General features: G+C 39.7%; 2 protein-coding genes across 7 annotated transcripts; both read left to right on the plus strand.

The window, feature by feature from the left end:
- Nucleotides 1–4734: 4734 nt before the first annotated feature.
- DENND2C (DENN domain containing 2C) lies at nt 4735–90456 on the plus strand. 6 transcript variants are annotated; one of them, XM_021002251.2, is made up of 20 exons: nt 4735–4838; nt 46191–46385; nt 53130–54141; nt 54789–54925; nt 55789–55901; nt 56412–56582; nt 61722–61818; nt 66661–66705; nt 69332–69519; nt 70979–71088; nt 72050–72119; nt 72576–72653; nt 75191–75331; nt 81633–81781; nt 82332–82509; nt 83053–83094; nt 83802–83907; nt 86469–86705; nt 87885–87971; nt 88865–90456. In XM_021002251.2, the coding sequence occupies exons 3-20, from the start codon at nt 53306–53308 to the stop codon at nt 88894–88896; spliced, it is 2817 nt and encodes a 938-aa protein (XP_020857910.1). In that variant the 5' UTR covers nt 4735–4838; nt 46191–46385; nt 53130–53305; the 3' UTR covers nt 88897–90456. The 6 variants fall into 6 exon arrangements, with proteins under 6 accessions (XP_020857910.1, XP_020857918.1, XP_020857923.1 ...); XM_021002259.2 differs by having other exon boundaries at nt 46191–46330; XM_021002264.2 differs by having other exon boundaries at nt 46194–46385.
- A 1788-nt stretch (nt 90457–92244) lies between these two features.
- BCAS2 (BCAS2 pre-mRNA processing factor) lies at nt 92245–108063 on the plus strand. The gene is made up of 7 exons (XM_021002294.2): nt 92245–92437; nt 94118–94210; nt 98618–98688; nt 100152–100313; nt 104646–104696; nt 106523–106603; nt 107671–108063. The coding sequence occupies exons 1-7, from the start codon at nt 92345–92347 to the stop codon at nt 107795–107797; spliced, it is 678 nt and encodes a 225-aa protein (XP_020857953.1). The 5' UTR covers nt 92245–92344; the 3' UTR covers nt 107798–108063.
- Nucleotides 108064–144179: the final 36116 nt, after the last annotated feature.

The following is a 144179-nucleotide window of genomic DNA, read 5'->3' on the forward strand; positions in this document are numbered from 1 at the left end:
GTGTGCCTCTACTTTAAGAAAATCCAGTGAGCAAAAATCTGAACTTACAAAAGAAATATTTATAATTATTATAAAAATAATTAGGGAATCCATTTATTTCCCAAAAGGTAGAACTTTATTCTTTTAAAAAAATTCACCACAGGCTTTCTTTCAGCAGTGACACCCCCCCAAATTACTTAGTTGACAAAATTACATGTAACTTTCAGAGACTAAGTCAGGGATGGGGAACCTGCTGCCTTGAGGCCACATGGGGCCCTCTAGATCCTCGAGTGTGGCCCTTTGACTGAGTCCAAACTGGATTTTCACTTGAGACTCTTACGCACTTGAGGACCTACAGGGCTACATGTGGCCTCGAGGCAGCAGGTTTCTGACCCCTGTTGACTAAGTGAAGCACTTTTATTTTCCATTTTCATAGCTACCTTTCCACACATACAAGTGTGTTGCCATCTACTGGTCAGATGGATATTTTTGTGTAACTACAATTGATGGAAAAACCAGATTAAACCCAAGATTAGCAGAGGCTAAAATATTGTTTTTTTCTTTTCTAAGCAGTTTTTTATTTGTTTGTTTTACTTCTGCAATCCTGTGACTCTATGACCCTGGAAAAACTACTAATTGATCTTAAATTCTTTTGACATTGCTACAAACATCCTTCCAATCTTTGCTAGTTTCTATTAAAAAGAGGTTTGGATAGTGTACGATCCTATCGTCCTAACTGTATTCTGTCTGTCTGTTTGTTTGTTTGTTTCTTTTCCCTTCTTTCTTTTCTTTTCTTCCGAGCCTGGGTCCTCCCTATCTCACCCTAGTTGGGCGTACAATGGCCTCTCACGGATTGGAATGCACCCTTAAAAAGCCCAGGAATTTTGACCTGCTGCATTTCCCAATGGGGCTAGTTTGCCTCAACTTAGGCAGCCTGGTGGTCACCACACTGATGTGGGACTTGGTGTAGACACCTGATTGGCTTGAGCCCGCTGCATCTTGGAACGCTCTAGTGCCATCCATCTACCAACCTCAGCCTCCATGACAGGAGGGATGAGACAAGCATGCAGCACCACACCCAGCTACTCACCCCCCCTTCACATTATTTCATATCCATACTCCCATGTATTAGCATAGCCCACATACTTGTGTTTTTCATAGCTATGTAGTTCTTCATTTTGTTAATATACCCATCTGACTATTTGGTTAGATTCCATTTTAAATAATTCAGGTATAAACATTTTGTACAAATGACAACCTGCTGCCCTTTTTGGAATAACTTACTTTGGGTATAGTCGCCAAAGAGAAGTAGTGTGGTGTGCAAGGCGCTGGCCTTAGACTCAGGAAGACCTACGTTCAGATCTTGCCTCTGATATGTAATGGCTATATTTCCATGGACAAGTCACTTCTTACTGTCAAATGTAAGTTAAAGATGAAATGAAAGTTTGCATAGGAGGGTTCACATTGGGATATCCTCATACCCATGAAAATCACAAATCCAGATGACCTGCCCCTACACACACACACACACACACACACACACACACACACACACAATTGTGCCCCATGCAGGCTGGCATAGAGCATGGGGTACTGGATCTGCATTCAAAGCCTTCTTCTGACATTAAAATATCTGTGTGATTCTTGATAAATTGCTTCCCCTTATTATGCCTCATAAAATGCCCTAGAACTTAGTTCCTAAGTCATACTGGTCTAAAATCTGCCTTGGTGGAGGGAATTCCTATATTGACAGCACCATAAACTTCCCTAAAGTGGTATTCTTATGTCAAAGGGGCATGTAAACAGATTCGTAAAAATTAACTGCATATTAGTAAATTACTAGAGACTGAACCAGTTTTCAGTGTCAGGTGTAAATAAATCTGTTTCTCCATAGCCATCTTCATTTACTTTGAGTTTAACATGTATAAAGCAAGACCTTGAAGTTGTTTCAACTTGCCTTTCTTTCACCATTAAGGGATCATGCGTTTTTTACCAGGTGATGTCTGTATTTATTTCCTAATGAATAAGCTGATCTCCTTTGACTTACGGAATGCAGTTCCAGCAATATCTTTTTTCTAATTTAAATTTTATACTTTCCATGCATTTCATTTGGCCATCTAAGTGGCACAGTGGTTAGAGTGCAGGGCCTGGAGTCAGGAAAATTCACCATTCTGAGTTTAAGTCCAGCCTCAGACACTTACTAGCTTGGTGACCCTGGGCAAGACACTTCACCCTGTTTGCCTCAGTTTCCTCATCTGTAAAATGAACTGGAGAAGGAAATGGCAAACTCCTGCAGTATCTTTGTTAAGAAAACCCCAAATAGGGTCACAAAGAGTCAGACAGGACTGAACGACAAAAGACATTTTATTGCAATCTTTCATTTTCATGTCACTTATGTTTTCTACTACAACTCCCACAGCCATCCCTTCTAACAAAAAACTTAAAAGAGTGTGGGGGGGGAATGTTTCACAAGTCAATATGCATTTTATTAAGTGCTGCTAGATACTAAGTACCTTGCTAAATGCTAAAGACCAAATAAAGGCAAAACCAGTCATTGTCCTCAAGTAACTCACCGTATATTGGGGAGAGCAACTAACACACATTGAAAAAGCTGGCATTACATGCAATTTTATCTACACCTGTAATATCTTACCTCCTCAAAGAAGGGGACAGATTCCTTTACATATCTTTTCTTTGGAACCAAATTTGGTCATTAGAATGTCCCAGCATTCAATTTTGATTGTTTTGGCTAAGAGTACCTTAAGTTTAAAAAAAAATCCATTTTTACATGTTTTGAGCAGTAAACTTTTAGTATTTGTTTATCACATCTGTTTGCCTGATTCCACTATTTTCCTGATGTTTAATTTATTACATTTTATTGTAGAAATCCCCTGGCCATTTCTATAATGTAAGACACAGCTTTCTTGCCTCTTATATTATACATTCACTAACTCAAAAATGAGAACTCCATCTCAAGATGTAGACAAATTTCTGATAGAAAATAACGAAAAAATTCTTGCCTCTTTCTCCAGACTTTGCAGAAACCCTCAAGCATAGGTGTGACTTTTCACCTTGTTTTTAGAAGGCCCTGCTGATAGTATCCTCCATGCAGCTTCTAACATCTTGGTGACCTGTAGGGCCACCTCTGCCATTCCCCCTTAGAAAAGGTGATTTCTTCATCCTGAAGACATTTCTATCAAAGCTTCTAAATACTTGTCACAAATGAAATGTTCCTTTTTACCCAAGAGAGGGCAGTAGAGGACACAGACCAACACCTTTGCCTCCACAGAGACCCCATCCTATGTTGGGCTTCTTAGGATCATGGAATTTGAAGCTGGAGAGGACTTGAGTGCTCATCTCATTTTTACAGAGGAAGAAACTGAGGTACTGAGAGATTAATTTCCATAAGGTATCTGACATTCAATCTCCTCTTTGCCAAATACACTCCCTGAATGCAAGGTTCATGGGAGGAGATTCCAAAGCAAACTGCGCTGGCGCAAAACTTTTCCTCTAGATAACTAGAAGAAAACTCCAAAAGCATCTTCTCCAGGATTTTGTTTCATTCCCTAAAGATCAGCTTTCACTTCTTAAAGGAAACTTGCCACTGTGGCGCAGCTTTTCACGAAGAAGAAACAAATGATTTTCATTAAACTGTGGCTGGACTTGATAAATGGGCCAAATTTATTTTTAGAAATATCGCTCCTGGTCTTCACAACAACTCCCTACCCCCTGCTGTTCTTGCTTTACTCGGCTGTTTTGTGACAGCCATCTGTTAATTGTAAACCAAACACCTTTCCTTCTGGCCTTCCTCTGTTTGGGGGCCTCTGTGTGAACAGATGTGAGTAACCTAGAAGAGGGTTGGGGGCCAGCCCCGCGTCCCCGGGAGCCTCCGGAGAGATTTCTTGGGAAGCATGCTAAACTCATCCTTGGCCCTAATCCTGTAGTGAAACTGGGCTATTGCCGGCTCCGGGCACGGTGCCACGCAGCATACCCAAGTGTGACTCTCTCCTAACTGCAGGCAGAGTCATTATGGATGTGTGTCACCCTGCTGGGCGGGGGCTACACAATCCAGGTGCTGGGAGGATCAAAGGCTCCGTCCAGACTCCCTCTCTCAGGGATTCCAAGCCTAAGGTGCTACTTTGCATCTCCCTGATTTTTCAGGTTGGCAGAAGACTCCATGCTTACTCCCTGAAGTGCAACAGAGGAAAATTATAACTCAATGCAACAAACATTTTATAACTCCGCGTTTATATAGGTTTCGAGTTTCATGAAGCACTTTTCTTAATTTTGTGAAGTAGCTATCACATGAGATAATTATTGTAGAGCGCTTAGCAAGGTGCCTGGCATATGGTAAGCGCTATATAAATGTTAGCTTTTATCAATATTATTATTAACAGGTGAGTTAATGTTTGTAAAACGCTTTGTAAACTTTAAAGCGCCACTGGGCAAAGGGTCACTACTGCGCCCTTTGAACCATAAAATGTCCAGTTGCTGGGGTTCCTTGTCTAGGATGAGGCGCTGGGCGAAGAGGCCCCACGGCTGCCGGGCCCGGGGTCCGGGGCTCGAGAGCAGGAAAGCGGTTGGGGCCCAGGGTACGCACCGGGACCGGAGCCTCCAGCCCGCCCGCCTGCGGTCCTTTCCGGACTCTGGGTCCACGAGAGGCGGGAGCAGAGCCGAGGGGCGGGGGCAGGAGCCATCCAGCTGGGGCGGGACAGGGCGGGACCTGGAGCCCGGCCGGCCGGGGCAGAACAGGCGGGGGCGGGGGTGGAGCGGCCGCTGTGCTGGCCACTGCCTGGGAGCCAGGACCCGCAGCAGCCCTCGACCCGAGCGGAGCCTCGCAGTCCCGCAGCCGAGGACAGGTAGGATGGAGCCGGGGGTCATAGTAGAAGGGACCGGAGCTCTAGTGGCTCAGGGATCTGTCTGGGACTCTGGACTGCGCGTGGCAGCTGGACGGATGTGGGCGCCCGGAGCCCATGCCCGCCTACCCTGACCTTGCCCCTGCCCCTGCCTCTGCCTGGAGCTCCGGAAAAGCAGCATCGCAGCCCAGGCACGCCAGTCCGGTCCGGTCCGGTGCGCGCCCTTCCTCCCAGCCCAGACGCTTCAGAGCTCGCTCTTCAGGCTGTGGTCGAGTGCCTCAGCCCTGTTGCGTGTCTCCCTGCTCGCTGTCTTTCTTTCCCCTCACCCCGATCTGTGTTGCTACCCTGGCCGGTGATCCGAGTGGAAAACCAGACCGAGAAAACAGCTCATTAGTTGCTGACGGATTCGCCGTTTGGCTTTTTTTGTTCCCTGGTCCTTGCGCAGGGTGGGTGAAACCCTGCAAAAGCTCTCTAGTTTCTCACAGTGACCAGACCTCCTTTGTCAAAGACAAAATTCGGTGAGGGAGATGACAGCACCAGGTCGGGGAGCATGGGGACTGAACCAGTTTGTCCCTGTGAAGAGGAGGGGGAAAGTTGGGGAAGAGGAAAAAAGGAGGGAGGGAGGAGGCTTTCCTTGCCCTAAAATGCTGCTGTATTCCTGAGCTTAACTTGGTGATGTTTTACTCTTGCCCTGGTAATCCAAATATCATTTTGAGGCTGTTGGTTTGGGGTTCGTAACAAAAACTAGCAAGCCGTAGAATGCAAATAGCGGGGCTTTTTTCCCCTTTGAATCCTGCCATGGGGCAAGCTTTTGTATAAAAAATGTTAACAGTGTCTATAAAGGAGCACGCCATTCTTTTCAGTTCTAAACCACATCTTTCCCATTTGCTTGTCAAGCGTACACCCATGGTGTGCACTCGCCAGAGACGTCAAACACCTGAACCAGATTAAAATGTAATTGGGAAATAGTTAACAAGATAAATAAAAATACAGTAGAACACAGATAAATGTTAATTTGTGGGTTTCTAAGTCAATATGCGCAGGCCAGCAGGAATTCTTTTGTAGGCTTTTAGTGCCCTCTCCCCATTCTACTTGAATTCCATAACACTGATGTCAAGGCGTGACTTACCTATTTCATTTGGAAGGCATATTCTCCATTTTCTGGTGTTCGTGTAATTATGAATATGGGCTACTGTATGTATCTATGTATGTATGACATACTGCCTATATATACACACATGCATATATCCTACATATGTACTGCCGTATATATACACCATATACAGTACATAAACCATACACAGTATAATATATATATATATATATATATATATATATATATAATTGCTGTATATATACCATATTTGTGCTATATGCAGAATATATGCCGCATACACCTTCACTTGAGATGTGGTCCATTCTAATAGGTTTGTGAGATCCTGGGTTACAGCAAGTACATAATGGTATTGCATTAGTCATTCACTGTAGCCAGTTGTCATGGTACATACCAACAATTAAAAACTGAAATTTAGTGCTTTAAAAGGCTTTCCAAGTTATCCCAGTTTAGCTTCACAGAGAACCCCAAAAGGCAGAGATACTACAAACGAAAGTCTAGGTGATTTGCCCATGCTTACACAGCTAGAAGGTGTTCTAAGCAGAGACTGGGGTTAGGTATCCCCGACACCAAGATTGGCTGCCTGCCCATAAGGTCACACTGTCATGGGTGAATAGTTGTGGGTTAGCAGGACAGCAGATGAGTGAAAGAGCTAAGCAAGGATTCTCACAGCAGGTCTGGAGAGACATTTGTATGCTCAGAGGGGCTGCTTCTGAAGTAGAGTTCTACAAAAAACAAAAACAAGCCAAGTATGCTAACATGTTTTGGACTGTCTGCATTTGTGATCTAGGCTGTCAGAAAGAAAACTCAAGAAAAGAGTAGAAGTCTGTAGTGTACTTTTATCAGGGACATTTGTGGCTGTGTTCTGAAGTAGTTTCACAGGCAGAAACCAGGAAACACACTAATGGTCTCATGACCTTTCATTATTTTGTTTGGTGGACACAATAGAATTTTTTTAAATAGAAGGAACAAAGGAAGAAATATTAATTTTTGTGATGTCACAGTAGAAATGCTTAAATATAGAAACAAAGGGATATTCATTTTTCTTTTAAAATGATTTTTGGATAATTTTGTGTGTGTTGGAACCTGAGAAAAAATGTGCTCCATATAGGAATCTTTTAGCTCATTAACAACTGAGAGAACGGTGGTGAAATTCTTGGCAAGTGATAGTTTTGGTAAAGCTTTAAATGCTTTCGTGGATTTTTTTTAAAAAGCCTTTTTGAAAGATTTAATGGAAGATGAAAAATGTAATGACATTAATTAGCAGCTAATCCAGTTAATAACACTCCACTAAAGACCTACTCTTGTGCCTCGTCAGGAAGTGGAGGCAGCTGGGGTTTTCAAAAGCCATGCTAGCAGAGTGCCGGAGACTGTCTCTTCCTTTGAAGACAAGCCTAGTTAAGTGGGCAAGGCTGATGACAAAGTTGGTTCACTAAAGGGTGGAGGGATTGTCATCTGTGTCAGCGGAGAGAGTAGCCACACCTAGGATATCACACATCTTTGGAAATCATACTGGTTGTAAACCCTTGTGCCTTTCCATAAATTCTGGAGTGGTTTGTAGTTTGTTTACCTTCCCAAAAGAAGTTAGGTGCTTCTCTGGTTTCCCTCATTGCTTTTATTTCACTAATAGAGGGGGTGGCAAAGTACTTGTCTTGGAAAGAAACTGGTATTACCAGACTATAGGTTAGAACTTGTTCAAACTACAACTTAATTATACTTCATAGGTATAAGGATATTTTCTCTGTTGAGTGACTGGTTTTCTTTTGTTTCTAAGCTGGGGGTGGTGGTGGTAGGAAATGAAACAATATACTAAAATTGAACTATAAGGAAAAGTATAATAGGAATAGGAGATGGGCTGGTCATAGGACAAAGTTCACAGGCGCCCTCACAACGTCGGGGAAAAAGTAGGAAGTCCTCCGTACATTGGAGGTTGCTCTGTGTCAAACTCATGGGACAAAAGTTGCACAGGATGGGTTACCGTCGGCATCATGGGAGGGATCATTCACATGGAGGAGATCATTTGAGCATGTCACTATTGAAGACTTGTTTCAAACTCCACAGTATATCCATTGTTTCAAATTGCTCTTCTGACAACATCACCCCCATAATCAATAAACTCCCTATGACCTCTAGGATCAAATATAAAATGTTCTGTTTGACTTTGAAAGCCCCTCATAACCTAGCCCCCTCATACCTTTCCAGTTGTGTGAGGCTTTACCCCGCTTCACAAACTCTATGGTCCAGTAACATTGGCCTCCTTGCTGTACCTTGTACAAGACCCTCCATCTCCTAATGCCTTATATTTTCACTGGCTTTCTCCCATGCCAGGAATCCTCTCCCTCCTGACCTTTCCTTCCTGGTTTCCTTCAAGTCTCTGCTAAAATCCCACCTTCTGCAAAAAGCCTTTCCTTAGCCTCCTTTTAGGGTCGTGTCTTCCCTCTGAGATTGCCTCCACTTTATATATCTTGTTTGTCCGTAATTGTTGTCACCCCTTTCGACTGTGAGCTCCTTGAGGGCAGGGACTGTCTTTTGCCTTGTTTGTAGCTCCAGTGCTTAACACAGTGCCTTAATAAATGCTTAATAAATGTTTGTAGACGTGACCCCACTTCTTCCTTGCAGAGCCAAAGCAGTAGTTACCAAATATTCGTTTAACAGGAGTCACTTGAATACCACTGGTAAGACAACTTAAAATCAAAGGCATGGATTTGTGGTCTGATTTATGGGTTTCATTTTGGATCCTCATCAACATCAAGACGTTCTCTTCCCTCTCTTCTACCGCAGGCCACAAATAGCCAGGATTCCATTTGTGGATGTTTCTGGGATCCAGAGTGGGCTTAGTTTAGACATGGCCTGAGTTTATGTCTATTCCCATGTGTTGTCCATTCTGACCTGTCAGTCTAGTGACAAGCATTTAGTAGATGCCTACTGTATGTCAGAACCTGTTAGATGTTGGGGATACAAAAACAGATTCTAAGAGAAGGTGAGGAGTGCATCTCAGACGAGGAAGACAGCCTGTGAAAAGGCACAGAAATGAGAGAGGCGGTATTAAAGTTCCCCACCTCCTAAATCCAGCAGACTTGGTCCAGCAGATCTCCTTCCGCTCATCATTTACTCCTTTTTTATCATACCAGTTTCCCCCCTTCCCTTCTGTCAGCCTGCACACTCACCCTAGCCACAATCTCTTACCTGTCATTTCCCATTCCCTTAGACCCATAGAGTTATCCCCCAGCCCCTCTATTCATCGGAAGCTGGACAAGATGAGTTCTATGGTTCTTTACCATTCTAAAATCCTATAGTACTCTAATTCTAACCTTCTCTACTTCACTATAATTGGCCCCCTTCTGTCCACACGAGACTATTTCTTATGCTTAGAATCTATAGTCTCCATAATTATTTGCTCAGTGCTGCTCTCACCAACACTCTAGACTCCTTTGTTGGCCCCATTGATTTATGGGGCTTATTATCACTCCACTTCCCTCCACTCCACCTTCTGTACTACTCCTTGAAAGTCTAGTGCTTCTGGAAGAAAATTGAAAACTTTAGAGATCTGAACTACTGCTAAATAATGTGGGCCAACTTCAACTAGTCCTGCTCTGCTATTTAAAATCATACTATTCAGACTCATTGATTTCATGCCTCCATGGTACCTGGAGACTTTCTCCCCAGCTGTCCAATCCCACTCCTCTGGCCCAAGTTCTAATATCATCATAAATTAATACTTGGTAGTAGTTTACTTAGGAAATTTATATGATAAAAAAAACACCCTAGATTTCATCTTGCCTTTCTGTCCCTTTTTCTCTGTGTTTATCAATTTAGTGCCCTAAACATTTACTAAACACCTACTGTGAGCTAGTCCTATGACTTATTTTTTTCATACAAAGATGAAAAACAAGATCGTATGTATATTTTAGTAGGTGGAGTAAGCTGTGTACAAAAATGACTTTACACAAGTGAGAATGTGATTTAGTAAATAAAAGTGCACTCTTTTTAGAGAAAGAATAATCTTTAATATTTGAGTGTCTGATGAGAGGCATGAAAAATCTGAAGAGGGGGAGATCAGGACCCACAAATTTTAATTTTAAGATTCCTGCTGCTAACGTATCATTCCAATTTAACTTTCATCCTATTAGCTCTTAGATACCATAGGTCAGTTGATCCCCAAGCACCTTCAACGTGCCACCTATGTGCCAACCATTAGGACTCAGATAAGGACTGGGCTCATAAGTGTAGGGAGCTCCTGGTGAGGACACAGGGAACTTTCAAAAGAAATAATATTCTACTACATGGATGATTACTGGAGGAATATTACCATTGCAGTGTACAACTTACTGAAAGTTATTATGTGTTAATGATACTACTACAAAACAGCATTGGTCAGGGTAGTAATACAAACTGTAAAATGCCTTATGGTATCTCTCTTTCTAAAACTGTATTGTTCCATCTTTTTCTGGGTCATAAAAGTCACAATAATCATTGAGGAGGTTGAGTCAAGCCATTCCCTTGGAATAAAGCAATGCATGTCAGTCATCGAATGACTCGATTTTAACAGGGCTGAAAGTCATCAAGTATCTGCTTTGGTGGAGCTGAACACAGCTGTCTTGTGAAGATGAATTTTCAGTAGAACAGTCATTGTTTGGCTTTTGCAGGCAAATGTGCAGTAGTTTTGTTCTTGGCAGCTTGTGCTGTGGGCCCTCCTGCTCCCAGATCTTCCATTTTCCAGTTACAAGGCCTGTTTTTAATTTTTGAAAACTGACTTGATACTTAATGTCCTGAAAAAAAAAAGGGGCCAAAAATATCACCTGGCATAAAGAAAAAACACATTGGTCTCTTCTGCCAGCACTTATTATTTGTACTTTGCTTTGGGCACAAAGGACATTAGAATAAATGTTTTACAGGTGGGGAATCTAATAGGTAGATCTCTGACCTTGTCAACCTGGTTTATTCCTCCAATGATGCTGATCTTCACCCGCTTTGTGCAACTCTTGTTATATTTGACTTTTTAAAAAAACCAAAAACACATACACCCTTGAATTTATATGCCCAAATTCTTTAGATTTTTTAACATTTCATAAGTACCATTTTGGCATCTGGGTTATCCATCTGTCATCCTTTCCTCTTGTTATGATTGACTCAATTTTTTTTCAGATTGTGTATTTCTTGGATATTATCTTTTCCACCACTTCTTAGTCATTGACCACGTACCTGCATCTACTTTGAGTCTCTGTGTCACCTGGAATTTCGACTCTGGTGATGATGGTGTTCCATGATTTGTGGCCAGATAGCATCACTGGTAAAACTGTGCTGATAAAAATAGGTCTTTTGTTCTAGGTGTTTGTGTGTGTGTGTGTGTGTGTGTGTGTGTTTTGTTTGTTTTTCAAAGAGTAGCTTGGGATTGCTAAAGGTGCTATATGGTTTCTAAAATGCAATTCAGCCTTTTCTTCTTTTTCAACTCTAGGTAGTACCTATTTTTAAAAGTATGTGTAAATGTAATATGTAAAATACATAAAATCATATATAAGGTGTTTGTGTATATTTACACCATATAGAGAGATGACATGTATGGAGATAAATGTACACACATTTATATGTGTAATTTTTTGGTAAGATTTATTTTTCTCAGATGGGTGCTGCCAATAGACAATGTGTTGGATCTAGAAACACGGCATTTTTGTCAATTGTGGAAATTCTCTTATTTTCAAATATATGCCTTGCAGAAGAGCCCCTAGTACAGAGGAGAAAGGGAAGGAGCCCCAGGACAGAGTCTTGGGGGACATCCACAGTCAATGGATGTGACATAGATGAAGAACCAGCAGAGGATCCTGAGAAGGGACAGTCAGAGAGAAAGGAGAAGAACCAGAAATGTACAGTACCTTGAAATCCGAGAGAGTATTCTGAAGGCCAGTATCAGGGTCAGATGCTCTGGAAGGATCTGGAAGGATGAGAACTGGGAAAAAAGGCCATTACATTTGGCAATTAAGAGCTCATTGTTAGCTGGAGAGAAAGCAATTTCAGTTGAGTGATGAGGCTAGGCTGGAAGCCAGGTAGCAGAGAGTTTAGAAAGGAGTTGGAGAAGTGGAGGCACTTAATGTGTTTGGATTTCTCAAGGAATGTTGCTGAGAAGGGGAGAAGCAATATAGAATAATAGCTGGTAGGGATGATGAGATGAAAGGAGTTTTTTATTTATTTATTTTTTTAAGGGTGGGGGAGGCAAAGGCGGTAGGAGCTATAGGCAGGAGCTACTGAGAAATTGAAGATTAGATGGAGAATGGGATGATATCGACAGCAATCTGCTTGCTCTCAAGAGGAGATGGCATTTGGGTGAACTGAATTCATCATAAGGAAATTGTTGTAGCTAAATTGAACTGAACATTTTTTTTGAAATTAAAAGCAGTTTCATGTTTGTATTTTATCAGGGAGAGAGTGTGGTATAGTGGATAAAAAAAGTAGATCGACTTGGAGTCTGGAAGGCCTACACTCAGTCCTAATTAGTAGTGCAACCATGGACAAGTTGCAAAGCCCCTTGGAGCTTCAGTTTCCTCATCCCATAAAACAGAGTAGGAGAAAATTTAGAACTTGGAAGTGAATGTTGAAAACTAAAAATAAATAAATTAATTTAATAAATAAAATAAAAAGATAAAGCAGAATAGGGTTAGACACTGGACCTTGATTTCATTAGTATAGGGCACTTCCTGGTGAGGAAATTGCCTTTTATCAACCCAGGTCAGCACCTTCTCTGCTCCTGTGCACATCATGGTCTTTAATTAACTTGCCTAGAGGTCTGAGAAGTCAAGTCGGTCAGTAAGCATTTATAAAGCTCCTACTGTGTGCCAGGCACTGTGCTAAGTGCTGGGGATGAAAAGAAAGGCAAGAAATGGTTCCAGCTGTCAAGGAGTAGGGTCACTCGGGATAGTAATTCCTGCAATTTCTCCTTCACAGGCTTGTTCTGAGGCTCAAATGTGATAATGGGTGTAAAGTGCTTTGTAAACCTTAAATCAGTCTGTGTGTGTGTGTGTGTGTATGTGTGTGTGTTTATGTCTGTATGTATGTGTGTATATATATATATATATATATGCATGTTCACATACACACACATATAAGCTGTAATTATTATTCTTAGCTAATTGTAAGATAGTTCACCTTTGAATCCTTTTCCTGTAGGGTAAAATGAGGAGTTTGAAGTAGATCTCTAAGCACCTTTCCTGTTAAATCTGACAGTTTATCGCATTTGTCTTTGGGAGAGACGGTATTACAGTGTATAGAGAGAACTGGCCTTAGGTGAGGAGGACCTTGGTCCCCTCTGCTATGTACTGGTTGGGTCACCATAGGTAAGTCACTTAATCACTCAGTTCAAATCTAGTCTTGGCCACTTACAAGCTGTGGAAAGGGTTCCTGCAGAAGCAAATAAGGACAGCCAGGTGATGCAGTGGAAAGAATCCCACTAGAATCAGGGAGACTCATCTTTCTGAGCTCAAATTTGGCTTAGATACTTACTAGCTGTGTGATCCTGAGCAAGTCACTTAACCCTGTTTCCCTTAGTTTCCTCATCTGTAAAATGAGCTGACAAAGGAAATGGCAAACCACTCCAATATATTTGCCAAGAAAACCCCAAATGGGGTCACAAAGAGTCAGACATGACTGAAATGACTAAAGAACAGATATTCCAAACATGTGCAAAGATACAGAGATGGGCAGTTGGAGATAGAGTGTATTGTATGAGGAAAAGAGAAAGAGCCAGTTTGGTTGGGTCATAGAGTGTGGGAGGGGGAAGTAATATCTAATGAAATTAGAAAGACAGGCTGGGGCCAGGTCATCCTGGGCTTTAGAAACTAAACGGGGGATTTTTATATTTTATCCTAGTAACCACTGAAGTTGATTGAGGAAGGGGAATTGCATGGTCAGTTGTGTGAAGAATGGACTAGAGTGGGGAGAAACTTGAGGCATGGAGGAGGCTTTTGTAATCATTTAGGAGAGGGGTTTCAAGGGTCTGAATTAAGGTAGTAGCTGTGTGAGTGGAGAGAAAGGGTCAGAGGCAAGGGGTATTATGAAGGTAGAAACAGCCAGATTTGACAGCTGTTTGGATAAGTGAGGCAAGGGTTAGTGAGTAGTCAGGGACAATGCCAAGGTTACAAAGCTGAGAGACAAAGGATATATATGCCTTCCACAGAAAAAGTGAAATTTGGAAGATGGGAAGGTGAGGGATGGTGGTGGGGGTGGAGGAGATGACGAGTTTCGTTTGGAACGTGTTGAGTTCCTGACATCTCTGGGTACAACTAGTTTGAAATGTCCATTAGTTGTTGATATGGGACTGAAACTCGGTGGAGAAAGGAGGGCTGGATATATAGATCTGGGAACACTTGCATAGAGATAACAGTTAAGCTCCTGGGAGCTGATGAGATTACAAAGAGAGAGTACAGAGGAAGACTAAGACTGACCCTTCACCCCCACTCAGAAGCTGTTATATAAATAATGAGCCAGCAGAGGAAACTGGGGAAAAAATGGTCTGAAAGGCAGAAGGAGAAACAGGAGAGAGTAGTGTCTCTCAGCTAGGAAAGCGTAGACAGCAGGGTCAGATGCCCAGAGTGAGCCAGAAGACCCAGGACTGACGTCATGATGACCAGAGGGGCTGTGGGGGCAAGTGCTTTTGATAACTGTGCAAAGAAAGTGCTCTTCCCCTATTGTTTCTTACACTTACAAGATAGGGGCTGTCGTTTAGTCGTTTCAGTCAGGTCTGGTCCAGCCTTCCTTGACAGAGATAGTGGAGTGGTTGGTTTGCCATTTCCTTCTCCAGCTCCTTTCACAGATGAGGAAACTGAAGCAGACAGGGTGACTTGCCCAGGATTATACAGTTAGTAAGTGTCTAAAACCAAATTTGAACTCAGGTCTTTTCTGACTTCAGACTCTCTACTCTATCCGCTACCTAAGTGCCCCAAAGATAAGTAAGGGAATGAACACTTTTTGGAGTGTGATTCCTGGAGGAATCAATATCCTGATGATGCTTCAGAATCAGGTAAAAAGCCACCTAGGAGGACAGAAGAGCTGGGGCCCCAGGAATAGCCTAGGAAAAAGGGCCTGCCCTTCTACTGTCCACTGTCTGCTGTCTATATCCACTGGCTCTCAAATTGGTTCTTTCAGTGCATCTGGAAAAGTAAACCCTCAAAACGCTTTAGAATAAGGATTATGCACTTTTCAGTTCTGAACAGTTTGGCCTAGAGGGAACCAGCAGAGTGAGAGCTCTGTGTCTTTGTGCCTTCAATCTCAGCAGGCGTTTGTCTGGCTGAGGAGACGGGTTTGGGGACAGTAATTTCTTGCTTTACAGAGCAAAGCACCAAAGAAAATAATAACTAGGGACACTTTCCAGGATAAGATAAAATGTCAATTAATTACGTAGATGCTAATTAAGGTGTCTGCACTCCACTGAGGTGGCATGGCATAATTAACGTTAATTGGGAATATCACTTTTTATGCATAGCATTCTGACAACTCCCTTTTACAATGAAATGATTTAGTTGCCTTTCGTCCTGGTCCAGACTTGAAGACTGAATGTTGCACTTTTTTTTTCTCCCACTGCTTTAACATTGTAAGAATGATGGGGAAAAAGTACTTTGTGTAAATGATTCTTAGATAACGTGAGTCTGTGTGGTGTGGTGGGAAGAGTGTTGGACATAGAGGCAGGAGGGGTTTGGGTTCAGGTATTCTGTCACTTATTAGCCATGTGGTCTTGGGCAATTGAAACTCAGTTTCCTCATCTATAAAAGGGGAATATCTACAGTATCTACCTCAGAGGCTTGTTGTGAGGATAAAGTGATGTAATATGTATAGTGCTTTGGAAACCTCAAAGTGATATATAAACGTCTTATCCTTATTATCATTATTGTTACTCTCTCTTGCTAGTGCATATCTAATAGAGGCGGGGGTATGCTGGTAAATGTTTAACAACCAGCTCTCTGAAAACCTGTAGGACACACTTTAAACTCTAAGCTTGATCATTTACATCATGTTCTTCAGTCTAGGCAAATGGCAAAACAATAAATCAAGCCCTGATTTGCAGAGGTATAAATGCTCACACTGAAAATTTAACTATTGGCTTAGGAGCTAGCTGGCTTTAGCAAACCTTTCCCCTTCTCTCCTCCCAATGACCAATATGGGTCAAAAGTCTTTCATGCCTTCTCTCATTCTAGTCTTTCCATAGCTTCTCCACAAAGGCTGTGTCCAGCACACTGAAAGCTTTCCTCTGGTTCTTTTCATCTTTTGTGGATAGCTGCCCACCTCTTTAGCCCTTGTTCTCACTACAGAATATCAGTTTCCATGCTTGATTATGTCTTTTACACAATTTCTCTCATTTAAGTCATCACTGGTAATGATTGACATCCTCCAACACCCACTGTGCGAGCCTTTCCGTGTTCTCTGCAATATCTATAATTTTGATTCTACTGAAATCATGACTTGAAATCAGATAGCATCATAGAGGAGAGCATTGTGTAAACTGCTCAGCTTAAAAGCACCTACTGGGGAAAAATTTGATTAGGGTGGCTACATGAATTTTAAAAGTTTTACTGTGACACCCTGCCAGAGTCCAATGCCTGGTCACGACGTGGGGCTGACCCTGGATTCTCAAACATAAGCTCTTGAGGGTGCTGCCAAGCTGGAAGGTCATTGAGTCTGAGGACATGGATGGACTGCATGTCCAAGAACCAACTGGGCCTCATACTGATCATTTTTTCACTGAACAGAAATTCTCAAAGACTACCTGCTAATTCATTGAGGTGGTGTGATTGTATGTTTTCAGACTTTTTCCAGTGTAACGATCAGTTGTGTTGATGTTTTTCCTCTTTTTCCATCTTTAAAAAATACCAGTTGTTATATGGAATGGCTCTCTGGGAAGGGGAAATACTGGGGAAAAACTATGATGGTGAATGAAATGAGGGACATCAATAAAAATTATTTTTAAAAAAGGAAAAAGAGTCGTGATTGGTGTTGGTAGAGGAAGCACATTGACCCTTTAAATATTTACTATAAAGGTATATTTTGGGGGTGAATGAGCCCTTTGTTAGGCTGGAAATAGATAGAAGCCAATAATGATTGCTAGACAGCATGATAATTTCAGCCCCTGTAGAACCTACATTGTCTTACATAATTCCATGCCTGTGTCTAATAGATGTTCCCCTCTTTGCATTCTGTTGCCTCTGGGAAGGGAATTGCTTTATATTTGTGATCAGAAAGATATAAAAATCCAATTGGCTTAAGAGGGAAGTTACTTTTTTTCTGTTTTGATTGATTGTAGTAATCACAGCATTAGAGACCCTTGTATATGATGGTCTGAATAATACATAGGATGGGATGAACAAGAATAATTTCTGTCTGGCTTGGGGGGGCACAGATTATATAATTTTACTTGTTATTGATTTATTTTCCAAGAAAATCTTTTGCTTCAGCTAACAAAATAGCTCACACTTACCTTCTGCCCGTAGTTTTACAGAACACCTTCTTCCCAACAGTGCTGTGAGAAAAATTTTTCGTTCAGTTGTTTCCAGTCATGTCCGACTCTTTGTGACTCCAGTTGGTGTTTCCTTGGCAGCGATAGTGATATAGATAGTGCTGCTATAAGGCTATGCATGTATCTGCCCAACCGCCTTTGACCTGGTTGTTAAATTTTCAGTGTGAGCATCTACTCTTTAGAAATTGGCAAACACTACAAACCAGAGCTTGAATTATTGTTTAGTTGATTGTCCAGATTTAAGAAAGTGATGGAGAAAATAAAGCAAATTAAATTTAAAAATATGTCTTGCTTACATTTCCTCCTCAGAGAGCCAGTTGTTAAACATTTATCAGCACATTGCTAGATATAAGGATAATCATAGACTTAATAGTGTAATGGTATTTTGAGCCAATGTATAGTTAAATTTCAGGGCAGCTAGGTGGTACAGTGGATAGAGTGCTGGAGTTAGGAAGACTCATCTTCCTGAGTTCAAATGTGACCTCAGCCACTTACCAGCTATGTGACCCTGGGCAAGTCACAGCCCTGTTTGCTTCAGTTTCCTCATCTGTAAAATGAACTGGAACAGGAAATGGCAAACAATTCCAGTATCTTTGCCAAGGAAACCCCAAATGGGGTCATGAAGAGTCGGACATGACTGAAACAACTGAACAACAAAAGTAGTTGTATTTCAGCCCAGGGATATGGTTTCATTCAGGTAATAACAAACATGTTCTAACAAGGGTTCTATTATATAAAAATTAGGTTGCATTCCTGTAGCAAACATCATCTATCTAATAGCAAGGGTAAGTGACTCATAATCCAACGAGGTGATAGGGCGAAACCAGTCCAGCATTAAGGATTTCTATGCATATCTACAAAATGGATAATATAGAAATCGGTTAGAGAAAATTGGTTATTAGTTTTTACCCACAAACTGTTCTCTTCTTTTTTAGGTAGATCTGCTAAGAGAGGCTATGCTTCTCTATTTCTCTTCATCCTAATTGATGCCATACTTTTGATGACCTTTTGCTGGGGATACTTGCCCCATATTAAAAAGGGGGCTGGCTGTGTGTCCTGAGGGAGTCCTTAAGGGGTTATAGTGGAACGATCATGTGGGACATAGCAGGGATTATTAGAGAGATAGCCCTATGACTCTACATCTAGATGAAGGTTTCTCCATTGTATAAAGGACCTAACTCATAGGAAGCTAGTTTCCAACCTCAACAGAGTATCCAAACTAGCTTCTTGGAAAGTCCAGCAGGCAAAACTTATGCCAGATCTGTAGGGATTACATTCCTCCTAAAATTCTGACTGTAGCCTAAAGAATGAAGAAAACAAACATTTATGAAGCACCTACTTTATTCCCATTGGGCAACTAGTGGTACAGAGGATAGATCGCTGGGCCTGGAGTCAGAAAGACCTGAGTTCAAATCCAGCCTCAGACACTTACTAGGGGTGTGACCCTGGACAAGTCGCTTAACCCTGTTTGCCTTAGTTTCCTCATTTGTAAAAAGAGCAGGAGAAGAAAATGTCAAACCACTGTAGTATCTTTACTAAGAAAACCTTGAATGGGATCATGAAGAGTCAGACACAATATGCCTAGCACTGTGCTAGGCAATTTATAAATAGTATCTCAATTCATAAATATTATCTCATTTGATACTCACAACTACCCTGGAAGTTAAGTGTTACTGTTAACTCTGTTTTACAGTTGAAAGAACTGAGGCAGATGTTAAATAATGTTAAGTAATGACCAGGAACGTTTAAGTGGAGCACGGGAGGTCCGACAGTAACCAACATGCCTAGGGATTGGCTGAGTTGTGGTCTGGGATTATATGATACACAAATAGGCTCCTCCGAGGGGTAGGTGGGTGGGTCAAGCCCAAAGTGTATTTTAGGGCAGGGGTGGTGGTGGTGGTGGTTGTTCTGGGGACAAAGGACCATTTCTGGTTAATTTTGTTAAGTCCAGAGGAACTGGTCATCTGGAACTCTGTGTGTGTGTGTGTGTGTGTGTGTGTGTGTGTGTGTGTGTGTGTGTGTGTGTGTGTAAGAAACAGAGACAGGGAGAAGGAGAGACAGAGGGAAGGAGAAGAAGGGGAGAAAGAGAGAGAGAGTATGAGAATGAGAACAAGAATAGTCATGGGAGTAAGAATTTAGCCAAAGGAACCTTAATTAGCTCAAGATAGCTAGGATAGGATTAGTTTTTTTATTGTAAATTGAAGTTTGTTTATTGGAAATTTTTATTAGTTATTCTTTTCCTTTCCTACTGAATGAATTCTCTAATTTAAAAAATTCTACGTATATAATATGCATCAAAAATTTTTTTATTTAGCCCTAGAACTATGGCTAATTGGCAACCTTTTAGCTATGGAAGACATTCCGTATGTAATTGCTGAGTCATAAATAGGCTTTTAAATGAAAGGCTTCTCTGATAGTATCTAGTCAAATACTTTGATTTTGTTGGTAAGGAAACTGAAATCAAGAGGTTTAGTGACTTGACTTGACCAAGGTCACAGAGTTAATTAACCACAGAGCAGGGATCACAACCCAGGGGTGTTGACTTCTAGTAAGTCACTCTTTCTACCACATCAGGCTACCATGATCAGTTCTTGGGATGGCTTGTGACAGGCAAGTAGAGTATTATTCAAAGCTCAGCAGCAGAGTTATTGGTATCATAGGTTATAAGTGGCAGTGTGGGAACTGCCAGAACGAAGTAATACTCTAGCTCTGGCTTTTACACTGGCTAGATCTTTGCTCTGTATTCAAAGCAGATGAACCAAGAACTCCAATGTATTTTATGACCAAGTTACAAACCACAGCTAGGACTCCATTGCACGTACCGTTGACATAGATCGGATATGGCCGGTGGTCATTGGAGTGTCAGTGCCTAGTCTGTGACCATTTACATAGAAGTTACTTAATAGATGCGTGTTGATTACAAATAAACGGGGTCATATTTTGTTTATGGACCATATATCTAAATGTCTCTTTTCTGAATTTGAAGTGACTTCAAATCTTTCCTATTATTTTCCTCCATATTCCTTACTCTGTACCATGTACCTCACCATTTACACGCGTATGAGGTTAATCCTGCATTTATCTTCTTGTTTACTTCAACGTAGGATAGGATTATTGAGCTTACATGAGATATCTGTTATATACTCCAGACTCAAATGGATTTGTGAACTTAACAATTTGGGAGTGCCCTTCAGTGATGTAGTTTGCACCCGTTCCATGCCGGCCATTCTCCTGTGGGACTTTTGCCTATGCCCTCCTGAAAGTTCAGCACAGGGCATCCATCCAACGTTTTAGGAGCCTTCTCTTCCTCCTGATATCCAGGGTACCACTGGAACCCTTCAGTCATTCCCTCATCCTGCCTTCTTCTTTCCATGTGGACTCTTCCTCTCCTTCTGTCATACAGTTCCCTGATGACATCATTTTCAGGAGCTCTTCAGAGTTCCCCATTGGTCATGTGTTGCAGTCTGGTCACGTCTGCCACGTGCCTTTCCAGCGCCTTCTGTGTGATATTTGTTTTTAGCTCTTTTACATACTTCTGATGAAATGTAACCTTTTGCGATCTGCTCAGTTCATGTCCCTCCTTGTGGTCTGGAGTGTCTGTCTGAGAGTGTATAAAAGGGAAGAGAAAGTGTGTGCTAAGGAGGGAGGGCTGCACCAGGGCACAGCAGAATAAGACGATGGATTCTACCAAAACAGACTATTGAGTTTGGTATGTTTCATTCAGGGGTAAATCCAGGGGTCTGCTGCTGGGGAATGTTTAACAATCAGCTCTCTGGGGGGGGGGGAATATACCCATGATATACTTTCAGGTTTAATATGTGTTGTTAACATTTTCTCCATCACTTTCTTAAATTGAATCGATCAACAAAACAGATTTTGCTGATTTCCAAGCTGTAAATGTCCACCTTGAAGACCTAGCTCCAGCATACCTCTGGGATGAAAATTGACAACTGTCCACTCAGTATCTTAATCTAGGATATTACAGAAAAGATATTAGGAGATAGGCTGGGTTTCTTCACCCAGATAGATCCATCTCCTGTTCCAATCTGTTTAGCTGGAGATGAAGGACCTGGCCTCAGGAGATCCTTCCATTTCTCACCGGGGAATTGCTTCCACTTTGGTTGTGTTTTCTCTCACAGCTTCCAGAGGAGCAGACAAATCCCTACGGTTCATGTTTCTACTTCTCTCTGACCTGAGTGACCCCAAGTCCAAACACATTGCCATTTGACATGGCCCAGTGGCTGTATCATCCCATCAACACTTAGCTGTTTGGAAACTAACAATCGGCCAGTACATCACAGAGCCTTGTGGGACGGACAGTTCAGACAGCAATTGTGGTTTTTGTTCCCATCACTGAGAAATCTGAGGGTTTTTTTAAGGAACCTTTGGCCAGCTGTTTCTTGATGTAAGTTAGTGAAACTCTTTAGTTTAATGACATTTGCAGTTTAGGGCAAAGTTAAAATTATGTTGATTTCTTTGTGCAGCGTGGTTAGTGCTTACTCTAAGGGTATTTAGACCTTGTGTCTGTGCAAGAGCATTCTTATTGTGATCCCCGGCCCTGATGGTATTTAGATTGAAATTAATTGTTTTCCCAATTCACTTCCTTCTCTTCTGTTGCCAATTCTGCCCATCAGCAGGACATGCGCAAGTCAAGACATCACCCTCATGATGTCATCGGTCTTCAAGAATGAAGGACGAACAACAAAAAATGTTAGCAGTAATACCCTGCTCCTAGGAAAACCTTAAACTTGGCTCCTTTTGCCTAAAGGAAAGTGTTGTCTGATGCTCTTAAGTTTTTCATTGGTTGATATGATTTTATTTAAAACAGCTCACTCAGTCAGGAAACAGGTGTTAAGTGCCCAAAATGTGCCCTGCACTGTGCTAAGCACTGGGGATGCAAATAAGAAAAAGAAGGACAGCACCTGCCCTTGAGGAGCTCACAGTCTAATTGGGGGAAACTGTGATAGTGATCTTCAAGGAACCTCATCTAACTTTTGGCGAAAGTGAGATTTTCTGCTGACAATGGAGTATGTGCTTGGAGATGTCCAAAGTTAATTTCATCTCACTTTCATAGCAATTCTACATGTAGAAGGGGAATGGGAAGTGGATTGGAGATTTCCATGGAAGCTCTAGGCTGCCCCTCCCTGTGACACCTGTGCTCTGGCCCCTTGCTAAAGGACAAAGGACACGCATGACCAGGGGCTTCAGATTGGTCCCTACCTCTCCCAATTGGTCCCACCATTGGCTGTGTTCCAATAAAGAGGCCACCCCACAAGAAAGAGACTGGAAGCCATCTCTCACTACTCCATAGAGTCCAGGCTGCTCTTCCTGGCTCAGTCACCAATCACCCTTGATGTAACCTCATCTCCCTCATTCCCCCTCCCCCCCACACACACACTCCATGTCTTTTAGCAAGGAACCAGAATGCATGTCCAGTGACACTAGAACAGGCCATCTCCATGGGAAGTGCTGCAGTCCAACTCCCCTCCCCCAGTGCCTTAATTTCATCAGTGTAATTTCTCAAGGCAAACAAGTACAGAGTGTCCCAAAAGTCTTAGTGCACATTAGACTAGTCGAGCTTACAATTGCACTAAGACTTTTGGGACACCCTGCATTTGCCAGGACAGCATCATGGTTGTGTTTGTAACTAGAAATAAGCTTCGAGAAGCATCTGATATTATAATACTGTTTTATTAGCTCATACTAGTCTAGTACATTATATTTTATAAAAAACCTTCAAAAGCATTTATATTTGAGACAAGCAAGCCCCCCGCTTGCATCCTGCATTTTGTTCTTCACAATAACACCATGAGACAGATAATAGCTCACCCTCCTATAAAACTTTGAGGTTTGCAAAGCACTTTCTTCAGATCAAGTCTACGAGGTAAATAGTGAAAGCATTATTGTGCCCATATTACAGATAAGGAAACTGGGATTCAGGAGATTAAAGAAATTTTCAAGAGGCTGTTGCTGTCCTACTGCCTCTAAGCCCCTGCCCTCTCTGCATTGAACCATGCTTCTGTCCTTTTTTTTTTAACATTCAGAAAATATTTGTTTTCTCACTACAGAATGAAAATTCAAAGGCAAAATTGAAAAAAGAAAAAAAAAAGGAAAATGTTACTTGCCAACCCCCAAGGAAGTAGTAATTTCAGTTCCCTTGGCTATAAAATAGGATTTTGATTATGAGTTCCGTGAGGATAGGAACTGTCTTTTTCCTTTATATTCTCAGTGGTTAGCACAGCACCTGAAACATAGTAGGGATTTACTAAATGATTGTTGATTGACCGGGAATGATAATACCTGCAGAACCAACCACACAGGCTTCTTGTGAGGGTCAGATGAGATAAGAAAAAGTTCTTTGAAAACCTCAAAGCTCTATATAAATGTCAGCTGCTGGTTTTTTGGTGGGGAGGAGGGTTAGGGGTCATCCACACCTGTGATTTCTTTGGGAAGTGCCCATTATGGAACTCCTTTCTACCAATATAATGTTTACTTTATTATAATCTTAAATTAAGTATTACCTGGGGCACTGAGAGGTAAAGTGATTTGCCACACAGCTAATATGTTTCAAAGGTTTTTAAACCCAGGTTTTCCTGACTCCTAGCCCAACCCCCAATTCATTATTCTGTACTGCTTCTTCATCTGCTATTGCTGCCACTTAGTACTATTATAATAAGTATTAATAACGATTATTCATAATAATCAAACTTTATTGATGGAATCATATTCATCTCCTTAGTTAAGGCTATAAATCCTCTTTGGAATGTGGGGCCTTTCTTGCCCAGTCTGATCTTAATTTATGTTCTCTTAGTCAGCAGGAGAATTTAACTAACTTGCCTACTGACCCGAGAGTAAGCAGATATTAATGTACCCAGTGGGCATGTGCTATCCTGTTCCTGCTCAGAAACCTTACAGAAAATGTTCCTTGTTTCCCATGAGTACCTGCCTTATTTTTATCTCAGGAGGATCTTATACTTCACTGTTGTGCCATTAGGACTTTAGGTCTTTAGATTACTTCTGCAGCAAATCCCTAAAGCCATCAGTATTTTTCCTTAGTAAGCGCAAATATTTTTAGAGAAATGTTTTTGACATGCCCACTTGCATAGGAGTGTGTTAGCCCGTATTTAGGCATTACCTTCTCACAGCATGATTATATCTCTTCATATAGTCATCTGGCTTTTAAGTGAAAATGAGATAATTGAGGCTTCTGTTCATTCTTTTGAGATTTTTTGAAATTTTCAAATCACTGGCATGGCATTCATTCATTCACTCATTTAGTCTTATCATTCCTTTGGGGATAAATGCCAGGCATCATGTTTTCCATTTTATAGATGGGGCAGGGTTGAAGCACAAAAGATCTTATAGAACTAACCAAGGTTTGGTTCCCCCAGCCGTCTTTCTCTTGGAGAGAATTCACTGCCAGTTGATTCTATAGTCAAGAAGTCTCCCGAACAGAATGGAATAAGGCAGCTGTTTCTGTGAGACAAAGAGGAATTGTAGATATTTGGACGCTGTCATGTAAAGACATGGTTTTGTGGATGAGGGGTAGGGTTAAGCCACTGAGCTGCAGTGAGAGTTGAGGCACAAGGCTAGCTTTATTTTGCATTCTTGACTTGGCATCCTAGAATCCTGATTATAAATCTGATAGCATGAAATCAGCTAGCATTTTTTCCTTCATTCTCCTTTTAAAACCTTCAGCAAGAAAAGGTCTAACATTCGCAATAACTGACACAGAATTCATTTTTGAGAGGATATTACTTATTTATTATGCATTGAAGCTCACTGACTGCTTAAGTAGTGTTTATTGTGCATTGTGAATCAAGATGAGAACTTTTTTTTCCCTTAGGAAAAAAAGTTCCTCTGCTATTTTAGGAATCATTTTCTGCTACCTGTAAGCCTGTTTCCTCTGATAGGGATGGATAAGAGACTGATATCCTGTATGTATTTACTTTGAAGATATGGTATTAAAGGGACAGCCAAAAAGTCTTAGAAACAAGCCATTTTGTATTCTATTCTGTCCTCTTTGTTTTACCCGTTGGCGCTGGTTTTCTACAGCTCTGGCTATATTGAGTTGATTCCCTTTTGGTTTGTATTACAAACCAGGGTGATACATCAGGATAGAGCAATCAGAATGGCTAGGGGACTTGAGTCCATGTCATGTGAGAACTGGATGGAGGAACTGGGGATGTTTAGTCTAGAGAAGAAGGGAAGACATGAGAGCCATGTTTGAGAATTTCATAGGATCACAGAGCTAGAGAGATTCTTGGGATTTTGCCTGAGACACATAGAGATTAAATTATTTGCTTCACAGGCAGTAATCAGAGCCAGGATTTGAACTCAGGGGCTCCTGACTCATGGAGATACATATTCCTTTCAATAGCAAAATTTTTGTTTTATTAGGGAAAAGAGAAGGACCAAAAAAGGGATAGGACTGGTGGAAGAGAGAAGGCAGAGTTACATGATTCTCATGTTTTTCTAAACCAAAGAGAAAGATCTTTGGACTGGAAAGGAAAGAATGGAAATGGAGTTGATATGCAAGAAAACGAACAATAATAAGATGCCCTTGATATGTTCCGGTCACCTGACCCTGCTAACTTGTATCTTCAGGTACATAGACAATTGATGGATGTGATGTAACTGATGAGTCCTGACATTGAAAGACTACAAATAAAGAGAGACCTAACCCAGGCATGGAGAAGGATGAATGTTGTCCTAGCTTCTGTAAAGGGAAGTGATAGTGAACGTTTAGAGAAGGAAGTGTGGTGACCATAGAGAGCCAGCACAGCTTTATCAAGAGCAGGTCATGCCAAACAGCTCTTACTTCCTTCTTTGACACCTTTACTAAACCACTTAATCAGGGGATGGTATAGGTATGGTTTACCTCAATTTCAGCAATGTAGTGATCAAAGTCTGTTATGTTATTTTTGTAGAAAAGATGGAGAGGTGTGAGCTATGTGACAGATAAGGTAGGTGGATTTGGAACTTGTTGAAAAAAAGAGACTCAGAAAAAAAAAGAGACTCAAAAAATAGCTATTAACGGTTCATTGTCAATCAGGAAGGATGTGTCTGGTCTAAGATCTGGGACAATGATCCCTTTTTCTTTGTCCAGGACTTGGTAAAAGGCATAGGCGTCTCCCTGATTTGCAGGTGACGGTTTTAGAAAGAACACCTAAGACAGTGATTCGAATCATCAGGATCCAAAAAAATCTTTGCAATCTAGAACACTGGGCTGAATCTATAGACAGGAAATGCCATAGGAATAAATGTGTTAGATACAAATCAACTTCACAAGTATGACAGCACAGAGGCATGGCTGCATTAGAATTTCTCTGAAAGAGATCTAGGGGTTTTGGTGGACTCAATAACAGAATATATATGGTGGGATATGGCAGCCAAAAGAGCCAGTGCAATCTTTGGCTGCAAGAAGAAAGGCATAGCTTACAGGAATAAAGGAGGCCTGAGTTCAGTCTCAGACACTTAATAACTGTGTGACCCTGGGCAAGTTACTTCATATCTCTTATCTGTAAAATGGGGATAAAAATAGGACCTTTGTTGTTGTTCAGTCACTTTTCAGGGATGTCTGACTCTTCATGACTTCATTTGGGATTTCTTTTTTGGCAAAGATTGGAGTGGTTTGCCACTTCCTTCTCCAGCTAGTTTTACAGATGAGGAAACTGAGGCAAAAAAAGGTTAAGTGACTTGCCCAGGGTCACACAGCTAGTACGTGTCTGAGACCAGATTTGAACTCAGGAAGATGAGTCTTCCTGACATTAGGCAGTACACTGTATCCACTGTGCCACCTACCTGCACCTAAAAATAGTGCCTACCTCCCAGAACTGTACTGAGGATCAAATGGGTAAACATATTAAAGTACTTTATATACCTTAAAACTCTATATAAATTCTAGCTGTTATTATTATCATCGTTGTCATCATCCCCTCTATACCTTGCCCTGATCAGACCATATATGGAGTATAAAATTAAATTCTGGGCGTCACATTTTAGGCAGAACGTTGATAAGCTGGACAGTATCTGAGAGTAACCAGAATGGTAAAGAGCCTGGAGTTCTGGCCATAGGAGTATTGGTTGAAGGAACTGGAGATGGTTAGCCTGGAAAAGAGAAACTCCAGGGGCACATGATTGTTATTTGAAACGCTGTCATATGGTACAGGGATTGTTAGACTGGCTCTGTTAAGTTGGAGGGTAGAATTAGAAGCAATGGATGTAAAGAGGCAGAGCTGTTGGAATTGGGAAGGGCTGCTGTGGGAGGCGAATCTTTCCTCTCATTGTAGGCTTTTAAGCAAAGACTGGACGACCACTCATTGGGTACGTTATGGAAGGGTTTCTTTTGGGCTAAATCACCTCCGAGATTCCTTCTAACGCTGATATGCTGTGATTGTAATATTTTGTGATTTTTACTCTTTAATAATGATTGATGTAAATTAGTTTGCATTGCATCTTACATTTTCCGGCTTTCGTGAACGGTCTGTGCTGAGCATGTTAGCCTTTTCTTGATGGTTCAGACCCCAATCATCGTGAAGAAAAGTTATTACTCTGTGCTGAATATAGACATGTACTATTAAGGTAAAAAGCTACTTGGCTCTATGAAACACGGCCCTAGGCAGCTATGCTTTCTAAGTCTTGATGTCTATTTTCATCATTTTTTTCTCTGTTTTCTGTCTCTTCTCCCATTACAAGCCATCATTTCTTGCTTGTCTCAGTATGATTGTGTATTCACCCCCTTCTCTCCATTTCTAACTGGCTGCTTCTAGTCTTTTGGGGGGCTAAGACTCCAAGATAAACTGGGCTTGTTAGATTTATTTATTTTTTGGGGGGGCAATTGGGGTTAAGTGACTTGCCCAAGGTCACACAGCTAGTACGTGTCAAGTGTTTGGTCTGAGGTCGGATTTGAACTCAGGTCCTCCTGACTTCAGGGCCGGTGCTCTATCCACTACGCCACCTAGCTGCCCCTAGATTTATATTTAAAGTGAGAATGATTGACCTTGAGGGCTCTTCTGAGGAATTTTTCTTTAAACAAATTAAACAAACATTTATTTAAGTACCTATTGTGTGCTGAGCATGGGGGAGGGGCACAGAGATAAAGTTTAGGAGTCAAACACTTGTAAATAGAATACTTTATATTACAAATGCATTAACATTGTAGCCAAAGTGCCTCCTGAAGTCTGATGAACAAGGTTGTTGAGTGGGAGGGATTGGAGAAAGCTTCATAGAGGTGTCATTTGAGACCAGCTTTAGAAAATCAGTAAGAATTCAAAATGTGAAGGATTTGGACCCAGGCATAGGAAACATCAAGAACAAAGCCATGGGAGAGTAAAGGGCATTTTTTTTAGCTCAGAAAGCCAGAAGAGCCAGTGTGATTGTGGGCTGCAATAAGAGGGGCATAGCTTACAGGAATAAAGAGGAGTCAGAAAGTCCCGAGTTCAGATTCTGCCCCAGACACACATACGTTTGGATGAAATGTACAGAGTAGACATAGGTGATAACTCTGGAAAGGTAGACAGGTGCCTGATTGTGGAGAGCTTTGAATACCAATTACAGGAATTTGGATTTTAATTGATAGGCAGCAGGGAAGCCCTGGAGATTTTTGAGCTGAGCAATAGCAGGACCAGATCTGTGTAAAATATTATTTTGAGACTTTTAGAAGGAAGCATTGGAAGGAGAGGAGGGAATACCTGTTTGGAGCCTTATTGTAATAGTCCAGGTCAGTGTTAGAGGTGACAGGGTGAAAAGAGTAATGGATTTGGAGCTGAAGGACATGAGTTCAAACCCCAGCTTCTTCTACTTACTATCTGAGTGACCTGGAGCAAGTCACTTCACTAATCTGAGACTGAGTTTCCTCATCTGTAAAATGAGGGGATTGGATTAGATGGCCTCTAACTTCCCTTTGGGGCAGCTAGGTGGTGCAGTGGATGGAGCACCAGGCTTGGAGTCAGGAAGACCTGAGTTCAAATATGGCCTCAGACACTTACTAGCTGTGTGACCCTGGGCAAGTCACTTAACCCTGTTTGCTTCAGTTTCCTCATCTATCAAATGAGCTAGAGAAGGAATGGCAAACCACTCCAGTATCTTTGCCAAGAAAATCCCAAATGTGGTCATGAAGAATCAGACATTCCTGAAATGACTGTGGATAGAGTGTTGGAGTCGGGAAGATTCATCTTCCTGAGTTCAAATCCATCCTCAGACACTTACTAGCTCTGTGACCCTGGGCAAGTCACATAACCCTGTTTTCCTCAGTTTCCTCATTTGTAAAAATGAGCTGGAGAAGGAAATAGCAAACTACTCCAGTATCTTTGCAAAGAAAATCCCAAATGGGGTCAATGAAGACTAGGACATGACTGAAACAAATGAGCAAAAAACTTCCCTTCTAATTCTTAATAGATTGACCTATCTTAGTGCCAGTGGGAATAGAGAGGAGGGAGAAGATATTAGAGGTGCTGTGGAGGTCGTATGTGTAGGATTTGATACTTGTATGTCCAAGATACTGGAGAGGAAGGAGTCACACCAGAATCCTATGGTAATTAGCTTTTGGGATTAATTGGTAAGTAGGAGGTTCAAATTTTAAAAAAACAACTAAAAAACCCCCCACCTTAAAATTGGTTCCTTCCTCCTTCCTCTCTTCCTCTTCTCCTCTACTCCCAGTTCGTGTGGTGAATGTTACAGAGCACCTGGCCCCCCGCAGACCCCTTAGACGGGTCTTGCCTGAGGTCATTTCTGCTGATAGTTCATCTCTGAGAAACTTTTTTTTATATTAAATAAGCCTTCCCGTCTTGAGTTGGAGAGTTATTTGAGTAAAACTTAGCATTCTTCAGAACGAACAGAAAGTTCCTCGAATATTCAGATGTTTCAGTGCAGGGCTTGATATCATTCTGTGCAGGAAACAGACCTGGAGTTTCACACTTAAGTGTGCTAACTGGAGTGGAAGCGGCAGCTGAAGTGGCTCTCATGGTCACTGGAGCATTATTCCGTGGCGTGCATCAACTGAGCGAGTCATTTCCAGAAATGGAGAAGTTTTTCTTTAAAAGGGATCGACGGGATAGATACATTTTTTTCTTCTCTGTGCCTAAATTTCGGTGAAATATGAACTCTTTCTTAGTGTTTGTTTCCCTCCTCTGTAGAATTCTCCTTAGATGGAAAGAGTTTGGGGAAAGGGCTTCCCATCCGAGTGGAAAAGGCAATCTGCATGATCCATGTTGTATTTCTGTTCGTATCAAGTATCCTGTAAGAAGACATATTATAATATGTGATCTGCACCCAGTTCTAGGTTATCTATGAATAGATATTTGTCAAAAGAAATTCACGGAGAATGAGGAAAGTGCCGTAGTACTGGAATCGAGCAAATGTCCCAATTCTCACAAAAGAGAAGAAGGTAGTTTCTTCAAACTAGCATGACTGTGTATGAAGAGCCAGTCATGCCAGACTAACCTCATTTCCTCTTCTGATAGGCCTCCTGGACTGGGAGATCCAGTGAATGACATAGATACAATATACTCAGATTTCAGAAAGACATTGGACAAACCAGGTGGACAAGGTAGAGACGAACTGGATAATTACTCCTTCTGGATCTTGATTCTGCTATTAGCAATCTCTTTTAGCTTTATGCTTTTGGAGAATGGCTGAACGAGTTGTGGTATATGAATGTAATGGAATACTAGTGTTGTATAAGAAATGATGAGCAGTCAGATTTCAGAAAAACCTGGATATACATGAACCGATGCTGAGTGAAGTGAGCAGAACCAAGAGAACATTGTACACAGTAACAGCAACGTTGTGCAATGATCAACTTTGATAGACTTACCTCTTCTCAGCAGTGATGCTAGATAACTCCAAAAGATTCATGATGAAAAATGCTATCCACATCCAGAGAAGGAACTGTGGAGTCTGAATGCAAATTGAAGCATACTATTTTCTCTCTCTCTCTCTCTCTCTCTCTCTCTCTCTCTCTCTCTCTCTCTCTCTCTCTCTCTCTTTCTTCTTTCTCTTGATTTTTCCCTTTTGCTCTGATCCTTCTTTCACAATATGAATAATGTGGAAATATGTTTAATATGATTGTACGTATATAGCCTATATCAGATTGCATGCTGTTTTGGGGAGAGGGGAGGGGAGCGAGGGGGGAAAATTTGGAACCAAAAATCTTATAAAAGTGAATGTTGAAAACTAAAAATAAATAAGTAAATGAATGAAATAAAATATGGTGTCCAAGACTGGACCCAGTATTCCAGATGTGGTCTGACTAGAGTAGAATGGAGGAGGGCGGTCATTTCCGTGGTCTTGTAGCGTATTAATTCTGCCTTCTCTAATGCTGTCCTAGATTCCATTGTCTCTTTTGAGGTGTCATATTACACTATGATTTAGTCCTACTTCTCCCATTTTCACTTGTGAAGGTATTTTTTTTAACCATAAAGAAAGGAACTATAGTTTATTAAAAGGAAAACACATATAATACTTAAAAAATAATATTTTATTCATTTTATATGTCTCTTTAGATCTCTTTTCTTGAGACCTTGTCAGAATTTTTTGCCATCCTTACTATGTTCATGCATTAACAGACATAATGACATTGTAAACATTTACTTCTGTGTACCTCTAATTTTGTTTGTTCAAAATCAGCCGACCAACAGCAGCTAAACATCTAATAGCATTCCCCAAAGCAGACTAACTTGAGAAATGGCTGTGTGTCTAGCTACAGGTGCTGTAGCTGCAGTGGAAGATCGAGGAAGCAAGGAGAAAACCGAACAAATATTAAGCACTTTTGAAGTACCAGGCACTATTCTAAGCATTTTGGGATACAAATATAAGTAAATTTACAGTCCCTGCCTTCAAGTAGATGGCATTCTAATGGGGAAGATAACTCACGAAATAAGCTGAAAATCAAGGGAGGAGGATAATGAAGTTACCTGACATGGGGACATCATCCTGAGGCAATCAGGAGGGGAATTAAGGCTTACCTTAATCCTCTCTAAAAATCAAGACTTCAGATAGGAATCTGGGAAGATGGTGGAGTAGGTCAGAAAATTTCAAGCTCCAGATTTTCCTCCACAAAAAGAGATAAAATAGAGCCTGGGTGAACAAAGAGCAGTTAAGTTGGGGCAGAACAGAGGTTTTCCTGGGACAATCTGAGAAGATCTGAAGAAAAATCCCAGGATGAGATTTCCCTCCAGTGAAGAGTAACACCTCCAGGCTAGGGACAACTTAAGTGAAGGTAATTTTTTTAAAGCACATGTGAAACTTTAGATTTATCCCTATAAAATTTAATCTTATTAGAGTTGGCCTAGTGCTCTAATCCTTCAAGATAGTTGTGTATCCTGTCTCTCTCATTCAGTGGAAATAATCCCTCCCAGCAGAGAACAAAAGAAAACAGAAGGAAGCACAGAAAAGCGGGGTAGCTTTGAAAATGACAAGTAGTATTTATTACATAGTTCTTCCAAAAACAAAGTAAACTGTGAAATGGAAATTCATGGTTTTATATTGAATCCTCTTTTTATGTGGTGCTGTGTATGTAGAAATGTAATTTTTTAGGTCTTTTTGTATTGAAATTCAAAATGAATGAAAATTTTTTAAAAAATTATCCCTCCCAGTTTTGTATCATTTGCAATGTCCATAATTCGATAAATATTCTGACTGTCTGTTCCTAGAATCACAGAATCTGAGATTGGAAAGGTACCTCAGTAACCAACTTATTTATGGAAGTTCTATTTAATTATCTATCAACCTATTTATGAAAGAAATCATCACCATAACATGCCTGACAAATGGTTTCCAACTTCGCTTAAAGAACCCCAAGGAGTGGAACCACCTTCTCTCCAGGCAGCTTGTCTCATTTCACTTTGGGAAGTTTTCGTTGACATCAAGCTTATATCTGTCTCTTTGTGACTTATACCCATGGCTCCTAGTTCTACTTCTATGGCCAGATGGAACAAATCTAACCTCTCTTCCACATGACCGCCCTTCAGAGACTTTTCTCCAGGCTGTTGTTTAGTTGTTTTCAATTGTGTCTGACTCTTCATGATCCCATTTAGGAATTTCTTGGCAGAGATACTACAGTGGTTTGCTACTTCCTTCTCCAGCTTATTTTATAGATGAGGAAACTGAGGAAAATAGAATTAAGTGACTTGTCCAGGGTCACACAGCTATTATGTGTTGGAGGTAGGATTTGAACTCATGAATGTGAGTCTTACTAACTCCAAGCTAAGCACTTTATCCACTGTGCTACCTAGTTGCCCTCGTCTCCAGGCTAAGCATCTCCAGTTCCTTCGACTGAGCTGTACAGGACCAGGACCCAAGGACTTTGACCACCCTCTGAAAACTCTCTACCTTATCAATGGCTGCCCAGAGCTGAATATAGTACTCTAAATGACGTCAGAAGAGGGCAGAGCACAGTTGGGTTATCACCTCCCTGTTCTTGGAAGATCACATTACATTTTGTGGCTGCCACATCACAGTGCTGACTCATATTGAGTGTACAGCCCACGAAAATTCCCAGATCTTTTTGAAAACAACTGCTGTTTCACCATGCCTCCACCACCTTATACATTCAACTCTACAAAAAGTGCAGATCCTTGGAATACTCCATTAGTCACTTCCTTCTAAGTTGACGTTGAACCATTAAGGAATACTCTTTGGATTCAGCTATTTGACTATTTCTCAATTCATGCAACTGTACAAGCATAATGTAAAGGATAGAGCATTGGAGTTAGTCTCAGAAAGACCTGGATTTAAATCTAGCCTCAGATACTTACTATGTGTATGACCTTGGACAAGTCACAGCCTCTATTTGCTGAGGTTCCCTCATCCATAAAATGGAGATAATAATAGCATCTACCTCCCAAGGTTGTTGTGAGGATCAGATGAGATAATATTTGTATTAGCACTTAGCATAGTGCCTGGCACACAGTAGGTGCTATATAAATACTAGCTATTACTATTATTATTAGTTTCCTCATCTGTAGAATTAAGATTTCACCTATCTCACAGGGCTGTTGTGAGGATCAAATGAGATAATGCATGCAAAGTGTTTGCAAACCTTAGAAAAGTGTATAAATGCCAAAACAATATTACTTTTATCTAGCCTACGTCTTTTCATTGGTTCTAGAAGAATAGCTTGAGAACTTATTCTTTGCTAAAAATTTAGCAAAAAAAAAAATCATATTTTACTAGTGTCCTGAAAAAAGGTGGAGGAGAGGGAGATGAGGTGAGGTAAGTCTGCATGACCTTGGTCTCGATAAAGCCACCTGCACTATGAAGTCTGCTATAGAAAATCTTCTAGGAAAGCTGCCTATTTTTGTCAAGGACACCTTCAATGTGTGCACGAACCCTTTTATATTTAATATTGATACACAAAAAAAGTAGGTCTTCAGATCAGTAGTTTCTAATGCTGAATTGAGTCCCTCCCCGCCTTGTTCTCAAAAGCACCATTTATGATTTTTTCCCCCATTTTTTGAGAATCTTTCTATCCTTAAGATAACTTGAAAGCTGATTCTTTAATGCCTTTAAAAGTGGTACCTACAGCATGGGTTTCTCCTATACATATTTGTTAGGTCAGCCCTCTTTTCCTAACTTCCCTATCCTAAGTGCTCTTACCACTTCTTTTTTTGAGAGAGGTGGGAAGAAGGCTGTGCTCCCCAGTGCTTCCTCATCATGTTTTAGGAACCTCATCATCCTATGAGTTCATTTTAGCCTTGGGATGCACACCTCATCTTAACACCTCCTCATTGGGCCCCTCTGATGGGAGAGAGGGTGAAGGGGAGAGCTCCTCCCAGAATCTTCCGTTAAGGAGGGCCAGCCATCTCTTCATTTCCCATCTGGGTGCACACCCATGCACTTTGCCATCACACCCTCAGTCTGGGTACCTTCCCTGCCTCTCTTCCCCTTTTCCAACTTCCTTTTGTATATTGTCTTTCCCCATTACAGTCTAAGCTCCCTGAAGGTAGGAACTGTCTCTCTTTTTCATTTTTTTTTATTCCCAATGCTAAGCACAGTGCCTGGCACATAGTAGGTGCTCAATAAATGTTTATTGGCTATTGACTGATATTTAATAGGGAAAAATGTAAATTTTTACACCAAAACTTTTTAAAATGAACTTCACAAATACAAGGTGGAGGAAACAGGGCTGGAGAGCAGTTCATAGAAACAAATTTGAGGGGGAATTAATGGATTACAAACCCAATGTGAGTTAACAGTATGATGAGACAGCTAAGAAAGCTTAATGCAATCTTGGACTATAGTAAAATTAATTAATTAAAATTATTAAAAGAGGTGTAACTTCTGGGAATAGTAAGCAGTAAATCTCTTGCACTTTGCCCTGGCCAGACCACACATGGAATGTGGTATTCAGCCCTGGACATTAGTGTTTCTTCACATAGCTAGTCAGAAACAAAGATGGCAGAATCCAAATGTGGTTCATGGCTTCACCATGATTGTGGATGAGAATAGAGCATTGTGAAAAAGCTGACAGATCCATCCAATTAACATTTATTTGCTGTCCTTCTGGTTTCATCTGTAAATGATCATCTGATAATCTGGCTTAGCCAGATCATGAATCACACCAAGCTTTTTAACAGGCAAAATATCTTTTCATCTCCTTTTCACTGTTTTGTGACACAGTACTGTTCACAGTCTTGGGTTCTCCTCCTCTGTAGTGTTTTGCCAATGAATTTGTGACCTAAAATAGTGTCATTCTTCCAGTCCTAAATCTACAATTGTATTGTCCCTTTGCTTGAATGTCTCTTTGCTTGGATAGGAAATTATGTTTCCTGACTGAGACAGTTTCTGGGCTATTTCTGTGACCTTTGTGGCAAGAAAATGGTTATTGACCTGGTTCCCCTTCCTTTTTGTTGAGTTGAAAGTTTGTTTAATTAGATTGAGTTGGGGAGTATTTTCTTCTCATCTTTGCCTTTTCTTCTAACTTACTGTTTACTTTGACATTGCAGAAGAGGAAGGGGACCATGCAGGATAGGGGAAGAGTTTTTATTCAAATTGCTAGAATGGTCCTTGGTTATTAGATTGTCTAAGGCTGCACCAAACCTAGGCCCAAAGCTCTTTTTACTTGTGTTTTGCTGGCTATCAATAGGTCTTTAAAAAGCCCAGGATCATCCCCACGTGAGGATGAGTTATTGGAGTAGGACTTTGGTGAAGGAGTTATTTTTCAACATCTAATGACCCTTTTCAGATGGTAAAGTCCAAGAGGAAATGGTCTGTGTATCCCCTACTATGCCTGGCACAGTGCTTCTTGAACAAATGTTCATTTGCTGAATGAATCATTAAGTAAGCAAAAAAGGCCTCTTGGCCACCAAAATAGGTGTTCTAGTTCATCCACTAAAGACCCTATCCTCTCCTTTGATCTCTTCAATCATGAAGTCAACCAGCATTTATTAAGTGCCCACTGTGTGCTAGGTTCTGTGCTCATCACTGCATAAAAATTATGCTGAAATTAAAAATCAGTGTAAAAGATGGAAGAAGATCCCTCAGGTCTTCATAAAGAACCTATGTGCTCATTTTACACACATTTTTAGCAAGCCTGATTAGCTGACAGCACAACCCGCAGCAAATTACAAACAGTAAATTAGAGAGGGGAGGTAGATGCTACAGGCAGGAACGAATGACAACTTACAAAAGGCAAAGGAGGATATAGAAGAAACCAGAAAAGGCATGTATAGAAATTCAAAAAAGCATAGAAGACTTGGGCCATTTAGTGTGATAACAGATACATACATACCCATATATATTTGTGTATGTAAGTATATGTGTGTATACATACCAAACACACTGTATAGATCTATACATTTTACATATAGTATATAGATTTATACATAGTATACCATACTATACAGATTTAGACATACTATATATATTTATGGGGGGCAGCAAGGTAGTACCACTGGACCTGGAGTCAGGAAGACCTGAGTTCAAATCCAGCCTCAGACATTTACTAGCTAGGTGACCCTGGGCCAGTCAATTAATGATTTTAGCCTCAGTTTCCCCATCTGTCAAATGAGCTGGAGAAGGAAATGGCAAATCACTCCAGTATCTGCCAAGAAAATCCCAAATGGGGTCATTTAGAGTCAGACTGACTGAAACAACTGAAGAACAACAACATATATATCTGTAGAGTACATATAAATAGATATATATACATGCACATATCTCTTATATACACATATATATTTCACTAAAGCCCTGAAGACATCATTACCCTTTGCAGCTCTGTATAGTATTTGGTGTTCATAATGATAATCCTGAGTCATAAAGAAAAGTATTAGGGGCAGCTAGGTGGCGCAATGGATAGAGCTTCGGCCTTGGAGTCAGGAAGACCTGAGTTCAAATCCGACCTCAGACACTTGACACTTAGTAGCTGTGTGACCCTGGGCAGGTCACTTAACCCCAATTGCCTCACCAAAGGAAAAAAAAAAGAAAAGTATTATCTCTGTCCTCAACATGCCATCTTGATGACACTAATAGTCATGGATAGAACACCAGGCCAGGAGTCAGAAACACCTGAATTCAAATGGAGCTATGTGACTTCACCTCTGTCTGCCTCAATTTCATCTGGAAAATGGGGATAATAACAGCCCCTCCCTCACAGGTTTGCTATGAGGATAAAATGAAATGGCATTTATCAAGTGCTTTGTAAGGCTTAGAACTTTATAGAAATGCTAACTATATTACTAGCTGTGTGACCCTAGACAAGTCACTTAACCTCATTGCCTAGCTAAAAAAAAAAAAAGAAAGAAAGAAATGCTAGCTATTGTTACTTCCCAGTTCCATTTTGCTGTGGTCTTTCCAAAAGCTGAATAGTTGCAATCCCCCTGGCACTTATTTACTCCTGACGATTATCCTGACACCAAACTTGAAACTGGTGGTTTTGCTGCAAACCTACAATTAAATAGAATATTTTTCCTCATACTAAAGAAGATATCTGATTGATAAAATGTGTTAGAATGTCAGTGTGTGACAACCTGTTATACATCGCGTAACCTAAAACTTGTTCCAGGAAGGATGACGGGTTCTCTGGTGTCCAGCCCTAAATGTTGGTTTGACTTCAGGAAGAGGAGCATAACTTAGATAGATACCTTTACCAAGCTTTAATCACTACCTGAGAGGCAAGTGGCCTGAAATTCATCACAAATATGGAGTTCCCTCAAGTTCATGAAATCCATGACCTATCAAGCAATTCGCATGTTATGTTATAATACAGGCAACTAGGTGGTGCAGTGCATAGAGTACTGGGATAGAGTACTCATCTTCATTAGTTCAGATCTGGTTTTAGACACTTACTAGCTGTGTGATCCTGGGCAAGTCACTTCACCCTGTTTGCCTCAGTTCCTCAGCTGTAAAATGAGCTGGAGAAGGAAATAGCAAACCACTCTAGTATCTCTGCCAAGAAAACCCCAAATGGAGTCATGAAGAGTCAGGTATGACTGAAACGATCAAACAACAGCATGTTATAATATATTTAAATAATCTTTGAAAGCAGAGTAAAAGATTTCCTATGGAAAATTAACAAGACCCCAAAAGTAAGACTCTCCCTATTATTTTAGTTCCTATTTTTTAGTATCAGATATCCATGAATATATGGTCACAAAATACCAGTGCTGGTGAGTTCATTAACCCAAGGTACAAATAAGGTAACCAGCACTAACACTAGGTGGGCTTGACCCAAGCAGTGAAGAATATTTGGTTCTTGAAATAATACTGGCACTATTTTCTCTTGGACCTTTGCCTTCAGAAAATGAAGTCCTAATGGAATTTTTTTTTTGCATCAAAAAATGCATGCAATACTCTTCAGTGTTAATAAAGTGAAATCAAACTGAAATTGATCATCACAATCATTAGCATTTAACAAAGAAGCGCCACAGATTTTTGTCAGGCTTATGGATGGTCTCTTTAACATTAATTATCACATGTAAGATGAACAAATCTGAGTCATCTTAAATCTAAAAGCTTCAAAGTATTTTTAGCAGCACTTCGGTGAAAGCAGACAATTGTAAGCAGAGCTGATGCCCATCACCTGGGGAATCACTAGACAGATTGTGGCCCAGGAATGAAATGGAGTGTCACTGTACTCTAAGAAATGACCAGTGTGATGAGTATAGGGAAGCATGGAAATGACACAGAACAAAGTGAGCAGAGCAAGAAGTAAACAATGGCTACAATAATGCTGATGGAAAGAACTACCAAAAAAAAAAATGAAAAATGAATGTCACAAAATTACAAAGAACAAGCGTGTCTCAAAAGAAGAAATGGGAGAAGATGCCCTGATTCCACCTCTTTGTAGAGGTAGGAGGTCGACAGATGTGCTACATTGCATATATTTTTAGGCTTTTTCTACAGATTGATCAATTATATTGAATTTTCCTTTTCTTTTTCTTTTATAATGTTTTTTTAAATGTGCTATTTAGTACATGGGAGAGTTCTTTGGGAGAAGGAAGGGGAAGGATACTAGCAGAAAGTCTAGTAATGTAAAGAAAAAGATACCCATAAAAACTTATTTTTTAAAAAAACTGAAAAGTTTATTTACTTTTCATTTTGGGGTATCAAATATCTGATTTTTCCCTATTATGTTCAATATTCATTGGATCAATTCAAATACCATGTTGAACAGAAACTTTCTCTGATGGTGTAAGATCTGGATTAGAAAGTTAATCATTAAGATTGTTTGTCCCTCACAGAGAGAATCTCATTGTGGTGTTTGTGCAAACGTGGAATGCACTAAGCTTGGTTCTGTTTGCTTATGAAGCAAACTTCAAGACTCCTAGTAGGATATCTTTTTGCTGAATTTCATAAACGGTCAACCAATGATCAATTGCTCGTAGTGTTTTTCTTGTGTAAATTGATATTCCAGAAGAATATTAGAAAAAGTTAACGGCAGTGAGTGCCGGGGTGGGAAACCTGCGGCCTTGAGGCCACATGTGGCCTTTTAGGTCCTCAAGTGCAGACCCTTGACTGAATCCACTTGGATTCCGCACTTGAAGACCTAGAGGGCCACATGTGGCCTTAAGGCTGAAGGTTCCCCACCCCTGGAGTAGAACATGAAGAAAGACCTGAGTGTAAGTTCTGAGAGCAACAGGAAAAAGGCCCTTTGCTGGAAACATTGTTTTCAATGTGTTCTTCTTTTTAGTAAACACTTTGAGTTCATTTTGATACTTAAAAATAACTCTTTGCGCACTTGGCTCATGGTATTTTTTTTTCCTAGGGATGATCCCTGTCACTTAAAAGATGAATTATTGTAACTTCTAAGTGTGGGATTATTATATTGGATTATCGTGGTTCTAAGTGTTATATGTAATATAGACAGATGGGCCCTCTGATATAAAATGGCTGACCTATGTGTCATGGATATATTTAGATAGATATGATCTGGGATCTGACCCACCCCGTCTCTAAGGGATACTGCAGTTTCTGCCTTTAGAGAGCAAGGAGAGGGCCACGGCTGCACATTCATTCCTTCATTCACTTGCCTCTAAGAGAGGCATTGGGTTAGAATTAGATCTAGCTACTATACCTCAAAATATTTGTAATCTAGGGATATGTAGTTCTCTTTTTAGAGATTCAGAGTGAATTCTACTTTCCCTTGTCAATCTAAAGGGGAGGATAACAACTTTCAGTCACCAGCTGACTTCCCATAAAATTCTTGGTACACACACACATACATGCACACACATACACACACACTCAAATGGATAGTGACCGAGCCCATTTGTCAGAATAAATGGTAAAAAGAAATTAGGGAAGTTATATAGATTAGAGTAGATAAAAGAATACACAAGAGTAAATGAATTTTCTGTTCTGGAGCAAGATAAAATCCCAGCTAAATCTAGTACAGAACAGCCTCACGAGGAAATCCATTCTTAGCAGTCTGCAAGGGGTATAGGTACTAAGGAATGAAGGGACAAGTTATGGGGGGGTGGGATGCTGGTTTCCCCGAATGTTTGTAACTCTAGGGAGATCTCCCATCCCCCATTCAAAGGGAACCAAGAAAGATAGTTCTAATGGAATGCACCTCCCCCAACACATTTATATAAAGTTTCATTGCTTCTTTCTTTTTTTCTTTTCTTTTTTCTTTCTTTCTTCCTTTCTTTCTTTCTTTCTTCCTTTCTTTCTTTCTTTCCTTCTTTCTTTCTCTCTCTCTCTCTCTCTCTCTCTCTCTCTCTCTCTCTCTCTCTCTTTCTCTCTCTCTCTCTTTCTTCTTATCTTCCTGTCTTCCTTCTTTTGTTCCTTCCTTCCTTTCTTGCTTGCTTTGCCTTCCTCCCTCCCTTTTTTCTTTCTGGCTTTCTTAAATCTTAACATTTTTATTGACTTCTTTTATTTTTATACTGCCTTCAGTTCCAGGTGTATTTCTTCTCCATTAACTATCTAAAAGCCATCCCTTCTAACAAGCGCATCAGTTAGTCTGCCCATAAATGTAGTGTTTCACACACATAGACATCCCTCCCATCTCTGTGAGAGAGAGAGAAAAGGATGTTTTCTCATTTATTCTAAGGCCCACCATGCTTATTACAATTATGTGATGCTGTTTCATTTTTTTGTTCCATTGTGCATTGTGTAGTCGTTGTATATACTATTTTCTTGTTTCTGCTTACTTTACTTTGCATCAGTTCATAGAAATTCTCCCATGCTTCTCTGCATTCTTCATATTCATTGTTTCTTATAGCACAGTAATATTCATGAGTGCTGGAGCCAACTCTAACAGGCTTAAGCCTGGTTGTTAAATGTTAAGTGTAAGCATTTATACCGCAGAAATCAACGATTAGGTACAAATCAGAGTTTGATTTATTGTTCAGTTGATTGTCTAGATGTAAGAAATGTTAATAACGCAGATGAAACTTAAAAGTGTTCGTGTGTTTTCTCTCTCTCTCTCTCTCTCTCTCTCTCTCTCTCTCTCTCTCTCTCTCTCTCTCTCTTTTTATGAGAACCTCCGGTTGTTAAACATTTACTATATACTCCTGTATGCGCTATAAACATTGCTTGAGGTCAGCAGTAATGCAATAGAATTCTTGGGGAATGAAGACTTCACCTGACCGGAGGCCTTGTGGCTGTAGGATGATAATAACCACTGGCATTTACATAGCACTTAAGGTTAGCAAAGTGCTTTATATCAGTTATCTCACTTGAGATCACAATACTCCTGATAATATTCTATTTTATTCATCAATCACTCAAATGATAATCAATAAACATTTATTAAGCACTTACTATGTGGCAGACACTTTTGCTATTATTAGTCTTTCCCCAACAGATAAGCATCTATTTTGTTTCCAGTTCTTTGTTACAACAAAAAAAGTGTTGCTATAAATATTTTGGCATAGATGGGTACGTTAGCTCTTTGATCTCTTTGGGGTATGTGCATAGCAGTGGAATCAAAGGTCAAAAGGAAGGTCAAAATGGTCTAAGGATATGAATTTTTTGGTCAATCTCTTAGCATAATTCCAAATTGCTTTCCTAAATGGTTGGACCAATTTGCTACTTCGCCAAAGTGTAATCTTAAGCCTGTCTTCCACAACCCCAGCAACCTTGACTATTTCCACCTTTTGTCATCTCTGCCAGTTTGTTGGGGTCAAGCATCCTTTATTTAGATAGCTACAGTCAGTACATATATGGTTTTCATTTTCATTGCCTACTTAAGAAGTTATATAAACTGATTCTGACTGTCAAAGCCCTCCACAATCTGAAATCAACCCACTTCCCCAGCATTATCTCATACTATCCCCCTGCATTCCAACCAAATTATATTATTCTCCACCCCCTGTTCTCATTCTACCCTTTTTGGTCCCTTGTCTTTCTCTTCTCTTTCGTGCCTGAATAGACCTCTTTCCCCATGGGCTTCTTTTGAAACCTGTCCCTTGCTACAAAGCCCAATTCAGACAACACCATCTCTTCTGTGAAACCTCTAGGTGAAAGCAGTTAGTTCCTCCTCAAATTGCTCATGATATTTTGACATGGACCTTTCCTTTCTCTCTCTCTCTCTCTCTCTCTCTCTCTCTCTCTCTCTCTCTCTCTCTCTCTCTTTTTTCTCCTCCATTTAGGTTATAAGGCCCTTTCAGATGAGTCTTGTGTAACTTTGTATGTATAGCATCTGACATGGTTCCTTGTACACAGTAGGCACTTAATAAATGTATATTGAATAATTGACTATGTCCCTTTATATAATTCTTCCTTATGTCATATTCATTACATGCCAACATGCCACAATTTATTCTACTGTTCCTAAATTGTTGGATGTGAATTGTTTTGGGTCTTTTACAAATGAAAGTGCTATCACAAGCATGTGTATCTAGACAAGTCTTTTTCTTTTAAATAGTATCCTAGCATTTAAGCCTAGTAGTGGGATTATTGGGTTAAGAGACAGGATCAGTTTGGTAACTCATTTGATCATTGGGTCATTTTTCAGCTGAGTCCAACTGTTTGTGACCCCATTTGGAGTTTTCTTGGCAAAAATACTGGAGTGGTTTGTCATTTCCTTTCTCTAGCTCATTTTACAGATGAGGAAACTGAGGCAAACAAGGTTAAGTGACTTGCCCAGGGTCACACAGCTAGTAAGTGTCTGAGACTGGATTTGAACTCTTGAAGATGTCTTCCTGAGTTGAAGCCCAGTGCTTTATACACTATACCATCTAGCTGCCCTAAACTCTCACTGTATACTTTTAAATCGCTTTTTCAAAAGATTGTGCCTTGCGCATTGCATCTAATAGTCAATGAACCTTAAGTTTTTGCATGACAGCCTTAAAGTTGGTAATAAGCTAATAAAATGTGCATTTTTTATTTTAAAAAATGAATTAGTGTTATAGTGAAAAGCCTGTTGGATATGGAAACAGAGGACCTGAGTTCAAATTCTGGTTCTGCCACTTACCACTTATATGACCTTGGAAAAATCTCTTACCCCTTCCAGGCTTGGATTTCCTCATCTGTAAAATTAGGGCATTGGAGTCTATTAACTCTAACATCTCTTCTCACTCTCGGTCCTGACTCCGTAATAAATACTTATTAAACTGAGTTCACAGCACCAACAACATAATAACATTCCTGTTACCCACATCCCTGACAATATTAAATTGTATTGTTTTGAACTCTCTTTATTCATTTCATGGACATAATAGGTGGTGTCGCAGACCTGATTTGTATTTCTCTGATCATTAAACAGTTTGAAGAGTTTTTCAAGTGATTACTAACAATTTGTAATCCCTAAAAAAAACCGTCCTTAACTTTTGGCCATTGAGACACTGGGAAATAGATACTGCACAAATTTGTATCAGTTTCTTTTAGATTCTGCGTTTTTTAGATTTTTTTCTAAAATAAGACTACAAGCATTTATCCTACTATACTTTTTTCCCTTTTTGTTTTGGATATACTTTTCAGGGTTTTGTGTGAGTGTGTGTGTGTGTGTGTGTGTGTGTGTGTGTGTGTGTGTGTGTGTGTGTAAAATCCTTTTACTTTTGCTCAGATTAATTTGTTTTGTGCTTTTTTGTATGAAATCTTTTTTTAAAAAACAAATTCTTTTGTCTCTAATAAAATGATGATTTTTGTTTTCTCCACAGATGTGATGATTATTTTTTCTCTTAAGTTTTGAAGTAAAACAATGTTTAGGTCATCAGTACCGTAGCACAGTTCCTAGCACATAATTGGCGCTTAATACATACTTGTCGCTTGCTTCCTTGATAGTGTTTCTTATGGAGCAGCAGGGCAGACAGGTGGCACGGTGGCTAGAGCTCATCTTCCTAAGTTCAAATCTGGCTTCAGACACTTACTAGCTGTGTGACCCTGGGCAAGTCACTTAACCCTGCTTGCCTCAGTTTTCTCATCTGTCAAATGAGCCAGAGAAGGAAATGGCAAACCACTCCAGTATCTTTGCCAAGAAAACTCCAAATGGGGTCACAAAGAATCAACTGAAAATGACTGAAACAACAACAATAGTGATTTTGGCACCAGATCAGTGCGGGAGGGAAATATGCAAGTAACATGGAGGACCAGAGAACGTGCACGGAGGAGGCACATGCACAGGAAACGTACATGGCTATACATGTCAAGAATGAATACGAACTAGAGCAACTCCTTTCAAAATTCAACAGATCTCCCACTGGTGATTCTCCGACTCCCTTAGTCCAAACCCTTATCTAACTTATGGTCTGAAATTCTTTTAAGCCACTCTCATCCTCCTGGGTAAGCAGTCTGGGGCATCTCTACATCATCCTAGGGGACTCTCCTTTAGCAAATACTGAAAAGGGCCTGTGTGTGAAGAGTTAGAGGTGCCAGAGAGAAGAGGTTTTTTTCAACCCCCATAATACCCCTAGTTGCCAGGCAAATCAACTTGGGAACAAGAATGAATAGGACTATGGGAAGCTGCTGAGGCTGGTAACCTGTTTCCTACCCCCTTCTCTCCCCCCTCCCCCACCCCAGCCAATTGCTTATACTCCCTACCACTATAATAACAAAACTCAGCTAGCGTGAGGTTGATGGGGCTTTGCGCCAGGGCACTGACATCCAGGGGGCCTCTCCTCCCACTCCCTTGCTTTGCCTTACTACTCCTGAACAAGTCCACGCCACCGAGCAGAGCAGGCATTTCTGAGTTTTCACTACCAGTGTCCCATACACATGGTGTTATTCTCTTAGGTCAGCCTTCCACATTCCCCCTGCCCCCTACCCTCATGGCCTAGGGTGGTTGGACTATTCTCTGACTGCACTTTGACACTGCACCCCTCCCTTCCCCAATGCTGACCTCACTCAACTTTTTTCCCAGAAGAAATCATTCCTCATTATGGTCCTGTATGAAGCTCATCCTTCCTGAAATGTGTCACCCGGAACTCCAGATGTGGCCTGACCAGATCAGAGTGGAGCAGACGATCACCTCCCTAGTCCCGGATACTAACTGCCTCTAAGGTTGCATTTGCTTTTTTTGGATTCTGCCTCAACTGTTGACTCACTGAGCTGGCTGGTGAGTCTAGTTAGAAAAAATAAATCCCATTTTTTTCAGATGTACTGATATTTGGCCACATTACATCATCTTGTGTTTGCAAAGTTGATTTTTAAAAGTAAATGTTGGGGCAGCGAGGTGGCGCAGTGGATAGAGCACCGGCCCTGAAGTCAGGAGGACCTGAGTTCAAATCCGGCCTCAGACCAAACACTTGACACTGACTAGCTGTGCGACCCTGGGCAAGTCACTTAACCCCAATTGCCAAAAGAAAAAAAAAAGTGAACGAAAGGCTTTACATTCACGGCTATTACATCTTATCTAAGATCTGCCCAGTGTTCTCTCCAGCCTTTTGAATCTTGACTGTCATTTTTTTACACGCCTCTAGCTCTTTTCTGAATCATTTGACTTTATATGCACATTTCATTTTATACTCGACTGCAAGGTCATCATGGGAAAAGAGTCTATTTTTTTCTCTTTACTAATCATTCATACATTATTGAGGCGAATGTTCATTCATACTCTAGAATTTAGTGAAGGGCAAATGAAATAAGTCAATATTTACAAAATTTTGGGCTTCAAAATTATCTATTAGATTGTCGGTTTCTTGAGGGCAGGAACTCTGCCATTTTGTGTTTTGTCACTCTGTCCCCAGCATCGAATACAATTGAATAAAGTGGGCATCTACTTTGTTGTGAAATTGAAAAAGTACAAAGATATTTACAAAACTCTTGAATTTAAGTGAAGATGACATAAACTTGCCCCCTCCCCGTATTAGCTTAAGTAAGTCAAGGAGAAAATGGAATTTGTTGAATCATCTTAGACTGCGTGTTTTCTTCTTTGTCTCCGTGACCTCATCAACTCCTGCGGGTTTAATTACCATCTCTGTGTGAATGACTCACGGGTCTACATATCTCAGCCCCAGTCTTTCACCTGAGCTTCAATCTCATCCATCAGCTTTGGCCTGTGGGACATTTCAAACCAGGAGTCAAACAGACATATTAAAAGAATACAGCCAAAGCAGAGCTCCTTATCTTTCTCCTTAGTGCCGTCCTTCCTTTGAGGGGTTTCCTAAGTGACAGCTCTCTACGACTATAAATTGCCAATAAAGTGTCATTAAGCATTGGTTGAGAGAGTTTTTGTCCAGGGAATTCCCTTACCAGTGAAATTGTAGGGTGGCCAAAAAAAATTAAAATTATGACTGTTGGGGATTCTGTCATCTTTCCTGACACCCAACTTTGCAGCCTCAGTGTCATCTCCAGCCCCTCCCTCTCACTTGCCCCACATATCCAATTGGTCGCCTAATCTCATCCTTTCCTCTTCCATATCTCTTGCATCTGTCCCCTTGTCTCCACTCATATAGTTATCACTCTAGCTTAGGCCCTCCCTCACCATAGCCTTCAAATTGGTCCCCTGCCTCAAGTCTCTCCCCCATTCCAATCCACACAGCCGCCAAAAAGTACAGATCTGACCTTACCATCCCTCTCCCCTACTCATTAGACTCCTGAGACTCCCTTTTATGGTTAATATCAGTTATGGACTCATCTGGCATTTAGAGCTGTTTACCGGCTAGCCCTATCCTGCATTTCCATACTTAGGATATAATGTTTTCCACGTACTCCACTCCACAGTGTAGCCAACCAGCCTTCTCCTCACCCACAACACTTCAGTGGATGGGGCCCCATGCCTGGAATGCATTCTCTCCTTACCTCCATCCTCTAGAATACCTAGCGACCTCTAGGACCCAGAGTGACAAAGCCACACAAAATGGCAGAGTTCCTGGCTTCAAGAAACCCACAATCTAGTAGATAATTTTGAAGCCTTATAATTTGTAAATATTGGCTTATTTCATTTGTCCTTCATTAAATTCTAGAATATGGGTGAGCCTTCTTCAGGAGGCCTTTCTCGCTGGTCTCCTAATTGCTTTTGAATTCTTTTTCAAGAAGCCTTGTACGTACGCTTGACGCTTACTAACTGCGTCACTTAATCCGGATTGCCTCGCCAAAAAGGAAAAAAAAAATTTTAAAAAAGAAGCCTTGTATGTGCTTTGTATGCACTTTGTATATAATTGTACATGGACATATTGTTTCCCCCACGAGGATGTAAATTCCTTGAAGGCAGGATCTATTTTATCTTTTTTTTTTCTTTTTATCTCTATTTCCTAGCATACTGGCATGTTTGTTTTTGTAGTTCAGTTGTTCAGTCACGTACGACTCTTTGCAACCCCATGCACCATGCCAACACTGACTGTGGGGTTTTCTTGGCAAAGATACTGGAGCGGTTTACCATTTTCTCCTCCAGTGGATTAAGGCAAACAGAGATTAAGTGACTTGTCCAGCGTCACATAGCTAGGAAGTATCTGAGGCCCCATTTGAACTCAGGTCTTCCTGACCCAGGCCCAGCACTCTATCCACTGAGCCACCTAGTTGCCTCCAACTGGCACATAGTGTTTTAATAAATTCTGGTTGATTGATCCAGTTTCCAGTCAATAAATTGCTTTTAAATAGAATTATTTACAGAATAGAATTGATCTGAAAATACAATTTTTAAAAACTTCATGCTACTTGGTATCATTATAGTAAAAATTTAAATACATTTATTTTAAAAAATTCTCTTGCTGGGGCTCCACCAAACTTTTGTTTGGATGACCAAAATTCCACTGAGAAAAAAATTGAGAACCACTAATCTCATTTTGTAGATAATAAAACCAACTACCCAACCAACCTCGAACCTGAGAATCAAAGTGGCTTGCCTAAGATGCCTCCCGTTAATACTGGGGCTAGGACTAGCAATACAGTCTCCTGGTTTTTGGTCAGCTGCTTTGTTGGCTATCCTGTACTTCCACTTTGCCGTCAGACAATGATTTAGTTCTTATTTAAAGAGAAAACAGAGGCAGCAAACTGGCCTTGGAGGCAGAAATATTTGAGTGTGAATGTAACCTCTGTTACATCCTGGCTGTGTGACCATAAGCAACTAGCTTAACTTCTCTGTGTCCCAAGTGCCAGCTCTTTAAGATTATAAATGGCAAAGAAAATCTCATTTTACATTGGTGGAGAGTTTCCACCTTGGGAATTTCCTATACCAGTGAAAGTGTAGGTTGGCCAAAAAACAAAAAGCAAAAAAAACTTCAGAGAAAAGGCAGTATGTATTTTTTTCTTAAACTCATAAGAAAAAATAAAGTTTATAAAACTAACCTATCAGTATGACACATTGGTACAGGCAACTTAGATTTATCAATAAGATTTCCAAAGAATACAGGAATAAGTGAAGGAAATCTTCTGTGAGAAAACTCTCTCGCTTGACCCAGGTGGAAATGGGTTTAAGACATAGTAGCTACAATAAATCCTAGAGAGTTGCTTCCAAGGAAGAACTTCTATTAAATGACAGAAGTAAGATTTGAACCTGTCTCCCTGCCTCTAAGCATGTTATCCTCAGCAACACCCTGCCTTGACCTCCTTGGGATAAACTAGTCTAACATTGAAAACCAACTACAGTTTGCTTGTCTCTTCTAGGGTTTTGCTGGGGCCCCGGATGTGAATATGAGATGTTACTAGAGCCAGATTTTAGTTTCTATGGGATTTGCCTGGACTGTGCTATTTTCTGATTGTTTTAAAGTTAAAATTCTTTTCCTCTTAGGGCAGCCTAAGGAGTCATTTTGTTTGCTTTTTCTCTTTCCAAAATACTCAATCTACTTCCAACCATAGTAAAACATATACATATCCGTGGCTGTAGGGTGGTGTAAAGTTCGCAAAGTGCTTTAGGTACTTTTGTCTCATTTCAACCTTAGAAAAACCCTTTGAGGTAGATACTGCAGGCATTATTATTCCCATTTGACGGATGAGGAAACTAAGGTTCAGACAGTTTAAAAAAATTTTCCAGGCTGTTAAAAGCCCACCAGCTACAAAGGGGAGAGTACTCATTTATGAGACTGGTGAAGAAAAACGTTCTTTCCAAGAGCAGTCCAACTGAAAACACTGGAACAAAGGAGGGCGTTCTTAAAGAGTTTTGGAGCTGAACTGCAGCCACTGTGCCCTGATGCGATTGTTTCGTGCCATCTTCTATCCGCATGGTTTTCATTTTGCTTCGTTTTGAGCAGTATCCCATCTTCCCTTGAGCCAAGTGCCATCCTTCCTACTGGCTTCCCTGGATGGGATACAGGAAAGTTGATTATAATTCCTTCCCATCAGCATTTGCTGTGCCTACAATGACAAGTGTTTTTTTGTGTTCTTTTATCAATTATGGTCAGCTGCACTGACAAGGGAGGCCAGGACGCTTTCCTGCCTGTTAATCAAGGCCGAGCAGACAAAGCTTGAGGAAGGATGACCCGTGGCTCAGGAAGTTTTGAATCAATTACTATTTATAAGTCGTATACAGTAGAACGTGAGCTCAGGTCTGCATTCAGGATAGGAGGGGAAAGTTTTCAGCCAAAACCTACATGTGAGGAAGTGGCTAATGGGCCTGACTGAGTGAGACCTCTGTGTGAAAGGAAGGCATGTGAGACAGTCACTGTAAGTATTACTTTTCTGCCTCGTTTGCTGTTTTGGGTCACAGGAGAGGCAGCAGTGTGGTGAGAAGTTCAGGTTTGGGGCACAGAAAGACTGTTAATGGGCACTGGGATCTTCAGCTCTGGGTGTCACTCTGGAGGCAAGACGGTAATAAAACGTCACGGTGGATTAGAGTGATCTTCACATCGAAGGGAAAATGGGAGGGGCAGCCAGTGAGCCTGCTTCCCAACTGCCTCCTTACTGGGCTGATTACACACCTCCCATTTATGTAGTTTCAATTCAATTCAACGAGCACTTAAGTGCCTACTGTGTCCCAGGTGTTGGGGATATAAAGGCAGAAATGAAAACAGCACCTTCCCTCAAGAAACTTAAGTTCTGCTGCGGAGGGGTCAAGAAGGGCAATAAGGACGCAGACAGGTAAATCGTCACCTGGGGAAGGGAAATGGCGGAGAGGGCGATATCCCAACAGCCATCGCAGAAGATGAAGAAATGGAGAAATCCCACAAAGCACTTGACAAGACCTCCAAGCTAAGTTATTTTCATAAAATAAGAGCGGACATTTTTAACTTATATTGTACTTAAAGGTTTACAGAGGTTGGAAACAAGTAGTATTGTTATGTCCATTTTATAGATGAGGAAGTTGAAGCTCCAAGAGGCTGTGTGATTTGCCCAGGGCCACACCGCTAGCAAGTGTGGAAACCAAAACTCCTGATCCTCAGAACAGTGTTCTTTCTCCTAGACTGTCCTGCTTCATTTGACTCTCCTCATGGGCAACCTGGTGGCCCAATGGACAGAGCCATAGGCCTGGAGTCAGGAAGACCTGGGAGTCTGTCACTAGCATCACCATACTTGGCAAGTCACGTAACCTCTTTTGCCTCAGTTTCCTCACTGGTAAAAGGGGAATAAAAATAGTATTCACCTCCCAAGGTTGTGGTGAGGATTAAACACGATAATATTTGTTAAGTGCTTAGTTTAGGGCCTAGTACATAGTAAGTGCTATTTAAATGTTAGCTATTGTTAACTATTCTTACTTAACTTCTGTCTTCCTCAGTTTCCTCAACTGTAAAAGGGGGACTCACAAGGTTGTTGTGAAGATCAAGTGAGATAATATTCATAAAGTGCTTAACACATCACCTGGTACATAGTTGGTGCTTAATAAATGCTTGTTTCCTTCCTTACCCAATCTTTCACTCACTAAGGTGTTATTTTTATACATCTTTTTTTTTCTCTTTCTTTTCAGGGTGTGACAGGTGGAGCTGGCTCTGCCACTTAAGTCATTTAACCTCCAGGTTTTGTTACATCCCATGTAAATGAAGGTTTTAGTCAAGATGACTTCTAAGGCTCCTTTTAGTCCCAAATCTATGATAATATGAAAAGCCTTTAGGAGGAAAAGAAGTTATAGATGAAATTAATTGTGTGTACTTTTATGACCAGCTTCTTTAAAAAAAAAAAAAAGCGGGACTGCCCTGCTTCAGGAAATTAAAATTTCGTTTATTCAGCAACGCTTTATACAGATGCAAAGCACTATGCTAGGCTCTGAGAGAGATGCAAAGATAAGTAAGACATGTTCCTGCCCTTATGGAATTACACAAGGGGAAAATATAACAGAAGTAAATAAGCAGTGGTGTACAATAAGTGTAGAATAAAACAGAGCAGAATAGATTATTATAAAAGCATGAGTTACAAGGTCTTTTATTTTAATTAATGCTGATCTACATTCATCATGTTGGGAAATGTCAAAGGTAAGGTTCTCATAATACTGTTGGCACCCTCTTTCAAGGGATACCTTTTAGAGGTTGTAGTATTTCACAGACAATCGGGACATTTTTACATATGCAATACAAGTATATTATTTAGGGCTGTGTGCTTCGGTATTTCCAAAGATCTGTGATTTTATCAGTATGTCTGCTCCTTCCATTGCTTTAGCATAGCAGATGGTCTTTATGAATTGCCATGGTCAAAATAATTTGCTTGCTATCAGCACACCTTCTGATGATTGATCTCTCTGGACTTGACCAGACCTGGGGGAGCAGACCTGGTCGACCTTGGGTGGTCAGGTCTGTACTGGAGGCATTTCTAACTTGGTAGGATGTGCTGGAACAGAACCAGTGAGAGGTCTCTGGATTGGAAGGGATGATACCATGATGAGGTATCATAGTAGGACTTTAATGAGGCTACTCAACTACCAAAGTAGTTAAAATTGGGACTTAAAATCCTTTTTTTTGGTTTTACATTCTACTTTTTTTCCTTCCTTTTTGAATAGGACTGTTTCAGATCAAGCTCTTGGCACTTTTCTACAAAAGAATTTTTAAAAGCCATTTCAGGTTGCAGATGAAATGGAAATAATATATTCATGGGGATTACAACTGAAGGGAAAGAGGAGAACAGCCCTGTACCAGTTCTTGCAGTGACGCCTTTATAAAAATTCAGTCAGTTGACATGCGCCCAACAGGGAATATGGAGCTTGGCTTTTCCCGTTCGGCTGTCCAGACACTGTCGAGAAGCCATTGCAAGAACATCCAGCAAAAGATCTCTCAGTGGGAAGGAAGGACGAACGGTGGATCTAATCCAGAACACCGGCAACTGAAGGACTTTGGAGTAAGATATAACTGTAATCGTAATGTTTTTTCTAAGACAACAGCTGCTTCTGTGGAAAAGAGTAAAAAGTTGGGACCTATTAACTCTCCAAATCTGGGACTGGATCTGAGGGAAGAAGAGGTCAAAAGCTGTGATCAGAGTGAGGATGAAAATGAGAGGCGTGAATATGATTCAAGTTTATTTAACAACAAAGCAGAAACCAACATGGTGTGTTCTCAGGTCAAACACATTGACAGCTGGAAAGATGATGTTTTGAATCCAGAGAATACATTGCCTCCTGGAAACTTTTATACCTCAAGAGTATTATGGAAGAAAATGGAAGCACTTCCTCCAGATAAAGTCTTGAATTTGTCCTTAGAAAGCTGTGGCTCTCCAGCAAAAGAACTGAATTTCAGAGTTCTGGATAGGCCAAATGGAATAGCCAAGAGTTTAGAAAATGTTTACTCTGATCCTGAGGGACAAGAAGCTGGATCTTCTATAAACCCTCTGCCAAAGCCTCGTAGGACATTCAGATATTTATCTGAATCAGATGGTATGCCACTTAAAGAGAGTGACTGTAAAAGAGAGTACTGTGAAAAGCAGCCACTGGATAAATTGTTTATAGAGCCCCCCATGCCTCCTGATCCAGGTCCTGAAACAAAGAAATATGGTGGAAAAATTAGAAGGAGATCTAAAAGGTTTGTCTCAAGTCATTTTAGAAGTGATTACAAGTGTTATGGGTTGAACTAGATGGCCTCTGACATCCCTTCCAATCCAGAGGCTCTGATGTTGCTGAATTTTGATTTAGTATTTGCAGAGTTGTGGAACTCCTTTTTCCTCTTCACAACAGGCTCAGGACCATTTTCCTTCTTTTGATTACAGTCTTATTCTGAATACATCAGCACTGAATTACCTGAGAGAAAAAAAAAATAAGTAGAACAGGAAAAAGTGGAAGGACAGGAATTAGCTAATGTACTAGCTTGGGAACAGCAGCACAGGCTAGCAGCTCCGGGCTTTTAAAAAGGTATAGCTGAAGCACATACTTGAGCTCACTCTGTGGAACATGCAGAACTTAATTCCAATTTTTTTTTTTACTGTGGTTTGGACCATTCTTTTAAAAAAAAATGAACTTTATTGCATAAAATTTTTTGAAAGTTTAAAAAAATTTCCCACAATATGTCCAAAGTATATAGCTAGCTTATTCTGTCACACATAGTTATCTGCCAATGAAAACACTTTTGCTATCAAATTTGATTCTATTAATTTCATCCTTTCTTTTATCTTTACCATACTGACAGAGAGTGGGATTTGGGCAAAAAAATATTGGAAAATATGTCTTCTTTAGGAAATCCTTTGAGTTTGAAGATATCCAGCACTTTCGGAATCGTAACTCACCCAAGATCCAGGAAGAACTTGGAGGAAGCTCTGGATCAGCACTTTATTACACACAGTCAGAGGACAATATCTATGAGGATATCATATGTAGGTATCTACAATCTGTCTGGTTACATTTAATAAGTATGAATTTGGCAAAGCCCTTAACTGTAGGGTGGTGATTTCTTTCACAATCAGTCACTCCTTGCCCTAAAGGGAAAAAATCTGAACCTCCCAAATATAATTTTCCCTCTTCTGTACTGGATTTTTACAGCTGCCTTAGTAGGCTGTCCACATAGAATGTTGATAAACTTTGTACAGTATCTTATTTACGTTTATTAGTAGCAGGGGTATCCTGGAGCCAGCTCAGAATCAGCCCCTAAAAGCCAATTTCAGCCTTGAAGAGCCAATTGTTAAATTTTCAGTGTGAGCAATGACCACTTGGAAATTGGCAAACACTATAAATCATGGCTTGATTTATTGTTTTGTTGATTTAAAACTTAAGAAAATGTTAATAATGCAGATATATACATATATATAGCATGTATATTATATATAATACATACATGTGTATATATGATGCATTATATATACATACACAGATATGTATATGTATAAATTATAAGCAACCTCACTCAACCCTATAAGCTGCAAAGGAGTGAACCCCTGTGGACGAGGGTATGCCAACAAATGTTACAACCAGCTTGTGAAGCTGGTTGCCATTTCTACTACTAGCTTTCAAAGCTGGTTCTTAAATGTTTACCAATATACCCTTATCTGTAGGTGTTCCCTCCTGGGTAGCTTGTAGGGTTGAGTGGGGTTGCTTGGATTATAAACCTAGATCCCTTCAGCAGAACAGAATAAGAGGTCTTAGCGTATATGCAGTGGATTGATACTGCCTTTGCTAGCTGTGGTGACTCTGCTTTCTTTTGACCATTATTTTCTGTAATTTTTTTGCACATTTTTTCAAGACCCTGCCAAAGAGAATCCATATGAGGATATCAAAGTAACACCTATACCTGTGTGGAGGGCTCCCTCAACATGGAAGTTGCCACCCTCTAAAAATACTTTTAAGCCACCCAAGGTATGTGACAACATTTGGTTGGATTGACTACTAGTAAGAAACATTAGAGCCATCTCTTTATTATTATTGTTATTATTATTATTATTTGCAGAGGCAGTTGGGCTTAAGTGACTTGCCCAGGGTCACACGGCTAGTAATAGTCAAGTGTCTGAGGTCAAATTTGAGTCCGCCTGACTCCAAGGCCTGAGCTCTATCCACTGCACCACTTAGCTGCCCTAGAGCCATCTCTTTAATCCAAACAAAAGGGTTAGAAGAGTCTTCAATATGTATGACCATGAGACGTGATTCTTTGGAAATATACTTAAATTGCAGTGGGAGGGATCTCAATTGGAACTGAGGGAGACTTTCCAAGAGTTACAAAACACTGTGATTCTTTTGACCAAGAAAGACTGGAATTCTTGCTTTGGAAAATTTTAAAGAGGACTGGATAACATTTTATGGACTCCTTTAGGCATATAGAGGATACTCAAATTTATGCCCTTTACCAGTGAACTTTCTTCCTTTCTTTAGCTTCCTCCAAAACCTCCATTCCTCTATCGTAAGACTATGGAGCTAAAGAATTCACAAGCCTATTTACGTTCAAAGCGCCCAAAAGACACGACTCTGCCTGTCACTTTAACGGAGTGGAAAGTATTTCGAGCTGGAGAAGTTGCAAACAGGAAAAGAAAAAACCTCCCAAGGGTAAGGAGGATTCTAATACCTTCCTTCTTCTTGAACACTTCAGCATTGTTCTATGAAAGAGCAAAACTAAACACACTTTACTCTGAAAATGAAGAGTGGGTTAGAGCTGACCTTCCGCAGCCAAGGCTGGAGAGTCAAATAAGTGGCTTTTGGCCAAGCTGCTTTTATGTATTTGGCAGATCCGGATTATTTTCGATGTTTTAAATCTCAGATTTTCCTTCTAATTACCTCCGTTTATATAAAAATCAGAGGCCTTTCCAAAGTCTCATATCTCAGAGTTTGGAGTCTCATATATTAGAAACACATTGATCTGCTTTTATTTAGCTCCTGTTCTTTTAGTTTCTTTTGTTATCCATCAAGTGAGGATGGCTTTTTATGCCTTTACTCAATATATCTGCAACAATGCACATTTCACTTAGAGGAAAGGAAGGCAGAGTTTCTTTTGTTTGTTTGTTTAAAGCTTATTCTTTTGGAGCTGGTGATAACCGGACAAGGTTGGTCTAGAGAAAATGTTTTCTCCTTAAAGGAGGAAGGTTAGCGAATGGTGGCTGTTAAGTCTTCTGGACTAGCCTTGCTGGTGTCTTAAATATTGGCATTAAGCATATCAGTGATAAGGCCCCAGCTCCCAGTGGCCTCTTAAAAGAAAGGCTAACAAGGTAGGGGTTACCAATGAGACAAATATCTTTATATAGGAAGTGATAGGAAGTCATTCTATTTTAGAAACACTTTGAATTTCTAAGTGCTTTTGAAATTTGTAATTAAAGCTTTAGTTATAAAGCCATGTAGTACCTCAGAATTCTGATCACTTTAATACTTGCTTGCTGTCTTAATTCTCTGTGAGCTAGTTCTAGTGCAGTTCTTAATTTGGGGTCCATGGACCCCTAAAGGGTCTGTGGATCAATGTCAAGTGGTCTGTGAACTAGGATGGAAAAAAAAATTAGATCTTCATTTCCATTAACCTCTAATTGAAATGGAACACTTCCTTGAATGATCTTAAAACATGATTTGGAGAAGGGGTCTATGGGTGACCTAAAAAAACTGAAATATCCCTGGCTTTTCTAGAAAGCCATTTAGCACATTCATCTGTATTGTTGACTTTAATGTTAAAAAAAAAGCACAAAAACAGCTGTTTCTTGGCTCAGTGACCCGAGATTGGCTCAGTGGGAATGATCTTGTTTCCTAATTGCCGTAATTCTTCTGATGTTTCCTGCCACTCCCTCCTCAGTCTGTGAAAGAGTTAAGGACACACAGGGTTCAGAGAATATCAGAGTTGGGAGGGAGTTTGGGTCTTTTTTTTAGTGAATATTCTCTTGAGCTCTTCATCCTTGTTTAAATGTTGAGAAATATTTGTAAATTGAGGGCTTCAATAAGAGTGCCAGGAACCCTATATGCATCTTTGCCTGTGGTGTTCATCATGCTGAGATAACAAAGTGACCTCCTACACAACCCAGAAGCACCAATGATGTGTTCCCTCATATATGAAGGCATTTCAGCTTCTCCCTGTTGGCCTGTAGAATTTAGACAGCATTCCTAGTCCTATTAGGTTCTTATGCTCCTCCAACACTGCTCCCAGTTGACCCTCTAATAAGTAAAAATAATTAAGACAGTGATATTTATATTGTGCTTTAAAGTTAACTACTCGGAGTTACCGAGTTTCACTCTGCCTGAGAGGAATAGGCTCATTCTTTCCTTTGGCCTAACCAGAACACTTTCTTGAAAAGGTAGAAATGAGAAAAACCGGTAACGAATGTGTTCAGAGGTGGGCAAGAGTGGATGGTTAATGGGCCTACCTGAAGCCCTGCCTGGAGACTGAATCCTTTCAAGTTGCTCCATGTGTCATAGAGATTTTGACTTTGGAGTGTTCTCAGAACAGCATTCCACAAGAATGGCATTTGGTGTGTTGACTGGAGCCTTCCCTGGAAGAGAAGCTGGCCTCACAGTTTGAAAATCACTGATCTAGTCCATATGCCTCCCCCACCCTTCCTTTCTCTTCCCTGCTGTGGATTGGAGGGTGGCCTGGGTGGAATTATTTGCTACAATAAATTTCCTAGTGCTTTGTAGTGTTTATTAGTTCAAGCATCTAGAGCAATATGGTTTCCATCATATCTTAAGGAGACTATTCTAACAAGTACAACTTCCTTTTATAAAAGTGGGCAGGGGTTCCTCTTCCCAGCTTCTTAACCTGAATTGTAATTTTTATTATTTAATTTCCTCTTTTTACTTTTGTACAAAAAAAAGTAGCTCTTCTCCTTCAAATGCTTGTAAATAATCATTATGCTTCTTCTATTCTTTTTTTTTTTTTAACCCTGTACCTATAGGCCTTGTTCTTTAGACATTATTTATCCAAGATAGGAATGTTCATTATTATTGCTGTTATTATTAATTCACACTTAACACCTTAACAGCCTTTGATGATTTCCATGTTGGTCTTTCAGCTTTTTAAATATGTTTTTCTTTTTAAGTATTTTATGAGGCTTAAGGGTGATAGGTACAGAGCTTGAAGTTAAGACAGATATGGGTTTTAACCCTGACTCCTACGGTCCCTAGTTGTGTGACCAGGAGTAAGTCTCTTCATTTCTAGGGGCCTCAGTTTCCTAAATTGTATAATAGGGATAAATAATACTTGTGCTGTCTATATCTATATACAGTGTTTTGTGAGCAAAGCGGTTTTGTGACTATTCAAGGGCCCTGTAAATGTGAACTACCCCTCCTGTTACTCTTGAGGTTTTCAAGCAAAGGTTCTCAAAACTTTTTTGTTTTGATGGTGTGGTGCAACCTCTGGACCCCTTATCAGAAGAATGGTTTTTAGATGCATAACACAAAATACAGAGGATTTTACAAAGGAAACCAATTATATTGAAATACAGTTGTCAAAATAGACATTTTGAGAGGACGCTGTTCCCAAGTGAAGAACACCCATTTGAGAGTGATCTGCAGAGACCCCTGTGAAGTATGGAGTACAAGTATTATTATCCCCATTGTGCAGATAAGAAACAAGTTCTAGATCACATGGCTAGTAAGCGGCAAAGTCAGGATTTGAACTCAGGTCTTCTGACTCCAAGTCCAGTGCACTTTCTACTATACTACCCGTTTTTTCGCTGAATTTCCCATTTGGTGGTGGTGGTGGTAGTGGTTTTTATAGTAAGGTTTAAGAACAGCAACTTTTTGCTTTTACTGTGAATATCGACTAAAAGAAAAATTTTAGAAAATCAGACCAATCCAAAAATGTGGGAACATTATGCGTATTGGAAGCATGTGCTATTTTCTTTTTCTGAAATGATTCAACAGCTTTCCAATTGCCAAGATTGCTACAGAAACACGAAAAATACCCAAAAAAACAACTAGAATATTTCTCAAGCAATTCTGAAGCTGAACTTTTACGTAATGCTCTCAATAGCACACATTCTTAGTATTAAATATATCAAATATGGATTTATAATGTCAGTCAGTAAGCATTTATTAAGTGCCTGCTATGGGCCAAACACTGTACTAAGCACTGGGGATACAAAGAGGGGCAAAAGACAGCCCCTACCCTCAAGGATCTCACAATCTAATCTATAATGAAGAATAAAAGAACATTCAATTAATGAGGAAGTTTTAGAAAATAAATTTCTCTTATAAAGGTGTCAATTAGTTATCTCTGCTTCCTTCTTCCTTCTTCCCCATCCTGCTCCTCCTCAGCAAACTGCACCCCCCTCTCCAACTCCTCCCAAAAGCTTAGAAAGAATTTAACTGGGCCAGGTCCCTAATTCAAAGACACGCCCAGATAATGCAGAGAAGCAGTTGGGCAAGAGTTTTGACAATGAATGGGCAGGGCTGCATTCCCTTGAGATGGATTAAAATAATAAATGAAGCATGAGTCCCTTGCCAAGGTACTCAAGCAGTGGCAAGATGGCTGTCCAGTTTGGTGTAAGAACATTTGTGTTTCAGGTGAGGGTTGGACTGGATGACTCCTAAGTTTGCTTTGGACTCTAAGATTCTATAATTCTAATGAAAATAACAAAATATGTTCATGGAATCCCTGACTTTAGATGTGTCCTCAGAAGGCATCTAGTCCAGCATGGCACTTGCTATATGCCTGCTACCAGAGCCATAATTAGGGTGGGATGAATGGGGCTGTGTCCCAGGATGCTGATGGGGTGGGGGGGGGGGATGGGAGAAGTATGCTTCCTCCCCTTGGCAGACAGTTTCTTCATATCTTGCCCTGTGATCCTCCAGAGGCATGGGGCACAACTCGCCCTGTGGACATAGGCAGGGACAGGTAACCTCCTTCCAGCCCAACTATAGGTGGGGCATAACCTTCTGTGGGACTGTGCCCACATCATTGTGTCTTCTCTCTCCTGCCCCTCATCCCACTTTCCCCTTGCCTTGGACAACTGAATTTGCACCAGAGGAGGCTTGGCTAGCTATACTCTATTTCCAGCTGATCAGAAAGCTTGGTAGAAAACATCTGCCATGACAGGGAGCTCGCTAACTTTTGAGGCAGCCCTTAAGAAGCAAAATAAAAAATGCATCTTAGACTTCCTATTCTTCAGGGAAGAACATTGGATGAGGGCCTTTTGTGCTCATGACGGTGTTGGACATGTCTGTAAACAGCCTCGTAATGTTACTTAGACAAAAGAGGTAGAGAGTTCAATTTGGCAAACGATGACAAAGTATGATTATTCTCTTCTTTGCACAGTATTGGTGGGAACAGAAATAACTGAGCCCCACCCTGCCTGCCAAGTAAATGAATGTTTCACTTCCTACTTTGGGCAAGAGGAAACTTGAGTTCCATGATAGTAAAGCCCACTTTAGATGTAGCTACACTAACCAGATTCACTGACATGCTGAGACATGGGATCCTGGAAGGGCCTCCAAGGGACCTCTTCTGGAAACAAGCTCCCTCTCCTCTGCTTTCATTGACTGAATGAGATCAGCACTCCAAACCACAGTTAATCACTGTCAGTTAAAATGGCATCCCTACCATGGGACAGTGAACCAAAGGGCATAACTTTAGCTTTTATTTAAAGAGTTTAAAAACCTCCCACCCCTAGAACAAAAGAATCGCCTTGGAGAACAAGATACTCAAACAAAGCTCAGGGTTTTGGTGCCTGTGGCTGCTACTTGTAACCTATACTTTTCTGTTTGGGATTTCAGCTTGTGTTGAAAATACAGGATATTTTTGATTCCAAGAGAGGAAAGAAGAGAGTAAAATTGCATCCTTGCACAGGGAAGGAAACACCCCCTGCCAAAGGTAGGAAGAGTTTTCTGTCTCAGCTTCTCACAGCCTCCTGAATGGGAGAGGGAGCATGGTGAAACAAAGCATGCCATTTGCCATGTGAAGAAATTGCAACTCCGAAGTAATACAAAGTGGTTTTCCTTTGGAGCTTGGGGAATTGGGCTCCAGACATGGAACCTTCCAGTTTACAGGGTTCAGGTCTTGGTCAGTGTGGTCAGGGTCTAACTTAAGCTGAAGAGGGCAAAGGAACACAAGTTAGTGTGCATCTGAGGAATAATGCTTGGTGCCGGGGGTGGGGAACCTGGGGCCTCGAGGCCACATGCGGCCCCCTAGGACCTCAAGTGTGGCCAGACTTCACGGGAAGTTTGGATTCAGTCAAAGGGCTGCACTTGAGGACCTAGAGGGCTGCATGTGACCTCGAGGCTGCAGGTTCCCCACTCCTGCAGTGTGTGCTTATTTAATAAACTTCATTCCCTATATTCTTAAGAGGCCTAAGATAGAAACTCCACTGGCTTAGCAGCCCTAAGGAGATATTCTGAGGACCTTATGCTCAATACCTAAGTGAGCTCTACATTTTAGTTACTAAAAGTGCTGTCAGGAATATGAGAGGTAATCCTGCCCTTATAAAAGATGACATCCGAATCACTGAAGCCGAATGAAAATTAATATTATATTTGAAGACCACCAAAGAATAAAGTTTTTCCCACCCCTGATTTCCCTTGAAAACTCATTTTAATGTTTAACTCTCTATTTTAAAAAAAAGCTTCTTTAACTTGAAGGACTGAGAATGGACATTTTTGGTTGTTTCCTCTTATTCTGCCCTCTGTGGAGCTAGACAGATGAGAGGGTCTCTTCCCACAGCTCTTTCCAAGGTTTTCACAGCCCTTTTTATTTTTTTATTTTTTATTTTTTAGGCTTTTAGGCAATTGGGGTTAAGGTCACACAGCTAGTAAGTGTCAAGTGTTGGGTCTGGGGCTGGATTTGAACTCAGGTCCTCCTGACTTCAGGGCTGGTGCTCTATCCACTGCGCCACCTAGCTGCCCCTACACAGCCCTTTTTAAATTGTAAAGTCAGAAACTAGACAAAGGCTTTTAGTTCGGGTCTCATCAATGCTGACTGATAATGGCATTTATATAGTAATTTAAGGTCTGCCAAGCAGTTTCCAGGCAAGCTCATCTGATCCTCATAATAACCCTAGGAGGCAAGGTGCTATTGTTATCATTTGACAGATGAAGAAACTAAGTCTGAGAGAAGTTAATTGACTTGCCCAGGGTCACACAGCCAGTATCTGGGGCAGGATTTGAATTCAGGTCTGTCCTAACTCTAAGTTCAGTGCTCTATCCACTGTACCACTTTGTTTCCTTATAGACAGCATACTCATGGTGTCTAGTTCATAGGTACCGTACTCATAATTTAGTACTTAATCCTGCCTTATATTGCTTGATACACTTTCCTGTGTTCATCTTGTTTCCTCAGTTAGGAAGCTCCCCATAGTCTCAGTTCTAATCTCCTTGAGAACAAGAGCCATGTCATACTACTGCATCTCTCACAGCATCTCATGAGGTTCTGAACTTACAATGAGGATGAGGGTAGAGAGAAGATAAGCATTTATTAAGCACTCTACTATGTGCCAGGCACTGTGCAAGGGCTTTACAAATATTATCTCATTTGATCCTCACAATAACCCTGTAAGGTATTATGATCCTTATTTTACAGTTGAACAAACTGAGGCAGACAGAGGTAAAGTGACATGCCCAAGGTCCCACAACTAGTAAGTGTCTGAGGCTGGATTTGAATTCAGATCTTCCTGATTCTAGGCCTGGCACTATTCCCTGTTTTGCCATCTAGCTGCCTCTGTTGTGGCTAGGAGTGTTTGGCAAATACTGCTCAGTCAATTGATTATAATCCTATTGGGCATTCTTTGTATGATATTTCTTCACAAAGCTATTTTGATCAGTTGTCCTTAAAGTGAGCAGTGCATTATCTACTTTGCTCTTTCAGGGTTGGCTTTTTAATTTTTCTTCTCATATTCATCATAGAATCTAACAGTAGGGAGGGACCTCCGAGGTCACTTCTGATTCAATTTTTGCCTAAAGCATGAATCCTGTTTACAACATCTGCAACAAGTGTATTATCAAGTATCCTGTGGTTTTTAATTCTACACCTGAATTGTCCAACAGAGCTGGTAGCAAGACTTTTTTTTTTTTGAGATTCCTGCATTTTCTCCCAGAACTGTGAGCTAGACTCCCCTGTGGACATCAACTGCTTCTACATATCTTATGACATCATGTCATTTTTTAAAACTTTGGCCATAGTGTAGCTTGGAAGATTACACTCTCGGGGCAGCTCGATGTCGCAGTGGATAGAGTACCGGCCCTGAAGTCGAGAGGACCTGAGTTCAAATCCGGCCTCAGACCCAACACTTGACACTTACTAGCTGTGTGACCCTGGGCAAGGCACTTAACCCCAGTTCCCTAAAAAAAAAAAAAAGATTACACTCTCAAAATTCCCCTTGAAAACAAAAATAGTTTATTAAGGAAACAAATTAGATGTTGGGAAATTTAAGTTTAAAGATAGATATGCAGATCAATGCTCATCACCATGGGAGTTTGTTCAATCAGAACTACCCTGCCTGAAGAACTCTGTAGTGCTTTACACGTAGTAGGTGCTTCACAAATATTAGATGAATGTGGGGATTTAACTTTAACAACTACTAACAGGAACTCTTACGTGTCACAGTCAGGCAGAGAAGATGCACACAGACGGGAGATGAACTGGATTAAGATCTATGAGAGATGGAAGACCCCTGCTCAAGAATAGAAAGTTAGGGACCAAAGTGGAGGCTGGAGCTCTGCAGGGAAAAAAACCTCCAATAAGATTAGACAGAGATACCTTGAAGAGAGTCCCATAGGACCGTTTTTGCTGGGATGCTCCTGGTAAGGCAGAGAGTGGGAAGGTTTAAGCATGGCTGAGTCAACACCACTGAGTCTGGAGTAACCAATACCTTGGATTAAAATTCCACCTGTGTGGTGCTTCCTACCTTTTTCTCTTTAGGCAAGTGGCTTAACTTCACTGGGTCTCAGTTTCCTGGTCTTCAAAAGGAGAGGGTTGGGGAGCCTTTTGGCCTCCAGGCCCTGTAGGTCCTCGAAGTGCAGCCCTCTGAGTGAATCCACACAAATGTTCTGTGAGGTTTGGGTTCAGGCAAAGGGCTGGACTTGAGGACCTAGAGGGCCACGTGTGGCCTCAAGGCCACAGATTCCCCACCCCTGGTAGACAGCCTCCAAGATGCCTTCCAGCTCCAGTTCTGTGATCCTGAGCCAGCTAGCCCTCAAAAAGTATCAGAAATCTGAAAAAGAAAGACAAACACAAACACATAATTCCTTCTCCAACACAAACTTAGAGCCCATCTTCTGGTATAAAGAGAGAAAGCAAATGTTCTCTGAGATTCCTCCTAAGCCTACAGAAAGAGGAATATACCACCGCTTCCAGCCAGCCTCAAACTTCTCAGATTTTTTTCAAAATCCAAAATACATAGCTATCATGGACATTTTTTTTTTACCATGGGAAAAGCGGGTTGCCTTAGAAGTGTTCTTTGTTCTATCATATCTCTTCCTGTTCCAACTTGGCCTTGAAAATGTTTCATTTCTACATAAGCAAGGTCATTAGCATGTACAAAGGATAATTAAAAATCAGTGGGAGGAAGAAAGGGACACCTTGGGGTGAGGATGGGGAGGAGATACTTTGTGGACTGAATTATGCCTCTGGTCTGAGGATTCCACACTGATTTAGAATAGTTTTCATGAAAAGAGTTCTCTTCTCCTTTCTACTGCTCTCAGCTCTCCACCTGGAACCAATTCAAGTCATTAGATGAGCCTGGCAGGATCAGCATTATTATCATGGTTTCGTGGGCATTCCAGGAAATAGCATGCCAAGAAGTGGTCCTCCATCCTTCACTTAAACACCTCCAGGGATGAGAAACTTGGTAACTCCTGGTTTGAAGTCCTGTGTTTGTGCCATTGATTAAACAACAACAAAAACAACTAAAATCCAGACTTTATACTTGGTCCTCTTAAATTTCATCTTACAGATTTGGCACATTTTTCCATTGTCCAGATTTGTTTTGGATCCAGATTCTGTCCTCTAGTGTATTTAGCTGAATTGAATTGCCAGACCACGTGTTGGATACAAAGGATAATGAATGGTCTAAGGGGCTTACAGTTTATCTGGGGAATACAATGCCTGTTCAGGCCCATATACAAACACACAATAATTAGAGTAAAACAAAGGAATTAAGGGTAAGGGAAAGATGTAGGCCCAGAGGAGACTGAGCTTTCTTCTGGGAGGTGGAATATTTCTTTGTACCAACTCCTGCCCACACTTTCACTCTTTTTTGGCATTCCCATTCGTGTTTTAACTGTGAATTGTTGTTGTGGTTGTTGTTGTTTTATCTAACTAGACTTCATCCTACCTTTCCTATATCTTTTGTACATAGCAGAGGGCAAAAAAGGCCCATTCTCAGCTAGACTTACGTTTCTAGAATTGATCTGGAACTGAACTTTTTCCTAGGATTGAGCAGTGGGAAGTAGGCAAGATTAGCCTGTAATTTCTATTTTAAGCCTTTGTTTCCTTACTGTTGAATACTGGAAGCAAAGGGGGATGACAGCTGGAGATGATGAGAAGAGAGGCCGGGTATAGATCTGCCATGTATATCTGTGGCTCCTTACGGTGGGTCTCAAAGTCTATGAAACTTCCCACTGGTCAGTTACCCTAGATAGGAGGATCTCAATTATTTCATACTCTTTCAACTTCCCATCACAATGTACAGTATACAAATGAAAATCTTTTCTGTCCTTTCAGGTGAAGCCAGTGGGAACGAAAGTGACGCAGAATATCTGCCAAAGAGTGAGTGAGTCAATGGAGCTCTTTCCATTTTCATGATGAGTGTGGTTAGAGGTGTGGAGTTGTGATTAAGCTGACTTTTATCAGATGGAGTTTCATGTTTTTGGTTATTCCCTTACCACTGATACCTGTTGATTCTAGGCAGCTCAACAGTGCATTGTCAGGATGTTTTTTATTTTAAAAAAATGTTTATGTAACAGAGAAAGACAGCCCAATATGACAGTTGGGTTGGAATGGCCCATGGGGGTGGCACAGAGTACCTGCGTAGTCTGGTGCTGTAGTCTGCGTCCGAAGAAGAGCAGGTGAATCATTATCTAAATTGGTTATTTATCAGTGAGGGCCCAAGTTTTTAGGCGCCCAACACCTGGAACGCATTTATTGAAGTCAATTAGATAGTTCATAGTTCAGAAACACGACATTTAGCCCCTTTTAATTTTCCATTGTGTGAAGTTATTTCCCATAGTTAGAACAATTAGGATGACTTATTTCACTGATATGTTTATTCCAAGGACCTTGGGGGTGTAGTACAACTTCATTTAATTTAATTTCAAATGGTTGCTTCAGGGTAAATTATTTTGTTTCTGTTTAACAGAATGGTAGCAAGAGATGTAGAGGTGGTCAGAAAAAGGAACTGGGTATGAGACAGTCTCAGGCATAGGACTCAAATCCCAGAATTTGATTTAATTCAACATGTATTAAGTATTTAGTGCATGATATGTACAAGTGTATGTGCAAATTTTGTGCTAGGTGCTTGGAATCCAAATACGAAGAGAGACTGCCCTCAAGGAGCTTATCATTAATTCATCATAAGGCAAATTAGATAAGTTCTACTATAAATCTTAAAGACCCGAAGTTTAGAAATCTAGTGTCATGCCAGGCCTAAAATGGAAGTGAAGCCTGTGGCAGGTTAAGCATACAAGCAAGTAAGAACAAAGTCAAAGAGTATATAAATTTCAGAAATCAGAGTAGGTGATGAATTTTTAACAAAGTACATTTAACTCTCACTCCGCTGGTCCATGTTGCTTCATTCTGTAGTCTGGGTGAAGGTGAAACCCAGATGATCGCCAGTTCAGTTTGGATGCGTTAATAGTGACTAATTCAGTGTTGCTGGCACATAGAAGCAGGCTCTGAATATCTAACTTGCTGGAAGCAGAACAGCCATTTGGGATGGAAGTTTGCCTAGAGCATGGGATTTACTGAATACTGCTATGAAAGATATTTGGAACCAGTGGGGCCGCTCACTCCTTGAGGCATCTTGTATGAATTTCCATAGAGAAACTTTTGATCTGCAATGAAACTTAACTTGTGGAATGGAAGGAGAATGAACTGTAACTCTAGGAAAAAAAATGAGTCATAAGACATGTCTAGTCTTATTGGGTCAGAATTATACACTGATTCCTGGGATGTTAGAGCTTTATGTGGCATGTACTTTCATGATATAATTAGTTTAAAGATGTCTTTTTTCTTTCTCTACTTTTCCTTTTTGGTACACCCCAATTCATTGATGTAAGCATATATTGAATTTTTTTTAAACAGTGTGTGTCATGGAAAAAACAGGGAAAGGAAAAGGATTTCTCTGATGAGAAGATACATTTTGTTGTGAAGTTATTAAAAGCTGACCCTGCAACTTTCAGGACTGTGCTTTTTTAAAATCAAGATACCATAAACCTAACAGTGGCATCTGTCATTAACCAGATTTTCTTCAAAAACAAAAGCCTTTTTTTTGGCATAGGTTTTACATTAGATTTGATGGCCTCGGTAGCAGAACAGAAACTTAAGAGGAAATTGATGAGTCATTAAAGAGATGCTAACATAAGAACCTCGGTATCACATTTGTGTTTGCTTGTCCAAGCATAGGTTCCCAAAGTGGTTGATACTGCCCCCTGGAGGGGGCACTGGACCTGTGGGGGGGGTAGTAGCCTCAGATGCTATTGGGAGCCATTGAATAAAAATAAGAGGGTGGTGGAAGTATAAAGAAAGAAGAAAAGAAAAATTTAAAAACCATTTGTACATGTTTCATCTGTTGTGTAACACAGTTAAAGTTGTAGTGATTACATTATTTTCCAAGTAAACAAACAAAATTCGAGTTATAAGTAAATCAGTGGTCAAGTCCACTAACAGGTCTTAACACGCAAATGTTGGCAGGTGAGCATGCTATGTTGAAGTTGTGGGGAAGTCCAGCATGCATTGGCAGGAATATATGTGTGTAATGATTTGTTTATAATACAATACTATATGGTTACATGATGCAAAATTGCATCATCAAAATTTCAATACAGGAAAAACCCCACAAATTTACAATAAATTATTAAATTTAAGATGCATCATTTAAAAAAATTTTATATTTTTTTAAATGATGCAAATTTTTTTAAAAAAACCTGTTAAAGGATTAAAAATGAAATTTCCAGAAGGATGCTGAGTAATTTTTTTTTTTAGAGGGGGACAACTCATATGGTAGGCCAAATAAATTTGGGAACCTCTGGTCTAAAGTGTGTCAATTTAGCAGACATCAGTTAGTCACCATTCATTAGATATTCTTTGGGAAGACCCTTAAATTAGGTGTGATCTCCAGGTGCTGGAAGCAAGGCTCCCTGCAAAGGAAAAATAACATTCTTTGATTTCCTCACAGATCGCCACAAGCGAATAGCACAGCTACAGCAGTCATCTAAGAGGAACCCTCACTATCAGACCCTGGAGCGGGACCTCATTGAGCTCCAGGAACAGCAGTTATTTGAACTCTTTGTTGTGGTATCTCTGCAGAAGAAACCACTGGAAATAGCATATACTCCTCAGGTCATACAGCAGTTCCCCAGCAAGGTACTTAAGGAAGGAGATCTAGGGTCATTCGGCAGGGTGTGTGTGTGTGTGTGTGTGTGTGTGTGTGTGTGTGTGTGTGTTGTGTGTGTGTGTGTGTGTGTGTGCGTGCATGCTCATGCTTTTTTTTTAACTTTTATTTAATCTGTTTCTTTTATCATCACCAACCTTTACCTATAAGTGTATTAGTGGGTTCAGAACTAGACCAGGAAGTGACTTGGGTTCATTGGATGTCTTTAGGCAAGTAACTTGGCCTCTTCCCTCATGTTTTAGTTATACTTTAAGAGGAGGTAAAAGCTGAGGTGGAAGATGTTGCATAAATAAAGATGTTAGCTTCAAAAGAGTTGTGATGTCCTGACTCAGAGAGGAACTCCTCTCTGTGCTTTAGGAGATGTCTTTATAAGTTTCTGTGACCACGAAACTTCCTAAGCTGGTGACCTGGTTGATGAGGGGCCTTACTAATCTCAGCCAGGATGGTTATGAGGTGGACCCATACTTGAAGTTTGTCCATCTTGGTAGGATTTGGTAGAGCATTCACTCTTATGGAATATTCTTCAAGAACCCAGGGTCCCCTCCATGCCATAATGAGGCTTCAGAGTTGAACTTTGGTGGAGGCTAAAATAGAAGACGCAGCTAGAATATATTTATTACTGAATCCTGGGATTCATCCTGACCCCCAAAGGCCTGTTTTCTTGATAAAATGGAATGAATGGTAGGCCATCTTTATTAGCTAGAAAGAGGCAGTGGAATAATCAAGTTTCTTATCTGCTTGTCATTGTAGCAGAACAAGCCAAACTAATGATTTTTAAAATGTTAATTTTTCTCAATTTAGGCTATTTTGTTAAATATAATGACAAACTTGCATAAAAGACTCTTTTCATGCTAGATTTTACAGGAAACAACAAACCAGTAATTACATAGCAAAGATTATATGGTAGAAGCAATGATTATACATGGGTTTGACTCCCAAAATAGTTCTTCCCCAAAAATAATATTTTTTATCTGCCTGTCATAACATCTTTGATTATTGATCACTGACAGGAACAGTCAGAACTTCTGTTATCAGCATAATTGGGAATGTGTTTATGTTCATTTTGGATCCCAGTACTTCCTGTATCTCTTTCCTGAGTTAGTCTATTTGATTAATGAGTAAAGAATCAACTTTTAGATAAGAAACAGATTATTTGCATCCATGTCTCTGACAGAGGATTATGGAATCCCCAAAAGTATCCTGTGCAAAGAGAGAATTCCTCATTCCTGGTATAACTTAATCAATACAGTTTATGTCATTACCAGCTACGACTTTCTTATTTTTGTCAAGTTATATTATATGCGTAATCCCATTTAAGAATACCAAAATGACTACATAGGCTTATTATATATCTCTATCATTGGGGCTTGGCTGGGCTCCCCTTTTCAAAAGGTGTAGGGCTCTAATCACTAAAGATGTTGTCTTTTTCAGGCTGAACAATCATTCAAGCAATCCAGAGACACCGAGGAGAGGCTCAAAGTCATCCCCAGCTTCTGTTTCCCAGATTCTAACGACTGGGTGCCTACATCAGAACTGAAGAGGTGAGTGGACTCATGTACTTGGCTGGCTACTGTGGTTTAGAACAGTGGGAAGTGGAGCCACAGTGCCTGAGAGGACCGGAATGGAGCTTAAGTGAATGCCATCATTGATGAAGAAGGATGGAGTGGGAGGAAAGGAAGAAACAGAATTAGAACTTTCCCTCTGTGGGAGCTCAAAAAAAGAAAAGAAAAGAAAAACACTGGAATATTTCAGTCTGTGAAGGGAAATACATTTGAGAAAGGCCTTAACAATTACTCCTCTGGTTGACCAAAAGCCAGGAATGCCCCCCAGCGGCAGGCAGGAGATTTGGGTTTTGGTCTGGAAACTGCATCAAAAGTGTCTCCACCTTGTTTTTCTCTCAGGCTTTTTGCAAGAACCACAGCCCAGGTTGTTTATTCTGTAGAACTTTTAAGGGAGGCTCTAGTGTGAAGGGTGTGACCAGGTGGATCCCACCCAGCCTTTGTGGGAAAGAGAAAGTGACAGCAGTGTTTGTAGACTGCTCTATCCTGCCCAGGTCTGTATAGCTCTTAGCATGTAGATGTAGCCCCGATGCTTTTTTGAGTCTGGAAACCTTGATGTATGTGCAACACTAAATACTTATATCCTACTATATGATGGCCTGAGATGCTGTCCAAGTGGTTCAGCCCCATATTATCCTCAAACTGAGTGGCCTTGCTCTAATTTCCAGGTCATAGTGTTGGAACTGAAACAGGGCTTATAGGTCATCTAGTCTATAGGCTATACCCCTCATTTTAGAGATGAGCTAACTGAAGTGAACTGATTGCCCGAGGCCACAAAGAGCCCAGATTTGATGACAAGTCTTCTGGCTCCAAATCCATATATATACATGTACACATACACATACACACATATATTCCCATTTCCCAGTCTCAACCCCATGTATAGCTTTCAAACCTGCTTCAAGCTTCACATCTCATGCTCCACTGGTGACTTTCTTTACAGTGAAACTTTCTCCTTTGTGCTGACGGGCGAAGATGGGAGCCGGTGGTTTGGTTACTGCAAGAAGCTGTTGGTAAGTCTCAGACTGATGCTGCCAGTACAGTGATAAGTGGAATGGTAGGTATGGCTGAGGCAAGTCTTTCAGAAATAAAATATCTCTGGAGGTAGTGTGTCAGCCACACAGTGGTCTGTTTATGATATTGACACAGTGCTAGTATTAGGCAATCACTGCAAGGTAGAGGCTAGAAGAGAATAATTTGTAGTAATACATAAAAAAAGAGGTTTCTGACATAGTTGCTTAATTCCATTACAGACAGATCTAGGAGTAAAGCATACCATATAAAGCAGCTCCAAGCTACTCACTTGTCACCCCAGCTCTTTCTGCATGGGAACCCTGACAATATAGGGAATGTATCCTACTGGAATTTCCCAGAATTCTGCTGTAATAAGGGAGAGTGCTTTGCCTCCAGCTTGGTCCTCATAGCATATGGACGTACATCATGTTCTGCATTGTTTTCTTATATTTTAGCCAGAAGGCAAAGGGAAGAGACTGCCTGAGGTGTATTGCATGGTTAGTCGGTTGGGCTGCTTCAACCTCTTTTCAAAGGTGAGTGAAATCTGTGTATTGTCTGGCAGGTATTCTCTTTGGGCTCTAAAGATGCTATTTTTTTGTTTCTTAGGAATTTTCTATTTAGTGTGAATGGACACAGAATTAAATGTTACTTTACCACAAGGGGAAACAATCAGTCATCACCTAACTAGCATTTATTAAGCATTTGCTATATGCCAGGCACTGTGCTAAGCAATAAGCAGTAGATTTTGAACTATTTACCTGGTAAGATCTCCACCTTCTATAACGTGGTTGAATTTCCAGTCAAGGAGAAAGTGTGGTCAGTAGAAACACTTGACCCCTTCCTTCCCTCCCACCAGACTGCTTTGAACCACTCTGTGTGTGTGTGTGTGTGTGTGTGTGTGTGTGTGTGTGTGTGTGTGTGTGTATGACTGTATGACCCGGACAAGTCACTTAGGCCTATTTGCCTCAGTTCTTCATCTGTAAAATGAGCTTGGAGAAGGAAATGACAAACCAGTCCTATCTCCTTGCCAAGAAAATCCCAAATGGGCTCATAAAGAATTAAACATGGGGCATCTAGGTGGCACAGTGGATAGAGCACCGGCCCTGAAGTCAGGAGGACCTGAGTTCAAATCTGGCCTCAGACCAAACACTTGACACTTACTAGCTGTGTGATCCTGGGCAAGTCACTTAACTCCAATTGCCTAAAAAAAGAATTAAACACAACTGAAACAACAGAACAACAACAAAAGGACTTTATATTTGTTGCTATTAAATTGACCTGGGTTCAAGCCCCACCTCTGACACATTACTGGCTGTGTGTCATTGGACAAGACATTTTACTTGTCAGTGCCCAGAGGCAACTCTCTAAGACTATAACATTTCAGAACACCACCCCCTCCGTGTCTACCTAGTCATCTCAATGCTTCAAGGAAAAGAAAGTAGCTACACCTTACAAAAAGACTACATACCCTTGCTGTAAAGGATGCATGTGGTCCTAGCTAAATGACACTGGGTAAGTTACTTAACCTCTGTTTGCCTCAGTTTCCTCATCTGTAAAATGGAGATAAAGAATAGCACCTACTTCCCTCGGGCTGTTTGTAAGGATAAAATGAAAAAATATTTATAAAGCACTTTGCAAACTTTAAAGCACTGTATAGATGCTAGCTATTATTATTAGGTTTTGCTGTTGTCATTGACTAAGATTCAGGAGACCTGGACTGAAGTCCTGATTCTAATAATTATTATCTTTGTGACCATAGGCAAGTCATTTTAAACTCTCTGAGCCTTAGTTCCACTATCTATAAAATAGGGATAAAACTTATATTCCCTATTTCACAGTGTTGTGAGGAAAGTACTTTGTAAACCTCAAAACCCCACATAAATTTGAACTATTTTTAATGTTGTTACTGCTCCTAATGTTATTCTAGTGCAGCATAGGCCCCAGGGCTCATGCTCCCAAAACTCACTGGCAGACTGAAACCCCAGGATATGGCAGGTTCTTCTACCTCACTGTTCCGGGGAAAACCTTGAGGAATTGTGGAGTGATTCTTCTAGTGTTATTCCTATGAGCCTCCACTCGTGTGTGTCCCCCATTGATTATCAATTAATGTCGATTGGCCAGCTAGACTTATTTGGCTTTTTAAAATAGGTATTCACTAAGGTTGTATAGAAAAAACATATGGTGCAACAACCACCTCCCTAACCCAGGGACATACATTCCCACAGGGACAGGGAAGCAGGGAAGGCGGGCTCGCGCTTAGACAGCATAGGTAGCAAAGGGGTAGCTGATAGCTGTTAGTTGCTAGAAGTCACTTTCTCCCCTTTGTGAGGTCTTGCATCTAAATTTTCCTTGGCTCCTTATGCAGACATTACCGTCATCTGTTCCGGAGATGCTGCTGGCATGCCCATGAAAGTCCAAACAAAATCTTCCCACCTTTCAGAGTTTACAGTATCATATTCTGGTCAAGGCAGGGGAGGAGAAAAGGGCCGTACCCTTCCTCCTCCCCCAAGCAATTATTGGTCAGAACTTGGCTGCAATTTTTCTGTAGAATGCTTCGACACTCAAATGCCCAGGTTTGGAGCTGGCTTCTTCTTTATCCATAACCCACATAGTATGATTGGGCCTCTTCAGCATATCTTAATACATTTCTTTTGTAGTGTCATTTCATTTCATCAAATGACTTTCATCCCTTCCAATTGATTAAGGACATTTTGAAAATCAAATACCTTTGACTTACTGATTCTATACATATATTTGCAGCTGATTAAGGTAGTTACTTTAATTGAAGTGAGGTGATTGTTTGAATCAACCCCCATCCTTCCACTAGAAAGATAAAGATAAATGTGTTTCTGTTCCAAGGGGATGACTGGAATATAATATTTTGGAGATATCTGGTTGGCTGGGAGAACTTATTTGGTGGTATTTATGATTTCAGATTAGGGGCTGGGTAACATGTGAATGTTGCACACAGACTGGCTGGCAATTCTGGGATCTCTCTCACACATGGGTCCACTACAGAAAAGGACAGTTAACTCTGAGGGGACAGCAATTTAATGATTTTTTCCTACAGATTCTGGATGAGGCGGAAAAGAGGCGAGAGATGTCTCCAGCACTTGTATATCCTTTCATGCGGAGTGTCATGGAAGCACCTTTCCCTGCTCCTGGACGTACTATCACTGTCAAGAGCTACCTCCCAGGAGCTGGAGATGGGGTAAGTTGGTTGCTCCTGGAAGGGTCTGATGACTCTATAAAGTAGTCAAGTCAATAACCATTTATTAAGTACCTATTATGTGCCAGTATGTATGTTAAGTGCTGTAGATACAAAGAAAGGGAAGAAAACCTTCGCTGCTCTCAAGGGGGAGAATTACAGAGTAATAGGGGAGATACCATGCATCTAGCTATGTAAAAATAATATATGCAAAATAAAAAATAAAAAAAGACAATCAGGGTGAAGACACTAACATTAAGGAGGACTAGCAAGGGCTTCTCGAAGAAAGTGGGATTGTAGATGAGGAGGGAGATAGTTCCAGGCATGAGGGGAAGCCATTGAAAACACCTGGAATCAGGAGGTAAGACTGTCCACTGCAAGAAACAGCAAGGAAGTGAGTGTCACTGGATCATAGAGGACATGGAGAGAAGTAAGGTGTAAGAAGACTGGAAAGGTAGGAAGGGGCCGGGTTAGGGAGGGCTTTACAAGTCAAACAGGATTTTATGTTTGATTCTGGAGGCAATAAGGAAAGACTGGCATATGTTGAATAGGCGAGTAACATGGTCAGTCCTGGGCTTTAGGAAGATCACTTTGACAGCTAAATGGGGGATGGACTGGAGAGGAGAGTAAGTTGAGGCCAGAAAACCAACCAGAAGTCTACTGCAATCGGCCAGGTGTGAGGTGATAAGGGCCTGCAGCTGGGGTGGTGGCAGTGTCATAGGAGGAAAGGCAGCCTATATGAGAGATGTTACAAAGGTAGAATGCTGGGTCTTAGCAACAGATTGGCTAAGGGATTTGAGAGTGAGGAGTAGAGGATGATGCCTAGGTGTGCGACTGGGAGGACGGTAGTACCCTTCATAGTAATAGGGACGTTAGGAAGATAAATGAATGAATGAAGCATTTTTCGAGGGCTTACCACGTACAAAGCACTGTACTAAGCACTGGGGATACAAATAGAAAAATAAGTCAGTCCTTCTTTCAAGGAGCTCATATTCTAATGGGGGAGACAACACATATGGAAGGTTTCAGCTTCCTGTTGGATGGAAAAGCCCCATGAGCTGAACCGTGCTTCAGCAAAGCAGGTGTTAATACTTCTTTAATGTAATCTCCAATAATAAAATGATATTATTTTCTAATGTAATAAAAAACAATGAGTTCAGGCCCCCTCAGGAGGACACATATATAGAGTGTGGTGTAGGGGCTGCAGGCAGTGGATGCTGCTGCAGAGAGTTTCACCAGCCTGCAAACTCTCCCTCCGACTTTAAGAACTTCTTCATGATTACAGCCTTTGTCTCAGAATGGCCCGGGGGGGCGGGAGGGGGGGGAACCTGTGGCCCTCTAGGTCCTCAAGTGCAGCCCTTTGACTGAATCCAAACTTCACAGAACAAATCGATTTAATAAAAGGATTTGTTCTGTAAAACTTGGACTCAGTCAAAAGGCCGCACCCAAGGGACCTAGAAGGCCACGTATGGCCTTGAGGCCATAGGTCCCCCAGCATTGGACTTCAAAGAATCTAGACTGACTAAATCAGGTAGCAGCTATAGTAGCTGATTTGAAGATGGCCAAGTCTTTTCATCAGAATTATGCTAGGGGTCTAGTTTAGTACAATGGCCTCTCTTCCTGCAGTGGGAGTATCTCTGTCATTTTTTGTGGAACTTGGAAATTCTAAGCTGGAACTACTGTGTTCATTGGGAAATGAACATCCAGTTGGAGGCTTCCTGCAGAAAAATAAGGCTGGAAGAATGCATCTTATCTGCATTGAGATGAATGGTATAGAAAGAGCTCTGACTGATTGGAAGAAAAAGAAGTTCTGTAGTCTAAGTGACAAATAGGAGCACATGGTAAACCAGTCACTTTTCTCCATCCTAAAGCCTGTGCTAGAGTCTTGTGGAACTCAAAAAAGCTTGACTTAAAATTTTGAGAAATTTATGAGAGAGAATCCTTTGTGGAATGGTATTCGATCTTTGAAGGCATTAGTTTTGCCTTGTCTTAAAATTTCAAACATCAAACTAAGTGACAGAAAATTATGCTGATAAAATAACAAAAATATATCGTTTATTTTTACTTTTCCCTGATATTTGAGAAAACAGTCATTCAAACCTTTAAGACAATAGTAAAAATCATGTGTATAGAAATAAAATTATATTTAGAAAAAAAGAAAGAGAATGAGTTCCATTTTGGACATGTTGAGTTTAAGATATCTGCAGACAGTTTGAGATATCTAAAAGACAGCTGAAAATATGAGACTAGAGGTCAGGGGAGAAGTTAGAACTGGATAAACAGATGTGAGAAGGGCTAGAGGGTAGAAAATAAATATTACACAGCACCTACTACGTGCTAGGTACTTTAAAAATATTATCTTACTTGATCCTCACAAGAACCTTGTGAGGTAAGTGCTATTATTATCCCCATTTTACAGTTGAGGAAACTGAGACAAACAGAGGTTATGTAACTTGTCCAAGGTCACAGAGCTAGTAAGTGTTTGAGGTCGCATTTGAACTCAAGTCTTCCTGACTCAAGGCCCAGCACTCTATCTGTTGGGCTGCCTAGTTGTATCATATGAACAGAAAGTCATCTGAATAGAAATGAGATGATTATTGAATCTATGGCGCTGATTACTGAGGGATACAGTATAGAAGGAGGAGGAAAAACAGACCAAAGCAGAGTAGTTGGGGTAAATCCTCATAATTTTTTTTTTGGCCAATAAGGTGAATTTCTAGTGTAACAAGTCATATATGTTCTCTCTCCCCATTCTAACAAAGTATAGAAAATATAGGTTACTTCCACAGACTACTGAACAAATTCAATTCAATAAATTTGTATCAAGTATTCACTCTGTGCAAGGCGGTTAGGTGATAGGAATATAATGACAAAAACAGAAACAATCCTTGTTAAAGAGCTTGAATTCTACTGATGGATAAAAAAAATCAAGCATAAGTATACAATAATTTGAGGAGAATTAAAAACTAGGGGATTTATTTATTTATTAAGGGGGGAAGGGAAGGAAAGAAGTATTTATATAGTTCCTGCTATGTGCCAGACACTGTGTTAAGCATTTTTTTCCGGTATTCTCTCATTTGATCTTTACAACAACCCTGAGAGGTAGGTGCTGTCATTATCCCCATTTTGCAGATGAAGAAACTGAGGCAAAAAGGTTAAGTGACTTGCCCAGCCTCACACAACTACTAAGTGTCTGAGGCCACATCTCAACTAAGGTCTCCTTTCCTCCAGGACCGGTGCTCTCTGCGTTATGGCGCCACTTAGTGTTTTGCATGTGAAATAGCACCAAGTTAAGTATTAAAGGAAGCTAAAGATGTGGGAATAAGGCGACAATGTATTTATTCTACGCACGGTGGGGAAGCTTGAGCAAAGTCATGGAAACCGGAGATGGAAGCCAACGTTGACCACTTTAGCTGGGATATGTGGATTTCATGAAGGGGAGCAATGTGAAATAAGTCAGGAAAAATAGGTTAGAGCTAAATCATGAAGGGCTTTAAATGCCAAATTAAGAAGTTTCTATTTTATTTCTTCCTATTTCTGTTTATTATTTCTATTTCTTTCTCTTTTTTTGGTGAGGCAATTGGAGTTAAGTGACTTGCCCAAAGTCACACAGCATTTCTATTTATTTCTTAAAGGCCATAAGGAGCTACAGAAGATTTCTGAGCAGGCAATTAGTGTGATCACATCTATGCTTTATTTGAGAACATTACATTGAAATGTGGAAGATAGATTGGAGAGAGTAGAAACTCAAAGTAGAGAGAACAATTAGATGGTAATTAGAATATTCCAGGTGAGAGACAATGAAGACCTAAACTAGACTGGTGGCCCTTTGAATTTTGAGATGCATGCAAAAGATATTGCAGCAGTAGAACATATGAGGAGAAAGAAGAGACAAGGGTGGTTCCAAGGATGACTCTTAGAGGAAGGTAATGCCCTCAAGAGACACAGAGAACTCTGAAGGAACACTGGATTTGTGAGGAAAAATAGAATAGTAATGATAAGCTATCAAGAAGGCTGTAGCCATGTATTTCAAGAGACTTACTGGCACCTTGAAAGAAATGCTTAATGAGGAGAACATGTTTAAATCAATTAACACCCAAGCAATAACCATCCAAAAATAGGCTTTTGGAAGTATAAAATGGACAATAACAGAATTGGAAAATATTTTCACAAAAACACATCTGATATTAATGAAACACAGAGCCCTTCATCCAAAGGAAGCTATAGTATGATTAACAATTCTTTTTTTTTTTTAAAGGAAAAGGATAGATAGATTTTTCTCAGAGCACATGATAAATGGGTTTAAAACTTAACAGAAATACTTCTGGGATAGATATCAATCTACTGAACAAGAAAGTAAAGGCTGACAATAGGTACATACCACCAAATCTATCAAATGTAACCAAAAGAGATTTACGTCCAGATGGAGTTTATTAAATTGCTAAAATCTGGATATGGAATCAAAAGTCCCTCCACAGACAACAGCCACATGAATGCAACTAAAATATGTGGACACAGAGTGGAACAAATAGCTATGATCATGCATGTTTTTAAAAATGAAAATGGAGGGGTTTATGCTGGTAGTTCAGGATCAGATTATCACCAGGAGAAATCATAGAAATGTTACCTTTATGGAGCACTGACTTATTGATCTTACTTTAAGGAACACTGACTTACTGATCAATGTATGTTTTGCAAGTAAAGATAAAAATAATGCAGCATATCATTACAGGTTGCAAAAACTTACCACCTGCCAAATGCCTAATAACATATGATTCTAATGGCGATAATTATATATCAGAAGTTCATCATCTTTCATGAAGTAACAGATGGCAAATCCCTATGATCCAAATGCAGACCTTAAAATAACCTTGGAGATTCAGCAGATAAACTCTGCTGGAACCAGAGCATCATTATATACAAAACTATTGCCCATAATCGCCTGAACATAGCACTGATCCAGAAACATTTATGAACAATGTTCTTGATGAATATTACCATACCAGATATTCATAATCTTCCAAGTCACATGTAATGAAAAGCTTTCAAAATGTAGAGACCTGGCAGAAGAAATCAAAACCAGGTAGGAAGAGGATGAGGTATATATCCTCCCCATCATCCTGTCTGCTACATGAGTTGTCCCTGCTTGTCAGTGAGCTTGTAAAAGACAAGCTTAAATCTCAATATTTTATTCAGTTACAAAAAGCAATTATTGTATTCTCCTGTGCAAAAAGTCTAAAGAACCATTTCTATCAGAATTCTATTAAAAATGAGTACTAGAAGAATAACAATCAGAACATGTATATATCACTTTAAGATTTAGAGAATGTTGTATATATATTTATAGTCTCATCTAACCCTTATAACAGTTTGTAAGACCTACATCACAGGGTGGTTGTGAGAATCAAATGAGAGAATTATGTAATGTTGAACACCTTGAATTTGAGACACCTTTTAGGCAGGTGATATCCAGAAGGCAGTTGGTAATGTGGGACCAGAGTTCAGGAGAGAAATGAGGACTAGATACATAGTAATCTTCAGTGTAGAGATGATCATTAAATACCCATGTAACTGGATAAGGTCACTGGAGAAGAAGATAAAAAAGAAGGCCTCAGACAGAGCCTTGGGGCGGGGGGGGGGATAGCCAGTTTGTGGTATATTGATTGCTACAGCAAAGAGGACTGAGGAGGAATGGCCTGACAGACAAGGGGAAAGAACTAAAACAGAGTAATGTTTTGGAATTTGGGGAAGGAGAGCATCCAGGAAGGAGGAGATGGTTGGCAGTGAGCAAAACTACAGAGAGATCAAGAATGAAGACTGAGAAAAAAGCTCTCAGATTTAGCAGGTAATTGTTAGTAACTTGGAGACAGTGTAATAGGAGTTGGAAATTATGTCACAAGTGGTTGAGAAGATGAGTGAGAAAGTGGAGGCAAAAAGTGTAGATGGCTTTTTCCAAGAGATTGGCTATGAAGGAGAGATACAGGATGTTGTTTGAGTGGCTAAATGTCTTGACTGATCTCTGAAACAGCATAACCCTACACCCAAGAAAGCAGTAGTACTCTTCTATATTTCAATAGGTTTTTAAAATAATGTGATGATATAGTATGGAAAATGAAAATTGTATCCAGTCCTGGTTGTCAGAAGGGAGATGGATTTAGAGCAGGAACTTAAAAGTAGCAGATTGTGGGGCTGAGGCAGGAAGCCTTCCAAGAGACATTTATCTCTTGTATTATTAATAGACATAGATATAGCAAAATTAGAATGTTTTTGCATTATCTCTTCCAACATCTTCTTATCTTCACAGTCAATCGAACTCTGCCGACCACTGGATTCTCGGCTTGAACACGTTGATTTTGAGTGTCTGTTTAAATGTCTAAGTGTATGTCAGCTCATCCGAGTGTGTGCCTCACTCCTTTTGGAGCGAAGGGTTATATTTGTTGCCAACAATTTGAGGTAAGACATTAATATAACACTTGACTTTACACTTCTTTTTTGCTTTATTCTTTTTCTTTCATTAGGGCATCTTATTAAAAGAAAATATTTATATACAGTTGGTTGAGCTAATTAAAGTATTTGAGACTAGGTGATCCAAAATAATGAATAATACAGAAGTCATTTAGGTTTGGCTTGGACAGACTCTCTTTTTGCAGTTGACACGGCTTTCTAATTGATTTTGTTTAGGCACTTTAAATTAGTTTGCATTCTTTGAGCATATAAATTTATTACAGGTTTAATGATAGAGAAGAGTCTATAATTTAAAATAAAACTAATTTGGAATTTAATTTATAATTAAAATTGAGAATTCCATTATAAATTGAATTAATTTGAAAGATAATTTATTTAAATTCAAGTGTAATTGAATTTAATTCACAATTAAAAATGAGAAATCAGGAGTGAATCCGTGAGAATAAGAACTCAACTGTAACTTCTCTTTTTATGTCATACTTGCCTGGGCCTCTGTGAATCTCTCAGAATGACACTGTTTACTTTCTTCTCTGGCCAGCACTTTGTCTAAATGTGGTCATGCTGTGGTAGCCACACTGTATCCCTTCACCTGGCAGCATACCTACATCCCAGTCTTGCCAGTCTCCATGATTGACATTGTGTGCTCACCCACCCCGTTTCTTATTGGCATCCTGTCCTGCTCCTTACCATTGCTCCAGGATCTGCCCATTGAAGAGGTAAGGGGTGGAAGGATGAGAGGGAATGATAGTTTAATGTCCAGTGTCCAACATGTGAAAATTCTTAATATGTTCTTCCCACAACTGAAAAAGAAATTATATGGGGAGCAGCTAGGTGGTGCAGTGGATTGAGCACCGGACCTGAAGTCAGGACCCAAGGTCAAATCCGGCCTCAGACCAAACACTTGACACTTACTAGCTGTGTGACCCTAGGCAGGTCACTTAACCCCAATTGCCTTTAAAAAAAAAAAAAGGAAGAAAGAAAAAGAAATTATACTAATCCAAGAATATTGTAATACATTGTGTCATTTACTACAGCAAGTCAAACTTGTTTTTGTGTTACATGAATAGGATGGCCTGCTGAAAAGGAAACACACTAAAAACCCAAGAAATACCCCAGGTGGATTTTTCAATAGGCCAGAACTTTGAGTCACTTTCATGAAAACCGTTCCCACTGTTTGTAAAAACCACAACCCTCTCCTTGATTCAGCAAATTTTATGTGAATGACTCAGTTTAACCTGCCTGACACCTTTCTCCAATAGGTGCTGATTGTTGATCTCTGTGCAGACAAGTTCTTGCAGGAGGTGAGTGACACAGAAGCAGATTACATAATAATGTTTGGGGAGATAGCTTTCAATAGAACTTTTACAGAAAAACTAATTTTCTTAGAGGAACTGACTCAGTTAGACTTTGAGCTCCTCCACATACTCAGTTTTATTTGCAATGAGTAACCTTAAGAGTTATGGCCCATCACACAATGCTAGTTTGAGAAAATGGGGCTGCTTTGCGGGAATCTAACCCAAACAAGGAAGAAAGCTTTAGTGTAAATACCATCTTCAAGAAGGGAGCTGCTCCTTGCACTGCCTTTCTCTAAGTGCAGATGAATTAATGTCAGCCTACCGAACATGGCATGATTTGTGTCAGGATGTAGGTTTCTGACAGTGCATGAAACAAAGTTTGAGCATTACTTAATAGTTCTAGCTCAATTTCAAAACCAACCAGCATTTCAGAGTTTAGCATCATTCACTGGAAAGCATCTTTCTTATCACATCATGAGACTTGTAGATGGAAGCTTATTTACAAAGTAAAAACTATGTGATGTTACTGGGTGATTTTTCTGATTGACATTAGTGGTTGTTATGTAATATTTTGGTTTTAAATTTACTCAGTTTAGGAGAAATAGTCTTCCATATAGGAAAGAATAAAAAACACTGCTTTTTCTGGGTCTCAATTGTGAGTGTTTGAGTGCCAATCCATAAATCCATGTGCAACCCTACTATTGTCTGTTTAGGCTTCTGATGAAGATGAAATTCTACCACCAAAACTCCAGGCTGCTCTGGTGCAGATTTTGGAAGAACGAAATGAAATCTTAGCTCAAGAGCAGAGTTCTCCACAAGGTACAAGAAAAGTGTGTTGACTGGATCCTATGATTCTGTGACTCCAAGTCAATTGGTGTTTAGTTAGTGCTTACTTAATCAAACCTTTGCACCCTATTCAATATGTCAACGGCTACAAAAAGAAGAGGCCATACCACTGAAGTTACTGTGAAGCTGAAATGTTAAATAAAAGATGTATATTACATGAAATAATTGGAGAACCATAAGAAGTAGCACAAAACCTAGGGCCAGATTGTGGGGTAGGCTTAAAGGATTAAAGAAATTCTGGGAATAAAAAGGTCAGTGTGGATTGGTATAATCAAAGAAGGCTTCTCCAGAGCAGGCAAGGACTTGAACTTGTTTTTAAAGTGTAGTATTTGGGTTAGCAAACAGGATGGGGAATGCATCCTATTCATTCAACAATTAAGGAACCACTTAGTAAAAGACCACTCTATGCTAGGCACTGCACTACCCCTAAACATCAATCTAAACCTAACCATAACCCTAACCCTAAATGCTCTCTAACCCTACCCCTAATCTAAGGGAATGACAGAATTCAAATAAGTTTTCCTTGAAGGACATCACATCCTCCCTCCTCCCCCAACACACACACTTCCTTCTTTCTGGGGATACAAAGACAAAAGTGAGACCATCCTAGCTCTTAAGGAGCTAACATTTTAATAGGAAAATAGAAGACACATAGGGTGGTAGTGGCCAGGAAGGAGGAATTTGGTGTAGGCAAGTCAGAGAAATTGTGAAAGGAGGCATAGAGCAGTAGATTGTCAGAACCTTTCCAGTAATGATGGTAGTACTAATTTGTTTATTGCCTCTTGTTACTATCACGGGCACTACCATCCTCCCAGTCACCTAGGCTAACTAAACCCAAGTGCACTCCTCAGCTTCTCACTCCCAATATCCAATCCATTGCCAGGTTCTGTTGATTCTACCTTATTGACCTCTTCTCTCCTTTGGCATTGCCATCACCCTGGTACAGGCCCTAGACTATTGTGATAACTTCCTGATTGACCTCTCTGCCTCAAGTCTCTCCCCACTCCACTCCATCCTCCATTCAGCTGTTAAATAGGCTCTTCCTAAAGAGCAGATTCAACAAAGTCACCATTTAATAAATTCCAGGGACTCTGATATTTAAAGTCCTGTATAACCTTGCCTCCTCCTATCTTTTCAGTCTTCTTAGACATTCCTCCCCCCTAATACATATATTAGAGTCTGGTGACACTGGCCTCCTTCCTCTTTTCAGAGAAAGATACTCGATCTAGGCCTTTTCACTGGTTGTTCCACTTGCCCCAAAAGCTCTCTTGAAGAAAAACTCCATCTCCTGGCTTCTCTTGAGTCCCAACTAAAATCCTATCTTTTATAAGAAACTTTTCCCATTCCTTCTTATGCTATAGAGCATTCACTCTGAAATTTTTTCTCCAGTTTCTCATACATATTTGATTTGTACATAGTTGTTTGCATGTTTTCTCCCTGGAGAGCTCTTTGAGAGCAGCGACTGTATTTTTGCCTTTCTTTGTGTCTCTGGCAGTTAGCTTAGTGCCTGACACATAGCAGGCATTTAATAAATGCTTGTTTATTGACTGACTGAGAGTAAGAGGTGAAAGAGGTAGGGTGAGGTATGGTGTTCTGGTGGATTGCTGGATGGAATGATAAATGGTGTAAGGCCAACTAGATATGATGAGATTAAGTGAGTTTTCACTTGACACCCACTAATAAAGATAGCTCGGCTCCAGAATGGAGTCCCAAAACTGAATGGATAAACTGTGAGAGGGCATGAATCATCTACTGGGTGCAAAGCCACTGTGGAATATACAAAGATGATTGACTTACTTAGTTCCAGCCCTCAGTGGGCTTATAATCTAGGGGATAACTTTGTTTTTAAATTTTTTTTTTACCATAATGGATGATAGTAAAAGCAGAGGGTTCATGACAATTATTTTGACTTTTTGACATTTAATCCTCTGAGAATAATGGAAAAAGTAGGACACATAATTTAGGGACAGCTGATAGGATCTTCAATGCCAAATTAAATAGTTTGGGCATTGTCATGATAGGTAGTTAGGGAGCTATTATAATAGTTAATTCGTGTTTATTTAGCACTTTCAAATGGTTCACAACATGTTTTCCTTACAGACAACTATTAAGTAAAGGCCAGGAAGAGAAAGAAAACAGGAGTGGTAAGAAAAGAACCAGGAGAGAAAGCAATGAAGAGAGCTTCAAGAATGAGATGATCAACAGTGTCATGAAGCCAGATGAACACCATAAAAAAGTTCCCTGGATTTAGCTAGGAGTCATTGATGACTTTTGAGAGAGCATTTTCAGGGGTAGCAGGTTGCAAGATTCAACCACAAAACTGCTGGGAGATAAAGCAGTGAGTACTTGTTCAAGGAATCTGACTGCTATCTCTTCTAGATTTGATTCAGGGAAATTAGAACTTATACAGCATGCTCCTAGTTCTTCTAATAACTACTTCTTAGCAGGACCTATATACTACCTACTCCTGACCAAGAACTATTTCTGTATTCACATAGCACAAAAAACCCCACTTGTTTTATATCTTGCAATAGATGTGACACTCAACACCCTGGTATCTGAAGCTTTTGTCAGATTCTTTGTGGAGCTGGTGGGACATTATTCTTTGAACATGACTGTGACAGAACGTGGAGAACGTGTATTCCAGAGGGAGCCATTCCGAAAGTCTCATACCTCTCGTAGTGTTCGTCACTTCCTGGATCTGTTCATGGAGACACAAATGTTTGCTGGCTTTATCCAGGACAGAGAACTTCGGAAGAGTGGGGTTAAAGGTTAGCCTCTACATACAAAGTCCCTTTCTTAGTCTATTTGAAGTACTCGATAAGCTTGAAAAATACTTGGAAAAATCCATGATTTTATTAACATGGATCCTTCTTTCCTCCACTAAAGTCTTATTCTAATGGCTTATTGTGGCATACTTAAAGGGTTTTGAATACAGGCCTAGCAAAGTACTGTAAATATGTTGGTCTATATTTATATTTAGTCTAGCTGAGTTTAGAGAGGCTCATTGTTATCATTGTTATTTAATTGTTTCAGTCATGTCTGACTCTTTGTTGACCCCATTTGGGGTTTTCTTGGCAAAGATACTAGAGTACTTTGCCATTTTCTTCTCCAGCTCATTTTATAGACAAGAAAACTGGGACAAACAGGGTTAAGTGACTTGCCCAGGGTCATACAGCTAGTAAGTGTCTAAGGCCAGATTTGAATTCAGGAAAAGTCTTCCCGACTCCAGGCCCAACACTCTTATCCACTGTACCACCTACCTGTCCCCATGGCTCATTACCTCTCCAATACTGGTTACGAGATGATTAATTCTTTTGGTCACAACTCCTGAAGACCATTTATTAAGTGTGGTGGACTTGTAATCTTGTGTTGGTGAAAGGAAGATCTACACTGATGAAATCACTATTTTAAAAAATATTACAATAAGGGTATTCCTTCCACCAACAAACCCTTTCTATCCTGTGTGATTTTTGTCCATGTTTTCTTGTAAGTCTTCTACAGAGACATATATTCATCGAATGTCCTATACAGTACACTATCATGGCATGGAATTGATTCAGGGTTCTCGAAGGGTATGCCAGCAGACTCGAATCCCTAGCAGATCCTACTGCAACGCTTTTAACGTAGCTGGGTCATTGATAAACTGCACAGCTCTAAGGACCAGCCTAGTGAAGTAGAGTAAGATCCATTACTAGAAAATTGATTAAACTTTTTGGCACAGCTCTTCATGAAACAGGAAAATATTCAAACCAGAGTAGTAGAGAAGCCCATGGCTAATTCTTGCATTAGCCCAAAAATGAGGCTTTATGTTATGAGGTTCATTTGGCTCTAGGGGGAGGCCTGATTTTTAATTATCTAGCTTGTCCAAAGAAAAGTAATTAAGTTCTCTTGCAGTAGGTCAGTATTTGGATGTAAGTTGATTTCAACAGTATGAAATTCCCTCATAGGCCTGTTTGAAGTCCGGGCCTTTCAGTACTTGGAAGCAATTCCAGAGTATGAACCCAGTGGGGTGAACAAGATTCTTCGAAGTCTTGGTGAGTTGTTTGTTTTTTTTGTTTTTTTTTCCAGACAGCTACTCTTGCTCTATCTTACAAATCAAAAGATTAACACATGAGTACAGAAGGGACTTAGCACAGAATAGGAATTCTTGCTTCTAGAGGAATCTTAGCTTAGTCTCCAGATCTAAATATTATTTTCAGATTCCTAGTTGCTCATAGTCAATTCTTAATTATCTCCATCTAGGGAATAACATATGTGGAATTGACAAACCAACATACCAAACCACCCTATCCCTTCCCCCCCCAAAATAATTTTTTTTTGGCTTTGGAATATATGTCGCTAATTCTACTCTGTACTAATTAGACATACTTTAAGTTACTGAACTTCTTTGGGCCTTGGTTTCCTTTATAAAACAAAGGAACACACTAGATAATCTAAAGAGATCAAAGAGTTTAGCACAGTGCCTGGCACATAGTAGGCACTATAAATGCTTGTTCCCTTCCCCCTTCCCTTCTAAAGCAGGGGTTGTTAACCTTTTCGTCATGGACACCTTTGGCAATCTGGTGAAACCTATGGACCCCTTTTCAGAATGTTTTTAAATGCATAAAATTACAAAAGAAAACAATTATGTATAGCTTTTTACCAAAAAAAAGTTATGTAAATATTTTGAAAAATAATTTCACTGACCCAGGGTAAGAATCTTTGAATTTACAAGGATCTTTCAGGCCTAAAATGGTGATTCTGTGCTTTAGTTGGGTAAATGTTGGAATTTGTGTTCTAAGAATACAGATCAACTGACAGACTTACAGATAAATTTACCTCTGGACTTGGCAGAGCTGAGTAACAGTGAATAAAATATTAGCCTTATAACGTATAGTGAATATAAATGAATGATTTAAGAGTATGCTATGCTTACTTCTCCCTTTAGGAAATAAAATGAAGTTTCTGCAGAAGAAATGAAAACCTGAGTTTCTATACCTAAAATGGAACAGAAATGCTATCCAGGTCCAGGTGCCAGGATGTACTGACTAGGATTCGATAGAATCCTTGGAAAAGCTTAGAAGATTCGAGGAGGCAGTCAGTCTGAGGATTTTACCCAGATACTGGCTTAGGAATCTACAGAATTGTTGAGGGCAGTCTGAAACCATTGTAGTCTTTATTTTATATCCAATTTTTTGGGAAAGAAAACAATTCTGCTTCTTAATATTTAGGCTCATTCTCTGGTGCTTGGACTATGGGGAATTTGCTTTTCTCAAGAAAGTCTTGTTAACGTTCAGTTAAAATGAACACATTAGGTGAGCATGAGAATCATGCTAAATTTTAGGGTAAGTGGGAAAGGTGGGAAAACGTCCTTAACTGAGTTCTACGGCAGCTTTACTATGTTGGGATGATTGGCCCAAGCTAAATATTATCTTCATGTTTTTTCCTGATGTTCTTTTTTGTGGGACCCCACTCAGGTGGGTAAAGTCCTACTTTTCAACACTTTTTACTTATAGGATAGGCATCTTACAGTCCATTCCTCCAGACACAAGGGTATTCAGTCCCATGAGATTATGGTTATTAGAGATGTTTCCTATCAAACTAAAATGAACCAGCGCCACTTTCTAGCCCTCAGGACAAGGGACTCTGTACCCAGCAGAATGACACAAAATTTGGGCTTCTCTTTAAACCTTGTGCTTTTTGCTATGGAAGAGCTGAACCTCATGAGAACGTAACCTCATTCCAGGGTCATACCACTGACCTACCTGGACCCTTGGTACCCAAAGCAGTGCTAGTCTTTGGACAGAGGGACTGATCAGTAGCATTTAGTAGCAATATGTTTAATTTTCAGACTCCGGAATCTCCACCCAAGATGGATATATTTAACCGGCACAAACATATTTATTCAAACTTAAGAAAATCTTAGTCTGTTAGAATAAATTTTATTGCTATTCTCACAAGCAAAGAGCTTGTGTTGGTTGTTTTGTTTTTCTGGCAAATTAGGATCTGCCTTCACAGCCTAACCAGGTAGTTCTACCTGTATAAATCTGAAGCAGAAAACGTTCAATGGCTGATGCTGTGTAACATAAATTCCTATAATCTGGGCTTAGAGAGGAAAGCTAGCCCTGTATCTGTTTTAAAGTGTATAGTAAGTATCTTATCCCAACAGGGCCCCTGTTAGATTGAACATCTGTCTAGTTGTTCCCTTCTAGAACTTCACCCCCATCTATTCCCAAAGGGATCTCTGATGGGAAAATGGAGTATTAATAAAATGGTGGGTGTGAAGGTGGGGGAAGAAATAAACTAAGTTAAATAAAGCAGGCTGGGTCCCGTTAGTCCCTCTGTGAGGAGACCCCTTGCCTCAGGGATGGGGTCCAACTGTACGCCTATAAACTGAGGATGATTCCTTGGACTATTGTATTTTTGTAAAGTAGTATGGATCATGGGTATGTCTGTGACAGCAGAATTGCTCAAGATTTGTACAAAAAGTTGTTTACAGATTTTATAATGTTTCAAAGAATAAAAACATTTAAAAAGTCAGATTATTTTTTCTTTGAATGGAATAAAAATCACATGCTGTTGGGAAGTGTTTTACTTTATTCACATACAAAGTACTTGTGCCAAGGAATGTCTGGAGCCTAGTTATAAGATCATAGCTTTTGGAGTGGAAAAAAAACTCAGCTCAGTTAGTCTAATTTCCTCATTCTATGAATGAGGAAGTTGAGTTTTAAACACACAGGTAGAGCAAAGGCAAAGTTCAAACCCAGGATCTCTTGCTTCAAGCCCAGCATTCTTTCCACTATGTCTAACACAGACTCCTCCACAGAGCGTGTATCCTTCCTTCAAGTATCATTTCCTGCCTTACACTGGAACACTATGTCGCACTGCCCTCTTCTCACCTGGAGCCCAGAACCATGTTCTACACAGTTGGCACAATGTTGAATGAATACCCTTTTAAATGTTGTATGGCAGAAAGGGAACTGGATCTGAAGGCACCTCTGGCTTTGACTTTTTTGGCTCTACCACTTACAGTGGGAGGAAAATTCTCAGCCTGTGTTTCTTGAGTGCCCACTAGAAGGTCTGAAAGACTGGAGGTCAAATAGATTCCTCAAACTATGAAAGTATGAATGAATAGCCTCTATAGGAATTGTTGGATGCAATATCCGTAGAGTCCTGTGAACCTAAAGGGTGCTGTGCACAACATGGCTTCGCATATTCAGCTTGGTTGAGTCTCGTTTTGTTAAGTGAGGAGGAATTTTGTTATTTAATCTGCAGCAAAATGGGGTCAGAATTCTATCAAACTGATAACAAGATTATTTTGTTTCCTTCAACATTACATGCTTAACCATAGAAGTCTCTCAATTCCAAAGGATTCCAGAAAAAAAAATGCCATCTACATCCAGAGAACTGATGAACTCTTGCGTGCAGACTAAAGCATACTTTTTTCATTTATTTTTACTTTTTTCTTTGCAACATGGAAATGTTTTGCATGACTTCACATGCATAATTGACATAATATTGTTTGCTTCTTAATGGCTGGGTGAGGGACTGGAGAGGGAACTGGCAACTCAAAATTTTTAAAAATTATGTTAAAATATGACTACTTAAAAAAAAAAAGCCCACACCGAACCTCAATCCCAGCCTATAAAAATGAGGACTAGAGATCACTGATTCTTTCCAGCCGTTTCCTCTACAACTTCATTTGGCCACGAGGAGCCAAGTCCCTTTAAGCTACAACTAAGCCCTGAAGGTAGGGTCTCTCTCCCTACCCCCACCCCCTCATCCTGCCCAGGCAACGTCTACACGAGACAAATAAGATACAAGAGGGGATTTAAATGCCCGGAGGCAGAAACACGGGCTTGGTAAAGCGACACTAAATCCAACGGGGCTCCCCGCGAGATGGCCCCGCTCTCTGGGGCTGCGACCATAGAAAGAATTTACTACAAACCTGCTGCCGCTGCAGTCATTTTAGCAGGTGCTTGGGAAGACAGGGGGAAAGAAATAAATAGTTACTAAGACGGAGAAGGGATTGAGAAGACTCAGTTGAGGCAGTTTTGACCTCTGACCCCAACGCATTCCCGCTTCTCGCGGAGCATGCTGGGAAAAGACTCCTAGAATCACGTGGTTCGCGCTCGCAGAAGGGGCGGGGCTTCCTTTTTAAGTCTCCGACTCGCTTTCAGTGGAGACGTCGCATTAAAGAGATTTGAAGAATTCATATCATCCCCTCACACGCGCCTGGGAAAGTCGGGCCTAAAAAGCGAGGGGGGGAAATTCCTGGCAAAATGTCAACCCCAGTTACTCAGCAAATGCATCTGAGCACGCGCGAGGGAGCTGCGCACGCGTACGACCGGCGACTCCCTCGGCGCGCAGACGCAGGCGCCAACGGCTCAGCCTGGAGGCGTGCGCCGCGAGAGGCTGAGGCCACAGGATGGCGGGTACCGGGCTCGTGGCTGGCGAGGCGGTGGTGGACGCCCTGCCGTACTTCGATCAGGGTTACGAAGCGCCTGGCGTGCGGGAGGCGGTGAGTACGGGACGGCCGTCCAACCTTCCCGCCAACCCCACTTCGTTCCCTCACATTTACAAAGTCCTGTAGGCTCCGCCTCACGATCGCTCCCGCCCGCCCCCTTCCTCCCTGGCTTCGCTTCAGTTTCCGGGCAGGCGAGGCCTGTCCCCCTCCGCTCGCCCCGCCCCCGCTCCGAGTCCGCCCCTCTCCTCGGGCACCTTCCCCACCCCACCCTCTCCGCCCCGCCCTCTCACGCCCCCGGAACTTTCTTATTGGCTACGTGAAGGGGTTGGATCGCTGAAAGCCTCTTCCGGCTCCAAATCTGTTTTTGTTACTTCTCTCCTCGCAGATATGCAGGGTACCCCTGAAAGCTACGGTGCCGATTCTCTTGCTGTTCTCTCCCTAGACGCTCCGTGCATTTTTACGGGCTGTTTCCGTACCTGTAATTCAGTCTTCATCTCCATCTCTTGGTTTCTCCGACTTCTACAGGACCCAGTTAAAATAGAAGCCTTTCCAGGTCCTTCCCTCTTAGATTAAATCTCCCATTTATCCTGTAATTATACACAATGTAAATTATATATAAATTCGTATAAGTTTATGTTGTATATATGCAAACATACTTGTTTGTGCTGTCTCCCTAATTAGACTAGATTGAAAACAGGGACTAATTTTTTTTGCCTTTCTTTGCATCCCCAGCATTTGACACGGTGCCTGGCACATAGAAGGTGCTTAATACTTTTTGATTTGCCTTGATTTAATACCCTTCCTAAAACTTGGCGTTACTCCACCATTCCAGAGTTATGTTGTATTTTTCCTCAACATACATTCTGAGATCCAATCAGACAGAACTTTGATCTTTGACCAGTGGGCAAATTGGTATTTTTAAGCACCTGTTATGTCCCAGCTTGCCTACTAAGAGGTAGCTTGACTTAGAAAGATGACCAGGAAGACCTGGGTTCAAGTTCTGCTTTTGACACATAGCAGGTGTGTGGTCCTGGACCATTTGCTTAACTATTCAGTGCTCTAGGTCAACTCTAGTATTCTAAATTGCAGAGAAAGTGTGGAGCTTCATTTGGTTGAGGGAGTTTCCTTACCCAGGAACCCCATACTAATGAAATCCCAAGTTTAGGTAGAATCTATTCCTGCTCAGTGTAGGAAAAGGAAGGCAGGCTAGAAGGCTTTTTTTTTTTTAAAGAAGAGCACCAAGAATGGTGGAATGGATTCCTGTAGAAAGGTGGGGTTTAAGCTGAGTATATTGAGGGAAAAAAGGGATTCTAAGAGGCAAAGGAGCAAATGTTTTCCAGCCGAAGGTGACACTCAGAGAGAGGAAATGGAATGAGAAGGCCATTGCCTGGACCACAGAATGTGAGAAGAGAGTACTGTGTGCTGGGGCTGAAGGGGCAGGCTAGGGCTCGATTCTGCAGGGTTTTGAAATCTAAACAAAGGAATTTGTGGTTGGGCCTAAAAACAGTGGACAGCCATCAGTATTTGAGTAGGCAAGTGACATGGTCAGAAAAGAGCTTTAACAGCTACACAGATATTAAATAACAGATGATTTGATCTACTGCAGAATTATTTTGAAATAATTTCTCTAGAAACACTTGCCATCTCTTTTCTTCATTTTCTCCACCTCTCTTTCTCTCTGCCTCCTTCTACCCCCTACATAAACTCCCCTGAGATTTTCCCCATTTTTCTTAGGCTGCTGCCTTGGTGGAGGAGGAAACTCGTCGATACCGGCCAACCAAGAACTATCTGAGTTACCTGCCTGCTCCGGATTACTCGGCCTTTGAGGTGGGGGTGGACTTTTTGCCTTACTGTTTAGAAAAGTGCTAGGGAGCACAGGATAGAAACCCACTTTCTTCTTGCTGATCATTGTTGTAACTTGTGGATTTCAGCTAATAAAACTGAGTATGGCATTTATGGTTGATTTCACAAAGATCAGAACTTCAGAAACTGTTTGTAAATATCATGAAGACAGAACATAAAGAAAAGAATAGACATCCGAGGGCATAGCACAAAAGAGTATGTTTGGTATTCAGGTCTCTCTTATCAACAGTTACCAAAATAGAAACTTGAATCACTAGCCACCAATTCTTCCTGCTCTAATAGAAGTCCTCCTTTGTAAGAAATTAATGACTTAGGAAAAACAAATAAACACATTGGTCATGCTTGAAAATGTATTTCATTCCACATCTCTAATCCATCAACTTTCTGTGAAAAGGTGGGAAGCATGTTTCCTTATCAGTCTACTAGGTTCTGAAGTATTTCAAAGTTGTTTAATTTTATGGTATTGTGGTCACTGGGTAAATTGTCCCCTGTTTCTGTTTAGTTTAGTCTGCATGAGTTTATACAAGTCATCTTAAGTTTCTCCAAAATTGTCCCTTTTGTCATTTCTTGCAGTACGGTAATATATTCACATGCTATGATTTGTTCAGCCATCCCCCAGTTAGGGGACGCACACTTTGTTTACAACAAAAAGTGCTTTTATCAATATTTTGTATGTAGATGTTGCTTAGTTCTGTCTTTGACCTCTTTAGTACTACACACACACATACATACGTACATACATACATATATATGTACATACCTATCCAATAGGGGTATTGCTAGGTCAAAGGGTATGCAGAGTTTAGTGATCTCTGAGGCACTTTTCAAGTTGGACCATTAGACACCTTCACCAGCAGTGCATTCGTGTGATTGTTGTCTCACAGCTCTTTCAATGACTAATTGACATTTTCTCAGCTTTGTCAACCTAATGGGTCTGAGGTGTTTTAATTTGCATTTCTCTTATTACTGTTTTGGAGCGTTTTGTTTTGTTTTGTTTTTTCATGTGGTTGTTACAGCTTGTATTTCTGCATTTGATATCTGGCATTTAATGTATGCAATCATAATTGGCCATTTTATCTTCTTCATCTCTGTCCCTTGTTTAATTAAAGATTTTTCCCTCATCCAAAATTGTGAAGGATTTTTTTTCTTTCCTTCTTTAATGCCATTTTAAAGATGTCTTTAACAAGCATTTATTAAGTATTACAATATGCAAGGCACTATGCTAGGAACTGGAGATACAATGACTAAATGATTAGGATTGAGAAAAATCTATTTTTGGGGGGGGGTGCCTAAGCAATGGGGTTAAGTGACTGGTCCAGGGTCACACAGCTTGTGCGTATTATGTGTCTAAGGCCAGATTTGAACTCAGGTCCTCCTGACTCCAGGGCTGGTGCTCTATCCACTGCACCACCTAGCTTCCCCAAGAAAAATCTATTGAATTTGGAAGTTATGATATCATTGCTAACTGGAGAGAGCAGGTTTAGTGCAGTGAAAAGGCTTCTATATAACGGAATCTTTCTCTAAAGTGCTAACTTTTTATTTTAATGGAAATCTTTAACTAACATATGCTTTCCTACCTTTATAAAAGTTTGGTTACCATACTTTAACTTTTTCTTGATGTCTTATGACTTATGATTATGAAAATCATTCTACTGTGGCACCAAGAGGCTATCTGCTTGTATTTTGTATCTGCTTTTCCTGATTCTGTTTCCTCCCTTGTTGTCCCTTCTTGCTGCTGTTAGTGTTCCTGATTCCAACAGCCCCACCTTCATAGATTTTTCTTTCTTATCTGCTATGGGCTGGGAACTCAGGTAATTAAGTTTATTAGATTGTTTCTAAAGTAAGAATTAAAAAGCACTTATTGAGGGCCCAGTGAACTTTTCTTTAGGCAGAGTTCATGGATTTATGATAATCTTTTTGTTTGTTTGCGCTTATAAAGTGAAATGTTACTATAAGTGAATGTTGTATTGAAATTTTTCTTTTCTCACCTAGAGTGTTGGAAAGATATGCAGTTAAAGGACATCAAAAATAGAGGGAAAAAATCTCATTCACAAAAATATTTATAATAGCACTTTTCATGCTAGCAAAGAACTCGAAACAAATCCATCAATTGAGGAGTGGCTAAACATGTTATGGAATGTGAATGTAAAACAATGTTATTATGCTGTAAGAAATGATGAATGTGAAGAATTCTGAGAAACTTGGAAAGATTTACTTGATCGACGTAGAAGGAAGTAAGCAGTGCCAGGAAAATAATTAACACAGTAATGTAAAATAAAACATCATTGAAAGACTTTAGAACTCTAATCAGTGTAGTGACCTGTTATAACATAAGGCTCAAATGATGCCTTTCAGCAGAATATTGTTATACTAGAGCAGGGCTTCTTAAACTTTTTCCACTCAAGACCCCTTCAGCACTTCTTCAACTTCATCTGGGTCGAGACCCACAGTTTAAGAAGCGCTGTACTGGAGGAGAAGAGTTAAGCAAAAATTTTGAGACGTGACCAATGTATTGATTAGTCTTACTTTACCATGCTTGTTTCAAGAAAGAGTTCTCTGGTGTTAGAAAAGAGTCAGTGGGAAGTCAGTCAGCAAGCATTTATTAGGTGCTTTCTATGTGCCAGGTATTATACTAAGTGTAGTAGAGACAAAGAAAGGTAAAGACAGCCCCTGCTTCCAAGAAGCACACACTCAAATAGAGGAGACAACATGAAAATGGCTATTTACATGCAAGATATGTCTGTAGATTGAAGGTAATCTTGAAAGGGAAGGTAATTCCCCATTACCACTTCCAGCACCTCATGCCCATCAAGGCAATATGGCACTCTTGAGTTAATCATAGTGGGTCAATAACCAGACCCTAATTTTGCAGGTTTTTTCCTTATGAGGCTCAGATGATTGATTTATTTGATGAGAGCTCAGGGAAGATGGTATGTCAGCTTTATGACCCAGACTCCTCTGGCATCATCTCGCTAAATAAGTGTGTGTGTGTATGTGTGTACACACGTATATACATGCACACATGCACACATTAGGGAGGACCAGGAGAGATTTCTTGCAGAAGGTGGAATTTTACCTGAGAGCTGAAGGAAGCCAAGAGGCAGAGATAGAGGAACATTTCAGGTATGAGCAACCAGTGAAAATGCCCAGAGTCAGGAGATGAGTATCTTATGTGAAGATCAGCAAGGAGGCTAGTGTCAACTGAATTGTAGATTGAATGGAGGAGAGTAAAGTATAAGAACAGTAGGAAAGATTTCAAATAGGACTTGATATTTGATCCGGAGAAAATAGGGAACTACTGAATTTTATTCAGTAGGAGAATGACATGGTCAGACCTGTACTTTAGGAAGATCACTTTGATAAGAATGGAGATTGACTGGGGTGGGGAGAGACTTAAGTCAGGAAAAACAACCAGAAGGCTGTTGTAGTAGTATAGGCAAGAGGTGATAAGGGCCTGCACCATGGTGATAGTGTCAAAAGAGAGAATGGAATATATGGGAGAGATATGAAGGTAGAATGGACAGGCAGGGTAAGGGAGTGAGGAGTTGAGGGTAATGCCTGCCAGTGAGCCTGGGTGATGGTGGTTTAGGGAGATTAGGAAGAGGGGAAAGTTTTGGTTGAAAGGTAATGAGTTCAGTTTTGGACATGTATTTAAGATGTCTTTAGGACAGTGTTAAAATGAAAGGATCATCAGTAAATAATAGCGTATATACATCTGGAGACTATCATTGACATTAGACTTTTCAAGAGTACCAAGTAACTTTAATTGGTTTGAAAACATAAGTCCTTTTTATTACAGATTTGACAATTTTGAAAGAAATGAACACCCTGAATTTTTAAAAAAAAATGAACATCATCAGGGTGTGCTTTTATTACGCTAAATAAGACTGAATTGCCAGAGCAGTTCCTCTAGGTTTGCCTTAGAGGGAAGCTGTCTGTTCTTTTTACCCCAAAAGGCAGAACTTGGGAGCGTTCTGTAAATATTACAATGTCAATAATAGCCAGGAATGCACAGCAGGCTGGATGTGGCATACAGTGCTAAAATTTAATGTCCAGATTCATCTCTTATTACTCCTATCACATATGGCAAGATTTATCTTTTCCTCTCAGGGTGAACAGTGGTGTTATACAAAGGTTTTATTATCTCTCTATCCTCAACAAATTTCTTATCACCTGAATTTAGAATTGGAGTTATCTCTCTCTTCCCTATCCTGTTCCTGGAGGGAACAGATTAGGATGAGAGAAGAGAATGGATAAAGTGTATTTATTATAAATGGTCCAGTTTTTTGTTGTTGTTGATATATGTTTGGTTTAGTTGTTGAATCCAATCTGCAGTTGTCCTCTAAAAATAATTCTCTTCTCAATTTGTAGACTGACATTATGAGAAATGAATTTGAAAGATTGGCTGCCCGACAACCAATTGAATTGCTTAGCATGAAACGGTAAGTTCTTTTTCTGAGTTTAGTTTGTGTTAAAATAATGTGCATTTTCAAGTTTCTCTGGAGAAATATGTAGAGGTTCTCAGAAACTTGGGTTTTAATTACATTGTTTTACATGTATGTTTTTTATAGTGTGATTATTGTTTTAACTTGTGCATACCCTCCTTCATGTTCCACACTATATACAATAGCATGATTCATGGGGTGGTAATAGTCACTAGGACCTAGGGTAAAATTGCTGAATAGGCAGAGTTTGTCTTTGATGTACTCCCACCTCCCTTACTTCCCTTATGCCACTCACTTTTGTGTCCCACCCAGGGCTATCTTCCCTAAGGAGTGCTACATACTGTAAAATTTCTTCTTTACTCCCATCTAAGTTCTTATTCTCATATGTTAGAGGTTAGGCAGTAGGGTTGTCTAATTCAGAATAATTTGTGAGAAGGTACTGTTTAAATTCTGTGTAATTGAGGATGATGAGGATGTTTGAGGAGGGGGAGAGGCTTGATTAGGATGAATTTAAGCACATATCCAAAATATTTAGCTCTCATCTCTAATTCGCGGGCTGGTTGTAGGAGATACTTTTTTGACACTGCCACTTTAGGTCAAAATGGTAGAATTGTAGGGAGTATATCTGTTCACTACCCTCTTCCTTTCTGGACTCCTATTTTCTGGAAAAGAGACAAATCCTATCTGGTCTGGGGAGGAGGAAAGGCTGAAATTATGAGGTTGCTATTTTTGGTACCCACAGATCTCTTAATGATGCCTTTTCTCTAAGTGGTAAGCAAGGTTGCAATAGTTATTATGCTATATTATATGTTTAGAGGTCTTAGTTTTTTTTTTAAATGAAATGTGGTGATTAGAACTTGGTTCTAAGTTCCTCTTCTACAATTCCACATGAATTTAATAGTTTTTGGTAAAATTCTTTGGTTAAACTTAAGGATTCAGCTCTATCTGGTAAAAGTAGTTAAATGAAATTGAGTGCATAATTATAATATGCTATGCCTTTAAAAGACATCCACATTGATTTTTTTTTGACCTAATGCTAAAAAGAGCTGTAGCAAGAGGAAGGAATAGAAAATACAACATTCTAAACACAATTCATAAGCAGAAAATAGTGTCTAGGATTAGAAAGTGTTTTAGTAATTGTCATCTTGTTTTAATCCTTCTCTAGTCTTAAAATAATAGCTCATGTTTTAATAGTGTTTTTTAAGATTGACAAAGCATTTTATATACATTCTTATTTGATCCTCGTGACAGTCATGTGAGACAGATGCTATTACTACTATCCCTGCTTTACAGATGAGAAAATTGAGGATCAGAAAGCTTAAGTGACCTGCCCGGAATTATAAAACTAATTATCAGAAGCAGGATTTGAATGTGGGTCTTTTTCATTCCCACTCTAACACTCTCTTCTGTGTCACTATTATAAGATGGTTAAGTATTATTTTCCTCCCCTGTAATTTCAGATATGAACTTCCAGCTCCCTCCTCTGGGCAGAAAAATGATATCACTGCATGGCAGGAATGTGTAAACAATTCAATGGCCCAACTGGAGCATCAGGCAGTGCGTATTGAAAACCTGGAGTTGATGTCACAACATGGTTGCAATGCCTGGAAAGTATATAATGAGTAAGTAAGAACATCTTCAGCCTGGCTTGGTGTTTATAAAATATAGAAAAGAATTCAGAGTGAAATTAAATACTAGCAGACCAGGTGAGCACTGTGCATAAAAAGAGCTATTATATATAGATGGATTAAGATGTCTTCTCTAACCCCTGGTGTCTGCTTCCATCAGAGACCTGCTTTACAGTGAGGCAGCCCCTATGGAAAGCTGCTAGACCATTCTTTGAGCCCATTTTGTTCTTCCTTATGAACCTTCCCTTTACACTGCCATGAGAGGAGCCTATCTGTTAGATCTTCCAGTCATCTGTTTCTTTACCCTTTTCCTTGCCTCCTTCAGTAGTCAGTGCGTTCAGGAATTCTAAGGAGGTTTGGGCTAATATAGTTTTTCCACCTATATCCCACTTATAGTTGGGATTAAGTCCTCTGTTAAAATCCTCTTAAGGCCTCATCATGGCATATAGGTATCTCTAGTTTCTTGAAACACCATGGCAACAGAGAGAGCATGTGATTTGGTTCACCTTATCAAGGTGGAAGGGCTTGTTAATGGACTTTTGGAGACTTAACATAGTTAATTACTGAAAAGCTAGGTAAATGGGTAAGTTTCATAATCAAATCACTTAAATTCAATAAGTGTTTGTTAAGCTTCCAACCATGTATGAGACATTGTGCTGGGTTTTATTTTTACAGTTGTATGATCTACGGACCAGTGAGGGGGGAGAGACTGGAAATGGGGATACTGATTAGATACTAACAACAGGTCAGGCAAAGGGTAATGAAGCTTGGAATTAGGCTAGTGTTCCTTTGTGTCCAAAGGTGGGGAGGGGATGGATTTTAGAGATATGGGATTAAAATTGACAAGACTTGACCACTGGACTTGAAGGATGATTGAAGGGGAAGAAGTAAGGATAAAGTGAGTTTAGGAAACTGAATGAGTTGAAGGATGTGTTAATGGAGGGGGAGAAGTAATGGGTTCTATTGAGGATATATTGAATTTGAGTTATAGGAAGATGTCCAGGCAAGTTGGTAACTTGCGACTAGAATTCAGGATAGAAATCAAGACTGAAAATATTGGCTTGGTTGTCATCTGTATAGAAATAATAATTGAACCCATGGGAATAAGTGAGATCACCAAGGGCAGTATATAGAGAGAAGGTAGTCCAGGAAGGAGCCTTAAGGAATACCCATGATTAGGGGTTAGCAAGTAAAAGATGATTATAAAAGGAGACTGAGAAGGAGTAGTCAGGTAAAAGAATAGCCAAGAGAAGCTGGTGTCAGGAAAGCCAAGGAAAGAATCAAAGGATTTAGAATTAGAAGGAACCCAATAGATCAGGCCCAATCTCCTCATTTAGCAAATGAGGAAACTGAGACCCAGAGAAGGTAAATTAACTCATACTTAGGTTTCTGCTGTTGAGAGTCATGAGCGTATCTGCCTTCAGATCCAAAAAAGCATTTATTAGGCGTTGGCGAAGCTTCAGAAAAGCAGCTAGCATGCTTTTCAAGTAACACCAAAAGGTTATGGCCATGCAACTAGGACAGTGCTTGTGGGATGTTGAGAGGTGGTTACTCACAAATATGGGTTGATGGTTTCTTAGGTGGCCCCCCTCCGCTAAGATTCCTGTGTAGCTGTTCCAAATTTGAGTCTTCTTGTTAAACATTTTAAAAGAAGATAAATATGAAATAAGCAATATTTAAAAATTCATTTTTATCTGATTTCATTTATATTGGTAAAAATCTTTTTTTCTACTAAAAATTTTTTTTTGATACAGCAGTGAGATTGAATATGCTTAGTTATTTGTGAAAAATCTTGGTTTAACACTTCCAAGTCAGAGGTTTGGTTCTAAGTTCAGTTTATTTTGATCCTGGATTTTAAAGATTGTCATAGATGATTAAAGATACCTCACAAAGGTGGGTAGATCTAAGTGGAAGATGTGCATCATTGGCTGTGCTTATGAAATTATACTTTGCAAATCGTGATGGCTTCCATACCATCATTAGCTAACATCTCAAGGCACAATGTATACTTTGAACAAGTTCATTTGAAGACCTTGGAGATCATTTATCCAGCCTTCATTTTATAAGAGAAGAATAGTAAAGCCCAGAAAAATTAAGTGCCTTAGCTGTCAGCAGATATTTCATAGCACAGTTGGGACTTGGTCTCCCAACTGTTGCTTCAGTGCTATTTTCAATATAACATAAATTGCCTTTCTTGTTCGCTTTGAAAAGGAAGAGGTGGGGTAAATGTGGGAACAAATTATAAGGCAGTGTTTTGATGTGGAGATGAGGTTAAATGAGAGCATACTCATCAGATGATCTTTTTCTTTTCAATGAAGTTATGACAAGAGGGGAGAGGTCAGGGTAGCTTAAATTTAGACAAGATTTTTCATATCTTAAAGGACTGGTGAAAATTGACAAAGACAGTGAAAGTTAACTTCTATGCTAAATTTATACATGCATGGCAATCAAAAAATTAAACAGTTTTAAACCAAAATTGTTTATTCTAGAAATGGAAACACATACTATTTTTTTCAGAGTAATTAACTCTCTATCTCATTAGATTTTTCCTGGAAATTAATTTTTTTTGTTCAGGTCTAGGCATGATGCTTACTGACTAGCTGAGGAGGTCAGGTTTGATGGAATGATTTAGAACCAGGTGCTATAAGATAATAATCCTACCGTACTCTTTACTAGTCAGACCTTATCTGAAATATCGTATTCAGTTCTGTACACTAAATTTTAGGAGGAACATTGGCAAATTGGAGAATATGGTACAAAATAGGAAGAAAGGATTGTGGAGGGACAGGAAATTTCATTATGTGGATAGATTGAAGAAACTGGGTGTTTGGGGTAGAGAAAGGAAGACTTAGAAGGAACATAAAAACTGTTCTCAAATATTCAAAAGGTTATTCTTTAGAAGATTTGTTCTGCCTAGCCACCAAAGGGCAAATATGAGGCTACTGCAATGCAAATTCCAGGGAGGTACATTTTGACTCAATATAAAGATTGTGATCCAGTGAAAAGAGCACTGTACTTAAAAGTAACACATGCTGTTTGTGAGTCCCAGTTCTGACACTAATTAGTTGTGTGATTTTGGGTAAGTCACTTGGTAAATATGGGCCATAAAATGAGAGGTTGGACTAGACCTTCTAAAGTCCCTGCCATGCCAGGTGTAATAATCTATGAATTATAAAGAAAATCTTAATAATTATAGCCATCCAGATAAGTTGCCGTGGAGTCACATTTAGTTACATATCTTTGGAGTTTTCCAGCAGAGGCTGGGTAACCATTTGTTGGAGGTTTTTAAATGGTAATCATGAACTGAGGGCAAGGTGGACTATTAAGACTACACATCATGAAGTGACCTCCATCTATCTCTGCAATTTTATGACTTTCTGCTTGATTCAACCAGAAAAAAAAAGTTTTTGACAAAGAACAGTATTATTTTGAATGTTATCATTCTAGAATTTGCATTTCTTTTTGCCATATTATTTACTTGGCCTGATAGGAATGCTAACAGGTGACATCAGGCACATCAGACATAAGCACTGGACTGCATTATGATGGTTGTCAGAATGTTAGGTTGTTTCGCAGTCTTAAAATTCAGCTCTGCTGTTATTATGCAGGCATTGTCTTGTTGCAAAATAACTTCTGTTAGGGCATGATATCTTTTTAACCAGATTGTTGACCTCACATTGCTTTGAGAAAAGTGAGACTAGAAAGTACTTACAACTGTACCTTTCCAAGAAATGTGCCACTGTAGGACCATTCCAGGCCTCAAACACAGTCACCTGTATTTTGAATACATGATTGGGTATTAATCTATTTGCTGGTGGAAGATCTTGGCTTCATTTGCCTTTTGTTCTCGGCAGCCATCGTGCTGTACCCATATTTCTGCAGAGTTCGTATAATTTAGCTACATCTTAAAAATAATCGGCATAACCTACATTTGTACAGATTCTGTTGTGTTTTCATTTGGTTTAATTTGCTCTAACAGTAAAAATTTCATGACACCGTGCTGTTCAATTTCCTTGCAGTGTTATTGGCTGCTAACTGTTAGTGCCCATATTGCCAACTTCATGTGGAAGCAGTGTACCATATTCCAACATATATAATGGACAGCATATAGTAATCAATTCATAATGGTTGCAAATGTCTAAAAAACAACTTCACCATGGTAATTAATAACTCTTGCTTATAGATATGTATATAACAGTGTAAAAGCATGAACACTTGGCCTGTTTTATATAACTTTTGTGTTTCACTTGTATACTGATGACCTATTACCCAGGCTTTACCGTGTCCTAATCTTTTTATTTCCATTTTGTTTTTCTTCACTTTGAGAAATCTAGTTCATATGATTGAACAAGCCCAGAAGGAGCTGCAAAAGTTAAGGTAACTTTTTCCTTGCATTGGCTTCATTTTTATCTAAGACTACCTTCAGTATTTCAGGGAATTGTGTTGTAAGATGATAGCCATGCCAAATATCCCACCTTGCTCTACTAGGTCTTATCATATAACCAGCCTTTCTACTTTACTGAGTTTTAGAGGCACCCTTGTAGTTTAGGTTCAGTGTTGGGATGAAATGAGATACTTAAGGGTCATTCAACAGTTAACAAAAGGAGGTTTTCTTAGCCATAACACAGAAAGAATATTTTTGCCTAGACTATAGGTGGCAGGGTGGATAGAGTGCTGGGCCTGGAGTCAGGAAGACTCATCTTCTCGAATTCAAATTTGGCCTCAGACACTTACTAGCTGTGTGATCCTGGGCAAGCCACTTAGCCCTTTTTGCCTCAGTTTCCTTATGTGTAAAGTAAGCTGGAGAAGGAAATGGCAAACCACTCCAGTATCTTTGCCAAGAAAACCCCAAATGAGGTCACAAAGAGAAACAGGACTGAACAACAACAAAAAAAACTGTTTTGATAGTTTCCACTCTTAATTTCTGTTTGTTTCTGTCCTATATGCTGTGGCTAGGGTAATCCTCCTGGTCATATCACTATTCTGCTCAAATGCACCCTCCCACCCCCCACCTCCCACACACATACACACATATGTGTATGTGTATATATATATATCTGCTACCTAGAATCATTTCCACAGGCACCCACATCAATACCCTCCCCATTTTATCATTCAGTAATAGGCTTTTGTAATTGACATTCCATAGTGGACTATATCTTTATCATCACAAAATCAACAAACAAGATGTAGAGTATACAGGAGCCCACAGTGCTTATCTATTATTTTAAAAGAATTTTATTTGGTAGAGCGAAATGCTGCCCTTAAAAGGCTTTTTTTTCCCCAAAATGAATCTTCTGTTTATATTTTTAAAGATCATTTGGTATTCCTTAAAAGATACAGCAGTACCTTGTTCAGTGGTCCTCTGTTTAGAAATGTGAGGCAAGGTATAAAACTGAAATATATGCTTGCCAACATTGCCACTGTAAATGGAGAAAGCCAAAGCAGAATTTAGATTGGAGAGAGATTCTCTATAGATGGCGAGGTTCTTCAGATGTTCTGTTTGTGGATGACATTGTTCTGGTTACATTGAGCCTTGGAACACTGCAGGGGTTGGCTTGACCATCTACACAGTAAAAATCAAGTTGATGAAGCATATCTGTTGCCTAAATTATGACATGAGGTCGATGTACAACCTATACTATGGAGTTTGTCCATCATTACATATATGTGGGACAGATAGGATAGATGGACAGTGAGTTGAGCCCAGAATTAAGGGGCTGAATTGCTTTCAGGAAATTAGAAGACTTATTTTTTAAAAAAAATATATCAGTATTCTACTAATGTTGTTATATGGCTCTGAAACAAAGCACAACAGCCTGTAAGGATATGAGCAGGATGCAACATGGGGAACTACAAAATGAGAAACTTTGAAGAACAGCAGTAGAAAGAAGATGGGTTGGTCAGATGGCAAAGGTGAGGGATGGAGGTGGATAGCTTGAGTGTTTTCCTGGCACTTTGTAGTACATTGGATGACTTCATAGTAAACTTATGGGAGGACTTGAATAAGAGATGGATGGGATGAGTAGGCATAGATGAACTGAAGGGAACATCCAGACCGTTGCTATCACAAATCCATTTTACTGTTGAAAGAGTTGTGTGAAAAAAAGGCTGTCGAGATACGTTGGCATAGGGCCTTGAATATCCTATAGAAGAATTAGTATCTAAAAGCAAAACCAAGTGTTTGCATTTCTCTTTAACAGAAAACATATTCAGGACTTAAACTGGCAGAGGAAGAACATGCAACTCACGGCTGGGTCTAAATTACGAGAAATGGAATCGACGTAAGTAGTTGAAATTTCATCTTTATCTCAAACTCCCTCACAAAGTTTTGCTAAACCTTTGAATCAGTTCTTAAATGAGATGGCCCAGCTGATCTCAGGAGTTCTTTGCCAATCTTGAGGCCCTGGGCCTCTCCTGTCCCAGCCCCTCTTTGGGGAAGCTAGGAGGCAGTGACAGAGAAAGGAATGTAGCCAGTAGACCAAGGGGAAGGAAGACCCCTGCCACTCTCATCGTGCTGTCAGCATAACGTTTGTCCACTATCAGTGTGTATCCATTTTCTTTCCCTTTTTTAAAAAAATGAATGAATTAATTAATTTTTAGTTTTCATCATTCACATCCACAAGATTTCGAGTTCCAGATTTTCTCATCTCTCCCCTCCTCCCACCCCAAGATGGCATATATTCTAAATACCCCTTCTCCCAATCTGCCCTCCCTTCTATCACCCCCCACCACCATCCCCCTAATCTTATTCCCTTCCCCTTCTATTTTCCTATAGGGCAGGATAGAGTTCTGTACTCCTTTGCCTATATATCTTATATCCCAGTTGCATGTAAAGACAGTTTTTAACATTTGTTTTTAAAACTTTGAGTTCCAAATTCTCCATGTATCTGTTTTCAGTGGCTCTGTGCTATTGTAAATTCAGAGGTTATAGAGTAATTGAACTAGGAAGTATTTTGAGTGTTCATCTGCTTTGGGATAATACTGTGCCTATATATCATCCCCTGAAAAAGCTTTTCTACCTTTTCAGAATATTCCAAGAAAGAACCTTATTGCCTTTTATTCTTTATCTTCTGGTTGGCATAGAGGATAGAACACTGAACTTGGGAGTCAGGAGGACTTGAATTTGAATCCTGCCTCAGTTACTTAATAGCTGTGTGAGCCTGGTCAAGTCGCTTAATCTCTCTTTGCCTCAGTATTCTCCTTTGTAAAATAAGGAGTTGGATTCAGTGCTCTCTAAGATCCCTTCCAGCTCTGAATGTATTATCCTGTCATTGTGAGTATACCATAAAATCTTAAAAGAACATTGAACCTGATGCTGCTGTTTTTTTCTCTTGCCTGTATTTTCTAGTTGGGTCTCTCTCGTCAGTAAAAATTATGAGATTGAACGGACCATTGTACAGTTAGAAAATGAAATCTTCCAAATCAAGCAGCAGCATGGGGAGGCAAACAAAGAAAACATCCAGCAGGATTTCTGAAAAAATCGACTTTTGGGAAGGGAGAGAAGTGCATCTTAGGCATCTTAAGGCATCAGGAAGTGGAATGATCCTCAAATCATCGTAAGAACCTACTGAGGGAGTGATAATGATCTGAATAGCCTGGCTGAATGCTTAGGAGTAAGATGGAAGCTTAGGAACTGTGCAGAATGCATGAATTGATGGTTCTTTGTACTATATTTTAATTCTATTTGTATATTTCCTTGACAAATAAATTTTTACCTTGAAAAAATTTTGATTAACTTGAACTTGAGAGAGAATTTTAATAATGCCTTTCGTTTTTATATCACATTATTTCTAAATATACATACTCCTCCCCTGTCCTACAATAAAGATGATAAGGAATAAAAACATTTCAAATCAACAATTTCATTAAAGATAATGACAACAGAGATAACGTCAAACTTTTGTGGGGTACAGCCAAAACAGTACCTAGGGGAAAATTTATATCTCTATAAACGCTTATATCAATAGAGAAAGAGCAGATTAATAAATTGGGCATGCAATTTAAAAAATGAGGAAAAGAACAAATTAAAAATCCCCAATTAAACACCAAATTGGAAATCCTAAAAATCAAAGAAGACATTAATAAAAATTGAAAGTAATAGAACTAGGAATTGGTTTTATGAAAAAACAAACCATTGATTAATTTGATTAAAAAAACCAATGACGACAAATTGCCAGTATCAAAAATGAGAAGGGTGAATGCATTACCAATGAAGATGAAATTAAAGCAATTATTAGGAGCTATTTTGCCCAATTATATGCCAATAAATCTGACAATCTCAGTGAAATGGGTGAATATTTACGAATATATAAATTGCCCAGATTAACATAAGAGGAAATAGAATATTTAAATCACCATCTCTTAGAAAAAGAAATTGAACAAGCCAATAAAAGAGCTCCCTAAGAAAAAATACCCAAGACCAAATGCATTCACAAGTGAATTCTGACGAGTATTTAAAGACTAATTAATTCCATGACTTTACTATTTGGAAAAATAGCTAAAGCAAGAGTCCTACTAAATTCCTTTTACAAAGGTTTTGATACCTAAACTAGGAAGAGCAAAAACAGAACTATAGACCAATTTCCCTAATGAATTATTGATGCAAAAAATGTAAATAACACCAAGGAGATTACAGCAATATATCACAAAGATCATACGCTATGACCAGGTAGGATTTCTGCCAGGAATGTAGGAGTGGTTCAGTATTATGAAAACTATCAACATAATTGACAGTACCAATAACAAAAATCATATGATGAACTCAGTAGATGGAGAAAAAGCTTTTGACAAAATACAGCATTCATTATTAAAAACACTAGACAGAATAGGAATAAATTGAGCTTTCCTTGATAAGCATTTCTGTCTAAAGCCATTAGAAAGCATTATCTGCGGAGAGGATAAGCTATAGGCCTTCCGAATATTGAAGCAATCGTCAACACTATAATTCAATATTGTACTAGAAATGCTAGCTATAGCACTAAGAAAAGAAAAAGAAATTGAAGGAGCTGGAATAGGAAGTAAGGAAATGAAACTATCACTCTTTGCAGATGGTATGATGGTATACTTAGATAATCCTAGAGAATCAACCAAACTAGTTGAAACAATTAACTTCCGCACAGTTGCAGGATATAAAATAAGCCCACATAAATCATCAGCATTTCTATATATTACCAACAGATTCAAACAGGAAGAGTTAAAGAAATTACATTTAAAATAACTGCAGACAATATAAAATACTTGGGAGTCAACCTGCCAAGACACACACACGAACTATATGAACACAATTACAAAACTTTTCATAGAAATGACATTAACAATTGGAGAAATAGTAATTGCTCATGGGTAGGCTGAGCCAATATAATAAAAACAACAATTCTATTTAAATTAATTATTCAGTGCCATGCCAAACTACCAAAAACTTAATAGAGTTAGAAAAAATAATAGAATTCATCTGGAAGAATAAAAGGTTCAGAATATTTGGGAATTGAAAAAAAAATGGTATTAATAAAGTAATCAAAACAATCTGGTACTAGCTAAGAAACAGATTGGTAGGTTAGTGGAATAGATTAGGTATATAATACACAGTGGAAAATTACCATAGTGATCTAATGTTTCATAAACCCAAAATATAAGCTTTTGGGAAAAGAACTCACTATTTGACAAAAATTGCTGGGAGGACTGGAAAGCAGTTTGGCTGAAACCAACATCTTATGTCATACACCAAAATAAAATAAAAATGGGTATATGTTTTAGACATAAAGGGTGATTAGGGGGAAATTTAAGGGAGCATGGAAAATTTCACCTGTCATCTATGGAGAAGGGAAGAATTTATGACCAAATGAGATAGGATCAAGGGAAGTAAAATGGATAATTTTGATTACATTAAATTAAAAAGGTTTTGTATAAACAAAACCAATGTAGCCAAGAAAGCAGAAAACTGGGAAGGTGGGGGTGGGATTTTTTTTTTTAAACAAGTTTCTCAGATAAAGGCCTCATCTCTCAAATATATAGTGGACTGAGTCAAATTTATAAAAAGTTATTCCCCAATTGATAAATCATCAAAGGATATGAACAGGCAGTTTTCAGAAATAGAAATCAAAGCTATCTGTAGTCATGTTAAAAAATGTTCTAGATCACTATTGATTACAGAAATGCAAATTAAAACAACTCTCAGTTTCCATCTCACACCTATCAGATTGGCTAACAGGACAGAAAAAAGAAAATGACAAATGTTGGAGGGGAATTGGAAAAATCGAGAAGCTAATGCATTGTTGGTGGAATTGTAAACTGGTCCAAACATTCCAAAGAACATTTTGGAACTACCCAAAGGCCTGTACAAACCCTGTGACCCAGCAATACCCTTACTCCCAAAGATCAAAGAAAAAGAAAAGGACCTATATGTGCAAGAATATTTATAGTAACTCTTCTTGTGGTGGCAAAGAATTGAAAATTGAGGGGATACCCATCAACTGGGGGATGGCTGAATAAATTGTGGCAAATTATTGTAATGGAATACTATAAGAAATGATGAGCAACATGGTTTCAGAAAAACCTGCGAAGACTTAGATGAACTGTTGCAGAGTGAAGTGAGCAGAACCAGAACACTGTAAACAGTAAGAGTAGTGTCATAATGATGATCAACTATGAATGACTTAGCTAGTCTCATCAATACAATGATCTAAGACAATTCTGAAGAATTTACATGGAAAATGCTGTTCATCTCCAGAGAGAGAGCTGCTGGAGTCTGAGTGCAGATTGAAGCATAATTTTTTCACTTTATTTTTCTTGCTTTTTTTTTTAACAGGTTAATATCTTTTGCTTGATTTCACATGTATGATTGATATCACATTTCTTGTTTTTTTCATTGGGTAGGGGAGGGATGGAGGGAATTCAGAACTAATTTTTTTTAAAAAAAAATAAATGTTGAAAATAAATCAATAATAATTTTTTTATTGGAAAAAAAAACAGTTCAGTAAAGCCAACAAGACACTGAAAGTTTCTGACAGCTTCCGTAAGTAACATTCCACATGCATTGTCTTTCTCCCCTTGAACCACAGATCTGATTCTCAACTGAGCTCTTCATTTATTCACCAAAAGATTTCTTAAACCCCTTCACCAATGAAAAAAACTGGTTTCTTTTTTGTATTTTTGCCTCTAAGTAGTTGTAGTGCAAAGTGTCCACTAAACCCTGCATCTTCCCAGAAAGTGAATTAGTTACTGCTGCTTCTTTGTTATGAGCAGGATGTTAATGGCCCAAGACTGGGTTCAGCCAAAACTCTGGAGTCCTGCTTGTCTCTTCCTACTGTGTGATCCTGGGTGGATGACTTAATTTCTATAGACCTTAATGTATTCATCTGTAAAACACAGGGGCTGCCCTGGATGACCTCCAAGGTCTCCACTGGCTCTAAATATCAATCTATGAAATGATGATGCAAATATACAACCCTATGGGACAAATGAGGCAAAAAAACCCAATTTTAAATGCTTTTTTTTATCTGGTGTGCTAGATATAAAGTAACTTGTTTTGCTGGTGCGACTAAGCTTCTAAACTCTGGGGAAGCAAGAAAATCACCCAAATGTCCTGATAATGTAGAAAGTGGAAAATGTTTCTTCTGTTGTTACCTAGTAGAAGTAGTCTGATGTTTTGTCTCTAGTTTATTTAGTAAATGTGCTTTAATTAACTTCCTTCCAAAGAGAAACAATTTGAGTAATAACTTCATCAAGCATTTATTTGCAAATACTGTATTAAACATAAGGAGCTGCAAAGACGATCAGTTCTCCTCAAATATAGGCTCGTTGGGAAGAACTGTTACAATGACAGCCAGCATTTCTCACAGCAACCCTGAGAGATAGGAACTTCTTTCTTTATTCTGGATGTGTGATTTCATCCGTGTGAGTCTCTACATTCTAAAGTCCAAACCCTCTGTGTATGATCTAAGTCGGCAGTTAATCTGTAATTTATAGTCTGGCTGGAGAAGTGTCCAGGGCCTGGAGAGGTTAGATGAGTTATTCACGGCCACACTGCCAGTGTGTGTCAGTGGGTAGGACTCAAACTCAGGGCTTCCTGACTGCCCTGAAGCCATGTACCTCTTGAGGTAGGCATTATAGGGCATCTCCATTTGACAGATAAGTAGACAAAGACACGGGAGATTATTCACGGTTGTATAGCCAGGAAGTACCAGAGGAAGGAATTGGTACCCAAGTCCTTCTGATTCCAAGCCCAGCACTTTCTATCACGCTGCTCATACCCTGAGAGAAATAAAGTGACGTATACGCTAAGTGCTCTTGCAATTCAGAGAGGGAGTCTCATACTTATAAGTAGTCATGTAAAAATTTAGCCCAGGAAGTTTAGAGCTTTAGAAATCATCTACCGACTTTTTCAACATATCAATCAATTATGCTGGCTTTCCCCCCTAATCTTTTCTTTTTGGCTTAAAAAAATTGCATGAGACAGCTCTTGAGGAGAAGAGGGAGGAATATTAGGGGAAGGTATAATAATGTAAAAAAAGATATTAACAAAAACTTGTAGAAATGAATTTATAAAAATCATTTAGTCTGATCCCTGTATTTTACAAATGAAAAACTGACTTGTCTAGGTGTCACAAGTTCTACACGTGGAAAGGTGGGGCAAAGGCATTCCAAATATGACTTATGGAGAGAGGTATGGGGGGGTAGAAGACATTTATAATAACCTTACAAACTACATTTGATCTACAGTAATTCTGTAGAGATAGATATAGTTCTGTAAATGAGAAAAAGCTTAGAGAACTTTGGACTGGTCCAGTGACACAGCTAAGAAGGGACAGAGTGTGGAGCCTAACTCTTTGACCCCTGAATTCCAAGACTTTTTTTTTTTTTTTACCACATCATCATGTATGTATTCCCCCGTGAGATTACCCTACTTGGTGGAAATCCCAGAATGTATCCCAGGGAATATGGTGGAGGAGTAGGTGGGTGACCAAAGCCTAGAACCTTCTTCTACTGCGGCTGCAATACTACCCACCCTGCCCCAGCTGTCGTTGGCCTTTGCCTCACAATAATACCTTGTGGAACACATTTCATCTGCTAACCAATGCTATCCTTGTCAAGCTCCTACCACTCTTTACTTTCCCTATCTCTATATACTTTAATCACTGACTACTTAGGAGTAAACTATCTCCTCTCTCCAACTCCCATCTCTCATTCTCTCACTCTTATCCTCAACTCTCTACCCACGTCCCACTGCAACTCTGCCCAGACCTCACCACTGTGCCCTCTGGAATTCCTGTTCCATAATGAACGAATTTCCTTTCATTCTGGAGCTCTCTTTCCATCTACTTGTTCTCACTGAGACCTGGCTTCCTAAAGATGATGCTACATCCCTGGTCCTCCTCTATGGCACCTGCTGTAACTTCACTCATAACCCACTGGTCCTGCAAGGAGGAGTTGGAATATTCCTTGCTCCCTGCTGCCACTTCTAAACTGTCCTTTAGCTGCCATCATTCAGCAACCTCTCCTCCTTCATTCACTTATTAAAGTTCACTTTATTAAAGCTTTTCACCCTATACACATCATGAGAGGCAGCATGGCATAATAGAAAGACTGGCCTGGGGAGGTCTGTCATATGGGAATTCTCCATACCAATAAATTACAGGCCTGGTCCTATCATGATAGCTGTTGTCTACTAGCCTCAGGTCATTCTCTCTCCTTTTCTAAAGGATTTTAAGCACGCAGCCCACCGTCTTCCTCTCCTTCCTATCTCCTGCCATTATGCCAGGATCAGAAGACTTCAACATTTATGTTAGCGGTCTCACCAACACCCTAACCTCTAAGTCCCACAATCTCCTTAAATCCCTTTATCTACTCCTTCAACTTTCCCTCAGTCAAACAGGAATTGGTACACCGTAGTTCTCACCATTACTCACAATCGTTCCACTTTCTTGATCAAAAACTCTGACATTCCTCAATCTGACCATAACTCTTTCATCTCTTCCTGTGCCTCACCCTTCTTAAAACTACCCTCTGTCCTCAAAATGATCTCCAGCCCCCCAGTTTCTCTGCATTCTCCCAGATCACTGCCCCTCCTCTGATTTCTCTTTTCTCTATTCCCCAATCTTGAACATATAATTAACCACTTCCACATTACAACATCCTCTACTCTCACTTCCATTGTCTCACAAATACTCACCCTTGCCAAATCCCATTGTTGGATCATTCACCATCCATCTACTTCCCTCATACTCATGTGAGGCTGGAAAGAGCTGGAGGAAGTCATACAAATGTGCTGACTGGGTCCAGCAAAGCAGTCCTTTTACTCCCTCCTCAATGAGTCTCAGTCTCACTCATCACAGAAGAAATTCCAAACATCTATTCTTCTCAAGCTTCCCAATCCTCTCCTGACCCATACTCTCTTAGCTGAGGACCTTGCCCCTTAATTTGCTGAGAAAATCAAGACCATTCATCATTATCTTTTCTTTCTCTTCATCTGAAAACTCCATGACATCATCCCCCACTTCTGCTTCTTTCCATTCTGATAATGAGGTGAACTTTCTTGCCAAGGCCACTCTCTCTACATGTGCTTTTGACAGCATTCCTTCCCACCCTCTCCAGCAGACTTCCCCCTTAACCATCCCTTTTCTCTCTAATCTTCAATCTCTCCCTATGAACTCATTCCTTTCCTACTACCTTCTCACATCCTCAAAAGACCTTCACTAGACCCTATTATCCCTTCAGACTATTGTCCTATAAAGTCTCCTTCCTTTCTCAGCCAAGCCTCTGCTTCCTTTCACTCCCTCCTCAAGCCCTGGCAGTCTGGGTTCCTACCTCATCACTCAGCTGAAATTGCTCTCTCCGAAGTTATGATCTTAAGACAACTGGGGAACAGCTGAGCAAACTGTGGTACATGAATGTAATGGAATATTATTACACTGTAAGATGTGACAAAAGATGACTCAAGAGAATGCTGGGTATATGAACTAACACAGAAGTAAGTAGCATCAGAAGAACACTGATACTATAATAATGGCTAGTCTTTATACAGCACTTTAAGGTTTTCAAAGTTCTGTCCACATGGCTTCTCATTTTATCCTCACAACAACCTTGGGAGGTGGGTGTTATTATTATGATGAGGAAACTGAGTCTCATGAAGGTTAAGTGACCTGCCTAGGGTCACACATCCAGTAAAAGTTTGAGGTAGAATTAGAACTCAGGTGTTCCTAATTCCAAGTCCAGAACTCTTGCCCAATGTACCACTTTGAAAGATTTAAGAACTCTGATTGATGCAATGTCCAGCCATGTCTCCAGAGGGTCTCTGGCATTACCCACTTCCTGATAGAGACGTGATGAACACAAGCTTCAGATACATATGTTTTTGGACATGCATGGATTTATTTTGTTTGACTATGTTTATTTGTTGCAAGGCTTTTATTTTTTTTGAGAGGAAGAAAGGTGTGGAGGGGTTAGCAATCATGAAGAAAAAAGGACCATGATAGCATTCCAAAAAGTGCACAGAAAAGAAATAAGTTCAATAGTATTTTATTTTTTTCCACTTAACAGTCATTTTTTAATAAAATTTTGAGTTCCAAAATTTTCTCCCTCCCTTCTTACCTTCCTCCCTAAGACAGTGAGTAATTTGATATAGGTTATATATGAGCAATCATGTAAAACTTTTTTAAAATAGTATTTTATTTTTTCCAGTCACATGTAAAGACAATTTTTAACATTCATTTTAAATAAAAGTTTGAGTTCCAAATTTTCTCCCTCCCTCCCTAGCCCTAAGAAATAAGTTCAGAAGGAAGCACAAACAGGACAATTTTGAAAGTAATGTGTAGAATTATATATATATGTATATATATATAATTTTTTTAAAAAATCAAGTGATATGAAATGGAGACTCATGGTTTCATATATGGCCCTCTTTCTGTGTTCTGTGGTGTATACATAAATGTAAATGTTCTCTTTTTTTGGGATTTAAGTTCAGAATAAAGACTTTTTAAAATCCAAAGTTACAAATCTGAAGGTCTTTTCTTAACCTTCACCTTTCTCTACATGTCTTCTGTATTGGACACTGATGCCCACATTCTCCTGTGTCCTCTCTTCTCTGGATTTTTGCAACCCTACTTTCCTGGTTTCTCCTACCTATTTAACCACTCCTTTCCAGTCTCTTTTGCTAACTCATCATCCATGTGACTTCAGACTCTAACTGTTCTAAGCCCTCCTCCCTCTATGCACTCTCTCGGTAACATCATCAGCTTCCATGGGTTTAATTATCATCTCTGTAAAAATGACTCATGTATATATACAGTCTCGGTCTCCCTTGAGCTTCAGTCCCACAACACCAGATGCTTATTGGACATTTCAAATTGGAAGTCCTGGGGGGGAGCTGAAACTCAACATTTCTTGAGTTATCATTCCTCTAACAACCTCCCTTTCTTCCAGACCTTTCTATTTCTGTCAAAGGCACCACTTTTCTTCTAATCTCTCAAGCTCATCAACTTGGCATTCTTTTCATTTCTTCTCTCTCTTATCCCACTTATCCAATAAATTGTTAAGCTTGCTGTTTCTACCTCTATATTATTTGCATTCAATCCCTTCTTTCTACTTGGCCACTATCTTAGTTCAGCGGCTCATCCCTTATCACATAAATTATGGCAACGACTTCCTAATTGATCTCCCTGCCTCAAGTCTCTCCCTACTCTAGTCCCTTCACTATGCAGCTGCCAAAGTAATTTTCCTTCAGTGCAAATCTGACCATGTCTCTCTCCCTCCCTCCCTTTTTTTGTATTTTTGCCTCTAAGTAGTTGTAGTGCAGACAAAGTGTCTACTAAACCCTGCATCTTCCCAGAAAGTGAATTAGTTACTGCTGCTTCTTTGTTATGAGCAGGATATTAATAGCCCAAGAAAAAAAGAAAATTAAAATCTGAAAAAAAGAAAGCCCTTCACAACCTAGCCATATTCTACTTGTCCAGCCTCATTTTATGTTATTTCCTTCTCCATCCTCTATGATCCAACCAGAATGGCCTTTTCTCTGGTCCTCATACAATACTCTTTCTCTCCCATCTCCATATTTACACTAGCTGTTCTTCATTCTTGGAATGTACTCCTTCCTCCCTTCTGCCTCATAACTTCCTTCTCTTCCTTCCAGACATAGTTCAAGCCCTACATTCAGCAACATGCTTTTCCTGAACCCTGACCTCTGCTCCCATAAATTGATCTTGCCCTTCCTATCTATACTATATTTATATGTGTCATCTTCCCTCTTAGAATGCAAACTCCTTGAGAGTAGGGATTGTTTCATTCTTTATATTTACATCTCCAGGGCCTAGCACATAGTAGGTGTTAATAAATGTTGGTTACTGATGAAATGCTGAGAAAATATCTTACATTCATGCATTCACATGAGAATAGTAACAGCCTCTTGGGACCACTGATTTGAAGCAAATGAAACACTCCTGAAGTGATTATCTCCACTCTGTTGTTGTTGTTGTTGCAAATACAATGTATATTTGCTTTATTTAACAAACATAAATGCCTACTATGTGCAACATATTGAGCTGCTTTATTTGAATAAAAATTTAAAGTACATGGTAATAATAGTAGTTTCCATTTTAATGAGGTTTGAAGACAATAGAGCAATTCAGATATCCCAAAGCTACTCACATAGGATTCTTCCTGGAAAGCAAAACCTTATTTTATACTCTATTTAGAATTCCCCATAGTTCAGCTTGGCATGAAACCAATTTTCTTATCATGATCTTCAAAAAATAAAATTAAATAGAGCATGTTTAACCAATTTAATAGTACAACAAAAAAAAAGTAATAACAGCATTTATATGAAATCTGCTAATGGTAAAATCTTTTTACAAAAAGACATTTTTGATGGACATCTACTTCATTTCTAAGGTCTTTGCTCCCACAAAAAAAAATGCTTTTGTTAATAATTTTGTTTATATAGAGCCTTTCTTTTTGTCTCTGACTTCCTAGGGAATATGCCTGGCAGTGTCCTCTCTGAATCAGAGTATTGACATTTTAGTTACTTTCTTAGCTTTCCAGAACGAGTAAACTGATTGACAGATCTACTAATAACCCCATCTTTCCACAACTCCTCCAGCACTGATTATTACCTGCCCCTGTCATCTTTGTCAATTTTTAGGTATGAGGTAAAAACACCAAGAGTTGTTTTGAATTGCATTTCTCTTACTATTAGTGATTTGAAGCATTCTTTCAGATGGGTATTAACAGCACTGCTTTTCAGAACTGTTCATATACTTTCATATATGTTTGTTCACATTTCTTTTTTTTGTTTGTTTGTTTTTGGGGGTTTGGGTAATGGGGACTAAGTGACTTGCCCAGGGTCACACAGCTAGTAAGTGTTATGTGTCTGAGGCCGAATTTGAACTCAGGTCCTCCTGAATCCAGGGCTGGTGCTCCATCCACTGTGCCACCTACCTGCCTCCATGTTCACATTTCTTTAGAGAATAGCTGATGGTCTTATATTTGTTAGTTAATCTATGTATCTTGGATATCAGACTTTCTTCGGAGCCCTTTGACACAAAGATTTCCTCTCCCCACCATTTAACTGTTTCCTTTCTTATCCTAATTCACATTATATTTTGTTCATGCAAAAGCTTTTTAATTTTATGCAATTGAAACTATTTTGTCTTTTGTAATCTCTATCCCTTGTCTCCGTTTATTCTTCTTCTTATTATTATTTGTAAAATGAAGTTATTAAATGCTTAGACAATCTCTACCTGAAGTCTTTTCCAAGTGCCACATTCTATGATTAAGTTCTCCTAAATATGGTAAATATTAGTGGACAATACATAGAAAATAGTTTTGGCATACAGAATTACTTGTAAAAGATATTAATTGTGACAGGACCTAGGCTGTAATTATTAATTACAGCTGACCCTAACAAGTTCTATTCAGGAATACTTGAATAGGCATACGTTATATGTATTTAGAAGTAATAAAACCTTCTTACCCTTAAAATATGCTGTAACTTGTTTGTATTCTTCCCCAGTGCAAACTGCTTGCACAGTTAGCTCAAATTGGTGGGGTTTTACTTTACTCCGGAAACTCAGCACGAATCTTTTTAGTTTTATCTTCTTGTAGTAATGTTCTGGATTGACTTTAGAGTGACCACTAGAGGGTGCCATAAAATACAATCCAGTAATTTCCCAGCATTGCTGGATCCTAAGTATTCCAAAAATTTAAGAAAATAAGCATTATCAAGTTCAGCTTGGCAGCCTACAGACTATATGTTTTTGTAATTCTGGGCTTCATTTTATCCCAGATAACGCTTATCTTTGTTGTATTCAATTTAACCACAGAATATTGTGGTAGGCATAATAGGAAAAAAGCTTAAATAATAAATCAATTAATAACTATTTATTAACTGCTATGCAAAAGGCACTTGTACTAGGCCCTGGGTATGCAAAAACTATTAATGAAACAATGCCTATTTGCAAAGAAGCATACACAGGTCCCTACCCTATAGTAAAGGATATCTTAGTGTCCAAGTCAACCAGGGTGCAGAATACGCCATATATTTTTTAACATGGCCAATGAGGGAATTTATTTTGTTTGACTATTCATATTTGTTTCTAGAGTTTAATTTTCTTTTTCTTTTTTTCCCAGTGGGGAGGGAGGAGGAGAAAATGCTTGTTAATTGAAAAAAAGTTTTAATTTAATTTTTTTTTTAAAAAGAGGGTAGAATGCTTGTTAAGTCTGTAATATAGAAAAAAGATAAAGAATAGAGATCCATCATCTCACTCCTGTTAAAATGCCAAGTCTCCAGTTCAGAAAGCTGCCTAGAACATAGTTTTTACTATGTTTGACATAACAACAGCTCACATTTATATAGTGCTTTAAGGTTTGCAAAGCACTTTATAAATATATATTATTTCATTTTATCCTTATAACAACCCTGGAAAATAGATACTATTATTATCCCCATTTTACAGATGTAGAAACTAAGGCAGACAGAGATGAAGTGATTTGCACAGGGTCACACAGCTATTTAATAAATGCTGAGGTAGAATTTGAACTCAGAGCTTCCTGATTCCAGGCCCAACACCGTCCATTTCACCACCTGCCTAATTCCAAAGGTAAGTGCCATGCTACCTATACTACTTGCTAGAATTGATATTGAACAAGGGGTATAGCCAAATAAAATTTTATAGGATGCAATTGTAAATATTGCTTCCCACAGTCTCCTTCAGCTAACAGCGTGGTGAGTATTGTCTAACTGCTAATGCTTTTTATTTTAAAACTTACAAAATGTATGAATATAATCTCTAATAAAGATCAGATATCTTAACATCAGCCTTCTTATGGGCATGTGAGGATATAATAAAATGATCATATCTTTTTATACCAGCTAATCAAATGTAATTGTTACAATTATTATTACTTTGCTGCTTTCTCCTTATATTCATCATCGCCAAATACATAATTATAGCATAGAATGTAATTTATTCTTTGGCAGTGCTGCAATTACAAGCCTAGCATTTTTGATGTAGGCTTCCCTTTTTGTAATTGATGTGTTTCATAAAAAGTGCTATGTGAGCACTAAAATTCTTTAGTGTTTTGAAACAATTTTTAAACAGCGTGGATAAATAACTTTAAAAAACTATTGGAGGGCCTAGAACTGTCTTTAAAGCCCTGTGGGGAACAGTAATTCTCCCTTACATTTGTTTATAAAGTGCTTTTCTGTTTGAAAAGTGTTTTTAATCTCAGAGGAAGCTAAGGAAAACAATAGAAGAAAACAGAGCATACACACTGGTATTACTGAAGCACATAAAATGAAAGCAAACACAGAAGAGATCGAATGGATGAGAGCAACAAGATGGAAGACTAGATATTTTCTCCAATCCCCTTGGCCTTTCCAATGTCTCTAAAACAGAAATTAAGGCACCAAAGATAAAACAACTTCAGCTGTTTCCGTGGCCTAGGACCAGAATTCAAAAGAAGGTAAAAGCAAAAAAATTCTCAAACCCAGGAATTAATTGATGCTCGCTGACCCTGAACTCGGTCTCTCTCTTTCATCTTCTACTCGACAAGTAGCAAAGAAACACTAGCAGGCCCAAGGACATAACACAGGCTTACATTCAAACCCACCCTAGTACTCTGATCCCCTCTTCCTCTTCCCAGTGCTGTGGAGACCCCAGCTTCAGGCTACTGAAATTTGTTCAGGCTTAGGCAGCCAGCTTGTTCACAATCCTTCAGGAGTAAAAGCCTGCCAGGGGCTGCGATCCAGAAGCACCAGTGTTACAAAGTTCTGAAGTGCCAGTGAGGGGGCAAGCAGGTTCTGAACTGGTGGTGCCAAGCCAGAGAACTAAGGAACAGAGGGAGTGGGAAAGGTCACCAGGAAAGGAAACTTGGCATGTGGGGAGCTGTGCAGCATTGCCACCAAACCTGAGGGAAAGTGCAGAGCAGCCAGCAGGGGCAATTTCTGACCACTCAAAAATCAGTTAGAGCAAAGACCTATAAATGATAGCCATCATCATCACTGTCGTCATCATCATCATCACCATCATCATCATCATCTCTTGACTTTCGTACCAATGTTTACTTATATTGAGCTTCCAATCACTCAAATCCGCAGATATTTTTCAAATTAAAATCATTGTGTTTTTTTTCCTTACTGTGCAATAACATCTCATTAAATATTGTAATTTATTCATTCCTCAATGTTAATATTGTTTCTAGCTGGTATAAGTTTCTATACCAGCAATTAGATGGCCTCTGAGGTCTCTTACAACCCCAACGATTCTACCCTGGGCCAGGCACTGTGGATCTTACACAATCCCTAATCACAATGATCTTAAGTCATGTAGGGGATGAGTCACGTACACACATAACTATAACTTGTATGTAACCCCTTTTCCCAAAGATGTTAGAAATGCAAGCGGCTAAAGGGCATAGGTCATCACTCCAGAAGCTGCAGATTCTTCCAGTTTGCACTGCCTTGGAAGAGGAGGCAGCTACATGACATACATAGGGCAGAGTACTTTGCCTTCATTTTGCACCAACCAGAAAGGGAGTAGAGCAGTGACCAGCGGTCCTCACTTGCCTGATGGAGGACAGTAGAAATCAAGACTAGGACCAGGGCTTAGGTAATGATCAGAAGGCATCAAGAGGCAAAGGGACTGGGATGGGAACTGAGGTGGTGAGAAGAAATTGGGCCCAAACTGCAAACATGTGGTTGGTGAGATGCCCAAATTCAGTGCACAGAATCTTTTCTCCACTTCCATTCCTGCAATGGCGAAGCCACTCTCTGTTTACCCAAATAACTCACTTCCTGTTTTCTCCTTCAGTCAGTAAGGAGGGCTGGGGAAGAAGGAAACAGTTAAGCCCTCTTGGCTAAGGCTAACACTTGATAGCCCTTTAAATCGCTTATTCATGTTTCTTTGTTACTTGAAACTGCTACTAAACTATATGGCTACCTACCATGATTTTGTCTGCTCATAAAAATGCAGAGTGAGATTAAGAGGGCAGCCAAACCCAATAAGGGAGAGACTTTTTCCCTCAGCGCAAGCTGGGGTGTGGGTGATCAAGACAATGAGAGTTTCTGCTATTTTAATAATTTCCAGGGTGCATATGGGTATATTTAGATTCTACCTTAGACTTTTCCTTTAGGAGTGTGAGGGCACGGGAGAGGGAGAAGGAAAGAGAAAGGGTGGGAGGGAAGGAAAGGAAAAAGATGAAGGGGAGAGAAGAGAGACTTATAAGGAATTGAGCAGACAACTGAGCAGTGTGGGGGCTGAGACGTTTTTCACCTAAGGGAACCTCGGTGCTGCCATGTCGTAGGCTGCTGCTGCTACTGCTACACATGCACACCCCTCCCCCCTTCTCATGAGGACCACTCAGACACCCTTCCAGTGGGGCTAAACAAGTTAGAAAATTATTTAGTGTACAGGATAATACAGAGTGGTTTGAAAGATTTAAAGAAGGAGGGATCACTTCCAAATGGAAGGCATGAGAAAATATCAGGTAAGGCTTCAAGGAAAAGATAACTTCCAAGCTAGCTTTGAAAGAAATAAAATGCGTCAACTGGTAAGGGTAAAGGAGGGAAATGGGAGTGGGTTGGACTGAGCAAAAGCAGTGGCTAGTCACCAAAGGTTTTAGAGTAGGGGAATGAAATGATCAGATACGCTCATTAGGAAGACAGTATTGTGGAAGATGGATTATAGTTACAGTTGTCAGATGACAAATGTCCACAGCAACACAAAAAAAGATACAATTAACAGTTCATGTGAAAAAGACCTGTGGGCTTTTAATGGACCACAAGCTATGTGTCAGTCAACAGTACGAGGGGGAAGACAAAACAGCTAATGTGATCTTGATGTCCCTTAATAGATGGCAGTCCTGATTTATTCATCCCTGGTGTTCTGGGAAGAGTCTGGAGTTTGGGGTTCCAGTGAAATGAGAACAACAAGCTGGATGGATGCTTCAGCCAGAGGTTTATTTATAAGGTGAGGTCAGGGCTTGGGGCTGAAGTCTGGGCACAGGCAACAGCCTCAAGGAAATGAACAACAAAGACAGGAATAGCTAGATTTACCGTCATACTCACCTGGAGAGGGGTGCAGTCATGTACGGGGCTGAGCTGTCCCCCTCAGAGAGCAAACCTGACTCAGAGGTTATTATACCCCCTTATTGCCAAGGTACTGGGGCCAGCTATGAGGGAGTGATTTCTCTTGAAAGGCTATAAATAGCTGCAGACCTCTCCAGGATTAGGTTTAAATATTCTGGGAATAGGTACATATGCAAATTGCCATATTTCAGGAACAGTCATTGGTTGCAGGGTATATGCAGGTGATTGCCAGGGATGTGTAGCCTAAGAAATTAGTTTATCTGAATTGTCTGGGCTACTTACAATTTTATGTCACAACTGGTGAGACTACACTTGGAATATTCACATTTTAGGAAGCAAATAAGAAATTGGAGAAGGAACTACAGGAAGGTTTAGCCTACAGAAGAGGTCATTTAATGAGAACATCAGAGATGTCTTCATGAATTTGAAGGGCTATCAGGCAGAAAAGGGATTCTACTTGTGTCTCTTCACCCTGAAAGTCAGAATTAGGAACAAGGGGCAGAAGATAATAACTACAGCTATTCTACAGTGGAATGTGCTATGTCAGGAAGTAGTAAGTTACCTATCACTGGAAGTCTTGAAATGACGGTGGATGACTAAATGTAGGGAATAGCATAAAGAGGATTCTTATTGAGATATAGGTTGGACTACATGATATCTGAGCTCCCTTTCAACTCTCGGGTTCTATGAGTCTATGGTTTGGAAGGGGTAAACAATGGGTAGTAGAGAGACCTGCCAGAAGGCTTTATCATGCTCTATATTATAGTGAAGAAGCTGAATTACTGACAGTAGTGGGAATGGAGAGGAGAAAATGGACATATGAGATATTTCTGGAGGTAGAATCAGTAGTATTTGGGAGCTGATAGGATATAGAGAATATGTGAATGAATAATCACAAATGACTTCAGGGTTAAAATACTGAGAGAACAGTGGGACAATCATTAGAAATAGGGAAGTTAGGAGGAGGAAGTTTTGGAGAGGAGATAACAGTTCAGTTTTAGACAAGGCTGAGTTTGAGCTTTCAGCAAAACACGGGAGTGGAGGCAGTTCGAAGTGGGAAACTAGGGTCAGAAGAGAGGCTGGGATTGGAGATATAGAAGAAAGAGCTGTCTGCATACAGGGGATAAGAAACCCAAGAGAGTAAATGAGGTTGCCAAGAGAGAAGAGAATGGGATCAAAGACAGAGCCTTATGGAAATTCCCTAATTATGAGGTAGAAGGTGGAAGGACCTGAGTGAGGCTGGTCTGATGGTTCCAATTCAGTACTGAAATAAAATGAGATGTATGTAGATAAGCTAACAGTTAACAAAAGGAAGTTTGCTTAGAAATAATATAGAAAGAATAATCAACAAGGAGTCAACATTGATTCAGTTGGGGTAGCTTCCCTGACTCCAGAATTGCCACAGTGATGCCAGTCAGAAGCATGTATCAAATTTGTATTGAAGATGACTTACTTGACTGTTTTTTGTAATAAAAAAATCATGTGTCAAGCCCAAGAAAGGAGCCCCCGATTCCTCATGAATTCTCATTTTTATTTAGGAAATTAGGAAACTATGTCAGTGGTTCAGGCCTTAGTTACCTGCATCAGTGAAGACTTGACAGTTTCAATATCTTTTAAGAAAATAAGGTAACTTAGCCTATGTTTCTCCTAGGACACAACATTATTCTCTAAAAGTAGAGCCAAGAGGGCAAAGTAGTAGAAAACAGTACAGTTGAGCTCTGCCCCACAACAAAACTCATCCAAACAGATCTAAAAAATGAACCAAAGTGAATCCTGATGGGGAAATCCAGAAAAAAGTCATGAGTCATTTGTGCAGCCCAGCTCGATATACAGTGAGAGCCAGAGTTATCTGTGGATACCAGGGATTAGTCAAGCCAGGAGCACTGTAGCTCCCAGGGAGAGGCAGTGAACCAAGGCAAGAGGAGGTCCCACACCCATACCAGGGTGCCCCATACCCATATTTATGCACAGTGGGTAGGTGTGAACTGACAGGTGGTAGACTGAGAAGAGAACCCGCACTTGGAGGTGGTATACCCTGGCAGGGAGGCCCGACGCCAACTATCTGTGCACTGAGAAAGGAAGTTCGGAAGCCAGCAGCAGCATCCCAAGCGTGATCTTAGTTCCAGCATCTAGGCCCACTAGCAGAGGACTACCCAAGGCAGAAATCCCAGACCACAATTCTGCCACTCTGAACCAACAGGGCTTTCCAGCTGGCTGATGGGGGCAGAGTCTGGCAGCCATTTGGTGTCAGACCCAAACCCAGGTCAGGAACTTGGAGAGCTCAGGTCAGGGGAGCAGCAATCGGACCCTGCTCTGGATCAGACCACTTTGAGAGCACTGAAAGCTTGCAAGTCCCCAGGTTGCCCCTGAGATCCTGAAATAACACAATATACAATATTCCAAGAAAGCAGCAACAGGACCAGTGGGGACTTTCCCGCCCGAAGTGCTGCAGAGTCTAATCCCAACAGCAAGTCTTAAGCCAGGAAGTAGGCTAGAGGAATGAGCAAACAAAAAGAGAATTCCACCATAAAGAACTATTATGGTAGTAGAGAAACTCAGGTTGCAAATCCACATGAAGAGAATGATTCCAAAATATCTACAACCAAAGCATAAGAGAAAAATGCAACTTGTACAAAAATCCAATTAGAATTCCTAAAAGAAATGTAGCAAGAATTTTAAAAAGAGTTTAATTTAAAAAAAAAATAAAAGAAATAAGAGTGCTTGATGAAAAAACTGAAAAGGAAATGATAGATATGAAAGAAAGAATGAGAAAAAGAATTAACAGCTTGCCGTAAGAGATTCAAAATCTTGCCCAACCAATAAACTCCCTGAAAATCAAAATGGACCAAATGGAAGCCAATGACCCTATAGAACATCAAGAAATATTAAAGTAATGTCAAAAGACTAAAAATGCAAAAGAAAATATAAGTATCTCATAGCAAAAACAATAGACCTGGAAAATAGATTGAAAAGAAAAATTTAAGAATCATTTGACTATCTGAATGCCGTGATCAGAAAAAAAAAAGGAAGAAAGAAAGAAAAGAGAGTCTAGACTTCTTATTTCAAGAAATCTTAAAAGAAAACTGCCCAGATGTCTTAGAACCAGAGGGCAAAATAGAAATAGAAAAAAATCACTGGTCACCTCCTGAAAGAAACTTCAAAATGAAAACTCCCAGGAACATCCTAGCCAAAATTCGGAATTATCACATCAAAGAAAAAATACTGCAAACAGCCAGAAAGAAAGAATTCAAATGCCAGAAAACAACAACAACAGAATCAGGGTCACATGAACCACCACTATAAAGGAGCAGAGAACTTGGAATATAACATTCCAGAAGACAAAGAATATAGACTTACAGACAGGAATAAATTACCTAGAAAATGTTATTATAATGCTGTAGGGGGGAAACGAGCCCTTACTGAAATAGAGGACTTCTAAGCATTCCTGATGAAAGGACCAGAGTTGCAGAGAAACTTTGAAGTTCCAACACAGGAGTAAAGGAAAACATAAAAAATTAAAAAGAAGCGAACAACAATAAAGGACTAAACAAGGACCAACAGTTCATACTAAATACAGAGAGATGACATATGTGTCTCCTCTGAGCCCTATCATCATCAGGAGCCATCGAGAGATTCCTGTTACACAAAGCCTGGGAGTGGTCCTGTGATGTCTGATCTTCAGAGAAGAACAGAAAGAGGGGAAGAGAAATGTACCGGCATGGGGAGTGGGAGGGAAGGAAAGGAAGGCTAGGGCAAATCATTTCACATAATCCGAGTGTGCAAGGAGATATCTATACAGATACGGAGGGAGGGGAAAAGTGGGGGAAGAATTGGCTGACATTTGAACCTCTAGCTCATCGCAACTGGTCAAAAGAAGGAAGAATACACACACAGTTGGGTACAGAAACACATCTCTTAATAGAGAAATATGAGGGAAAGGGGAGGAGGAGGAAGGAGAATTAAAGAGAAGATACATTAAGGGAGGGATTAATCCTAAGCATGACTACAAAAATATTTATAGTTTTTTGAGGTGGCAAAGAATGGAAGTGCCCATAAGCTGGGGAATAGCTGAATAAGTTATGGTGTATATATGTGATGGAATATTATTGTGCTATATGAAATGATTCAAGAATTCCAAAGAAACCTGGAAAGACTGATAAGAACTGATGCAGAGTAAAGTGAGCAGAACCATGAGAACCATTTCTGCAGTGATGACTCTGAAAGAAGTAGGAACTCTTATCAGTGTAATGACCAACCAGATTCTAGAGGACTAATGTTGAAACATACTGCTCACCAGGAGGTAAAGGACTCAGAATGCAGGAGACAACATTTTTTTTTTTTGGACATGGCCAATGTGGAAATTTGTTTTGATTGACTACATATATTTTAGTGGGTTTTGTTTTTCTTCTGTTCTCAATCTGAGGTGAAGGGTAGTAAATCAAAACAAACTGACACATTGGCCATGTCCAAAAAACACTTTTGCCTCCTTCTGCATTCCAACTCTAGCCATCAGCTCATCTTTACCCCTCCTCCCCCTCCTCCCTCAGAACCTGGACTTAGCCCCCTGAGATATGTGGTTTGATAAGTGAACTTTTGCCTTGCCCTTTCCGGAACTAGGCCTCCATGACACTCTCTGATCATCTCCACACCATGCCAACTTCCCTTTCTCCCTTCCCAGCTCCCCTTCATATACTGTCTTCCCCCATTAGAATGTAAGCTCCTTGAGGACAAGGACTGTCTTTCTTGTTTAGATTGGTATACCCAGTACTATAGTATCTGGTACTTAATAATACGCACTTAATAAATGCTCATTCTGTCTGTCTGTCTATCTGTCCAGCCAGGCCAAAATGTAGGCTCCTCCTTCTGTGAGTGTTTGTCCTCTCTGATTGTAGGCAACTTCTCTTACTGCCAGTCAGCTCTGAGGGACCCAGGAGCTCTTGAGTTCTGCAACTCATAAGATGCTGCCAAGCTCTGAGGGACCCAGGAGCTCTTGAGTTCTGCAACTCATAAGATGCTGCCAAGCCTAGGAATGTCCCACCTCAGGATTGTTATTTGCTCACTTATGCTCAGGGAAAGAGACACACAAAGCAGGAGGGATGGCAGGTGGTCTAGTATCAGGATCATCTAGACTGTACATGTACTCTTACTGCCTGCCATGTTTTCACCATTTCTTCCAGGCTGGGGGAGGGCACCCAGGGCCTAAGCTGGAGCACATTCTTCAGGAGCCCTCCATCCATCCCTCACTGTAAGTCCTAGAGACAAAGAGAGTTGGAGTTCACAGTTAGGCAATAAGAGCAAAAATTTTCTCCTTTAAATGGACACAGTATCCCTTGTCCTCAGAAAATTGACTAGGGTGCATTTGGTGTATTTGTCCATATTCCTAGTTCTGGAAAGGTCTCTGGACCCTGGAGAAACTCAAGCACTATTCCTCCAAGTGCTTTGCCTAGTGCCCTGAACCAAAGGGTCTCAAGTCCATGTTGAACAGCTCTCAATGGTCTCCCAATTACCACGTAAAAAAGTTCATTCAGCATAGTTTCTGACAATCCCAAAATTAACAGTCTGCCTACCACAGCTGGTGGTCCTGAAGATCACCTCCAAATGCGAACTTATGTAAATTTAACAATGACGGTTTACAAAATTTATCATCTTCAGATTATACAGAGTACATTCACATCTCTCTGAGCACACATTGTTCTTTTCCCACTTCAACCACAAGTCATTCTAATCCAGTCCTGCCAACTAATGCCTAATGTTCTATTCCAGTCCAGGCCTGACTCAGGCCAGTCCAATGGTTCAGATTTGAGATTGAAATGTAATGAGAGAGAAATGACTAATATGGAAATGTTTTACATGATTGCACATGTGTAACCCATATCAGATTGCTTACTGCCTCAAGGAGGGGGGAGAAGAGAAGGGAAGTGAGGAAGGAATAGAATTTGGAACTCAAAAAGTTTTTAAAAAATGTTAAAAATTGTTTTAATATGTAATTGGGGGAAAAATAAAATATTGATGAAAAAATGGAATGAGAGACAGTGCCAAGATGGAGGATTAGTGGTAGCAACTCAGCTGAACTCTCTCAAAATTCCCCTAGAAACAACTTTAAAATAACACCTCAAATACAATTTTAAAGCAGCCGAGCCAGAAAAAGGCCATGGTGAGACCTTCTTCTGGCCTAAGAAAACTTAAGAGGTCAGCAGGAGACATCTTTGACACCAGGGTGGAGGCCTGCCAGGAGCACAATCGGGGGCAGCAACAGTGGTTGCAGCAGCAGCAGGTTTGGGAGCTCTTATTCCAGAGATGGTAATGAGGTCTGAGCTTTTTAAAAAATATATATTTTGCAATATATATTTAAACCAGTGAATTTTGAAAAATTAAAGCATATTAGCTGAAAACAATGGGTTCTTGGGAAAATTGAGATTTAATATATAAATAGCATCATTAGAGACTATAAATCTTGATTTGATCCTGTACAAATTTTGTTCTTAAACCACATTATAATTGTGGTATGCCAGAGTTTAAATCAGTCTTCTTTATACATAAAGGGGATAATAAATAATAGCACCTACCTCCCAGGGTTGTTGGAGGACTAAAATGATTCTAAATTGCTCAGCATAATGAGCACTGTGTAAATGCTGACTATTGTTATTAGGTTTTGGATTAAATAACATATTAAAGGTAATAATATAAATGCTTTTCTAAGAAGGTAAGTTTTTATCCAACCACACAGATAAAATTTGACTTAAGGAGGACTTGAGAAGTTTGGCACTAAGATTTTTAAAAAAATTATATTCTCTAGGCTTCTAATTTTTTCTTGTATTGTAGAATTTGGGAAAATATCAGCTATGATTAGAAATGTGAATTCTCTTTTCATTAGGAGAATATGCTTTTACTTACACATTGTTATGTGAAAATTTTCTAAATTATTGTGAAACACTATTAGCAATGCCATCTCCCTATTGAATTATTAAAATTTATGTGACAATAATCTTTGAAAAATTGTAATAATGAAGTGCCTGTTGCCTTAAAATGTAGAATTTTTATGATTTAATAAGAGTTTTGACCTTTCCAACCAGAGTTATGATCTAAATTTTATAATTGTGTTTAGGTAGGTAAAGTTATACTATCTTGTCACCCATGTGGAAGAACTTACATTATAAAAGTCTAAAATAGTGAATAGCTACTTTGAAATCAACTAAATTGATATCGTTTGTCTAAAATAAGTTTTAGTGTAATTGGGGAAAGATATTAAATAAACAATTGAAAACCACAATAACAAAAAAGACTGTGCAGGCTGACAAGGCATTGGCTCTATCCCACCCGTCCTGTCAGGTAGCTTTCTCATTTTTTTTCTTTTTTGTACAGTTGAGTTACCTATTTCTATTAAAAGCCTCTGCCAAGTTTAGTCTCTCATTTCTATGAAAAGCAAAGCTGTAGCTTATAGGTCATAGTGATTATATATCACCTAGGGTTGGAGAACCTCCATGTCCTGAGTGTTGCCCATCTGTCAAAATTCTCTATTCCTGTGGAAATTCCCTGTTCTTGACACAGGATGCCTTTCCATGACAACAGTGGAAAGTCCCCAAATACCCCAACCAATCAGAAAGTGTAAACTTCAATAAGAAATAATATCATGTTCCTCAAGTTGGGATCAGTGCTCCTCATTTATGCCTATAAGAATACTCTATAAACTCAGGTCTGAGTTTCTATATTTATACCAAACGAGGTAGTCTTGGACCCATTTTATAGGCACACTGCTAGCCATTGCTAATAAACTGATCATGCTTAGAACTTTTTGCTTCAATTTCCCTTATTTACAAGATTTCACTCATGACAGTAGTACTAATGTGCTATAAGAAATGACAGGGGGTGATTTCAGAAAAACATGGCAAGACCTATATGAACTGATGCAGATTGAAGTGAGAAGAACTGGGAGATCATTGTGCACAGTAACAGCAATATTGTAGTCTGCTTCTGTAAGCCAAGATGGTGGAGTAAGAAGTAAGTCATTCTCACCCTCCTTCATTGACCTCTGAAAGCCCAGGAAATATCGACCCAGGAAAAACCCTGAGCCAGCAAAAAGATAGGGCACAGCAATCTCGTACCCCAGGAAGGGGAACTGGTAGACTCCAGCTTGGAAAATGAACACAGATGACAGTGTTCTCCAGCAGTGAAATCATCTGGTGACTCAACACAACTCTTGAGAAGCACAAGTCCAGAAGGAAAGCTCCAGGCAGACAGAAATCCATCAGCATGTAAACATCCCTGTGCAAGGCCCAAGTGACCAAGAGCCAAACATTCAAGTGCAAGGCCCAGTGAGCAAAAAAAGAAGCTTGGGTAAGAACCTCCTTCACGCCAGCAGGAAAACTCAGCGTTTTTCTTCGTAAAAAGTCAGAAAATAGGCAAACACCAGGAACAAAAAGCAGAAATGAAAAATGACCACAGATTCTTATTTTGGGGGAAGGGAAGATCAAGGCACAAATTCAGAAGAGGACAACATTGTTAATATACATACAAAACCTCAAAAGGGAATATGAACTGGTCTCAAGCCCAAAGAGCTTGGAAGAGCAAGAAGGATTTTAAAAGTCAAATAAGAGGGGTAGAAGAAAAATTGGGAAAAGAAGTGAGAAGTATACAAGAAAGAGTCAATAGGTTGGAAAAGGAAGGACAAAAATTAACTGTAGAAATCAACTCCTTAAAAATAGAATTGGCCAAATGGAAAAGGAGGTACAAAATCTAACAGAAGAAAACAACTCCTTAAAAATTAGAATGGAGCAAGTGGAAGCTAATGACTCCATGAGAGAGCAAGAATCAGTCAAACAGAAACAAATGAATAAAAAAAATACAAGAAAATGTAAAATACCTCATTGGTAAAACAACTGACCTGGCAAATTGATCCAGGAGAGACAGTTTAAAAATTATTGGTCTACCTGAAAAACATGATGAAAAAAAAGCCTGGAAAACATCCTTCAGGAAATCATCAAAGAAAACTGCCCTGAGGTCCTAGGACCAGAGGGCAAATTAGTCATGGAAAGAATCCAGCGATCACCTCTTGAAAGAGATCCCAAATTGAAAATGCCAAGGAGGTATAGTAGCTAAATTCTAAAACTACCAGATCAAAGAGAAAATACTGCAAGCAGCCAGAAAGAAACAATCTAAATATCATGGAACCACAGTCAGGATTATGCGGGACCTTGCACCTTCTACATTAAAAGATCAAAGGGTGTGGAATACAATATTCTGTAAGGCAAAGGAGCTTGGATTACAACCAAGAATCAACCAGCCAGTGAAACTGAGCATAATCTTTCAGGGGAGGAGATGGACATTCATAGAAATAGGGAACTTCCAAAACTTCCTGATGAAAAGACCAGAACTCTACAGAAAATTTGACCTTCAAATACAAGACTCAAGAGAAGTATAAAAAGGTAAACAGGAAAGAAAAAAAAACCCAACATCATATTATCAATAAGGGCAAATTGTTTACATTCCTACAAGTAAGATGACACTTGTAACTCTTAAGAATTGTAATGTCATTATGACATTGAAAGGGGGTATACTTAGACAGAGGGCATGGGTTTAAGTTGACTTTGATGTGATGGTAAAAAATCTAATTAAATGGAGAAAAGGGATTGTACTGGGAGAAGAAGAAAGGAGGAGGCAGACAAGGATAAATTGCATCACATGAAAAGGCCCCAAAAACCAAAGACAGTAGAGGGACAGAAGGGAGGGAGATGAACATTGTCTGAACCTTACTCTCATCACATTTGGTTTAAAGAGGGAATAACATAATCAGTTAGGTATAGAAATCTAACTTACCTTACAGGAAGCAGAAAGGGTAAAGGGAAAAGAAAAGGGAGGAGGATAATAGAAGGGAAGGCAGACTGAGGGTGGTTGAAACCAAAACTCTAATGAAGCAGGAATGACAAAAAAGAGAGGAAAAAAGCATAAACGGGGGGGGGGAGGTGAAGAAGACACAGATAGTAATCATAATCATGAATGTGAATGGGATGAACTCTCCCATAAAGTGGAAACAAATAGCAGAGTGAATTAAGAACCATAAACCTACAATATGTTGTTTACAGGAAACACGTTTGACGTAGAGGTATACACACAGAGTAAAAGTAAAAGGGTGGAGCAGAATATAATATGCTTCAGCTGAAGTAAAAAAAAAGGAGTAGCAATCCTAATCTCAGACAAAGCAAAAGCAAAAATCAAATTAAAAGAAATAAGGAAGGAAGGAAACTACATCCTGCTAAAAGGTACCATAGATAATGAAGTAATATTATTGCTAAACATATATGCACCAAGTGATATAGCAGCCAGATTTTTAAAGAAGTTAAGGGAGATACAGGAAGAAATAGACAGAAAAACTGTACTAGTAGGGGACCTCAACTTTCCCCACTCTGAACTAGATAAATCTAACCACAAAATAACTAAGAAAGACATTAAGGAGATCAATAGAATCTAAGAAAAGTTAAATATATTGATCTCTGGAGAAAACTGAATGGGGACAGAAAGGAATATACCTTTTTCTCAGTGGTACATGGTGCCTACACAAAAATTGACCATGTACTAGGACATAAAAGCCTCACAATCAAATGCAGAAAAGCAGAAATATTAAATGTATCTTTTTCAGATGATGATGCAATAAAAATTACATGTAATAAAGGGCCATGGAAAGATAGATTTAAAAATTAATTGGGAACTAAATAATTTAATCCTAAAGAATGAGTGGGTCAAATAACAAATCACAGAAACAATCAATAAATTCATCCAAGAGAATGACAATAATGAGGCAACATACCAAAACTTATGGGATACAGCGAAAGCAATCCTTATGGGAAGTTTCATATCTCTAAATGCTTCTATGAATAAAATAGAGAAAGAAGAAATCAATGGATTGGGTATGCAACTAAAATAACTAGAAAAAGAACAAATGGAAAATCTCTAATTAAATACCAAATCAGAAATTCTGAAAACCAAAGGAAAGATTAATAAAATTAAAATTAAGAAAACTATTGAACTAATAAATAAAACTAAAAGCTGATTTTATGAAATAGATAAGCCTTTGGTTAATTTCATTTAAAAAAAAGAAAGAAGAAAACCAAATTATCAGCATCAAAAATGAAAAGGGTGAATTCACCACCAATGAAGAGGAAATGAAAACAATAATCAGGAGCTATTTTGCCCAACTGTATGCCAATAAATTTGACAATCTTAATGAAATGGATGAATATTTACAAAAACATAAATTTCCCAGATTAACAGAAGAGGAAATAAAATACTTAAACAGCCCCATTTTAGAAGAAGAAATTGAACAAGCCATCAATGAACTCCCTGAGAAAAAATCTCCAGGGCCAGATGGATTTACAAGTGAATTCTATCAAACATTTAAAGAACAACTAATTCCAATACTATATAAACTATTTGGGGAAATAGGTGAAGAAGGAGTCCTACCAAATTCTTTTTATGATACAAATATGGTGCTCATACCTAAACCAGGAAGAGCCAAAAGAGAGAAAGAAAATTATAGACGCATTTCCCTAATGAACATAGATGCAAAAATTTTAAATAAAATATTAGCACAGAGATTACAACAACTTACCTCAAGGATAATACACTATGACCAGGTAGGATTTATACCAGGAATATATAGGGCTGGTTCAATATTAGGAAAACTATCAGCATAGATGACCATATCAACAACAAAATTAACAGAAATCATATGATTATCTCGATAGATGCAGAAAAAGCATTTGACAAAATACAACACCCATTCCTTTCAAAAACACTAGAGAGTATAGGAATAAATGAAGTCTTCCTTAAAATGACAGATAGAATCTATCAAAAACCATCAGCAAGCATTATTATGCAATGGGGATAAACTAGAAGCATTTCCAGTAAGATTGGGGGTGAAACAAGGACGTCCATTATTACCACTGTTATTCAATATTGTGCTAGAAACATTAGCTGTAGCAATTAGAGAAGAAAAAGAAATTGAAGAAATTAGAATAGGCAAAGAAGAAACAAAGCTATCACTCTTTGCGGATGATATGATGGTGTATCTAGAGAATCCTGGAGAATCAAATAAAAAATTATTTGAAATAATAAATAAATTTTTCATAGTGGCAGGATATAAAAATAAACCCATACAAATCATCAGCATTTCTATATATTACTAAAAAAGCCCAGCAGCAAGAGATAGAAAGGGAAATTCCATTTAAAATTACTGTAGACACTATAAAATACTTGGGAATCTCCCTGCCAAAATAAAACCAGGGACTATATGAACACCATTACAAAACACTTTTCACACAAATAAAGTCAGATACAAATAATTGGAAAAAATATCAGTTGCTCATGGGTAGGCCAAGCTAATATAATAAAAATGACAATTCTACCCAAATTAATTTACTTATTCAGTGCCATACCAATCAAACTACCAAAAATTATTTTATAGAGCCAGAAAAAACAATAACAAAATTCATCTGGAAGAACAAAAAGTCCAGAATATCAAAGGAACTAATGAAAGGAAATGCAAGTGAAGGTGACCTAGCTGTACCTGATCATAAATTGTATTATAAAGCAGCAATCATCAAAACTGCTTGGTACTGGCTAAGAAATAGAGTGGTGGATCAGTGAAATAGGTTAGGTACATAAGACACAGTAGTCAATGACTATAGTAATCTACTGTTTGAGAAATCCAAAGACTCCAGATTCTGGGATAAGAAATCACTATTTTGCAAAAACTGCTGGGAAAACCTCAAAAATGTATGGCAGAAACTGGCCATAGACCAACATTTTACACCCTATGCCAAGGTAAAGTCAAAATGGATACAAGATTTAGATATAAAGACTGATACTATAAGCAAACTAGAAGAGCAAGGAATAGTTCACCTTTCAGATATATGCAGAAGGGAAGAACTTATGACCAAACAAGAGATAGAGAACATTATGAAATGCAAAATGAACAATTTTGATTACATTAAATTGAAAAGTTTTTGCACAAATAAAGCCAACGAATCCAAGATGAGGAGGGAAGCAGAAAACCGGGAAAGAATTTTTACAACCAGTGTCTCTGATAAAGGCCTCATTTCTAAAATATATAGAGAACTAAATCAAATTTATAAGAGTACAAGTCACTCTCCAATTGATAAATGGTCAAAGGATGTGAACAGGCAGTTCTTAGAGGAAGACACTAAAGCTATCTATAGTCATATGAAAAAATGCTCTACATCACTATTGATTAGAGAAATGCCAATTAAAATGAGTCTGAGGCACCACATTCCACCTTTCAGATTGGCTAACTCGACAAAACAAGACAACGATAACTATTGGAGAAGATACGGGAAAATTGGAACACTGATACATTGTTGGTGGAGTTGTGAAATGATCTGACCATTTTGGAGAGCAATTTGGAGCAATTTATAGCCCAAAGGGCTACAAAAACGTACATACTCTTTGACCCAGCAATACCACTTCTAGGTTTGTATCTCAAAGAGATCATACAAATGGGAAAAGGACCCACACGTACAAAAATATTTATAGCAGCTCTTTTTGTGGTGGCAAAGAATTAGAAATTGAGGGAATTCCCATCAACTGGAGAATGGCTGGTATATGAATATAACGGAATACTATTTTGCTATAAGAAATGATGAGCAGACAGAATTCAGAAAAACCTGGAAAGACTTACATGAACTGATGCAGAGCAAAATGAGCAGAACCAGGGGAACATTGCATACAATAATGGCCACATTATGGGATGACTGACTTTGATAGACTTGGCTCTTCACAGCAATGCAAGAATCTAAGACAACTCCAAAAGACTCATGATGGAAATTGCTATCCACATCCAGAGAAAGAAATATGGGGTCTGAGTGCAGATGGAAGTATACTATTTGCTCTCCTTTTCCTTTGTTGTTTTGTTTTATTGCTTCATTCTCATGGTTCCTCCAATTAGTTCTAATTGTTCTTTACATCATGACTAATGGGAAAATATGCTTAACATGAATGTATATGTAGAGCCTATATCGAATTATACTCGTCTTGGGGTGGGGGGTGGGGGAAGAAATGGGAGGGGGAGAAAATTTAAAACTCAAAATCTTATGGAAATGAATGTTGGAAACTAAAAGTAAATAATTTTTTTTCAAAAACAGCAATATTGTAACATTGCTCAACTCCAAAAGACTTGCTACTCTGATCAATATAATAATCCAAGACAATTCCAAAGGACTCATGAGGAAAAAATGCTATCCACCTCTAGAGAAAGAACTGATGAACTCTGAGTGCCAATTGAAGCATCATTTTCTCACTTTATTTTTCTTACTTTTTAAAAATATGGCCAGTATGGAAATATGTTTGCATGATTTCACATGTGTAACTGATATATTGTTGCCTTCTCAGTGAGTGGAAGAAGGTGGGAGGAAGGGAAAGAATTTGGAGCTCAAAATTCAAAAAGAAAAGAATGTTAAAAATAAATAAGTTGAGGAAGATAAAAAAAGAAATGTAATGAGACATTCATAGACCACTGTCCTGGTTGTAGTTTCATGCAGTGGACCACTTAAACTGGCAATTTCTTTAATAAAAACATTCCACAACCCTGCAGTAAAAGCATCCTACAAAGGGGTAGCTAGGTGGTGCAGTGAATAAAGCTCTGGCCTTGGAGTCAGGAGGATCTGAGTTCAAATCCGGCCTCAGACACTTGACACTTATTAGCTGTGTGACCCTGGGCAAATCACTTAACCCTGATTGCCTCACCAAAAAACAAATAAACAAACAAAAAAGCATCCTACAAGGTGTTAAAAGCAGTCCATAAAAAGCCAAAAGTAGATATGATAGAACTAATGTCCATCAGTGTCTTGCCACAAGATGGATTAGGCCCAGCCCTTCTCCCTTCCCTCTTGGGGATTAGTTTTCCTTAAAAGGAGACAAAGTGGTTCTGGGTCTTGATTGGCCCATATTTCCTTGATGTATCTTCCTGGTCACCTAAAGGCATTAAAAAGTGCTATCTAATAGACATTTGGGGCCCCTCCAAATTGGCAGATTTCTGAAAACCACACAAGTCATGATGTCCTTCACCATAGATCCTGCCCTGATAGATCAGAGATGTTTCCATCTGGAGATGAGGTGGGGAGAACTCAGAGAAGCTAAGTCCCATCATATCCTTGTTGTATATGTTTTCTGTTTTAGAGCAAAGTAAACTTTAAGCTAACTATTCAACGACTTTTGAGTGCCTCCTTTCATCCCAACACTGAACCTGAATTAAGAAAGTATTGGTGCTGGATAAGCTGCCTACATCAGCAAGCCATTTTGCTGTTGTTCAGTCATCTCAAATTGTGTCCAACTCTTTGTGACCCCATTTGGGGTTTCCTTGGCAGAGATACTGGAGCAGTTTGCCATTTCCTTCTCCAGCTCATTTTATAGATGAAGAAACTGAGGCAAACAGGGTTAAGTGACTTGCCCAGAGTCACACAGCTAGTAAGTGTCTGAAGCCAGATTTGAATAGTCTTCCTCACTGTATTATCCAGGCCCAACTCAATCCCCTGAGCCACCTAGCTGCCCATCAAATATAACAAACGGTCTTTGAGGAAGTGTCCTGGGGTCTCAAGTGCTCTCCTCCAGAGGCCTAGATCTTTTTTTTACATATTCTGCCACAAAGGGTTCACAAATGGGTCCCAAATTTATCTACTTTGGCCAGTTTTCTGCTCCAGAGAATTTTTCTTTACAATATCCCCAACTGTTGTTGTGGGAATGCAGGGATTAACTTAAGCCATTCTAGTTCCATTAGACTCCTGGCCTACAAAAGCCCCTTGACAGTTACAAAAGGAAGTTTACTTAGTGATAGCATGGAAAGGCTATTTCTGATTCACTTGGACACAACTTCCCTGCCTTGCCATTTACCATGGTGACATACCTGGTCGGAAGCATGTGTCAAGCCTGAGAGCGATCGGGATTCCTCATGCACTGGCCTCTGTACTTAGGTGACTAGGATGTTATGTTGATAGTTTTAATGTTACTTCTGTTAGTCTATGAAGTCTGAAGGATTGTTTCATTACTATTTAAGGAAAACTAGCCTATCCTGCATGGAATAGATAATGCTTCTACAACAGTCAGTGAAGGAAATATTTAAATGTAGAGGCTTGTTGCCAACAAGTTGGCCACCAGAAGATGAACTAAATTGATGACAGAATTTATTAAAGATGGTCTACAATGGGGTACTCAGTCAGTAAACATTTAATTAGTACCGACTATGTGCCAAGCACCAGGGTAAGTGCTGGGCATACAAGGAAAAATAAAAAGCAGAATTTGTTCTCAAAAAGCTTACAGTCACAGGGGGAAGCAATATGTAAACAACTATATACAAATAAGCTACATATAGGATAAATCAGAAAGAGTCGACAGAGGGAAGGTACTAGAATGAAGGGGAGTCAGGAAATGCTTCCTGTAGAAGGTTGGATTTTAGCTGGGACTTGAAAGAAGCCTGGAAAGCCAGGAAGTAGAGAGAAGGGGGGAGAACATTCCAGGCACAGGGAGCAAGGCAAATGAAAATGCCTAGAGTTGTGAGGATAGTATATCTTGTTCAAAGGACAACAAGGAGACCAGTATCACTAGATCACAGAATATATGTGTGGGGAAGAGATAAGGCTTAAGAAGACTGGAAAGGGAGTTGGGTTGTAAAGGATTCTGCATGTTAAACAAAGGATTTTATATTTGATTCTGGAGGTGACAGGAAGCCCCTATTAAGTAAGGGGATGATATGGACAGATCTGTACTTTAGGAAGATCACTTTAACAGCTCAGTGGAGGATGGACTGGCATGGGGAGAGATTTGAGGCAAGGAGGCCAACCGACAGGCTGTTACAATAGTCTAGGCATGAAACGATGAGGGCCTGCACCAGAGTAATGGCAGTGTTACAGGGGAGAAGGAGGCACATATGGAAGATGTTATGAAGGTACAATCGATAGGACTTGGCAATAGATTGGATATGGGGAATAAGAGTGAGGAGTTGAGGATGACTCCTAGAATGTGAATATGGGTGAATTAGAGCACGATGGTATAAGAGGGAAGTTGGGAAGAGAGGAGGGTTTTCAGAGGAAAGATATGAATTCAGTTTTAGGCATGTTGATTTTAAGATATCTACAGGACATCTTACGTGTCTTTTAAAAATTTAAAAATTAAGTTGATTGATGAATTCCCAGTGCATCTACATTAACATTTTTTTGGATAACTCTCCATTTTTCTCTTTGTTAGAACTGTTTACTTTTGTACCCAGAAAGCAATTCTTTTTTCCCCCTTCTTTGAGATTGGGTCTCCCTATCTCATTCAAACAGGGAGTGTAGTGGGCACTCATGGGACTGGTACCAATACAGATCAGCATGGAAGCTTTAACCTATTACATTTTTCCAACTTGCGCCCATTTACAGTCTGGTGGCCCTCTGCGCCTAGGGGCTCACTGTATGAGTGCCCAGCCCGCCCTCACTTAAGTCCAATTCACTGGCATGTCACGGCATCACCTCCCTGATGTAATGGTCCTCTACGAGAACAAAGGACAGACAGCAACAGCGTATTAGTGCCAGACTTTTTGTAGCCGTACTGTAGCTCAGAAATCCCCAAACCGAAGAGATACACCACCCTCAGTCTCCTCCACAGCAGACACCAGTTGTGTACTGCTGCTCTCACCCTTCAGAATTCAATCCTGAGAGTTTCTCATTTTTCCTGATCTAACTTCCCATGAACAATTTAAATCCATGCGACTCTATCTATCCTTTTGAACCTTTTGAAATCTGTCCTCCAAAAATTAGGGTGCATGTCACATTAATTCCGGGCTTTCTTTCTTTCTTTTTTTTGGCTATGCAATAGGGTTAAGTGACTTGCCCAGGGTCACACAGCTAATATGTGTCAAGTGTCTGAGGCCAGATTTGAACTCAGGTCCTCCTGACTCCAGGACTAGTGCTCTATCCACTGCACCACCTAGCCGCTCCCCTTAATTTTTTTTTTTTGGAGATAATTGGGGTTTTAAGCAACTTGCCCATGTCACACAGCTAGTAAGTATATGAAGTCAGATTAGACCTCTGGCCCTTCTGGCTCCAGGACTAGTGCTCTATCCACTGCACCACCTGGCTGCCCCTAATTCCGGGCTTCCTTATCTTTATCTATCACCAACTCTAAGGTTCCCATCATTTCCGGCAAAGCAGCTCTTTCCTTCCAGTTGGTAAAAATCAGATCCTGACTAGGATTTCTCCTTGCTAGTTCTTTCAGTCTTTGAAAGATGAAATTAGCCATTCTGCTTCTGGTAGAGAAAGGGCTCCATCATGTTTAGGGAACTAAAATCTCCACTGCTCTTAACATGCATCTGTTCCAACCTTCGAGATCTGTTTCCTGAGCTCCTTATCTGTGCAAGGGTTTTGTTTTTGCTTTTGTTGAAGTGTCCTGTTATATCCTCTGATAACACCATCATTTCTCTTCCTGTTTCCGTTGAGCCTCACCACACTCCTGCCTTCTGGTTCCTGGATTTTCTCATATGTTAAAACATATGCAATACTACTCTGCCCTTGTTTTGTTTTTTTTTAAAGTTCTCTTGTTTCTTCTTACTATGCGATATTCTCCCAGAGTCATATTCTAGTCATGAGACTTAGTCTACCAAGTCTCGATGATGTCAATGAGGTCAAATCTGTTCCCTTGCATTAGGGGCTCCAGTTCATTTTGTTGGTTGGCCACATTTTGTGCATTTGTGCATAGACATCTCAATTAATGGAGTTTGGTTTTCCAGTTCTTTTCTTAGATTTTGTCTCTTGTGGACTTCTGGATGTCATGCATCTGTTTGCTATTCTTTTCCCTAATTATAATTTCTCTCTACATTACCTGTCTTGGTTGACTTATGTTTCTGCTTAAATCTTTTCTGGATTTGTAAGACTCTGGGCAAATAAATTCTTATCATCCCTTGATAGGAACATCCCATCCCTGGCCAGGAGCTTGTCACTTCTTTATCTGGACTACATCCTTGGTTCTGAAATGCCAACCCCAATCTACATACCATCTTCTTAATCAGCTTTTCACTTCCCCAATTTGTATTTCTCTTATGGGTCCCTTCCTTTGATGGGAAACAGTGATCAAAGTACCATCAGTACCCTTAAAACCTTTAGTTTCTTGAGAAAGACTATAATTTGGCAATGCATCCTGTGTTCCTTCTGGCAGTATCCCTGGTGCTTGTGTGAATCACCGTAAATAGGTAGCACTTATCCATCTTGACAAATCTTGGTAGATTCTCTGTCTCATATTAGATATGTGCCCTGGGGTTATGGCATACTTCTCTGTTACTATCAGATCAATAAGTAGCTGCCTCAGTTACCCTCAACAGGGAGTCACCACTGCTCTTCTCTTTTTTCTCTGGACCTACTGCATCATCTCCCACTTGACAATACCTGCATATCTCATTGGACTAGATTACCTCTAAGGTCCCTTCCAGATCTAAATCTTTGATCCTAGGATCTTTAAAGGACAAACATCTGCTTTCTCCTTAGAAATATCTGGCTCTTTAACTCTTTGGGAAAAGTCTCCAACTTTTTTCTTAGCTCTAAGTATTTGGTAGGTGTTCTTCCTTTTCTCTTCTGTATGGCATTCTTTCATCCTCCAGTAACCTGATTGTCACAGGTTAGAATTCTCCTTTATCTTTTCAGATCATTTTTTTTCTTTTTAGCTTTCATACTGAAGTCCTTCCTCATTTTTGGGGGAGCTGGGGGCATTTCATTGTCCCTGATAACCTGGGGAGAAGTGCTCTTCAAATGCTTTTTACTTTTTCTGCTAGTAATAGAGAGCTTTTGATACACATAATAGCAGTCACTTGGCACACAGAGAACTGCAAGTAGGTCATTGCAAAATTGTCCACCTTCTCTATACTTTTGGAAATGAGTTCCTTAATCCTTGTGTCTTGTTAGCTTCCCTGAAGAACTATGGCAATCTATTTGTGGATGATGTTCAACTCCAGAGTTGCTACTCTCATGTTTTTAGCACTCTGCAAGCACTTTGTCAGCTTCTTTAGCATCTAAGCCATCCTGACAGATACAACTGACTCCTTTCTCTTCTCTTAATAACTTCATATCTTGTTTTACCAACTACCTACTTCTCTCTCAGCTCACCTTTTCCCATAAGTTTTCATCTCTCTTTCTTCTTCACCTTCATCCGTTCTTCCTTATTTTCCCCTCCTTTCCCACCTCCTCCTCAGATTATTCTCTTCACATTTTTGTATTCTTCCTTGAATCTTTTTCTTCCTTTAGCTTGATTACTTC

The sequence above is a fragment of the Phascolarctos cinereus genome, unplaced genomic scaffold, assembly GCF_003287225.1.
Source record: "Phascolarctos cinereus isolate Bilbo 61053 unplaced genomic scaffold, phaCin_HiC Scaffold_5;HRSCAF=322, whole genome shotgun sequence".
NCBI classification, from domain to species: Eukaryota; Metazoa; Chordata; class Mammalia; order Diprotodontia; family Phascolarctidae; genus Phascolarctos; species Phascolarctos cinereus.

What these genes read in the sequence shown, in the direction of transcription:
- DENND2C (XM_021002251.2), top strand. Translation starts at nt 53,306, where the DNA reads ATGCGCCCAACAGGGAATATGGAGCTTGGCTTTTCCCGTTCGGCTGTC. An exon ending in ATTAGAAGGAGATCTAAAAG is followed by an intron (nt 54,142 to 54,788) that starts GTTTGTCTCAAG and finishes TGTCTTCTTTAG; the next exon opens with GAAATCCTTTGAGTTTGAAG. An exon ending in ATACTTTTAAGCCACCCAAG is followed by an intron (nt 55,902 to 56,411) that starts GTATGTGACAAC and finishes TCCTTTCTTTAG; the next exon opens with CTTCCTCCAAAACCTCCATT.
- BCAS2 (XM_021002294.2), top strand. Translation starts at nt 92,345, where the DNA reads ATGGCGGGTACCGGGCTCGTGGCTGGCGAGGCGGTGGTGGACGCCCTG. An exon ending in CGGATTACTCGGCCTTTGAG is followed by an intron (nt 94,211 to 98,617) that starts GTGGGGGTGGAC and finishes CTCAATTTGTAG; the next exon opens with ACTGACATTATGAGAAATGA. An exon ending in TTACGAGAAATGGAATCGAC is followed by an intron (nt 106,604 to 107,670) that starts GTAAGTAGTTGA and finishes TGTATTTTCTAG; the next exon opens with TTGGGTCTCTCTCGTCAGTA.